General features: G+C 38.0%; 1 pseudogene; it reads right to left on the bottom strand.

Annotated features, from left to right (window-relative positions):
- Positions 1-29,698: 29,698 nt before the first annotated feature.
- Positions 29,699-100,416, bottom strand: LOC139438303 (vomeronasal type-2 receptor 116-like; annotated as a pseudogene).
- Between the last annotated feature and the right edge of the window lie 43,763 nt (positions 100,417-144,179).

The following is a 144,179-nucleotide window of genomic DNA, read 5'->3' on the forward strand; positions in this document are numbered from 1 at the left end:
CACCCCCACCACAGCCACACTACCTCTGTGATCCAAAACCTTCTCAAAAATGAAGTCAATAATACACCCAAATATAATTAAAAATAAAATAAAATAATTATTTTAAAAATAAGGAATAAAATACAAAAATTTTTTGAATAAAAATTTAAAAATTTGGGATAATAAAACATGAAAAAGTATTTTAATTTTTTTCACATTTTGCCTTTCATCAGTGTAAGATCAGTTGTTCTATATGTACAGTGACATTTTCTTCCATTTATTCCTCCAGTGTCTTACTTTTTCCATTCTGTCCTCAAAGAAGTTTCAGGCCACAGAAAAGCTATGCATCAAATACAGGGGACTCCCATATACCCAACATCCTCCCCTTTTATCCCCAATCAATAACATCTTATATGTGAATGGCATGTTTGCCACCACCAATGCACAAATATTGACACATAGTCACCAACCATAGTCAATGGTCCACATTATGGTCTACACTCTGGACCATATAATTATGGATACCATAAAGTATCCATCATAGCAAGACCATGTAGAATACTTCCATCACCCCCAACATGTCCCCATTCCATCTGTTCTACTCCTCCTTCACTCTCCCCCTGGGACCCATGGCAATCACCAAACTTCACTACCTGAAGGACAAAATTCAGTTACTTGCAACAACACTTAGGGCTTGACATATTGTTCTGACCTCCTCTATTAGGCACCATGCATGCTCCCAAGAGACTCCCACCCTTCCATTTGAGAACATAGCAGGCCTTCTAATAAGGGCTTTTGTGTCCCAATTCATTAATAACAAACCTGACCAGATGACATTCTTTTGACAATAAAATGTGAGTAAAACTTAGGAGTGTGGGTTTAAGATCTAATATATGTGTATTTGTTTAGCATATATATTTATTATAGCATGAAAAAAGAACCATCCCATAAACAGGGAGCTTCAACAGCCTGGTTATAGAAGGAATGGAGAAAAGCCATAGTCAAAACAAAAGGGATGTATGTCATAATTTTTAAATTATCTGTGTCACTCTCAACTCCAAAACTTTATTTCTGGTTACTGCATTTTGACCTGTTTTTTGTTTTCAATTGATATAATACCATTTTGTCAAATCAGTTCTACATACTTGTACATACACACACCAGTGATACATAAGCATTTCCCTTGCCATTTTCATGAACATTTGAGGAATCCAGACTTAAATTTTCCAATCTACTGACCCAGACAACTTTCTAGCAAACAGAAGACATGGAAGAGACCATCATTTACTAGTCCTCTTCAACACCTAGAGTTAATTATGTGTACAATTTGGAAAAATTTTCTGCTTTCCCTGAAATGACACAGCATGGCAGCTTTCTGAATGTTCTCATCAAGTACAGCTCTGCTTATTGTGTCACTAGATTAGTGCTGAGTAGCTGAATATTCCTGGTGAATAAATGGATTCCCTGGTGAATTTTTCATCACCATATTAATGTCATTTTAGGTAATGACCTTAAATGGGTAAAATGGAGCACATATAAGAGAGAGAATAAATTGCAAAAGTTTCAGAAAACTAAGAATTAAGTAGGAAAATAAGAAACAAAGTATTTATATTAAAACAGATTATTAACTGTGGCACTTTGAGATAATTTTATGAATACCAAAGAAAGAAAGGTTATGTTCAGAAACTAATCTGTTCACTGGGCATGAGACCCTTTGTTTGAATTAAATTCAAGTTAAGGGGCCTTTGATTAGAATGCCTGTTAAGATTAGAGCTTTTTGGTTCAACCAGGTCAGTAAGGCATGACTCAGGTTGAGGCCCTGGCCTTTTGCTGCGTCTTATATAAAAGGACACTCATTCAAGAAGACACATGGAAGAGAGAATTTTTCAGCCATGTGACAGAAAGGAGAAAGCTGAAACAGCTAAAAAGATGAACGATTTTTCCTGATATTTTCAGCTGGCCTTGGGAAGAGCTGAGTCTTATATAGGAAGCCCTGAGAGCAAGCTCTATGCCAGCCTGCAGCTGAAATCTGGAGGAAGCAGAGTCTCAAAAGAAAGAGGAAGCCCAGAGGGGAAGGCAGAGACCAGCCAGAGATGGACAACCATCACGTTTCAGCACATGGCAGCTGACTTTGGTGAGAAAACAACTTTGGTCAGTTGGGCTTTTTATGGCTTTGTAATGTAAGCCTTTTACCACAAATAAATACCCTTTATAAATATGGAACATTTTCTGGTACTTTGCATCAACAGCCCATTAGCAGACTAATATAGTTTTCAGTTTTGTTGTAAAAATGATTTTCAGCAGGAAAGTACTTCTTTAGATGATGTTTTAACCAATGATGGTGTTTGTTTCTAGAACATGCACTTTAGAAGAACTCACTATCCAGTTGTGACCCTTGATGGCCTTTAGTAAATCACAGCTTCTTGACTGTATTGAGATCTAATGGCTTTTAAGCTAAAAAAAAAACTGTCCTTATTACCAACAATGAAGCACTACAGGAGGCAACGGTGGCACAGTGTTTGAATGTTACAAAAGTGTCACTCAGATACATTTTCAAATGTAATGTTATATGAGATGATCATATGATGTGTACAAACTATAGTGAAATGTACCAGTGGTAGTTATAGTGTAAAGTCTTTAATTCACAACATGTATAACAAAAGAATCAAATACCTAGGAATAAACTTAATTAAAGATGTAAAGGACTTGTACACAGAAAACTACACATTGTTAGAGGAAATCAAAGAAGACACAAATGAATGGAAGAATATTTCTTGTTCATTAATTGGAAGACTAAACAATATTGAATCTGCCCCACCCAAATTGATTTACAGATTGAATGCAATCCCTATAAAAATTACAACATTTCTTTTCAATGAATTGGAAAAGCTAGATATGAAATTTATTTGGAAGGGAAAGGATTCCTGAATATTCAAAAAAGCTATTGTGAAAGAAAAAACAAAATTGGAGGAATCAAGCTACCTGAATTAAAACACACTATGGTCAACTACCATACCAGGGAACTGAGAGCGTCTACAACTGCAAGCAGAAGAATCCCATCCATCAGCCATGTGGGATCTAAGCCCACTCTTGATTTAGAGGTGGAGTGGATATTGCCATTCCAGGGTCCTCAGGATGGAGGAATAAAATATGGATTAGAGTGGACTTACTGGTATTCTACTATAGAATTATTGTGACTCTAGCAGTGGAAGAAACTGTATCATTGATATGAAGACAGTGGCCATGGGAGTTGCTGAGGGCAGGGAGAGGGAAGAAGAAATGTGATGTGCGGATATTTCTGGGACTTGGAGTTGAAATGAAATATGATTCAGTATTCCCACTTCAGGGTATATACCCAGAAGAATTGAAAGCAGGGACATGAACAGATATGAGTTCACCAATTGTTCATAGTGTCATTATTCACTATTGCCAAGAGTTGGAAGCAACCCAAGTGTCCATCATCAGATGACTAGCTAAGCAAATTGTGGTTTATGCATACAATGAAATATTACTTTCATGTAAGAAATAATGACAACATCAATGAATCTTGAAGACCTTAGGTTGAGTGAAATAAGTCAGTCTGCTAAAAGAAACTGAAGAAGTTTTAAAGAAATGAAAGGTTGGACATTCACTGTTCATGGACTGGAAGACTAAATATCATTAAAATGTCAATTCTACCCAAACTGATTTACAGATTCAAAGCAATCCCAACAAAAATCCCATCAGTCTTTTTTTTCCCAGAAATCAAAAAGCCAATGAACAAATTTATTTGGTAGATTAAGGGCCACCAGATAGCCAAAATGAAAAAGAAGAACAAAGTTGGAGGACTCTCACTTCCTGACTTTAAAGCATATTACTTAACTACAGTGGTAAAAAACAAACAAAACAACAACAGCATGATACTACTGTAAGGAAAGACAGAATGACCAATGAAGCTGAAGTGAGAACTCAGAGACTGACCTTCACATCTACAGCCAAGTGATTTTTGACAAGGCTGTTAAGTCCAACCAGCTCAGCCAGAACAGTCTATTCAAAATGGTGCTGGGAGACCTGGACACCCATATCCAAAAAAAAAAAAAAAAAAAAAAAAAAAAAAAAGACCCCTATCTCACACCTTATAAAATAATTAACTAAAATGGATCAAAGACCTAAATATAAAAACACTTTTAAAAACTCTGAGAAAATGGAAGTAAACATCTTCAAGATCTTGTGGTAGGCAGTAGTTTCTTAAACCTTATGAGCAACAAAAGAAAAAAAAATAGATAAATGAGACCTCCTCAAAATTCAACACTTTTGCATCTCAAAGGACTTTGTGCAAAGGATGAAAATGCAGCTGACTCAATGGGAAAAAAGGTTTGCAATCACATATCTGATAAGGGGCCAATATTCATGATATATAAAGAGATCATACAACTCAACAATAAAAAGACAAACTATGTGATTAAAAAATGGGCAAAAGACTTGAAAACTACTGGGAAGCAGACTTGGTCTGGTGGTTAGGGCATCCATCTACCACATGGGAGGTCAAACCCCGGGCCTCCTTGACCTGCATGGAGTTGGCCCATGCACAGTGCTGATGCACGCAAGGAGTGCTGTGCCACGCAGGGGTGTCCCCACATAGGGGAGCCCCATGTGCAAGGAGTGTGCCCCATAAGGAGAGCTGCCCAGCATGAAAGAAAGTGCAGCCTGCCCAGGAATGGCACCACCCACATGGAGAGCTGACACAACAAGATTATGCAACAAAAAGAAACACAGATTCCTGTGCCACTGACAACAACAGACACGGACAAAGAAGACACAGCAAATAGACACATAGAACAGACAACCAGGTTGGGGGGGGGAAGGGAGAGAAATAAATAAATCTTTAAAAAAAAGACTTGAAAACTGTTCAAAGAAGAAATTCAAATGGTGCAGAAACACGTGAAATTTGTATAATTTTCAAAAGATAATTTTCAAAAGTGGAAATGGGCAGGGAAATGGAAGAGGTGTGGTATGGGGGCATTTTTGGAACTTGGAGTTGTCCTGAATGATATTGCAGGGATGGATGTAGGACATTATATATCCTGCCATAACCCACTGAATGGAGTGGGAGAGAGTGTAAACTACAATGTAAGCAATAATCTATGCTGTGTAGCAGTGGTCCAAAATATATTCATCAAATGTAATGAATGTGTCACACTGATAAAAGAGGTTGTTGATGTGGAAGAGTGGGGATGAATGCAGAGTGGGGGTATATGGCAACCTCTTATATTTTTAACATAAAATTTTGTGTGATATATGTATCTTTAAAAAAATAATTAAAAAATGTTATTGTAAAAAAAAGTGCCTGATAAAATGATCAGCATCACTAGCATTAGGGAAATGAAAATCAAGATGATATCACCGAGATAACATCTTAAAACTACAGATGGTCAACTATTAAAAAAGTAAATAAAAGAGAACTTCAACTGTTGGAGAGGATGCAGAGGAGAGGAAAAACTCACACTGCTTGTGGGAATGTAGAATGTGCAGTTATTGTGGAGGACAGTTTGATAGTTCCTCAGGAAGCTAACTATAGAAATGTTATGTGATCCAGCAGTCCTACTGCTGGGTACATATCCAGAAGAATTGAAAGCAAGGATATGAACAGTTACATACACACCAATGTTCATAGGACAGTTATTCACTGTTGCTAAAAGTTGGAATTAACTCAAGTGTCCATCAACAGAAGAATGGATAAGCAAATTGTGGTACATACATAAAATGGAATACTGCTCAGCCATAAGAAGGAATGCAGGATTAACACATGAGACAAATGGATGAATCTTCAAGGCCTTATGTTGAGTGAAATGAGTCACTCACTGAAGGACAAATATTACATGACCTCAATGAGTGATTTAAGCAAATTTAGCAGACTCACAGAGCTAGAGTCTGGAAGATAGTTTATCAGGAGACAGAAAGGTAGAAGTGTGTGGTGAGCTGATGCTCAATAAGGGTGAATGTTACAGTAAAGTGGAATGGAGAGTTTGGGCAGTGGGTTAGGGGTGATATTGGTGCAGTGATGTGAAGGAGGTTGACAGTGCTGAAAAGTGAGGGGGAGGACAGTAGGTGTTTGAGTTGTTCTAGTCAAGAAATTATGGAAGGCTGGAGGAAGGAACAGGTGAATGCTGGGGCTATGTATGTCTGTGGTTAAAACTGAAATGGTGTGAATGTTCTTTTGCTAATTATGGCAGCAGAGGGTCAATACTGCTGGTTGTTGGAGCTGTGGCATATATGGGATAGGGCCCACCTGGCATATGCTTCTGTGGAATATGAAAATGTTCATTTTATTATAGTATGTTATCTCAGTGGGTGGAGAACTACAAAATAAACAAAAAATTATTAAACTGGGAATGCTGCTATGTTCTCAATTAGAGGGGAAAGAACATCTTAAGAATATAGGCAGCACCAAAAAAAAAGAATAGACAAATAATCAAGTCATCGATATTAATGCATGCAGCTATGAACATTATTCTTCAAATACTGAAACTTAGTTTATGAACTAAGTTTTAAATTTTGAAGGTAGGGTGAAAGAAGAATAGAATAGATGGAACATATGCCATTTTTATTGCATTGGAATTGTTCTGCATGATCTGTCATTGATGGATTCAGGTCATTATAACTTTTGTCAAAACCTATAAAAGTGTACAGAAGAAAATGTAATCCATAATGCAAATCATTGGCCATGGTTAGTAGCAAAGCTTCAATATTTGTTCATCAATTTTAATAAATGTATGGTACTCATGTAAGATGTTATCAATAGGGGAAAATGTGAAAAGGGGAGAAGGTTGAGTATAGGGGAATTATCTACGTATTCTGGTTGACTTTTCTGTAACTTAAAGCTTCTTTGAAAATAAAGGCAAAAAATTACAGAGGGAACATACAGAAAAAATTGTCACTATACATGAAATATATCTTCAGGTGATGAAAACACAATGAAAAATTATTTTTATATTATTTTATTTTTGTGTTTTATTGGTTTTATTACTATTATTTATTATTATTTTTATTCATTTAATTTTGACTTTGTAATTGGGTGCTTTTGCAATGCAGAAAGGTCACAACTGTGGCAGTGGATTATCACTGCTGTGGGGAGTCATTGATGGGGGAATGTGTGGGAAAGGTGCACCTGGGGCATGCTGTTATGGGATAAGAATATATTCAAGTGGTCATGGGGTGTTGTCTCAGTGGATGGAGACCCAATAAATAACCAAAAGCAAATTGAATTCCCATCCAAGGAAGTCCTGATACATTCTCTAATAGAGTGGCAAGAATCCCTAGAGTACATGGGCAGTACCGAGCAAAGGAGGAGAGGCCAATATACCAGGTTTTTGGTACTGACACTTACACTTATGAATCTCATTATTTTAAAATTGAATCTGAACCTAGTATTATATAATGCCTGAGTTACCTCCTGAAAGCCTCCTTATTGCTGAAATGTAGCCAAGTATAACACCCTTTCTTAATAAAGACATATGTAAGATAGGAATAGAAAGAAGCTTTCTCAGTGTGGGCAAATGCCTGTATGAAAAATCTACAGCTACCTTTGTACTCAATGGTGAAAGTCAGAAAGCTTTCCTGCCAAGATCAGGAACAAGACAATGATGTCCACTGTCACCACAGTTATTCAATATTGTGCTAGAAATTCTAGTTTGAATAATTAGGCTACATAAAGAAATAAAAAGCACCCAAAGAAGGATGGAAGTGTGTGATCACCGCTCGGGCTGAAGTGTGGTTTGCTGGCCTGGCAGGGGAGCGGCCGCGGTAGGCCTAATTCCGCTGCCCCCATAATAGGGTGGTTGGTCAGGCCCACCGCCACCCCTGAAGGAAGCTCGGCATGGGCGCAGAGTGCCCTCGGGTCTCCCCTTCTCAGCAGCCATGCTTCCGCAGCCGCCCCTCCTCCCAGATGGCGCCACCCGATGCCTTGTGGGGTGGCACCCTTCTTCTTCCTTCTCCCTGCGCAGGCGCAGGGCAGAAAATTCCAGTCTGCCCTTTTCCCCTCCCCCGATAGCAGCAACAGCCAGGCGTGGGCGGAAAAGTCCAGTCTGCCCTTTTCCCTCCCCCCGACAGCAGCAACAGCCAGGCGTGGGCGGGAAACTCAAGTCTGCCCTCTACCCCAGCAACAGCAGCCACCAATCACTAAACCCTGCCACTTCCCCCAGCAACAGCAGCCACTAATCACTAAACCCTGCCACTTTCCCCAGCAACAGCAACAGCCAATCCCTAATCACCACCCCTCCCCCATCCAGTACCGCCCACTGACCTTTCTCCGGCAACCAATCAGAACAGGGCATGGCTTCGACCAATCAGCCTTCCCCAGCCCCTATAAAACTGTTGCCTCTCCCTCAATAAAGTGGACTTGCGTGTTTACCTTGTCTCCATGGTAGTTCTTCTGCTGTGCGCCCTCCAGTCCTGAGAGCCCCCGTCAAGGGCCTGGCCTCCCTTGTCCCCAGTTCGTCGCCTGCTTCTCCGGGTGACCCCTTCATCGCCAGCTTCTCCGGGCGACCCCTTTGTCGCCGTCTTCGTCGGGCGACCCCGTCAGCCGAACCGCGCAACCCCTTGTGAGACCAATCCCTCGTCTGCTGCCGGACCGACCCCTAGTCCCAAGTGGGACCGACCCCTCGTCCCAAGCGGGACCGACCCCTCATCCAGAGCTGGACCGACCCCTCGTCCGCAGCCAGACCCCACCTCTACTGACCGAGCAAGCCGCCACAGTTGGCGCCCAACGTGGGGCAAGGCAACTCCACCACAGCCTACCTCCATAACCTGGCGGCCCCCCCCTCCTCTCTTCTCACCATGGGGCTTCTCTCGTGCAACATTGCTGCTACCTGAGCCTTGGCTACCTCATATGATCCACGGCAGTCTGGGAGAATCGCTGGATGGCTTTCTCCTTCCATGTCGGGGGCTTATACCGACCCGCTATGATTAAGAGGAGCCTTGGATTTCTCGGGAGCGCGCGCTTGCACATCTGAAGTGGAAAACTTGCAGTATTCTCTGATGATTTGACCCTTTAGCTAAAAAATCCAGAAAAATACACAGCAAAGCTACAAGAACAAATATGTGTGTTCAGCAAATGACAGAATACAAGATTTTAAAAATATATACATATTAAAATTTTAAAGAAATTTTAGATTACATAAATGTTGCATTAAAAAATAAAGGGAATCCCCATATGCCCCACTCCCTCCCCCTCCAACACTTTTCCACATCAACAGTATCCTTCATTAGTATGGAACATCTGTGTTACAATTGAAAACATATTGAAGCATTGTCACTTACTACAGGTTGTATGTTACATTATAGTTTATACTCTGTCCTGGGCAATTTTGTAAGTTTTGATAAAATATATAATGCCCTGTATCCACCATTACAATATCAAGTAGGACAATTCTAATGTCATGGAAATTCCCCCATATTACACCTATTTTTTCCTCTCCTTCCCCTCAGAACCTCCAATGGCCACTGCCTCCATATCAATGATAAAAGTTCTTCCATTGCTAGAATAAAAATAGGTCTATAGTAGAATAATAAGGCTATTTTAGTTCTTTGTTCATTCCTCAATTCTGAGGATTTAATTGAGAGGGGACTTAGATCCTAGGGGGCAGATGGATGGAAATATATTGCTTGCAGTTACATACTCTCTCTATTCCTTAGGATGGAAATTGTTTATCATCATTATCTTGTTAATTGTTCTGGGTGAGTCCAATGAACTGAAGAGTAAGTATCATAAATCTGCTAAGACTCAGGGCCCAAGTGGCTCAAGGATGGATCAAAGATTTAAGTCTCTTGGGCAGGCACCTATCAACTATAGTACTAACTATTGTTTAAAATAGAAGGGGTAGAAGAGCCAGATATAGGGAACACACAATGAGTCTAACGCTGCCACACTGGGGACCATAAATTCCAAGGTAAGGCCCACTGGCAGGTTGCCAAACTCCTGAGCTGTCTGCCCTGCCTATAGTGTCTGGATGTCTCTAGAGCCCACAGAAGCCCCAATATTGGAGGCAATATTTACTGTGGCAGTCAATGAGAGCCTGAGACTTGCATAAGCATAAACCGAATAATGTTAATAAGAAAATGAAATATTAATGGTTTTAAAAATAAAAAGTGAAATATAGAAGCAAAAAAATTTGAAAGGATATAATTTTTTAGACAGTTTGTATCTTTCATTACTGTGAGGTCTCTTGTAAGTACAGTGACATATTCTCCCAGTGTCTTATTTTTTCATTTTATCTTCAAAGATGCTTTAGTTTACAGAAAAGTTACATAGAAAATATAGATAATTCCCCTATACCCAATACCCTCCCCCTTTTCCACTCTCCCCTATTAATAACATTTACATGCAGATGGTTCATTTTTTACAACTGATGTACAAACATTGAATCATAGCTTCTAACCATGATCAATGGTTTATATTATAGTTTGTATTTTCAACTTTACAATTTTTATAGGTTTTGATGAAATTTAAAATGACCTATATCCATTATGGCAAGCTCATGCAGAACAATTCCAAAATCCTAAAAATGCTCTATGTTCCATCTATTCTATTCTTCCCTCCACTTGCCCTTGGGACATATGGTAAACACTAAGTTTGACTTTTTGAAGAATAACATTCATAGTTACTTGCGATAATATTGAGGGCTTGACCAGTTTGTTCATTTTCATTTATTAGGCACTGCCTATGTTCTCAAAAGACTCTTGCCCCTCTGTCTGAGGATGTAGCACAACTCCCCAGGATGGGAGTTCAATCTTTTCCATTTCATTTTATGAACCTCAACCCACTGATATAAAACACTATGACAAGATGAACACTTACATATTCTGTAGAAGCTTGCCCCAGGTGCACACTATCAAATCCCCCTCCCTGACATCCAACACACTACAGTAGTGATTCTCCCATTACATTTGCCAAAAGAGTATTGCCAACATTGTAGTTTTAACCTCAGACCTGCAAATCCCAAGTTCACCTGTTTCTTCCCCCAACCCTCCTCACATTTTCATGGATAGTCCACCTCAATCCCCCCAGTCTGCTCATAGACCAGCACTGCTGAACCCAATAGCACCACTAAACTACTGTTACACCCACTCATTGTAGATTTACAAACTTCTACCTTATCATAGATTTTGCCTATATTGGCATTGGTTCACAACCCTCTACTCCCTTGTTGTCTCCAGTTAACCCATTTTCCAGACTGTGTGTCTGTCCAGCTTGCTTAATTCACATCAGTGAGGTCATGTAATATTTTCCCTCCAGTGTCTGGCTTAATTCACTCAACATAAGATTTTCAAGATTCATCCGTTTAGTTCCATGTGTCAATACTGCTTTCCTTCTTACAGATGAGTAATATTCCATTTTATGTATATGCCACAGTTTGTTTATCCATACATCTGTTGATGGACATTTGGATTGCTTTCAACTTTTTGCAGTAGTGAATAAAGCTGCTGTGAACATTGATGTGCATACATCTGTTAGGGTCCCTGCTTTCAATTCTTCTCCATATATACCAGTAGTGGGATTGCTGGATCATATGACATTTCTATAGTTAGCTTCCTGAGGAACTGCCAAACTGTTCTCCACATTTGCTGCACCATTCTACATTCTCACCAGCAATGAATAAGTGTTCTCTTTCCTCCACATCCTCTCCAACACTTGCAGACCTCTCTTTTCTAAATAGCCTCCAGGCTAATGGATGTAAAATGATATCTCATTTTAGTTTTGATTTGCATTACCCTAATAGCTAGTGATGTTGAGCGCCTTTCATGGGCTTTTCAGTCATTTGTGTTTCAACTTTGGAAAAGTGTCTATTCAAATCACTTTCCCACTTTTTAAGTGGGTGTTTTGTCTTTTTTTTTTTTTCCAGCATGTAAGATTTCTTCATATTTGTTGGATATTAGGCCCTAATCAGACAGCTGTTCCTAAGTATTTTCTCCCATTGAGCAGGCCACATTTTCATTTCTTGAAAAAATTCCTTTCAAGTGCAAAAGTTTTTTACTTTTTAGGAGCTTCCATTTATCTATTTTTATTTTGTTGCCCATGCAATTGGTGGTAACGTTTATGAAACCATCTTCTACTACAAGTTCTTGTAGCTGTTTCCCTACATAATCTTCCAGGATCTTTATGGTCTTGGCTCTTATATTTAGATATTTGACCCACCTTGAGTTAATTTTTGTATAAGGCATGAAATGGTGATCATGTCCCATTCTTCTGGATATGGATACCCAGTTCTCCAAGTACCATTTGTTGAAGAGGCCATTTTGTCCCAGTTCAGTGGGCTTGGTGGCCTTTTCAAATATCACTTGACTGTTCATATGAGGATCTGAATCAGAACCCCCATTTCTATTCCATTGGTCATTATATCTATCCTTGTGCCAATATCTTGCAGTTTTGACCATTGTAGCTTTGCAGTATATTTTAAAGTTAGGTAATATGATTATTCTAATTTCATTTTACTTTCTCAATATGTCTTTGGTGATTAAGGTACCTTTTCTCTTCCAAATAAATTTCATAGTTAGCTTTTCCAAACCACTGAAAAATGCTGTGGTAAATTTTTTTTGGGATTGCATTAACACTGTAAGTCAGAATGGGTAAGATAGACTTTTTAATGATGTTTAATCTTCCAACCCATGAACAGGGAATGTTTTTCATTTATTCAGGTCTACTTTGCCTTCCTTTAACCATGTTGTGTCATTTTCTGCAAACCAAGTCCTTAACACCTTTAGATAAGTTTATTCCTAAGTATTTGATACTTTTCATTCTATTGTCATAGAATTTTTTCTTGAATTCCTCCTTAGATGGCTCATTATTGAGATACAGAAATGATACGATTTTTGTGCATTTTCTTATATCCTTCTACTTTATTGAACTCATTTATAAGTTCTAGAAACTTTGCTGTAGATTTCTCAAGGTTTTCTACATAGGGGATCATGTCATCTGCAAATAGTGAAATTTTTACTTCTTCCTTGCCAATGTGAATGCCTTTTATATCTTTTTCTTGCTTAAGTGCTTGAGCAAGTACTTCTAACACAATATTAAATAAGAGCAGTGACAGTGGGTATCCTTATGTTGTTCCAGTTCTTAGAAGGATAACTTTTAGGATTTCAACATTGAATATGATGTTAGTTGTGTGTTTTTCATATATACAGTTTATCATGTTGAGGAACTTTCCTGCTCCTAGCATTTAAAGTGTTTTTATCAGGAAAAGATGTGGTATTTTGTTGAGTGCTTTTTCTGCATCAATAGAGGTGATCATGTGATATTTTTTTCCTTTGATCTGTTAATGTGGTGTGTCATATTGATTGATTTACTTATGTGAGCCATCTTTGCATACCAGGGATGAAACCCACTTGGTCATGGTGTATAATTCACTTGATGTGTTGTGGAATACAATTAGCATGTGTTTTGTTGAAGACTTTTGTAGCTAGGTATGTTAGAGAGATTGGTCTATAATTTTCCTTTTTGTGTTGTCTTGTGTGTTGGAAACTGAGGCATAGTGGTCTCACAAATAGAGATGTGCAGTTTCCATGGCTACACTTTTAACATAGGAATGCAACAATTAAGACTTTCAAGTCAACAGGATAAAGCTGTCTGGGGCAGGGAGAAATACAAGCAAACACTTTGTAGTTTGAAAGAAATACTGAATCTTTGTACTCTGAGATAAGTTCTTTAATTTATGAGTATTGTTAATGTGTAGTTACACTGCTTGTTATCTCTATAGTTTGAGTATATATAATGCCACATGTAGAAAATAAAGTTGTCTGAAGAGTCATTACTTGCAGACCCCCTGATCCCAGCTTGTTTGTTCTTTCTCTTTGTTTCCTCCCCCCTTTTCTTTTCTTTCATTCCTGATACCCTTCAGGCCAAAATCTCCAACATCTGGCACCCAATGTGGCACCCAAAGAAGTCAGTGAGTCTTTCAAATCAGTATTGGGAACCATGGAAAAGACCTCATCGAGGGTCATGTGTGACATCCAAAGCAGTGTGACTCAAGTCTTCTTTTAGGTAAGTAACATTTCTGCCAAGTGTTCAGGGTAATGGGTAATTGAACTGGACATGTAGAAGAACATTCACATGTGTTAAAAAACCTTTTTGAAAGCTAGTGGGGTGCCAGTAAAAAGTTGTGAGTTAAAAGAATTGTTTGCTTTAATACAAAAGCATTGTGATTGGTTTCAGCCTCAGAGGCATAATGTTTTATATTCAAAACAGTGCAAACATGTAAAGAAAGCTTTATGAAGAGCATATTAGAAAGGGGAATCCATTCCTTTATCTGCATGGGCTTTGTGCCAGCAAATTGCTGCCACCTTAGATCTTTACAATCAGAGGAAGATGATGAAGAAGAAATTATTATATTTTCAAAACCCATAGACAAACAGAAAATGGAGGGCCATTTGAAAGAACTAAATTCTGAGCCAAAAGGTGGAGGAGAATCTCCGGCTTTATGTCTAATCCTAGTACTAATCCTTTTGTAGATAAAAAGACACCTGTCTGCTCTAATGAAATATCCAATCTACATATGTCTTATCTAGGCACTTATCCTAGCTTATATTCTGTTCAACCTACTGCACCTAATGAGCTGCTGTTTATGGCTGCCCCAACCTCAGCACCTGGAATTTTTTCAGATATAGCAGACACTTTACCCTGCGTTAAAAAGATACTTGTTTCCAGCCCCATTCCTCAAAAAACCTTAATGCACTGTTTATTGCAAAGATCTCATCAAGGGGATACTGAGGCCATGCAATTTTTATCAGCTTTTCTGGTTATATCATGGCCAACTCCATCAGATGCTAATATTCCCCAAGGAGGTGCTGAGTTCCATCATGAACCAATACCTTTAAACTATTGAAAGATTTAAAACAGGCTTGCATACAATATGGGGTTAATTCTCCATAGACATTTGACTTTTTTTTTTATTGAATTTGTAATAATATTACATTGAAAATATATATATGAGGTCCCATTCAACCCCACTCCCCCACCCCCACTCTCCCCGCCCAACAACACTCGTTCCCATCATCATGACACATCCATTGGATTTGGTAAGTACATCTTTGGGCACCTCTGCACCTCATAGACAATGGTTCACATCATGGCCCATACTCTCCTCCATTCCATCCAGTGGGCCCTGTGAGGATTTACAATGTCCGGTGATTACCTCTGAAGCACCATCCAGGGCAGCTCCATGTCCCAAAGACGCCTCCACCTCTCATCTCTTCCTGCCTTTCCCCATACCCATCGTCCACCATGTCCACTTTTCCCAATCCAATGCCACCTCTTCTATGTGGACATTGGATTGGTTGTGTCCATTGCACCTCTATGTCAAGAGGAGGCTCAGATTCCACATGGATGCTGGATGCAATCCTCCCATTTTCAGTTGTAATCACTCTAGGCTCCACGGTGTGGTGGTTGTCCTTCTTCAACTCCATCTTAGCTGAGTGTGGTAAGTCCAATAGATCAGATTGTAGGTGCTGGAGTCTGTTGAGGCTCAGGACCTGGCTATCACATTGTCAGTCCAGAGATTCAAATCCCCTAAATATATCTTAAACCCCAACATTAATTGCACCTCCAGCATCTTAGCATGAAAGTCTTATGAAGGGAGATCCCATCTGAGTCCAGATTCATCACACATAAACACCATTTCCAAAGAGGGGCCATCTGCCCTGGTAGTTAACCCCATCGGCCATGACCATAACTCCCATGGGTCTCTTTAGCCCTCAAAGGAACCAATATCTGGGGGTTGTATCTGCTTTATCTGTCTCTCTGACTCTGCTCAGTTGTGCATGAAGGCAATCCTTCTGCCAGCCTCCAGACTCTTTTTTAGAAACTCGTAGCCATATAGACTCATTTCTCCTTTCCATTTCCCCCTTACTTTAGGTCAAACAGCATTTTAAAGTCATGGTATTTTATGTAGACATGGATATTCTGCTGATCCGCATTGAACCTTCCGTATAAGGTCATTTTCCCGTTGCATCATCAGTTGGTAGTTGATAGTGGTCCCTCGTTGCCAGGGAGGCTCATCCCCGGGTGTCATGTCCCACGCTGGGGGGAAGGCATTGCATTTACATGCTGAGTTTGGCTTCGAGAGTGGCCACATTTGAGTAACATGAAGGCTGACAGGAGGAAATTCCCAGGCACAATGTTGCTCTAGGCCTTGTTCTTATTTTAGGTTTATCAGCTCACAAGCATACTCATTAGCATCAGGGGCTCACTGTTGAACCCTCACTCCCTCCCGGTCCCTGCCACTGTACCTGGGAGACTGTTGCTGCTCCCCTAGGGACCACGACAGAGCACCACTGGCCAGGAACCCAGTACCCCCCCTACTGTGGTTTTTAATTGTTGCCACTATGAGTATATCCAAACATTACCATGCACCCTGGACATATGTTCTGTACAGCTCCCTGTCAGCCATATATCACCTGTCATTGGCATCCCATACCAGTATCCCTCCATTGCCATTGTTGAAACACTCTGTGATCCAGAACTCCCCGAAATTTGAAGCCCAATATAATGTCATGGTCCCTTACTAGGGAATAGCATATAGCGATGGGTTTAAAGGATAGATAAAGAACTTGGATAAAGTTAGATAAAGAACTTAGATAAAGAATGTTGACTTGAAAAAATTCCACATCCTATCTTTTTCTTTTTTTTTTTCTCCCCCCCCCCCCCCTAATTATTCAGCTTTTCTTCACAGGAGTCCTAGACCACAGCAATGTATATATATAATATACAGCACTCCCACACATCCACCAGAAAACCTTTTCCCTTCCACAGTGATCCTCTTAAGCCCTATTCATATCATATTTACTTAAAGTGATGTACAGAGTCTGAGACATTAGCTTTCTAACAAGGTGACATCTGTGCTTACATTATGGTGCATACTTTAGGATACACAGTTCTTTACATTTTTAGTTATCCTATGTTTTACATTATGGTTTACATTATCAGTCTGTCATCTCCTATATGTTATGGTGTAATATTACATGTTTTATATCCATCCTTGTGTACTCTCAAGAAACTCCTCTCTTACCCCCTATTTACTTTGGTTCCACACATTTAACGTCCATTTTCCCTTCCACCTTGGTGCCCACAGTGACAGCCAACCTCCGTTTCCTGAGGAGCCACTTCCAGAGATAGATGGAATAGTGTTCAGGGCCTAACTTGCTCAACTGCCCCAATGCCCTGGGAGCCACCCTTTCTCTCGAGGGATACAGTTCCCTCTATTTGATGGCATTAGTCCTCCCCAGGATGTGGGTCCACCCCCTCTCTCACTATTTGGGTTTCTACCCCATGGTGTCACCCACTCTGGCAGAATGAGCATTTAGACATTCCCCAGGAGCCCGTCCTGCATCAGACCCTCCCCTCCGAGCATTCTAAACAGGTAACCCTCTTTATTATATTTTGATATGATTTTCTCGGCATTTTACTCTCCACCAACACCTGACCCTCTCCTGTGTTCGTATGCTACCCCTCCCTCCCCCCACTTTTGGGCAACGTTACCCATCCGTCCCTCCCCAGCCACCCTCAAACCCGCAAAGCCCCAACCAAAGGCAACCCCTTGCCCCCCTTTTATCTCTTCTTTGTGTTCATACTTACCACCATCTCGTCTTAAATTCCACCCCTGCAGACATCGGCTCATATCCTTCCTCCACCCTCCAATTTCCTGTAAGCCTATCATTCAGTCTCTTGCTATCTAGGGCAGCTTGTTTATTTCATATCATTGAGGTCATGTAGTATTTGTCCTTCAATGTCTGGGTTGCTTCACTCAACATAAGGTTCTCAAGATACATCTATGTTATCACATGTGTTTGTAGTGTGTTTGTTCTTACAGCCGAGTAGTATTCCATTGTGTGTATATACCACATTATATTGATCCACTCATCTGTTGATGGGCATTTGGGTTGATTCCAACTTTTGGCAATAGTAACAATGCTGCTATGAACATTGGTGTACATATATCGGTTTGTGTCCTTGTTTTCAGTTCTGCTGGGTATATACCCAGCAGTGGTATTGCTGGGTCATATGGCAAATCTATGGCTAGTTTTTTGAGAAACCTCCATACTGTCCTCCAGAATGGTTGGATCCTTCTGCATTCCCACCAGCAGTGGATGAGTGTTCCCCTTCCTTCACATCCTCTCCAGCACTTGTATTTTTCTGTTTTTTTCATAGCTGCCAATCTTATGGGTGTAAGATGGTATCTCATTGTAGTTTTGATTTGCATTTCCCTGATAGCTAGAGATTTGGAACATTTTTTCATGTGCTTTCTTGCCATTTGTATTTCTTCTTCGGAGAAGTGTCTGTTTAAGTCTTTTTCCCATTTTTTAAATGGGTTGTTTATCTTTTTATTTTCAAGATATAGGAGTTCTTTATATATGCAAGTTATAAGTTTCTTATCAGATATATGATTGCCAAATATTTTCTCCCACTGTGTGGGCTCCCTTTTTACTTTCTTGACAAACTCCTTTGAGGTGCAGAAGGCTTTAATTTTGAGGAAGTCCCATTTATCTATTAGTTCTTTTGCTGCTCGTGCTTTTGGTGAGATATTCATAAATCCATTTCCTATTACGAGGTCCTGTAGATGTTTCCCTACACTGCTTTCTAAGGTTTTTATGGTCTTGGCTCTTATATTTAGGTCTTTGATCCATCTTGAGTTGATCTTTGTATAAGGTGTGAGATGGTAATCCTCTTTCATTCTTCTACATATGGCTATCCAGTTCTCCAGACACCATTTGTTGAATAGGCCACTCTCTCCCAGTTGAGAGGGTTTGGTGGCTTTATCAAATATTATGTGGTTGTATATGTGAGGTTCTATATCACAGCTTTCAATTCGATTCCATTGGTCTATGTATCTCTCCTTATGCCAATACCATGCTGTTTTCACGACCATAGCTTTATAGTATGTTTTGAAGTCAGGTAGTGTGATTCCTCCAATTTCGTTTTTCTTTTTCAGTATGTCTTTGGCTATTCGGGGTCTCTTTCCTTTCCAAATAAATTTCATAGTTAGTTTTTCTAGTTCCTTAAAGAAGGCTGCGTTGATTTATATTGGGATTGCATTGAATGTGTAGATCAGTTTTGGTAGGATAGACATCTTAATAATGTTCAGTCTTCCTATCCATGAACAAGGAATAGTCTTCCATTTATTTAGGTCTTCTTTGATTTCCTTGAACAATCTTGTATAGTTCTCAGTGTATAAGTTCTTTACCTCTTTAGTTAAATTTATTCCTAAGTATTTGATTTTTTTATTTACTATTGTGAATGGTATTTGTTTCTTGATTTCCTCCTGATCTTGCTCATTATTGATGTACAGAAATGCTACTGATTTTTGCGCATTGATCTTATAACCTGCGACTTTACTAAACTCATTTATGAGTTCTAGAATCTTCGTTGTAGATCTCTCAGGGTTTTCTATGTATAGGATCATGTCATCTGCAAATAATGAAATTTTGACTTCTTCCTTTCCAATTTGAATGCCTTTTATTTCTGGTTCTTGCCTCAGTGCTCGAGCAAGTACTTCTAAGGCAATGTTAAATAGGAGCGGAGACAGTGGGCATCCTTGTCTTGTTCCTGAGTTTAGAGGGAAGGAGTCTAGGATTTCTCCATTGTAAACAATATTGGCTTTAGGTTTTTCATATATACTCTTTATCATGTTCAAAAAATCCCCTTGTATTCCAATCTTTTGGAGTGTTTTTATCAAGAAAGGGTGCTGTATTTTGTCAAATGCTTTTTCTGCATCAATAGATATAATCATGTGATTTTTTTCCTTCAATCTGTTTATATGGTGTATTACGTTGATTGATTTTCTTATGTTGAACCATCCTTGCATACCTGGGATGAATCCCACTTGGTCGTGGTGTATAATACGTTTAATGTGTTGTTGAATACGATTAGCAAGTATTTTGTTAAGTATTTTTGTGTCTAGGTTCATTAGAGAAATTGGTCTGTAATTTTCCTTTCTTGTGATGTCTTTGTTTGGCTTTGGTACTAGGGTAATGTTGGCATCATAGAAGGAGTTGGGTAATGTTCTTTCTGTTTGGATGTTTTGGAATAGTTTCAGCAGGATTGGTGTCAGTTCTTTCCGGAATGTTTTGTAGAATTCACCTGTGATGCCATCTGGCCCTGGGCTCTTCTTAGTTGGGAGATTTTTAATAACTGATTCTATCTCTCTGCTTGTGATTGGTTTGTTAAGATCATCAATTTCTTCTTTTGTCAATATGGGCTGCTTATGTGTTTCTAGGAATTTGTCCATTTCCTCTAGATTGTCATTTTTGTTGGAATATAGTTTTTCAAAATATCCTCTTATGATAGTCTTTATTTCTGTGGGATCAGTGGTCATATCTCCTTTCTCATTTCTTATTTTGTGTATTTGCATCTTCTCTCTTTTTTTCTTTGTTAGTGTTGCTAAAGGTTTGTCAATTTTGTTAATCTTCTCAAAAAACCAGCTCTTGGTCTTGTTTATCTGTTCAAGTGCTTTCTTATTTTCTATTTCATTTAGTTCTGCTCTTATCTTTGTTATTTCCTTCCTTCTTCTTCCTATTGGGTTACTTTGTTGTTGTTTTTCTAATTCCTTCAAATGTGTAGTTAGTTCTTCAATTTTTGCACTTTCTTCTTTTTTGATATATGAATTTATGGCTATAAACTTCCCTCTCAGTACTGCTTTTGCTGCATCCCATAAATTTTGGTATGTTGTGTTATCATTATCATTTGTTTCAAGGTAGTCATTGATTTCTTTTGAGATTTCCTCTTTGACCCACTGTTTTTCTAAGAGTGTGCTGTTTAATTTCCAAATCGTGGTGTGAAATCTGGGCTTCTGTCCCTTGCAAATCTCCAGCTTGACTCCACTGTGGTCAGAGATAATGTTTTGTATGATTTCAATCTTTCTGAATTCGTTCAGCCTTTCTTTGTGGCCTAGCATATGATCTATCTTGGAGAATGATCCATGTGCGCTTGAGAAAAATGTATATCCTGCTGTGTTTGGGTGTAGCGATCTATATATGTCTATTAGATCCAGCTCCTCTAATATACTATTCAGATGTTTTGTTTCTTTGGTGATTCTCTTTTGAGATGTTCTGTCCAGAGTTGATAGTGGTGTATTAAAATCCCCCACTATAATTGTAGATGTATCTATTCTTTCACTTAGTTTTTCCAGCGTTTGCCTGACGTATTTAGAGGCACCCTTGTTAGGGACATAGATATTTATGATTGTTCGATCTTCTTGACAGATTTTCCCTTTGACTAAAATGTAGTATCCTTCTTTGTCTCTCACAATTGTGTCACATTTAAAGTCTATTTTGTCTGATATTAATATAGCTACTCCTGCCTTTTTTTGGTTATTGTTAGCTTGTATGATTGTTTTCCAGCCATTCACTTTCAATCTCCATGCGTCTCTGGGTTTAAGATGTGTCTCTTGTAGACAGCATATGGATGGGTCATATTTCCTTATCCAATGTCCCAGTCTGAATCTTTTGATAGGTGAGTTTAATCCGTTGACATTCAGTGTTATTACTATCAAGGAATTATTTGTGTTAGCCATATTTTGATTGGATTTGTGTTTGTCATATTTTGTTTGTATATTTTTTTTGTCTTTTTTGTTGTTGTTGTTGGTCTTATACTCTCCTCCAACTTTGCCTTTCCTGTTTTTTCCTTTCTTCCTGCAGAACTCCCTTTAGAATTTCTTGAAGGGGAGGTTTCTTGTTGGTATACTCTTTCAGTTTCTGTTTGTCTGCGAATATTTTGAACTCTCCATCATGTTTGGATGCTAGTTTAGCTGGATAGAGTATTCTTGGTTGGAAATTTTTTTCCTTTAGTACCTTGACTATATCATACCACTGCCTTCTTGCCTCCATGGTTTCAGAAGAGAAATCAGCACTTAATTTAATTGAGCTTCCCTTGTATGTGATGGTTTTCTTTTCTCTTGCTGCTTTTAGGATTTTCTCTTTGTCTTGAGCATTGGATAATTTGACAAGTATATGTCTTGGGGTGGGCCTGTTGGGGTTTATGCCTTGTGGAGTGTGCTGTGCTTCTTGGATATGTATATTTGTCTCTTTCAGTAGATTTGGGAAGTTTTCAGCCATTATTTCCTGCAACACTCCTTCTGACCCCTTTCCCTTCTCTTCACCTTCTGGAATGCCTATAATACGTATGTTTGAGCGTTTTGCATTGTCATTCAGGTCCCTAAATCCTAATTGGATTTTTTCTATCTTCTTATTGACCCCTTCTACTATCTGTTTGATTTCTGATGTACTGTCTTACACATCACTAATTCTCTGCTCTGTCTCTTCTAGTCTGCTGATATTTGCTGTAAGTGTATTTTTTATTTCTTGAACTGTGGTGTTCATTCCCATCATATCTGTTATGTTTTTGCATATGTCTGCAATTTCCCCTTCAAGTGATGTCTTCATGTTGTTAACCTCTTTCATTACTGCATCAAATTTGTCGGTGATAAATATTCTGAGATCTTTCATTGCTTGTGCCAAGTTTTGCTCCCCTTCGTGATTATTGGTTTGTTGATTGGATTCAGCCATGTTTTCCTGATTATTGGTTTGGTTTGTAGATTTTTGTTGCTTTCTGGTCATCTCTTTATTTTGATGAATTTAATCAGTTTCTTAGCTTCTTTGTCTGCTCTTGGAGGTTAATTAGTTGTTATTTTTGCATAGGTGTTATATCTTCTCTTTGTCACTTTTTTCTTCTTATTCTAGTTACTTGTTGTTGGTTAAGTTCACTTTAGAGGAAAGTATTAGTGTTGGGGAAAGGCAATTGTGTAAGCAAGGGAAAAGTGTAAAGTAGTATTGGTGATGTATGTTAACAAAGCAAGAATATGAGATCTGGGAGGATGGAGATTAGATTCATGTAGATTGTATAGAGTTATAGCTGTAGGTAGAGTACCTTTTATGAAGTAGATGACTGAATATGGGAGGAATATGGTATGAACTACAAAGCTATTGTTTTCGTGAGAGAGGGAAAAAGAAAAGAAAGGTAATAGTTTCAAGAGTGGATAACAGACAGAAAACAGAACAAAGGTATTAGAAATTAAGAGTTAGACACTTTGTGGATCAAAGAACGGGAGGTGGGGGGTGGAATATAGGAGAGACAGGAGATGATAGTGGATATCAAGATGCAGGGGAAGGGGGATAGTGTAGGTAGCCTAAATCAGTTCACACAGAAATGAGGCAGTGGAGGATGGGAAAACCCAGCAAATGTGAGGTGTTCCCTGTAGCACCTATTGTATACTTCCCTCCAAATCGATGTCCAGACACCTCCGGACCAGCAAAAATCCTGAAACAATCCGGTCCCAAAGAGTCTCCAACGCCACCCAGCTGATTCCCTGCAGAAGACCCTAACAGGGATGTTCACTCAGCCGCCATCTTGCCCTATCCTCTCTAGACATTTGACTTAGTTCAGGGCATGGCTTAGGTAGATTGATTCCTTGGAACTGGGAAATGTTAGCCCATACTGTTCTTAGTCCTGCTGAATTTCTGCAATTTAAAACTTTGTGGACAAATGAGGCTAATATGACTACCTGGTGAAATGCTAATCAAGACCCTCCAGTGCTTATATCGGCAGAACAGCTATTGGGAATAGGAGCTTGGGCAGGAGTTGGCAGACAAATGCAGTGTGATGATGTAGCAATAGTTCAAGTTAGAATGTCCTGCTTAGCAGCTTGGAGAAAAATTTCAGCCCCTGGGAAACCTGTACAATCCTTTGCTAAAGTTATACAAGGAATAAATGAGACAAATGAGTTTGTAGCTAGGCTATCAGATATTATTCAAAAACCTATAGTAATTCTGGATGCTAGAGACTTGATTTTATTAACTCTTGCATTTGATCAAGCAAACAATGAATGCAAAAAAGCTATTAAAGTTAAGGCAGTGGGAGGGTCAATACAAGACTGTTTTAAAGCTTGCCAGGACATAGGTTCCACCACCCACCAGATGGCCTTATTAGCTGCAGCAATAAGGGGGGGGGCAATCAGAGACCCCTGACTAAAAGAGGAAGTTGTTTTAAATGTTGAAAATCTTGTCATTTTCAAAAGGATTGCAGGGCAAATTTTGCTTAGACACAAAATAATGGGGAAGGAAAAACCCCTTCTAAACTATGCCCTATATGTCAAAAGGGCTTTCATTGGGCTAATGAATGTAAGACTAGATTTCATAAAAATGGCTCTCTCATTTCACTGTCAGGAAACTGCTTTGTGGACCTAGCTCAAGGCCCTCAGACAAACAATATGAGCCTACAGGAAAGATACTGAGTAAGCACTGGCCAGCAGCATGCATCCCAGTTTCTGAATTAAGGTCAGCTACTCCAGGGAGTGCTGCTGTTGATTTACCTTCTACAGAAACTAAATTTATTATTCCTGCTATGGGTATGCAAACTATACTTACAAGCATAAAAGGCCCATTACTGCCTGAAACTGTTGACCTAATTGTAGGTAGGAGTAGTTTAACTATGAAAGGATTGCTAGTACAAATTGGCATTATAGATAGTGATTATAAAAAGAAATTAAGGTTATGGTGCAAGCTGTTAGTCAAGTGCAAGTTACTTTGGGGCAACATATAGCTCAGTTACTACCTGCCCTATCACAAACCTCGCACTCTTCCTTTTGCTAGAAATGGGGAATTTGGGTCTACGGGGAATGAAATTTATTGGCAAACTTTTGTAGGTGATGATTGGCCTGAAGTTACTATTACTATTAATGGAAAAGTGATTTTGGGATTAATAGACACAGGAGCTGATGTGTCCATCATTACTAAATGATATTGGCCTCAATCATGGACATCACAAAAAATCACAACAGTCTTTACTGGCATTGGCACTATGACAGATATTTATCAGAGTACCTCTATTTTTGATATATTAGGACCTGATGGGCAAAAATTTATGCTACAACCTTATGTGGCTGATGTTGGACTTAATTTATGGGACCATGATTTATTTAGTCAGTGGGGAGCTTTTGTTCACATTCCTACATTATCTGAGCAGGCAAAAGCTTTATTTTTGGATATGCAATATAACCCTAACATACATCAAAAAGGGGATTGTAGAGGACTTGGTTCTGTTACACTAAGACAGGATTCAGAGATGCAAAATTTAACATAGGGCCATTGCAATAAAGGGCATTACTATTCCCATAACCTGGCTTACAGAGGCACCAGTGTGGGTTGATCAATAGCCCCTGCCTGTGGAAAAACTCAATGCCCTTCATAGTTTAGTAAAAGAACAATTATCTCAGAAACGTATTGAGACCTCAAATGGTCCTTGGAATTCTCCAGTGTTTGTAATAAAAAAGAAATCTGGAAAATGATGAATGGTAACTGATCTAAGAGGTGTTAATAAGGTTATGAGCCCTATGGGGGCACTGCAACCAGGGATTCCACAGCCCTCTATGATTCCTAAGAATTGGTCTTTGATTATTATAGATTTGAAAGATTGTTTTCTTTACTATTCTTTTGAATCCTTCTGATAAAGAGAAATTCACCTTTTCTGTTCCTGCTAAATAATCAGTCCCCTATTTAGAGATATCAGTGGTGTGTGTTGCCTCAGCGCATGATGAACAGTCCTACCATGTGTCAATTATTCATTCATCAACCTCTACAGGTGCTAAGAAAAAGGTTTCCAAAAGCCATGATTATTCATTATATGGATGATATATTATTTGCATATTCTTCAGACGACAAGTTACAGCAACTGTTTCAGTATGCTGAAAAGGTGTTTCCTGAGTATGGGTTAGAGATTGCCCCATAAAAAGTTCAGTGGAATGCCCCCTATTGTTATCTAGGTATGCAATTGGCGAATGGATGCATATGCCCACAGAAAATACAATTGAGATATGATAAATTTAAAATCTTAAATGACTTTCAAAAACTTCTGGGGGAAGTTAATTGGATTCATCCTACTCTAGGCATTCCTAACTACATGTTGCAGAAACTTTTTCAAACTTTAGAGGGTAATCCTGCCCTCTTGAGTCTGAGGAAATTATCCTCAGAGGTAGAAAAAGAATTAAATCTCATTGAAGAATGAATTTCATAGGGACAATTGACTCAAATAGATCCAGACAAAACCATAGACTTGGTGATTTTTTCTACCCAGCAATCTCCTACAGCCTTGTTCTGGCAAGATGGCTTATTAGAATGGGTATTTATCACCAATAATAAACAAAAAAGATTGCAAAGATATTTACAATAACTTATTTCTACTATTGCTAAAGATCGATTACTGCTCATGCAACTTAAAGGGACTGATCCTGATTGAATAATATGTAGTCTAATGATGGAATTAAACATCTTTATGCTACAAATACACAATGGCAAGTTGCTATTAGTGATTTCCAGGGAATTATTGATAACCATTACCCCGCTTCTAAGCTGTTAACATTCTCACAGAGAACAACTTGGATTTTACCAAAAATAGTTAAGTCATTTCCAAATGAAAATGCACTTACCATTTTCACAGATGGTAGTAGCAATGATAAACCAGCTTATGTCACTTCTTTTACAGAAAAGGTTTGGCAAACACTGCATACTTCTGTACAGCATACAGAATTATCAGCTGTTCTCATGGTTCTACAAACGTTTAAAGAGCCTCTCAATATTATTTCTGATTCTGAATATGTTTGCTTAACTGTTGCTCAAATTGAAACTGCTAATATCTCTGTAACTGATGAGCTTTCTCAATTATTCCTACAATTGCAGGCACTCATTCATCAATGAGTAAATTCTCTATACATTACCCATATTCAATCACATTCTACTTTACCTGGCCCCTTATCTGCACATAATGCACAAGCTGATATTCTGGTAGGGTCTATACAGGATGCTGCCAAATATCATGCTTAACTCATATCAATACTAAGGGAATGCAACATGAATTTCCATCTTTAACAAAATTACAAGCACAAAATATTATAAAACATTGTTCTACCTGTGGCCCTCTCATGTCAACACCATTTGATAAGGCACTAATCCCCGAGGGCTGGCTCCAAATAAAATCTGGCAAATGGATGACACACATGTTCCAACTTTTGGTAAATTGCAATATGTTTTTGTTTGTATTGATACTTATTCTCACTTTCTCTGGGCTACAGCACATAGTGGGGAAAGATTTTGTCATGTTTGTTCACATTTCTGGTCTGCCTTTCCAGTTATGGGATGCCCTGCAGAAATCGAAATTGATAATAGTCCAGTTTATTCTGACAAAGAGTTTGCAACATTTTGCTCTAAATATTCCATTGCTCATGTCACAGGCATTCCTTATAATCCTACAGGTCAAGCCATAGTTGAACAGTCACATCATACTCTTAAGCAAATGTTACTAAAACAAAAAGGGGGAGATGATGGCATTATAGTACCAAAGGACCAATTGGCAAAAACTTTATTCACTTTAAATTTCCTTAATGTATATGATTCAATAATGCCTGCTGAATGGCATTATGCACTAAGAATAAAGAAAAGGTATTGTGTGACTCAGCTGAATATCAGTCAATATATTGGAAAGATGTACTAACTAACACTTGGCAAAAGGGAAAGGTTAAAGTATGGGGGCGAGGATATGCTCTTGTCATTACAGAAGATGGGGAACAAATCTGGCTGCCAGCTTGATGGATTAAACTGCAGATAGAGAAGAAAGATAATTTTGATGATGATTTCTCCTCTCCTGATCATGTTAATGGTAACTCTGGGTCATGCAGGTGAAAATCATACTTATTGGGCATATATTCCTAACCCACCTCTAGTACATGCTCTAACATGGACAGACCCATCATTTCCTGTATTTTTAATAAAACACATGTGTTTCCTGGGCCTATAGATGACAGACTACCCTTAAAATCTCATGAAGAAGGGGAGGAAATATATAATCTTACCATTCCTTTTGATCATAGACCACTATGTATTGGAAAAAGTCCCCCTTGCATTGCAGACAAATAATTGGACTGTGCTTATCATGAAAAGTAATGGTACCAAATTATTAATAATTTTGTTTCCCTCATATAATTCTTTCATAACTAAAAAATGAAATTATAATTGCCCACCCTGAGAACCTGAAGAGAAGGAGGGATGGAAGGAATGCCATTGAGGAAGAGTATCTGTCATTTTTAATGATTCCAATGGAATAGTGTGGGAAAGTGCTTCTATAGAGACCCCAAAGAATATAATGGCAGATTTATATGGTATGGACTTAACAACAGGGTCAATGACATAGTAATATGCAATATCCTTTTTCAAAATCTCTATTCTTGGGTGAATGAGTGGTATATACTAACAATTTTACTATTTGGAAATGTAAAGGAAAATGATTACCAACCCCTTGTATTAATGACACCTATAATCTTAATATACATAAAAACTTGTGGAAAGTATTTCTTGGAATTGCCCCTACTTATGAATTGATTGGTAATTACAACCAAACAGGTGAATATCTACAATTAAATCAAATCTATCAATTGAAAGCATGTGTCAGGGATCCTTTTGTATTTGTTACTGGAAAAATAACTATAAAAGATAATGCCTTGGGAAACGGACTTTGGCCCAGTGGTTAGGGCGTCCGTCTACCATATGGGAGGTCCGCTGTTCAAACCCCGGGCCTCCTCGACCCGTGTGGAGCTGGCCATGTGCAGTGCTGATGCGCGCAAGGAGTGCTGTGCCACACAGGGGTGTCCCCACGTGGGGGAGCCCCACGTGCAAGGAGTGCGCCCGTGAGGAAAGCCACCCAGCGTGAAAAGAAAGTGCAGCCTGCCCAGGAATGGCACCGCCCACACTTCCCATGCCGCTGATGACAACAGAAGCGGACAAAGAAACAAGATGCAGCAAATAGACACCAAGAACAGACAACCAGGGGAGGGGGGGGGGAATTAAATAAATAAATCTTTAAAAAAAAAAAGATAATGCCTTGTTTTATAAAAATGGTGCCTTGTATACATGTCTGTCAGAAAGTGTGTTGCAGGATGAAGACACCATCACAATAGCCAGAAGATGATGCGGTATATGGATTCCTGTCCAAATGAACCAAACATGTCAGTCATAACCTGAAAGTCAGCTATTGTTTCACATGGTACAAGAAATCCTGAAATGGACAAAAATATTTATTGGACTCCTAATAATTAGTATAATGGGACTAATTGGAATCATCACAGCTGCTGCAACCACTGCTGTTGCTTTGCATGGGACTGTTCAGACTCAACAATATGTGCATGATTGGCATAAAAATGCTAGTGATTTGTGGCATAGCCAAAGCACATTGATGAACAGTTAAATAATTGGGTTAATGATTTAGAATTGGCTGTTTTGCATATTTGAGATCAATTGTATAATTTAAGCTTGTTAAGGGGATTGAAATGTGATTGGAATGAAAGCAACTTTACTCCTCTTGCCTATAATTCATCTGATATAGAATGGAGAAAAATTAAAAATCATTTGCTAGGCCATAAAAGTAATATCTCTCTGGAAATTGAATTACAGAGGACAATATTAGAAATGTCTCAAAATCAAATTCATGTAAACAATGATAAGGATATTTTCTCAGATATGATTTCATATATTACAAAATTTAACCCAATTAATTGGTGGAAATCACAGCATTTCCTGTCAGCTTTAGGAATATGGCTAATCATATTTGTTCTGTTGCTCATGATTTTCACCTGTGCCGGATAGTAGTTTGAAGAAAATTGCAAAGCTTAACAGCCATGGGACATGCAAATAATCTGGTGCTAGCAAAAGCACTTCAATAACTTCCCCTAGTTGAAGAGCTTGGCGGGTAGTCATTGATGGGTAAGACTCTCAGAGGAGGGCAACCTAAGACAGGCATGGTCACCTCGACTAAAACAAAAAGGGGGAAATGTTGGAAACTGAGGCATAGTGGTCTCACAAAGAGAGACATGCTGTTTCCATGGCTACACTTTTAACATAGGAATGCAGCAATTAAGACTTTCAAGTCAACAGGATAAAGCTGTCTGGGGCATGGAGAAATACGAGCAAACACACTTTGTAGCTTGAAAAGGATACTGAATCTTTGTACTCTGAGATATTTCTTTAATTTATGAGTATTGTTAATGTGTAGTTACACTGCTTGTTATCTCTATATATATCTCTGTAGAAAATAAAGTTGTCTGAGGAGTCATTACTTGCAGACTCCCTGATCCAAGCTCATTAGTTCTTTCTCTTTGTTTCCTCCCCCCTTTTCTTTTCTTTCATTCCCAATAACCTTTGGGTCCAAATCTCCAACATTTGTGTGGCTTTGTTAAAATATTAGGGTGCTTTTAGCTCCAGAATGAATTAGGCAATGTTCCCTCCACTTCTATTTTTTGAAAGAATTTAAGGAGGATTGGTGGTCATTCTTTCCTGAATGTTTGGTTCAATTCCACTATGAAGCCATCTGTTCCTGGGCTCTTCTTAGTTGAGAGGTTTTTGATGATTAATTCATTCTCCTTGGTTATGATTGGTAGTTGAAGTCACAACTTTCTTCTTTCATCAATGTAGACTAATTTTGTGTTTCTAGGAATTGGTCTGATTCATCTACGTTATCCATCTTTTTGGCATATAATTTTTCAAAACATCCTTTTTATGATACCTTTTATTTCTGTGGGGTCAGTGGTGATATTCCCTTCCTAGTTTCTTGTTTTATGTATTTGCATCTCTCTTTTGTTCTTTTTTAGTCAACCTAAGCATTTTTCAATTTTATTAATTTCTCAAGAACCAGATTTTGGTTTTGTTTTGTTATTTCTTTTTCATTTAGCTCTGCACTAATCTTTATTATTTCCTTCTTTCTACTTGCTTTGGGATTAGTCTGTTGTTCTTTTACTAATTCCTCCAGGTATGCAGTTAGGTCTTTGAGTGTAGTGCATTCTTCTTTTTAAATATAGGTTATATTTAATTTATGGTTATAAATTTCCATCTCAGACCTGCTTTTGTTGCATCACATTGATTTTGATGCATTGTATTGTCATTTTCATTATTATTTTCAAGGTAGTTACTGATTTTTTCCAAATTTCCTCCCTGACCCACTGATAGCATAAGAGTGTGTTGTTTAACTTCCATATCTTGGTGCCTAAACTGGTTCTCTGCCCTTTACTGATTTCCAGCTTCATTCCATTGTGGCCAGAGAAATTAATTTGTAAAATTTTAATCTTTCTAAATCCATTGAGAGTTCTGAGGCCTAGCCTGTGGTTTATCCTGGAGAATGAGCCATGTGCATTCAAGAATGTATATCCTGCTGTGTTTGGGTGTAATGTGCTGTATAGGTCTACCAGGTCTAGATCCTTGAATATATTATTCAAGGTTTGTTTTTTCTTTATTGATCTTCTGTTGAAATGTTCTGTCTAATGGTGACAATGGTGGACTACAATCTTCCACTATAATTGTAGAGCCATCTATTTCTCCACTTAGGTTTTCCAAAGTTTGCCTCATATTTTTGAGGTTCCCTGGGTAGGTGCATAAATGTTTATGATTGTTCTTTCTTCTTAATAACACTTAATATATAGTGTCCTTCTTTGTCTCACAGTAGTTTTACATTTAAAGCCTAGTTTACCCAGTATTATTATAGCTACCCTTGCCCTTTTATGGTTATTGTTTGCATGTAAAATTGCTTTCCAATCATTCATTTTCAACCCTCTTGCATCCCTGGGTCTATGCTGAGCTTCTTGTAGGTTGCATATAGACAGCTCATATTTCCTTATCCATTCTGCCTATTTTGTGTTTCTTGATTGGAGAGTTTAAGCCATTAAAAGATAATGATATTCCTGTCAAGGAGCTACTTATATTAGCCATATTTTCTTTAAGTTTATGTCATAAGCTGTTTTTATTTCTCCTTTTATCTCTTAGTTGTTCTTACTGATAATATTATTTTATACACTTTCCTCTAAGGCTCATGTCCTGTTTCTTTCCTTTCAAACTGCAGAATTTCCTTTAATATTTTTTGAAGTGCAGTTTTCTTGCTGATGAACTTCTGATTTCTATTTATCTGTTACTGTTTTTAATTCCCCCTCATTTTTCAGAAAAAAATATTTATTTATTTATTTATTTATTTATTTATTTATTTATTTATTTATTCCTCCTGTGCTGCTTGCATTCACTGTCTGCTCTCTGTTTCCATTCACTGCATATTCTTCTATATATCTGTGAATATTTTCAACTCTCACACATTTTTGAATGCCTGCTTTGATGGATAGAGAATTCTTGACTGGAATCATTTTTTAAAAAATCTCCTTAACTTGTCATGCCACTGTCTTCTTGCCTCTGTAGTTTCAGATGAGAAATCATCACTTAATCTTATTGATCTTCCCTTGTATATGATTGATCATTTTCTCTTGCTGCTTTCAGTATTCTCTCTTTGACTTGAAGATTAGACAATTTGACATAAATATATCTTGGTGTAGGCTTACTAGGATTTATATTGTTTTGGGTGTGCTTCCCTTCCTGAGCATGTACACCCATGTCCTTCAAAAGAGTCAGGAAAATTTCAGCCATAATTTCCTCCAACACAACTTATATCCCCTTTTCCTTCTCTTCTCCCTCTGTTATACTTAAAATGTATATATTTGTGTGTTTCATGTTGTCATTAAAATCCCTAAGCCTATATTGGATTTTTTTCTTTTTAGCTATCTGTTCTGCTTGATTTCAGATTTACTGTCTTCAGCATGACATCACTAGTTCTTTCTTTTGACTGTTCAAATCTGCTGTTATGTTCTTCCAGTGTATTTTTGAACTTGCATTGTGCCTTTCATCACCATTAGGTCTGTTATCATTTTATGTATGTTTGTAATTTCTTCAGTACATTTCCCCAGTATCTTCTAAAAAACCTTAATCTCTTCCTTCACTTCATTAAGTTGCTTCATGAAATTTGTTTGGATATCCCTGATTATTTTTTTTCACTTATTCTGTTCATTAGACTGGGCCATGTCTTCCTGTTTCTTAGTATGGCTTGTGCATGTTTTTGATGTCTAGGCATCTGTTTATCTTGATGGGCTTATTTGGGTGGTTGCCTTATTTTTCTAACCTAGGGTTTTATTTTGTTCTTTTTTATTGTGTGTGGCATAAAGTTCCTTTTGACTCTTGGTTCCTCTTACTCTATATCCTTGAATTTTTCTGTGCTCCTTAAAAAATATTAGAGCCAGAGAAAAGGAAAGAGATAGGAAGAGAAAAAGAATAATAGTAAAAATATCTTTTAAAAAGATGGAAGAGGAATTGTACAAGAGCTATGAAAATAAATAGTATGAATAAAAAATTGAAATATTGCAAAGCAATAAGAATGAAAAAGAAGGAATAGTAAAACTGAAGCAAGGAACAAAGTAGAGGAAAAAATAGAATGAATAGGACAATGATGAGAAGAGATGAAAAGAGGTAAAAAGAAAAAAGAGAATATTTAAAAAATGAAGGCTAAGAAAAAAGAGGTGGAATGAAAGGAAAACAAAAGATAGAAAACAAGATAGAAAACCAAGGAAAGAAAAGAAATAAAAATGTAGAAAATATGTTTAAAAACAGAAAGGAAACAAAGAAAGGGGAAGACAAACAAGAAACAAGACAACAACAAAAGAAACAAAACAAAACAAAAATTAAAAGCAACCTTCATTCCTAAGCCCCTAAGGAATATCTCAGGCTTCAGGTGCTCATCAATCAATCAGCCTTCAGCCTGCCCCCCACAGGTGATGTAACAAGTTTTAGTGAATAAAATAAAGGGAAAAATGTAGTTACCAATAAAAAATGAAAAATAACAGATCAAAGACAACCTAAAACCAAAAAAAAAAAAAATCTGCCTGTATGTTCCCTGTCATAAGGCACCACCTGGGTGTCTGATAACCAGGGGATCACTCTTTGGATCATTAATCTAAGGAGACCTGGGAATCAAACCAAGGACCTCATATGCACAAAACAGGAATTTTTACACTGAGCTACTCTTTCTTCACAGTTCAAGGAGTCTTCTGTAAGTGTATCTGACTCTTCCTTCCTCTGTTCCCTCAGGCAATTTAGACTTCAGTTTGCCAAGCTGGGCTATTTAAGCACCTGTCTCTGCCCCCTCTCTACCTTAATTCCTCTTTCTCCCAAGGTCTTCTGGGTGTGATAGCCTACCTGATCAGATCTCCCCTCCCCACTACCCAAGATTGCCCCAGTGTCAGTTGGGGTACACTCCAATATTCAAATGGGGTTCAACTGGCCAAACTCACTAAAAAGAAACCACTCTCCACACTTTGCCAGGACACCTTCCCCTTCCAGGCAATGCTCCCTCTCATTCAGTTGGTTGCAGTGAATCAGGGGCTTTACTGAGGCTATTAGCCTTGAGAGTGGTGTATATTTGCCATCTCCAGCCATGGGGGTAACTCATGGTTTTCCTTTGGTTCCATTATCTCCCTCCTGGATGATGCATAGCACTTTCCAATTCTATCTATCTCCAAAACAGCTCTTTCCAATAGGTTTTTCCATTTCTCTGTTCTTTTTTTGTAAAAGAGCTGGACTCTGCCTACCTTCTTATGCCACTTTTCAGTATGTATTCAAGATACACTATTAATATGCAAAAATCCATATTAATAAAAATGGGAAAATTATATTCATAATAGCAACTAAAAGAATCAAATATTTAGGTATAAACTTATCCAAGGACATAAAGGACCTGTATTTAGAAAACTAAAGAACATTGCTAAAAGAAACTGAATAAGACTGAAAGAAATGGAGGGACATTCCATCTTCATGGAATGGAAGATTAAATATTATTAAGATGTTAATTCTGCTCAGATTGATTTACAGATTCAACACAATCCCAATACAAGTCCCAACAGCCTTTTTTGCAGAAATGGTAAAGCCAATTATCCAATTTATTTGGAAGGGCCAGTAGTCCCAAATAGTCAAATATGTTTTAAAAATAGGAAGAAAGAATTTTGAAGACTCTTACTTCCTGACTTTAAATCATATTACGTAGCTACAGTGGTATAAACAACATAGTCCTGGCATAATGACTGACTGACCAATGGAACCAAATTAAGAACTCAGAAATGACTCTCACACCCTATACAAAAATTAATTAAAAATGTATCATGGACCTAAATATAAAAGTGATAACCATAAAACTCTTAGAAGGTGTGGGAAAATATCTTCAGAATCTTGAGGTGGGCAGTAGTTTCTTAGCTCTTACACCCAGGGCTCAAGCAATGAGGTAAGGAATGAAAAAATGGCATCTCCTCTGAGTTGAACACTTTTACACCTCAAAGAACTTTGTAAAGGGGTTAAGGCATAGCTGACCTAATTTGAGAAAATGTTTGACAATCACATGTCTGATGGGGGTTTGGTGTCCATTATATATAAAGAAGTCAATTTTTATTTTTGTAATTTATTATTATTATTTTTTAGTTTTCTTACTCTTTGTTTATTTAATAGTTTTGTTTTTTGGAAGTATTGGATTGCAGAAGGGTCACAACTCTGGCAGAGGATCACTGTTGCAGGGTGTCAGTGATGGAGGGATGTGTGGGGAGTGGTAAACCTGAGTCATGTCTCTATTGAATATAAATATGTTCAGGTTGTCATGGGGCATTTTCTTAGGAGGTGGGGACCTATGCAATAACCAAAAGAATACTGAATTCCCCTTCTTGGGAAATCTGCTAAATTCTCTAATAGACCAGGAAGAATACCCCTGGAACATGGGCAGGGCCTAGCATTGGAGGACAGACATTGGAGGACACCAGAACCTTGATATTGATGATTGTTCTTATGAACCTTTTCTATTGAAATTGAAACTTAGTCTAGTATTATATATTGCCTAAAAGTTACCTCCTGAAGCCCTCTTGTTGCTCAAATGTGGCCTTTTTTCTAAGTCAAATTTGGCATATAAATATGCTACATTCCCCCTAGTGTGGACATGACCCCCAGGTATGAACCACCCTAGCACCAAGGGATTATTACCAAGCACAGACTAGTTGAGAATTTGAAAAACAGACCTTGACCAAAAGGAGTTAATATCAAATATGAATGAGTTATTTGTACTTAATATTAAATACAAATGAAGTTAATTCTGGAGTTTATCCTTATGTTTATACCAGCATGTCAGTAGGATCTCAATGACTGCCACATTAAATGGTACCTCAAACAGTGGGGCTCCTGAGGGCTCTAGAGACATCTAAACAGTATAGGAACAGCAGAAAATCTCAGGAATTTGGCTTTCCTTTGGAATATATGCTCCCCAATGTGACAGTGTAATACTCAATTATACTTTCCCTATACATGGCTCTTCTGCCCTTTATTTGAACCTATTATTAGCTGTATATTTGCTAATTATATGTCCCAAAGACTTAAATCTTTAGTCTATTCATATGCAATTTGAGCCTTGAATCTCAACAAAGTTGTACCATCTATACACCAGTTCTTTGAACTTACCAGGACAACTAATAAAAGGATGATAATGAACAATGACAATCCTAGGAATCTGAAAGTATCTGAAACTGCAAGTAATATAGTTACACCTATCAGACACATGGAATTTAATCCCCCTCCAAATCAGAGGCAAGGTGGGCATCACTATCCCAAAGTCCTCAAGATTGTGAATGAACAAACATAAGTTTGTGAAAGAAAATATGTACTAAAGTAGACTTATTATTGTTCAATTAATGGATGAACTTGCATCATTGATATAAAGGTGGTGGTCATTATCAGTTCTGAGGGGAGGGAGAGGGTAGAATAAGTGCAAAATTGGGCATTTTTGGGATGTTGGAATTGTCTTGATGACACTGCAATGATGGAAATAGGCCATTATACATTTTGTCAAAACTCTTCAGGCAAAAAGATTTTCAGCACAAAGTTAAACTATAATGTAAACTATAGTCCTTGGTTGGCACAATACTTCAATATATATTCATCAACTGTAACAAATGTACCACACTAAAGAAGATGGTGGTAATGTGGGAAAGTGGGGAAGAGGGAAGGGTTAGGGTATATGGGAATCCTCTATTATTTTTGACATAACATTTATGTAATCTAAAACTTCTTCTTACAAAAGGCAGTTTGGAAATAAAAAAGATATCATGCAGCTCAACAATAAAAAGACAAGCTACCCAATTAAAAAGTGGGCAAAATAGTTGTGGAGACAATTGTCCAGAGAAGAGATACAAGTGGTGAAGAGCCACATGAAAAAATGCTGAGCACCACTGTCAATTGGGGAAATACAGGTCAGAACCACAATGGAAAATCATTGCATACCTTTTACAGTGGCCACTATTAAAAAATTGGAAAACCGTAAGTGTTGGAGATGATGTGGAGAGATAGGAACACTTATTCACTATTGATGGGAATGTGGAATGGTGGAGCCACTGTGGAGGCCTCTTTGGCAGTTCCTATGACATTTGTATATAGAATTACTATGTGACCTGGCAATACCATTACAAGGTATATACCCCAAATAACTTAGAGCAGTGACATGATCAGACATTTGCACACCACTGTTCATAGCAGCATTTTTCATAAATGCCAAAGAATGAAGAAACACTGGTATCCATCAAATGAAAAATGGATTAAAAAATTGTGGTATATGCACAAGATGGAATATTATGCAGTGCTAAGAAGAAATGAAGTTATGAAGCATATGACAACAAGGATGAAAATGAAGGACCTTATGTTGAATGGGGAAAGCCAGAGAGAGAAAGACAAATACTTTATGATTGTGCTATTATGAAATAAAAATATTGTGTGAACTTATGGAGCTAAGAATGTAGGTCAGCTGAAAATAGAATGCATGTAAAGAATGGAAAGCTGAGGATTAATCTGTGCAAAATGGGAAAAACTTTGTAAATTTTTAAAAATGAATAACAATGGTAAAAACATACCATAGTGTTTTTAACTAGCAGATCTATTATACGATATGACAGTGGTTGAAAGGGTAAGTCTAAGGTCATGTATATTACTAGAAGGAAAGCTAAAAAATATAACATGGGACTATATAACATAGTGAAATTCTTGTAAAATATGAATATGGGTGTCATTGCATATATGTCTGTTTTCAAAAAATATAAATTCAAATAAACTAGTGTTGTGGGAAACTGACTTACCTATTTGTTGCTTCCTGTTATTGTAGATGATGTTGCAATTGCTTCCTGTTATTGTAAATGTTACCTTATTGTCAATGATGCAGTTGCTTCCTGTTTTGTAGATGTTGCAGTTACTTCCTTGTGACGGTTTGCTCGGTCGGTAGAGGTGGGGTCTGGCTGCGGACGAGGGGTCGGTCCCACTTGGGATGAGGGGTCAGTCCCGCTTGGGACGAGGGGTCGATCCCACTTGGGACGAGGGGTTGGTCCGGCAGCAGATGAGGGGTCGGTCTCACAGGGGTTGCGCGGTTCTGCTCACGGGGTCACCCGGTGAAGCTGGCGGTGAAGGGGTCGCCTGGAGAAGCAGGTGATGAACTGGGGACAAGGGAGGCCAGGCCCTTGTTGGGGGCTCTCAGGACTGGAGGGCGCATGGCAGAAGAACTACCGCGGAGACAATGTAAACACACAAGTCCACTTTATTGAGGGAGAGGCAACAGTTTTATAGGGGCTGGGGAAGGCTGATTGGTCGAAGCCACGCCCTGTTCTGATTGGTTGCCGGAGAAAGGTCAGTGGGCGGTACTGGATGGGGGAGGGGTGGTGATTAGGGATTGGCTGTCACTGTTGCTGGGGGAAGGGGCAGGGTTTAGTGATTGGTGGCTGCTGTTGCTGGGGTAGAGGGCAGACTTGAGTTTCCCGCCCATGCCTGGCTGTTGCTGCTGTCGGGGGGGAGGGAAAGGGGCAGACTGGATTTTTCCGCCCACACCTGGCTGTTGCTGCTGTCGGGGGAGGGGAAAAGGGCAGACTGGAATTTTCTGCCCTGCGCATGCGCAGGGAGAAGAAGAAGAAGGGTGCCGCCCCACGGGCATTGTGTGGTGCCATCCAGGAGGAGGGGCGGCTGTGGAAGCATGGCTGCCAAGAAGGGGAGACCCGAGGGCACTCTGCGCCCATGCCGAGCTTCCTTCAGGGGTGGCGGTGGGCCCGACCAACCACCCTATTATGGGGGCAGTGGAATTAGGCCTACCGTGGCCGCTCCCCTCGCCAGGCCAGCAAACCACACTTCAGCCCGAGGGGTGACCGCACTTCCTGTTGTTGTTGATGATGTAGCAGATCTGATAGCAATCAGCTGATTGTTAGTTTCTAAATAAATAGATGTGGAAAGTATGATTGAGTCTTTCAGTTCCAGAAGCTGTGAGTCCCCTGCTCCCATCTTTACCTCCTCTCTTGTATCTCTCTCTCTGTCTTTTATTTCATAAAGTTATATGTTGCCTTCCCTTTGTGCAGACCTATTGTAAGCAGACAATGCAGCAACTGGTGCCCAACATGGGGCTCAAAGGGAAATTCAGCAACTGGCACCTGAACAGGGACCTGAAGGGAAGAAGGATTGCCTTGAGCAAAACTAAAGTTGGTGTGATGGCATAAAGCCTGAGTGATTTGGAAAGCCTTTGAAGTCCTCAAGGGTTTGCTTGTATTTCCACAGGATATGGAGAACATGCTGTGTGAGTGCCACAGGTGGATGGAGCCAGGCCATGGATCCCAAGAGATGACAAAATTTCCTGAGGAAGCCAGACCTCTGGTCATGCAAATGGAGAGACAGATGCTGGAAACTGCATGACTGGATCTCATTCTGAAGACTAGAATGGCTTCTCATCAAAGTGTCTAAACTACAGAACTTGCTTAAGCATGGAATCATAAAGCAAGTGTGACTTAGGGACAGAAAGAGATAAAGAAAGAAATTGAGAGGAGGAAAACTGGAAAAGAATGTAGGATTATAAAAGAAACCAAGAAGAAAAGTTAACAAAAGGAATGTTAGAGGAAAGAAACAGAAAAGGCAGAAGACAGGGCAGCTTGAGTGCATATAAAATGTCGTTAAAATCAATGAAGAAATTCTAGGTTAGTAGATTTGGAACTGTTTTTGTGTTTGTCTGTGCCATGTCAGTGTGTGTGTTGTAATTGTTTCAGTATATGTTAAAAAGAAAAAGAGAAAGGCAGGTGCCCAGAGAAAGGCAAGTGCCAAGATAAGGGCAAATGTTCAGAGAAGGGTGAGTGTCCAGAGAAGCGCAGGCACCCAGAGAAGGGTGAGTGCCCAGAAAGAGAATGAGAAGGAAGAAAAAGAAAAAGAAAGAGAAAGAAAGAAAAAGGAAAAGAGAGAGAGAGAGAGAGAGAGAGAGAGAGAGAGAGAAAGGAAGGATAAAATGAAAGATGTAAAAGATAAGTGAATATTTAAAAAGGTTAAAAAAAGTTTGTGGGAATGCTAACTAAAATGCTATAAGGTGTATTTTGCCCTAAAATGAAACGATTAGTTTTGTAAAGTCAGGAAATGGAGATATGCGGGACAGAACTAGTATGCAGATAGCAAGTTGTAAAAGTATTGTGGCAGCATTCAATGAGTTAATGTGTTTTGTAAAAAGAAAATGAACATGAATAAATACCAAAAGTACAAAACCTGTGTGAAAAGTCAGCAATGGACTTTTGCAGTTCTTCCTCAAGTCTTTCTGCCCTGGCCTGATGGCAATCAATCAGGCTGCATAGAAGAAAACTGTGGCAGTGACCCTATTAAGAATCATCAGAGACATTGGTATCTTAAGGGCCTGGAATAGGTAAACAATTGGGACAAGCTGTAAGGTCCCTGCTACTCTATCACATTATTAAATGGTGTTTGGTTGGATAAGACAAAACTAAACTCTGTTGTAATTGATAAAGTACAATGTTTTCTTATGATTAATAGAATTTGTAATATTGTTGAAATACTAAAAATCTTTTATCCCTCACTAAGATGTGCTAATTAGGAAAGGCCTTTCATGGGAGCAGGAGGACCTTCAGCAGGCTGCTTTTAAAAATAGTAAGAGTGAGAAGGTGGATATTGACTTAGCCTGTGAATTAGATGTGACCCCAGGTCCAGTGAAGATGCTAAGAGCACTATACAAACTGGGAAAAATGAGGTCATTTTAAAATTGAGTACTGGCCTATATAGCTTTCCTGGTAGGAAATCTTAAGACCATGAGAAGTAAGTCTCTGCTAGTTGGAAGTCTGTATAATCTGCTGTAGTTATGGATATGTGTAAAATGCTGTTCTCTGATATGACACTGTTACTTAAATGATAAGCATGCAACCAGCCCTTCAGGGTATGAGGCAGTAAGAAATCACCTAATCTGCCTTCATTGCTTTATGAAAAAAAAAGGGGTTATATTGTGGGAAAATGGCTTATCTATTTGTTGCTTCCTGTTATTGTAGATAATGTTGCAATTGCTTTCTGTTTTGTAAATGTTACCTTATTGTAGATGTTGCAGTTGCTTCCTGTTATTGTAAATGTTGCAGTTGATTCCTGTTTTGTAGATGTTGTAGTTACTTCCTGTTAATTGTAGATGATGTTGCAGTTCTGACAGCAAACAGCTGATTGTTAGTTTTTAAATAAATACAATGTGGAAACTAGGGTTGAGCTTCTCAGTTCCAGAAGCTGTGAGTCCCCTGATCCCATCTTTACCTCCTCTCTTGTGTCTCTCTCTATCCTTTATTTCTTTATTTAAGGTTTCTTTCACCTTCCCTTCATGCAGACCTATTGTGAGCTGACTAAATGCAGCAAACTAGAGATACAGAAACAGAATAGCAGTAGGGGAAGGAAAGAGAGACAGAGGGGCAATGAATTTTTTACTTGCTTTTATTATTATTATTGCAATAATGAATATGGTCTAAAATGATTGAAATAATGAATACACAATTATGTGATTATATTGAATACTGCATACTGTATATGATGGAGCTATTTTTGCTTCATTAATATCTATAAATATAATTGATTAGTTAAAAAAATTCAGGCATTGAACTCATTAATGGGGCAAAATATTTTCTCCAAGGGGTGGGCTTAAAGAGAAACATAAAGGCAGTTTTTCTTCTTGAAATTTCATGGCAAGCCAGCAGATGGCCCTTGTTGGAAAACCTTTCTATGGATTTGTTTCTGTCATCCTCCACTTTCCTGTATTTCTGGTCTGGGCAGATCCCAGGTTCAAAGTGGGCTCTGCTGGCTGAATTCACTGAACAGAAGCCCTCTGACTCACTCTCCCTCTTCCCTTGTAACAAATGATGAGGAAGATGTCTGCTACCATTTCACTCAGCTCCTGTGAGCCAGGGTTTATAGTCAGGTTTGAGGGTGGGGATGGGTGCCCTTCCCAGTTGCCATGAGGATTTAGTAACTCATGGATTTTTTGGGGGAGGGTTTCATCTCTTTGTCCCTTGCATTCATAGGATTTGGACAGTACTGTCCTGGTTTGCTAACTCCTAAAGCATGTCCCTTGGACAGCATCTGGCCCTTTGTCCATTGTTTTTATGAGAGAGTTGAGTCCTGCCTGCCTACTCTGATGTCATCTTCCCAAAAGTCCTTCTCCCCTTGAGCTTTTGAACATTCTTCAATATTTAAGATTCAGCATGCTGACAACTATAGTTCAACTGGATTAATGATCATGATTGGGAGGGCATGAGGAGGCACACTTACTTGAAGCTTTTGGGAGACAAATTTTACAATATGGTTAAGTGTCATAGTTCTGAAAAGGAAAAATAAGAGTATAAGAGTGTAGGACCTGATTAAAAAGGATAACCATGAATGTTTTAGATGATAATTTTTTACAGTTGTCCAGAGGTCATTGACCAAGGGCTTGTGAAAACCATGAAGCCAGGAGACTTGAGTTTTAATTTTTCTTATGTTTAGTTCTATTTGTCCAGAGGCATTTGCCCATGAACAAAAAAAAAGACATTGCGTATAGTACAGACTCCTTATTCAGCTAGTAGAAAGTCTAGAGCCATCCAGTCATCTAGAATAACCCCTGCTAAGAATTCTAGGGAGAATTGAATTTGCTCTAATATATCTGTAGTAGCTACAGCTACATGTTCTATTTGGGAAGGCAAGTGCCAAAGCAGTTAATAGTATTTCTTTGATTGTGTGATATGACTGATAACATTTGAAAGCCCAATATAAGGGTTCATTGGCTTTTCCTTTAAGGAAACATACAAAGGTTTAGCTGTAACATACTTAAAGGAAACATGCTTAAAGGGAACATACAAAGGTTTAGCTGTAAGTCCAAAATTGTGGCTCCAGATATTGCAGAACACAGCCATTCTCATTAAACACCAGTGCTGTTTCCTGGTTCTTGGCACATCTATGCTAACCAATGACTCTCTTCTATCTTGTAAAACATTTCTTTGCCATTCTGATCATTCAAATCCTACATGTCTTACAAGGGGCTGAAGATTTGGTCCTTTTTCTTGGAAACCTTTGATCATTGTTCTGCTAGAAGTTCAGAGTTGGGATGGTATTTTATCTGAATCTTCCTTTGGTATTACTGGTGGTTAAGATGCTATCTATGTATTGTAGTATAATATTACTCCTCCTTATAGTTGTAATTCCCTCAAATGTTTAGATAGTAATTCTATAAGTAAGAGTGAGGACATTTGCAAATCCTTGTTGAAGGACAGTCCAGTAATGTTGTTTTCCATTGGCTTTAGGATCCTTACACTGAAAAGCAAGCCATTCTTGAGAATCTGGACTCAGAGGTATATAGTAAGAGTTATCTTTCAGGTTAAATGCCATAAACAAATAGAGGTTTCTGGATAAAGTGGTGAGTAATGTGTAGGGATTTCATACCACCAGGTGAATGGCTTCCACTATCTGATTAATGACCCTGAAGTCCTCTACAAAGCAGTACTTGGTGCCAGTTTTCTGAATAGGCAAGATTGGAGCATTTTAGGGAGATTGGCAAGGCTCTATGCCTTTCTGGCTTTTTCCTGGCCTTTATTTTTAAGAGATATTTTTTAGATGGGGGATTTTGACATGAGGGTAAATTTTACCTTAATTGGTTAGCAGTTTTATCTCTTCCCAGCATCCCATAAGTCCATACTTCTTATTTCACTTTCAGGAGAATATCTTCTGGGATTTCTATTTGGATTTCTCCTTCCATTTGTAATAAGGCAGCTTGAAGTGTGCATGCATGAATGGGAAAAATTCAATATTTACTCTTTCTGGACAGAAAGTTACCTGAAAATTTAGTGTGGTTAATAAATCCCATTCAAGAAATGGCACAGGAATTCAGGCATATAAAAGTAGTATTACATGTTTATTTGTGATTGAATGCAAAATCATTCCACATAATATCCTACTAAAAACAAGGACCACTGGGTGATGTCCTTTCTGGGAAAGCTAAGATGCATCCTTATGATCTGGTCATTCTTGGACAAGTTGAGTGGTGTAAAAATTTTGAAAACACATGTTGTGTGATACAGTAGGAAATATTTACCTCCAGTTTAGTTGAGGGAAAAAGTTAAAGCACTAAAGAGTGTCAATTGTTCCATGGTTTACTCATAAACTGCAATATAGGAAAAATAAGGACAATCACAGAAGAGAAACTATCGTAGCCACTTGGTGATGATTTTCCTCCAGGAAAAGTATTTTCTCAAATAACCTAGTTGTCCCTGACTTAGCCCTTTCTAAATATTTCCCTCATGTGTCAATCAAGTCTGATTTTGAAATTATAATTTGCAAAACAATCTCTTGTTAAGGCACGGTACCTGACAAATTGTGTTTTATGTTGGGTTGTCAGCTATATCTATGTCCTAGCACTCCACACTTCATGTTTCCTGATCCTACAGCTCACTGAAGAATTTGTTCAATATAGGTAAATTTCATTTTCTTGTTGGGAGATTGGGGACACAGTTTGCTAAAATAAAGAGCATCATCAGAGAAGATGATTTTTCCCTTTGTACAGGGACTGATCACATACATTTCCTATCACTACAGCCAGCCTTATACATAACCCGTTAGTCTCAGCTTCTATAATTGGGTCTCAACCACTGTCTGAGTTATAAGTGTTGGTAACAATTGGTTGGTATGATAGTAGGCAGCTATAATTACTTGGCTTAATGAGACAGGGAAGAAACCAATATACTCTTCTGGCACATTATTCATAGTGTTGGCATCAGAAAGTTCCTATATGGAGCCAACTTAACTTTGTCATTCAGGGGATCCACAGTAAGAGGTTGGGTGGAAGAAGTACTAGATTTTCCCTGGCTTTACTATAACAACTCCCAGGGTCTCACAGATGCAGATTAATTGTACATTTCCTCAGGTTTATTAAGCTGCTCACTGCTGAGACCAGCTCAGCAATAGGTTTTGCATGAAGGAAAGGCAACACAGAACTGATGAAATAAAAGGACAGAAAGAAAGACACAAGAGAGAAATTAAAGATGGGACCACGGGACTCAACAGATTCTGGAACTGAGAGCCTCAACCCTAGTTTCCCTATTGTATTTATTAGAAATTACAAAGCAGTAATTATCCATGTTTATTTTCAAGCCTGCTTATTATTAAAGCTGTAGCACCAGCAATGCTAGGGAGCAGGCCATAACAAAGTTCAAATGTCTCCACATGCAAACAATTTTTGTGCTGACCAGTGTTCTGTCTAGTTAAACCTGGTGTTCCTAAATCCATTCTTCTTATCTACATTATGGACATGTTTCAACTTCAATCCAGGTTTCCACATTCAAATTCAAGGTATTTTCCCACAGCTCACCATGAATTATGAGTTAACATCTGAGAATAAAGGCCTTTCCTGAACCACGTTGCATCCCAGTCCTCCTTCTGTTCCCTTTCTTTCAGGTGTACTTGCATGAATAATTGCTCTCCCAGCCTGACCCCCTCCTCACTAAAGTGCACAAGATTTATTCAAAACACTGGGATGTACTATATTTCCCTAACAAATTTCCTAAAAGCTATAGTCACTGAATGACAGGAAACAACACATTATAACTTAGTGAACTTCTGTACATCTACATAAGTGGGGCCAGCTGCCCCATCTAAAATATTCTTGCATCTTATAGCATAAAATAATATTTCTAGATCCATAATTTTGAGCATATAATATTCAGTGTATTGATTTTAATAACCAAAATCAGGACTGGGGCAGGAAAGAGGTTTGCAAGTAACAAAAAAATTTTAAGTCAGAAGGAAGAAAATATTTTGCTGACTCAGAGAAACCTGCAAGAGTTTCAGAAAGCAAAACACAGGCCTCCATGTTGAACAGCACTCAGATCAGATGACTGTTCTCTGCCTTTATCTGCTATTGGCTCCTTTCTATCTAGGAAAAATGTTTTCCATTTTTAAGGAGGAATACAGGTAGTGATGGATTTGTCATTAACCTCTGGCCACTGTACCAAGCAAACTAACTTGATTCCATGTTCCACTTTGGAAAGGGTCAGTTAAGTAATCTATCCATCTAGCTTTTGTGAATTGTCCTTCCCTGCATAAAATATCTGGATCCAAAATAGGTGACCACCTAAAATCATATTAGGAAACAGGCTTAAATTTAAGATGAACACAGTCTTCTTACCTGAAACAATTTGGAAAAGGAAAGGATGTGCAGTTAATGGTTATTTTGGAATAATAGATATATAAATTGTACCATGCTGTGTTGAGTGAGGAGTTTACTACCTTAGAATAACATGAGACACCATATTCTTACCTTAATCCCATATTAGAAACAAATACTACTCTCTCATTTCTCTGTTATTTACATTTTTTTACTTTCTTTAATTTTGTCTCATTAAATTAAGTAAACCTCCTTTTGTCATATAGTGACAATAGTGAATTTCTAGTGCCTATTATGAAAATTCAAGTTTACTTTATTAACAAATGGAGCATGCATTTTAATTTTTAAAATGATAACTCTTACTATTACTCCAACTGTAATGTCATTTCTTTCCTTCCCCTCCCCATATAGTCCATGACATTTTCTGCCATCTTCTATTCCCTGGAAGATGAACTATTTGAATTTCATCTTTCAGGGTCCTTTCCCCCTGGTTTCCTTTTTGGTTTGGATTAGCAGGCATAACAGGCACTGGTAGGGTAAATGAGGAAAGAAGAGAGAAATTACAGCATGAATCTGGCTTGTTCCATTCTTGCTTTGGAGGCCTATGGCATTTCTATGTAAACCCTCAATGATCAGATACACAAAATGACCAAACCAGTGAATGTTATTCAATTCCTCTTCACTGAAGCACTAGTCCTTGTTCAATGAGCCCACTGAAATGTAGACAAGGGGCAGTGATAAAAGACATATATGTAATCAACAATAATTTCTCTCTCTATTACCAGTTTAGTACTTAATGAGTCTACAGAAAAGGCCAATGTTGAACCACTGAAATGGATCCATTCTCTGGGTGTACCAGTCATCCTCAAAGACAATGGTTTTTCCTTATGGGCAACTAACTTTTATTATCTTTAGAAAACTAACAAGTAGGCATGACACACATTACTTTTGACAAAGGAACTAATTTTGTGGTAATGAAAGCATGGGAATGGTCTCACACCATTGTGTTCACACTTTCTGTCATTTTTTTCTGACAGCAACCAGGCTAGCAGAATGGTGGAATTAAGGCTTAGCTGTAATTCTAGGTGGTGTAAATCACACTGTAATGCTGGGGTGATATACAGAGCTCAGTAGGTACTTTAAAACAGAGGTTAAGTTATACAACTATTTCCCCAGGGTCAGGTTATATAAATCCAGAAAATAATGGATGGGAGTGAAAGGGCTACTCTCAATATTAAATGTACTTACTCACTTACAAAGACCAGGAGATGGTAATGGCCAGGGGGCTTGATGATGATTATAATGGAAAATTGCATTGATGTTATGCAATAAAGGAAAGGGAGAAGTGTCTAGAACCAGGAGATTTGCTGGACAGCAACCAACCAATTAGTGTTCACACAATATCTATATATTGAAAATGTAAATGTCTGATATGGAAACAAACAAATTAAAACAGAAAAAAAAAAAACAACCACGGATATGGATTCTGTGAGAATGTAAATTTGTTATACCATAATAATGTAGATAATGAGGCTATCCTGCTAGACAAGGGAAGGAATAGGTGGCAGAGGAGGGTTATCTGTTAAGAAATCAAAACATATTTCAGAATTGGGACTCTACTACCCTGTTGTAAGTTGTATTTCCTACTTTTCCTTCAACTCACATAAGAAGCACATTGATATAACAAAGTTACAATTAAGGGTCTGGGACTTATCTTACTAATATGATAAGGTTGAATTTTAAGTTTCCCCTATATTTGGACATAAAAAAGACAAAAGGAAATAATGGATTTGGACCTGCAAAAATGAATCAATGATTTCTCCCCATTTAATTCATGATTAAATGATACTACAGAACAGTCAGAAGTAGGTCAGTTCTTTATGTGAATTACATTTTGAAAAGCACTTTCTCTGTATTTCATAGTTATCAGTTTATTTCTATATTTTCATATTTTTGATGATTTTTATAGAGTTTGGACACTATAAAAACATACAAAATATAGTTTTTAAGCAAGAGCTAACTAGAAATTGGAAATATTTAAAATTATTAGCCATTATCTTTCTATATCAGTAATGACACAGTCTCCCTTTCCTCTTTTTTCTGAGACATTTTACTGTTACCATTTTGCTCATGTACTTTTCTGTTTTTTTCATTGTTTCCTCATCTTGCTTCATTGAATAATTTCTTCTGACTAAATATTGCAATATCTCCTAAGCTGTTAAAACTGTTGAAATTTTTAAAAATCTACTGTATTTTTCTCAAGTAGTAAATTCCATTTACCCTTTTACAACAATTTTCAGTTCTTCATCAAAAATCTCAGATACTTTTGTTTCCTTGAACACTTTATATATGATTGTTCTTAATCTCTGTCTGCCAGTTTCATTATCTGTGTCCTCCATAGTTACTGTTTGTTTTTAATCTTGGATTTTTTCATATTTTATTCTTCCCCTTATTGCTGGTTTTGTGTATATGCATGTTGTATATTGTGCATAAAATATTTAGGAGACACTTTAAAATATAGCAAAATGTTCCCTTTTACTTAGAAGGATACTTGAGGAAGGTAGAATATTACTATGCTGAGTAAACTAATTGGGTTGTGAACATTCAAAAGTGTACCTAAATCTTGGAAGAACAGATATATTTCTGTTTGATGGCTAAGACTAGAGTATGTCCCTTCAAGTCTCAATCTACCCTTATGTATTTTACATTCCACTATTTGGTTCTCAAGCTCTTTGTGTCAGGTGAAATGCTTTAGTGGTTTCTCCTCAACTCCATTTCCTCTTCCACATAGGTTGATACTTATGGGAGCAAAGATTCCAATTCCAGGTTCAAGTTCCTGAGTATCCTTATGATTCCAGATTTGATCACATCTGTTTTCAATAACACTTTTGCTCTGTGAAGGCCTCACAAGCATGTTTTTGGTATTTTGTCCAGACTTTCCCTTTGTTTTTGGTGGGAATTTTTGACTGAATCATCTAAATCCTTGTTACTGGAAAACTATTTCCCCAACATCATTTTTTCATCAGATTTTATTTCTACTACTTAGTCTACTCCCTTTCTGAATCACTTTCATGAGTCCTCTTTTTTCCCCCAAGCTCTGACCTGGAAATATCCTGTATTTCAATGCTTTAACATCCAATTTTATTTATCTAGGTTTTATACCATCTGTTTGTTAATATGTGTGCCCTACTCATATATATTCTTAACTGTAATTCACTCAGTTATTAAAATCCTTCAAATGATTTCCCAACAACTGAGAAATATCATTAAAAAAGCAGATATTGGCAACTATATGTTCAAGATACCTTAATTTCAAGGTATAATTAGTTTGAAAGTTAAAGAATACAAAAATAATACACTGTGTAAATAGTAACCACAGAGAGAGCTACACTAATTTCAGGTAAAATGGACTTTAATTCAAAAGCAATTACAATGGATGAAGATGATCATTATGAGTTTAGGTTCATATGTCAACTTGGCCAGGTAATGCTGCCCATTTGTTTGGCCAAGCAAGCACTGGCTTAATTGTAACTGTGAGGGCATTATAGCTGATTATATCTATAATCAACTGAGAAGATTGCCTTCAGCAATGAGAGACACCTCATCCAATCAGTTGAAGGCTTTAAAAGGAGAAGTGGAGCTTTCAGCTGTCAGAAGAGAGAATTTCTATCTCTACTTCAGTCACCCTGCTTCTTCTGGGGAACTCATTCAGGACCTTCATCTGAGTTCTTGCCTTGCAGCCCATCTAATGTAATTTGGACTTATGCATTCCCACATTCATGTGAAAAAATTTATAATTAAAAACCTCCAAACAGATAGGCCCAGGACCAGATTGCATCACAGGTGAATTCTACCAAACATTCTACAAAGACATCTCCACAAAGACTGTTCAAACTCTTTCAAAAAATTGAAGAAAAGTGAAGACTCCTTGGTTCATTCTTTGAGCCCAACATCAACCTCATACCAAAGTCAGAAAAAGATACCACAAGGAAAGAAAACTGCAGACCAATATTTCTTATGAATATAATACAAAAAATCCTCAACAAGATACTAGCAAACTGAATCCTACAACACATTAAAATTATTATAATCACATGGGATTTATCTCTGGTATGCAATGTTGTTTCAACATAAGAAAATCTATTAATACACCACATTAGTAGAATGAGACAATAAAGAAAAACAAATGATCATCAAAATTGATGCAGAAAAACTTATGACAAAATGCAGCATGCCATCTTCACAAAAACACATAGAACACTAGAAATAGATGGAAATTTCCTCAACATGAAAAGGACATATATGAGAAGCCAATAGCTAACATCCTACTTAATGGTGAAAGATTGAAATCTTTCCCTCTAGTGTCAGGAACAAGACAAGGATGCCCACTGTCACCACTGCTTTGTACTGGAAGTTCTTACCAGAACAATTAAGCAAGAAAGAGAAACAAAAGGCAACCAAATTGGAAACAAAGGGGGAAGACATTCCCTATTTACAGATTACATGACCAAATATACAGAAAATCCTGAAAAATTGGAATGAAAACTCCTAGACCAATAAATGAATTTATCAAAGTGGCAAGGAGTGAGATAAACAGCCAAATCACAAGAGTTTCATAAAACATGCAATAAACAATTAGAAGTAGGAAACAAGAAATAAGTCCATTTACAATAGCTTATAAGAGTATCAAATATATAGAAATTAATCTAACTTGAGAATGCAAAGACTTGAACAAAGAATACTAAAACAAAGCTCATCACATTTGGATTTTCATTTTGTTTGAATAAACTAGTGACACTCAAGTATTTAACATAGTAGTTGTTAAAATAACAGTATTTGATCCATTTTCATATCAACTGTGTTATACCTTGGCATTGTTCATGTTTATCAAAGATATTTTATTGGGAAGAAAATAAATATATGAAATAAATGTGTGACATTAATGTGCAATGTTGGCTCTGAACAAAATTTTGAAAACTTATTTGACAAAATTACTTTCACCTGGAAAAAAGCTTGACTTTTGAAATCTCTGACTGCCTTAGTCCTTAGTATTATTATTCTTTATTGAATTTATTTGTTATTAAAATATTTTTTTAAATATATGTTTCTGACAGTATTATGTAATTTGTTTAGAGTGTGTAGAAGGGATTGCCACTTACATACTACCATGAAGTGGACCTGTACTTTATGAATTCTTATTGTCTTAGTACTTTCATGCTATACATGTACCATTACCAACCTATTGATTATGAGAAACTATAGACTTCTACTATAGACTTTTTATGATTCTAGGAATGGAAGAAATTGTATTATTGATGCGGAGGCAGTGGTCACTGAAGGTTCTGAGGGCAGAAAGGGAAAAACAGGTGTAATATAGGAGCATTTTCAGGACTTGGAAATTGTCCCAAATGACACTGCAATGACAGATGAAGGCCATTATATATCTTGCCATAACCTACAGAATTAGGTGGCACAGAATATAAAGTACAATGTAAACTTTAATCCATGCTTAGTGGCAATGCTCCAAAATGTGTTTCTCAATTGCAATGAATGTATCACACTAATAAGGGATTTTGTTAATGTGGGAAATTGTCAGAAATGTGGGGAGTGGGGATGTGGGAATCCCCTATATTTTTTGTGTAACAATTATGTAATCTAAGAATATTTAAAAAATAAAATTAAAAAGAAAAACTCCAAAAAACCAAACAAAATAACAAAGAAGCTGTGAAAGTAGATGTAGCACAAGTGGTTAAGTGCCTACTACCCATATACAAGACCCCAGTTTGATTCTGAGTACCTCCTAAAGAACAAATGAAAAAAAAATCTCACTGAGATGCAGATGTAGCTCAGTGATTGAGGGCCTGTTTCCCATGTTCTGGATTGAACTCAGAACATCATTCAAACCCCAGTACCTTCTAAAGAAATAGCTGTTGGTTATCAATGCAGTTGCTCAGCCACAAACACTTCAAGAAGGATCATCACTGGCAGCCCTCATCCATTTGGGTCCAGGAAATAAGGATATGAACTATTTACTTAGGGGGTCAGTATACAACAAAGGGAGTGATTAGCACATTCTTTTGTCCTAAAGTGATGTCAGTACATAGTAGTTGATCTCTCAGCCATTGCAAATACAAACTAGTGTCAACACAATTTTCTAAGTTGCTTTTAAAAGTCCAATTCTCATACCTCACTCAGAATGTACAGGGGCTAGGTCATTCATATTTTTAGCAAGCTCCCTTGCTGTTAACAGATATCTGTCCTTCTTTAGATGATCTTCCCACATCTTTAGATTCCCTCTGCTCTTATTTCATGCTTATCATTAGAGCTTATGATTTATATCTGAATGCCAATGCCCTAAAGAAAGAAATCATCTCTTCACAAGGGAAAATGATTTCAGTCTCCAATACAACTGCATTTCTTATAATAAATTGATGATTGCCATTCTGGCTTATCCAGAATATACTGTGAGCTGAATTAACATATCTACTACAATCCATTGGCCAAATAAAGTTTCTGCACTCCTCAATTCTTAAGATCAATACTTCCAGAAGAGGACTATTAAATTGTGAATCCTCTTAGAAATTACATAACCTGTAGTACCTTCATTTCAAAGATCAGAGATAATAATATAGTATTATCAATATAATAATTTCTTGTCCTGTATTTATGTACATACATCATGATATTAGTTAGTGTTAGTATTTGCTGAATACAGGAATAGTATACAGGAATGACCCACTCATTCTGTGACAGGCTTCCTTCAAAAGGTATCATCAGGAAAATTTCAGGAATGTAGGCTCTTAAGTAAATATTACAGGATTTGCTGTTTTCTCTTTGTACCCAAAGTAGTCTTTGTTGTGTCATAGCAGTCAGCTGAGAAGTGAAACTTTATTCCAGAGGGTTAGCTTTTTTGCATCAGGTCTTCGTGATCTGGTCAGAGTCTCCAGAGGTGGTTCTCCCTACTTAAGATAAAAAAAGGAATTCTATGTGTAACATGGGAGCATTTCTGGGACTTTGGAATTGTCTAGAATGACATTGCAATGATGATACAAGCCATTATACATTTTTTCATAACCTGTAACATTTTGTGGTGCAGACTGTAAACTATAATGTAAGCTATAGTTCACAGATAGTAGCAATGCCTCAAAATGTGTTCACTAATTTAATAAATGCACCACACTAAAAAATAAAAAAAATAAAATTCCAACAACCTTCTTTGCAGAAATGGAAAAGCCAATCATCAAATTTATATGAAGGTTAAATGGCCACAAATAGGCAAAACCTCTTGAAAACAGAAGTTGAAGGATTCACACTTCCCAAACTTAAAATTTACAAAGCCATTTTAACCAAAACAGCATGGTACTGGTACCGGTGTATCACAACCATTAGAATCACTGCTATTAAAGAAAACAGTTACAAGTGTTGGAAAGGATGTAGGGAAAATTTTTTTAAAATGTTACATTAAAAAAATATAAGGTCCCCATATGCCCCCACCCCCTTGCCCCACTAATCCCACATCAACAGCCTCTTTCATCATCATGGGACGTTCATTGCATTTGGTGAATACATTTTGGAGCACGGCTGCACCACATGGATAGTGGTTTACATTGTAGTTTACACTCTCCCCCAGTCCAACCAGTGGGCCATGGCAGGATATACAGTGTCCAGCATCTGTCCCTGAAGTACCACTCAGGACAACTCCAAGTCCTGAAAATGCCCCCACATCATATCTCTTCTTCCCTCTCCCTACCCTCAGCAGCTACCGTGGCCACTTTCTCCATATCAATGCTACAATTTCTTCCCTTACTAATCACAAAAGTTCCATACTAGAATATCAATAAGTCCACTCTAATCCATACTCTATTCCTCCAACCTGTGGACCCTGGGATGGTTATTCCACTCCCCCTCTATATCAAGAGGAAGTTTAGATTCCACATGGATGATGGATGCAATTCTCCTGCTTGTAGTTGTAGGCACCCTTGGCTATCCAGTGTGGTGGGTGATCTTCTTCACCTCACTGTTAGCTGGCCAGAATAAGTCCAATAAACCAGAGGGTAGGAGTTGCAACCCTACTGAGGCTCAGGGCCTGGCTGTCACATGGACAGTCCAGATTCAGATTTCCTGAGTATACACCAACCCAAGCATCAACCACAGATCTGGTAAAACTAACAGAAGAAGCATGAGTAGAAAGGTCACATCTGAATCCACCTCCATCACACTCAGGAACACAAACTCCAAAGTAGGGCCAACTGACACAGCACTGAACTCCAGGGTTCACCTGCCATGACCATAGATCTGGTGGGTCTCTCTAGCCCTCAGGAGAACCAGTACCTGTGTTTGTATCTACTTTTGCTCTCTCTGGGACCCTGGTGTGGCATGCATAAGCTTTACCTTTCTCATGACCTCCTGACTCTTTTTTGGAGACTCATAGCCATATAAACTCATTTGTCCTTTCCATTTCCCCTTTTTATCCAATGTCAAAAAGCAGGTTTAAACACCTGATATTACATATAGGCTGAGACATTCTGCTGGGCTGAGTTTACCTTTTTATTCAAGGTCTTTTTCTAGTTACATCATCAGCTGGTTCTTGGTAGTAATCCCTCAGCACTAGAAAGGCTCATCCCTGGGAGTCATGTCCCACACTGGGGGGAAGGTAATGCATTTACATGCTGAATTTGGCTTAGGGAGTGGCAACATGGAGCAACATGGAGGCTCTCAGGAGGTAATTCTTAGGCACCCTGCAGCTCTAGGCCTAGTTCATATTTCAGGCACACAGGTTCATAATCATAGCCATCAGTATCAAGAGCTCATTGTTGGGCCATCCATTTTATTGATCTTTACCATTGCACTTGGGGGACTGTTGCTATTCCATTGGGGAATGTGATAGAGCTCCCTTGGTTAGGAACTCAAAATTCCCTCAGTTGTTATTTTTAACTGAAACCACTATGAAAATATCCAAATATTTTTTATGCACCCTGTACACATGCCCTGGAGAAGTACCTCCCAACCATGTGCCCACTATCAATAACACCCCACACCAGTGTTCTTCCCCTGCCATAGTTGATCCTATCTGTGGCCTGAAACTTCTTTAAAAATGAAGCCTGATATATTGCCAGGTTCCATTAATAGTAAAATGGAATACAGTGATGGGTTTAAAGGTTAGATATAGAATACAAGCTAATTTGGAAAAAATTAAATAAAGTAAAAATAAATAGGGGTATCAAAAAATGAAAAAATTAAAAAGCTTTGTTTTTGATGTTTTGCCTTTCAATACTGCTATATGTATGTATAGTGGCAAGTCAATTTCTTCCATTTCTTCCTCAGTGTCTACATCCTTTCTTTTTTTTAATTACTAATTTTGTCTTCACAAATATTTTTGATCACAATAATTCACATATACATTAAACAGTACTCCCACATATTCAACTTCAAGCACTTTGTCCCTTCCCCAGCAATGATCTTTTTACATGTTCATATTTTATTTGCTGCAGCTGATGTACAGATATTGAAACAATAGCTTTCAAACATGGTTCCATTTGTGTTTACATTACGGTTTATATTTTAGACTACACAATTTTCCAAATTTTTAGTTATCTTATGTTTTACATTATGGTTTACATTTTAGCCTATAGATTTTATACATTTTTGATGTAATTTAACATGCCCTATATCCATCATTGCATGATCTTGTGGAACACTTCCATTGCCCCACAGTTACCCTGATTCCATGTATTCAACACCTCTTTCCCCCTCCCCTCAGGGCCCACAGTGACAATCAATCTTCATTACTTGAAGGACCATATTCAGAGATACTTGCCACAATGTTGAGGGCTTGACATACTTGACTGCCCTAACTCATTGGGAGTCACCAGTTCTCTGGAGAGATACAATATCCTCTGAAAACATCAGTTCTCCCCTGGATGTGGGTATATCTTCACTATTTTATGGGTCTCCATTCAATGATATAACACACTATGACAAAATGAGCACTCACACCCTCCCTGGAAGCCTGCCCTGTATTAGATGCCCCTGCTTAAGCATCTTTAACAGGTAACCTTCCTTATTATATTTTCAAAAGAATTTTCTCAACATTATAGATTCATCCAAATACCTGACAATCTCCTATGTGCAAATGTTACCCCCACCTTTCCCCCAATTTCTTGGGCCAGCTGACCTATTCTCCCATCCCTAGCCCCTCCCCCCAAGCCCACAGAGCCCCACCCAAGGGATCTCTATGCCCCCATTTTTTCCCTTCCCTGTACATTTACCTCCAGCTTACCATAGATTTCACCCATGTAGGTGTCAGCGTGCAACATTCCTCTACCCGCAAACTTCCTTTAAGCCTGCCATCCAGTCTCTAGCTCTCTGAGACAGCTTGGCTTACTTATTTCATAACATTGAGGTCATGTAGTATTTGTCCTTCAACCTGGCTTGCTTTAATCAACATAAGGTTCTCAAGATTCAACCACGTTATCACATGTGTTTCTGCTGTATTGGTTCTTATAGCTCAGTAGGATTCCATCGTATGTATATACCACATTTTATTTGTCTATTCATCTGCTGATGGTTATTTGGGTGGATTCCAATTTTTGGCAGTAGAGTATAGTGCTGCTATGAGCATTGGTGTGCATATATTGGATTGTGTCCTTGTTTTCAGTTCTACTGGGTATATACCCAGCAGTGGAATTGCTGGGTCATATGGCAAATCTATAGCTAGTTTTTTGAGAAACCACCGGACTGTCCTCCAGAATGACTGGATCCTTCTGCATTCCTACCAAGAGAGGATGAGTGTTCCCATTCTTCCACATCCTCTCCAGCACTTGTAGTCTTCTGATTATTTTTATAGCTTCTGGTGTTATGGGAGTAAGATGGTATCTCATTGTTGTTTTGATTTGCATTTCCCTAATAGCTAGTGATTTTGAGCATTTTGTCATGTGCTTTTTAGCCATTTGTATCTCTTCTTTGGAGTAGTGTCTGTTCAAATCATTTTCCCATTGTTTAAATGGGTTGTCTTTTTATTTTCAAGATATAGGGGTTCTTTATATATGAAGGATATAAGTCTTATCAGATACATAGTACCAAATATTTTCTCCCATTGTGTAGGCTCTCTTTTCACTTTCTTCACAAACTCCTCTGAGGTGCAGAAGGTTTTAATTTTGAGGAAGTCCCATTTATCTATTTGTTCTTCTGCTGCTTGTGCTTTTGATGTGAAGTGCATGAAGCCATTTCCTATTACAAGGTCCTGTAGATACTTCCCTACATTGTTTTGCAAAGTCTTTATGGTCTTGGCTCTTATATTTAGGCCTTGGATTCATCTTGAATTGATTTTTGTATAAGGTGTGAGTTGGTAATCCTCTTTCATTCTTTTACATATGGATATCCAGTTCTGCAGGCACCATTTATTGAAGAGGCCATTCTCTCCCAGTAGAGAGGGTTTGGTGGTCTTGTCAAATACCATATAGCTGTATATATGAGGATCCTTATCAGAACTCTCAATTCAGTTCCACTGGTCAGTGTGTCTATCTTTGTTCCAATAACATGTTGTTTTCACTACAGTAGCTTTGTAGTATGTTTTGAAGTAAAGTACTGTGATTCCACCTATTTCATTTTTCTTTTTCAATATATCTTTGGCTATTTCATGGTCTCTTTCTTTTCAAATGAATTTCATACTTAGTTTCTCTAGTTCATTAAAGAACACTATGTTGATTTTTGTTGGGATTGCATTGAATCTGTAGATAAGTTTTGGTAGAATAGACATCTTAATAATATTTAGTTTTCCTTTCCATGAACAAGGAATATTCTTCCATTTATTTAATCTTCTTTGATTTCCTTGATCAGTGTTGTGTAGTCTTCTGCGTATAAGTCTTTTATATCTTTAATTAAATTTAATCCTAGGTATTTGAAAATTTTATTTACTATCATAAATGGTATTTGTTTTCTGATTTCCCCCTCAGATTGCTCATTATTGGTGTAAAGAAATGTTGCTGATTTTTGCACATTGATCCTGTAAACTGTCACTTTATTGAACTCATTTATAGTTCTAGAAGCTTCGTTGTAGAGTTCTAAGGGTTTTCTATGTATAGGATCAAATCATCAACAAATAGTGAAATTTTGACTTCTCTTTTCCAATTTGGATGGGTTTTATGTCTGGCTCTTGCCTCAGGGCTTGAGCAAGCACTTCTGATACAATATTAAATGGAAGGAGTGACAGTGAGCATCCTTGTCTTTTTCCTGGTCTCAGAGGGAAAGATTTTAGGATTTCACCATTTTAAATGATGTTAGCTGTGGGTTTTTCATATATATTCTTTATCATGTTCAGAAAGTTTCACTCTATTCTGATCTTTTGCAGTGTTTTCATCAAGAAATGGTGTTGTACTTTGTCAAATGCTTTTTCTGCATCTATAGATATGATCATGTGATTTATTTCCTTCATTCTGTTTATGTGGTATATTACATTAATTGATTTTCTTATGTTGAACCATCTTTGCATACCAGGAATGAATCCCAATTGGTCATGGTGTATAATTCATCCAATGTGTTGTTGAATACAATTAGCAAGTATTTTATTGAGGATTTTTGCATCTAGGTTCATTAGAGAGATTGGTCTGTAATTTTCCTTTCTTATGGGGTCTATGTTTGGCTTTGGTACTATAGTAACATTGACATCATAGAATGAGTTAGGCAATGTTCCTTCTGTTTCATGTTTTGGAAGAGCTTAAGCAAGATTGGTGTTAGTTCTTTCTGGAATGTTTGGTAGAATTCACCTGTGAAGCCATCTGGCCCAGAGCACTTCTTAGTTGGGAGTTTTTTAATGACTGATTCTATCTCTTTACTTGTGATTGCTTTGTTGAGATCATCAATTTCTTGTTTCACCAATGTAGGCTGCTTATGTATTTCTAGGAATTTGTCCATTTCCTCTAAATTGCCTTTCTTGTTGGCATATAGTTTAACAAAGTATCCTCTTATGATGATCCTTATTTCTGTGGTGTCAGTGGTGATATCTCCTTTCTCATTTCTTATTTTGTGTATTTGCATCTTCTCTCTTTTTTCTTTGTTAATTTTAGCGAAAGTTTTGTTGATTTTATTGATCTTCTCAAAGAACCAGGTCTTGGTTTTATTTTTTCAAATGCTTTCTTATTTTCTCTTTCATTTAGTTCTTCTTCCTTGGTTATTTTTTGTTTTGTTTTGTTTTGTTTTTACAAATTCATCCAACTGTGCAGTTAGTTCTTCAATTTTAACTTTTTCTCTTTTTTGGATGTATGAATTTATGGCTATAAATTTCCCTCTCTGTACTGCTTTTGCTGCATCCCATAAGTTTTGATATATTGTGTTATCATTTTCATTAGTTTCAAGGTAGTTGTTAATTTCTTTTGAGATTTTTCTCCTTGTCCCACTGTTTTCCTAAGAGTGAGTTGTTTAGCTCCTATACCTTGTTGCCAAATCTTGGTCTCTAACCCTTGCAAATTTTCAGCTTCATTCCACTAAGTCAGAGAAATTATTTTGTATGATTTCTATCTGTCTGAATTCATTGACACTTTTTCTGTGACCTAGTGCATGGTCTACTTTGGAGAATGATCCATGTGCACTTGAGAAGAATGTATATCCTGCTGTATTTGGGTGTAATGTTCTGTATATGTGTTATATCCAGCTCCTCTAATATATTGCTCAAAGTCTTTGTTTCTTTATCAATTCTCTTTTGAGATGTTCTGTCTGAAGTTGATAGTGGTGTATTAAAGACCCCCACTATAACTGTAGAGGCATCTATTCCTTCACTTAGTTTTTCCAGTGTTTGCCTCATGTATTTGGAGGTGCCCTTGTTAGGGCATGTACATTTATGATTCTTCTTTCTTCTTGAAAGATTATCCCCTCCACTAATATGTAGCATCCGTCTTTGTCTCTCACAATTGTTTTGCATTTAAAGGCTATTTTGGGGAGGTGGGGCAAGATGGCACCTGAGTGAGTGCACCTCATAATCTTTCCTGCAAAGAAGTGGCTGAGTAGGGTTGGAGACCTACTGGAGCAGGCTGTTTTGGGTGCTTGCAGGGCAGGAGGTGTCTGGACATAGATTTGGTGAGACAGTGACAGAAGAGATTCTTGCAAGAGGTAGAATTTTGGGTCTCTTACATTGAGGTCAGAAGTTGTGGGTGGGACCCTTCCCCCTAGGGCTGGTGGCCCGGCTGCAGTGATTCCTAAAATCTTTGTTTTGCTGCAGTATTCTCAAACCCTGAGTGGGCTGTTTTGTGGACTTTCAGGGAAAAAGATGTCTGGATGTCAAATTGGTGAGACAGTGAAATAAGATATTCTTGTGAGAGGTGGAATTTTGGGTTTCTGACATGGATGTCAGAAGTTGTGAGTGGGACCGCTCCTTCTAGGACTGGCAGCCTGGCTGTGGCAATCCCTAAAGACTTTGTTGTGCTGTGGTGTTCCCAAACTGCAGGTTAACTGGATGTGTGGTTCTGAGAACTGTATCCCCTAAACCCTGGTAGACCATGCTCCAGAGACTTACACACCTTGAGTCTACAATATCATGGACTTCCCATTCCCAAATTCATCATGCCCAGAAGTCCATCAGAGGTACTTGATTACTGCTCTGCATTTTTTGTTGCTGTTTTTTTTCTCCATGAGCTTGGAAGAGTGTACCAGCTGACTTGGGGAGAGTCTGGAAAGAAAGGAGAGGTGAATCTGGTGAGGAAGCCCAATTTACCTAAACGTCCTGGGATAGGAAAATTGATCTGGGAGAAGGTGGAGTCAGAAAATCAATTAGACCTCCCCTAGCACACCTAAGGGGGAGGGACTGTAGGAGGTATTATTCAAGCTTCCAATAGCATATTTGGGGTATCTGGTGAGGTGTAGGTGCTCTCACACTGGAAATAAAGACTCATAGTCTTCTGTGTTGAGTAGGTTCAACAAGGAACCACTTGGATCTCCTACTGGACCTCTCAGGCAGCTTTCCTGCTGCCCTGGAGAGAAAGAAGTGAGAAAGGGAGAAAGGGGGAAGGCCAGATCCCCAAGCATTTTATTTAACTGCAAAGAGGATTCCTAGCTTGAAACGCTGGGTTTCTTTCTTTCTTTCTTTCTTTCTTTCTTTCTTTCTTTCTTTCTTTCTTTCTTTCTTTCTTTCTTTCTTTCTTTCTTTCTTTCTTTCTTTCTTTCTTTTTATTTTTTTTTTGGTTGCTAATATTGCATTGTCTCCTGGTCTTTTCTCCCATTTTATTCCCCAGGGTCCTTTTTCATTTATTTAGTTTTTCCTCTTTTTCTTGCTCCCCCCCCCTTTTCTTTGTCCCCTCTTTTCTCTTCTCTTTTTTTCCTTTTCTCTCTTTTACTTCTTTTTTCTTTTCTTTTCTTTATATAATAGATGCTGCAGGGAGTGCCTCACATTTGCTATGTTTCCTTATCCTCCATTTCCTCTTTTATGTGTGTCTTGATTTTGGCCACCTACACGATCCCCTTTCCCCTACATCTTTCTATCCTCCATCATCTACTGTTTCTATTACATTCTACCTCCCTTTCTTTGGTCCCCAAATTGTCTTACTTTTTATTTCTAATACCTTAGTTCTGTTTTCTGTCTTTTAACCACTCTTAATATTATTTTCTTTCTTTTCCTTTCCCTCTCTCATGAAGACATTGGCCTATTAATTCATACTATATTCCTCCCCATTTACAGTTGAATGTATCATTATAGGTTCTCTACTTATTGCTATAACTCTACACAAATTACGAGTCTAATATCTATTCTCCTAGATCTCACATTGTTGCTCTGTTAACATTTATTACCAATACTACTTTACACATACTCTTTTCTTACTCATTTTGCTTTCCCTAGCCCTAATATTTTCCTTCAAAGTGAACTTAGCCAACAACAAGAAAATAAAGTAAGAAGAACAAAGTGACAAAGAGAAGACATAACACTTACACATGAACAACAACTAATTAATCCCCCATGACTAGACAAAGAAGCTAAGGAACTGATTAAAACCATCAAGATAAAATGATGACCAGACAGCAACAAAAAACTACAAACCAAACCTATAATCAGGAAAACATGCCTGAATCCAATGAACAAACTAAAAACCTGGAAGAGGAGCAGAACATTGGACAAATAATTAAAGATCTCAAAACATATATTAGAGACCAACTTAATGAAGTAAAGTAAGAGATTAACAATATAAAGAAAACACTTGGAGAGAATACAGAGGAAATTGCAGACATATGCAAAAAGATAATGGATATGATGGTGATAAACACCACAGTTCAAGAAATCAAAAATACACTCTCAGCAAATAGCAGCAGCTTAGAAGAGGCAGAGGAAAGAATTAGCAATGTGGAAGACAGTACATTGGAAATCAAGCAGGGAAACAGACTTTGGCCCAGTGGTTAGGGAGTCCATCTACCACATAGGAAGCCCACAGTTCAAGCACTGGGCCTCCTTGACCCACGTGGAGCTGGCCCATGCACAGTGCTGATGCGCACAAGGAGTGCCATGCCACACAGGGGTGTCCCCCGCATAGGGGAGCCCCACGTGCAAGGAATGCACCCCTAAGGAGAGCCGCTCAGTGTGAAGGAGGCAGCAGCCTGCCAAGGAACAGCACCGCCCACACTTCCCGTGCTGCTGACAACAACAGAAGCAGACAAAGAAACAAGACGCAGCAAAAAGACACAGAAAACAGACAACCAGTGGAGGGGAGGGGAATTAAATAAATAAAAATAAATCTTTAAAAAAAAAAAAGGAAATCAAGCAGATAGTAGAATTGATCAATAAAAAGAAAAATCCAGCTGGGACTTAGGGACATGAATGACAATGCAAAACACACAAACATACATATTATATGCATCCTAGAAGGAGAAAAGAAGGGAAAGGGGACAGAAGGGGTGTTGCAGGAAATAATGGTTGAAATCTTCTGAAATCTACTGAGAGAGATGGATGTACATGTCCAGGAAGCACAATGCACCCAAACACCATAAATCCCAACAGGCCTACAACATTACATATGCTTGTCAAATTATACAATGCTCAAGACAAAGAGAAAATTCTAAAAGCAGCAAGAGAAAACAGAACCATCACATATAAGGGAGGCTCCATAAGATTAAGTGCTGATTTCTCATCTGAAACCATGGAGGCAAGAAGGCAGTGGTATGATATAGTCAAGGTACTAAAAGAAAAAAAATTCCAACCAAGAATACTCTACCCAGCTAAGTTAGCATTCAGAAATGATTGAGAGTTCAAAATATTCACAGATAAACAGAAATTAAAAGAGAATAACAACAAGAACCCTGCCCTTCCAGAAATACTAAAGGGAGTTCTGCAGGAAGAAAGAAAAAAACAGGAGAGGCAGAGTTGGAGGAAAGTGTAAGAGCAACAAAACAAGACAAAAAAGAGAAGGAAAAATACAAACAAAATATGATGAACACAAGTCCAAACAAAATATGGCTAACATAAATAATTCCTTGAAAGTAATAACACTGAATGTCAATGCATTAAACTCACCTGTAAAAAGATTCAGATTGGAAGACAGGATAAGGAAATATGACCCATCAATATGCTGTCTACAAAAACACATCTTAGACCCAGGGATTCAAGGAGGTTGAAAGTGAATGGCTGGAAAAAATCTTACAAGCAAACAGTAACCAAAAAAAGGCCGGAGTAGCTATATTAATATCAGACAAAATAGACTTTAAATGTGAAACAATTCTGAGAGACAAAGATGGATACTATATATTGGTGAAAGGAATAACCTTTCAAGAGGAACAAACAATCATAAATATTTATGCTTCTAAGAAGGGTGCCTCCAAATACATGAGGCAAACACCGGAAAAACTAAATGAAAGACTAGATGCCTCTACAATTATAGTGGGGGACTTTAATACACCACTAGAGACATTGGACAGAACATCTCAAAAGAGAATCAATAAAGAAACAAAAACTTTGAACAGTATATTAGAGGAACTTGACCTAATAGACATATACAGATCATTACCCCCAAATACAGCAGAATATGCATTTTTCTCAAGTGCACATGGATCATTCTTCAAGATGGACCATATGCTAAGCCACAAAGAAAGGCTCAATGAATTCAGAAAGATTGAAATCATACAAAATAATGTCTCTTACCACAGTGGAGTGAAGCTGGAAATCTGCAAGGGCCAGAGGCCCAGATTTCACACCAAGATATGGAAATTAAACAGCACAGTCTTAGAAAAACAGTGGGTCAAAGAGGAAATCTCAAAAGAAATTAATAACTACCTTGAAACTAATGAAAATGATAACACAACATACCAAAACTTATGGGAAGCAGCAAAAGCAGTCCAGAAAGGGAAATTTATAGCCATAAATTCATACATCAAAAAAGAAGGAAGAGCAAAAATTGAAGAACTGCACAGTTGGAGGAATTAGTAAAAAAAAAAAAAAACCATCAAGGTAACTCCCCAGGGAAGCAGACTTGACCCAGTGGTTAGGGCATCTGTCTACCACATGGGAGGTCCCTAGTTCAAACCCTGGGCCTCCTTGACCCATGTGGAGCTGGCCCATGCACAGTGCTGATGCACACAGGGAGTGCCGTGCCACAAAAGGGTGTCCCTCACATAGGGGAGCCCCATGTGCAAGGTGTGTGCCCTGTAAGGAGAGCCACCTAGTGTGAAAGAAAGTGCAGCCTGTTTAAGAATGGTGCCATCCACATGGAGAGCTGACACAACAAGATGATGCAACAGAAAGAAACACAGATTCCCATGCCACTGACAAAAACAGAAGTGGACAAAGAAGACATAGCAAATAGACACAGAGAACAGACAACTGAGGTGGGGGGGAGGGAGAGAAATAAAAAATAAATAAATAAATCTTTAAAAAAATGTAACTCCTCAGGAAGAAGAAAGAACATAGATAACAGCAGAACTAAAAGAAATAGAAAATAAGAAAGCACTTGAAAAGATGAACAAAATCAAGAGCTGGTTCTTTGAGAGGATCAATAAAATTGACAATCCCTTAGGTAGAATAACAAAGAAAATAGAGAGAAGATGCAAATACACAAAATAAGAAATGAGAAAGGAGATATCACCACTGACCCACAGAAATAAAGGCTATCATAAGAGGATGCTTTGAAAAGATATATTAAAAAAAAAAAAGACAATTCAGAGGAAACGGACAAATTCCTAGAAACACATAAGCAGCCTACATTGATGAAAGAAGAAATTGATGATCTCAACAAACCAATCACAAGTAAAGGGATAGAATCAGTCATTAAAAAACTCCCAACTAAGAAGACCCCTGGGCCAGAAAAGTTTCACAGGTGAATTCTACAAAACTTTCCAGAAAGAACTAATGCCAATCTTGCTGAAACTCTTCCAAAAAATCAAAACAGAAGGAACATTACCTATCTCATTCTATGATGCCAACATTACCCAAGTACAAAACTCAAAGACACCACAAGAAAGGAAAATTACAGGCCAATTTCTCTAATGAACCTACATGCAAAAATCCTCAACAAAATACTTGCTAACTGTATTCAACAACACATTAAATGAATTATACATCATGACCGATTGAGAGTCATTCTGGGTATGCAAGGACGGTTCAACATAAGAAACTCAACCAATGCAATACACCATATAAGCAGATTGAAGGAAAAAAATCTCATGATTATATCTATAGATTCAGTAAAAGCATTGACAAAATACAGCACACTTTCTTGTTAAAAACACTGCAAAAGATTAGAGTACAAGGAAATTTTTTTGAACATGATAGAGTATATATGAAAAACCCTCAGCCAACATCATTTACAATGGTGAAATCCTAAAATCTTTCCCTCTAAGATCAGGAAGAAGACAAGGATGCCCACTATCATCTCTTCTATTTAACATTGTCTTAGAAGTACTTGCTCAAGCACTGAGGCAAGAACCAGATATAAAAGGCATTCAAAAGGAAAAGGAAAAGGAAGAAGTCAAAATTTCATTATTTGCAGATGACATGATCCTATATCTAGAAAACCCTGAGAGGTCTACAACAAAGCTTCTAGAACTCATAAATGAGTTTGCAAAATCTCAGGTTATAAGATCAATGTGCAAAAATCAGTAGCATTTCTGTACACCAATACTGAACAAGTTCAGGAGGAAATCAAGAAACAAATACCATTTTCAATAGTAAATTAAAAAAATCAAATACCTAGGAATAAATTTACCTAAAAATGTAAAAAAAACTTACACACAGAGAACTACACAACACTGTTCAAGGAAATCAAAGAAGACCTAAATAAATGGAAGAATATTCCCATTCATGGATAGGAAGACTAAATATTATTAAGATGTCTATCCTACCAAAACTGGTCTACACATTCAATGCAATCCCAAAAAAATTCAACACAGCATTCTTTAATGAACTAGAAAAATTAGCTATAAAATTTATTTGGAAAGGAAAGAGGCCTCAAATAGCCAAAGACATATTGAAAAAGAAATACTAAATTGGAGGAATTACACAACCTGATTTCAAAACATACTTCAAAGCTACAGTAGTGAAAACAGCATGGTATTGGCACAAGGAGAGACACACAGACCAAAGGATCAGAATTGAGAGTTCTGATATAGATCCTCATATATATAGCCATATAATATTTGATAAAGCCACCAAATCCTCTCAACTGGGAGAGAATGGCCTATTCAACAAATGGTACTGGGAGAACTGGATATCCATGTGTAAAAGAATGAAAGAGGATTACTAACTCACACCTTATACAAAAACCAACTCAAGATGGATCAAAGGTCCAAATATAAGAGCCAAGACCATAAAGACTTTGGAAAGCAGCATAGGGAAGCATCTAGAGGACCTTGTAATAGGAAAGGGCTTCATGAACTTCACACCAAAAGCATGAGCAGCTAAAGAACAAATAGATAAATGGGACTTCCTCAAAATTAAAGCCTTCTGCTCCTCAAAGGAGTTTGTCAAGAAAGTGAAAAGAGAGCCTACACAATCGGAGAAAATATTTGGCAATCATATATCTAATAGGAGACTTATAACATGCATATATAAAGAACTCCTATATCTCGAAAATAAAAAAGACAACCAACCCATTTTAAAAATGGGGAAAAGATTTAAAATGCCTAAAAAGCACATGAAAAAATGCTCTGAATCTCTAGCTATTAGGGAAATGCAAATCAAAACTAAAATGAGGGGTGGCAGACATGGTCCAGTGGTTAGAACATTCGTCGACCACATGGGAGGACTGTGGTTCAAACCCTGGGACTCCTTGACCCGTTTGGAACTGGCCCATGCTCAATGCTGATGCGTGCAAGGAGTGCCATGCCATGCAGGGGTGTCCCCAAGTATGGGAGCCACACACACAAGGAGTGTGCCCCATAAGGGGAGCTGCCCAGCATGAAAGAAAGTGCAGCCTGCCCAGGAATGGCATCACACATGGAGAGCTGACACAGCAAGATGATGCAACAAAAAGAATCACAGATTCCCATGCCACTGACAACAACTGAAGCAGACAAAGAAGATGCAGCAAATGGACACAGAGAGCAGACAACCGGGGTGGCGAGGGGGAAGGGGAGAGAAATAAATAAATCTTTTAAAAAAAACCATAACGAGATACCATCTTATTCCCATAAGATTGGCAGCTATGAAAAAAACAGAAGACTACAAATGCTGGAGAGGATGCGGAGGAATGAGAACACTCATCCACTGCTAATGGGAATGCAGAAGGATCCAGGCATTCTGGAGAACAGTTTGGTGGTTTCCCAAAAAACTTGCTATAGATTTGCCATATGACCCAGCAATTCCACTGCTGGGTATATACCCAGTAGAACTGAAAACAAGGACACAAACCAATATATGCACACCAACGTTCATAACAACATTGTTCACTATTGCCAAAAGTTGGAATCAACCCAAATGCCCATCAACTGATGAATGGATAAATAAAATGTGGTATATACATACAATGGAATCCTACTCGGCTTTAAGAATGAATACACTTCAAACACATGTGGTAACATGGATGAATCTTGAGAACCTTATGTTGAGTGAAGCAACCCAGGCATTGAAGGACAAATACTACATGAACTCAATGATATGAAATAAGTAAACCAAGCTGCCTCAGAGAGCTAGAGACTGAATGATAGGCTTAAAGGAATTCGGGGGGTAGAGGAAGGATGTAAGCTGACACCTACATGGGTGTAATCTATGATAAACTGGAGGCAAGTATTTGTACAAGGAAGGGCTAAATTGGGAGCATAGGGTGATCTTTGGTGGGGCTTTGTGGGCTTGAGAGGGGCTAGGGATGAGAGGATGGGTACTATTGCCCAAGAAATTGGGGGGAGGGTGGGGCAACATATGAATATAGGAGATTGTCAGGTATTTGGTTGAGAGTATAATGCTTAGAAAACTTTTTCAAAAATATAATAAGGAAGGTTACCTATTTAAGATGCTTAAAAGGGATAATCTGATGCAGGACAGGCTCCAAGGGAGGGTGTGGGCGCTCATTTTGCCAGAGTGGGTTATATCATTTGATAGAGAACTATATAGTGAGTGTGAAGATATAACCACATCCTGGAGAGGACTGATGTTCTCAAATAGAGGAAATTGTATCTCTTGAGAGAAATGGTGGCTTCCAATGCATTAGGGCAGTTGAGCATGTTAATCCCTCAACACTGTTGCAGGTATCTCTGAATATGGCCCTTCAAGCTTTGAAGATTGACTGTTACTGTGGGCCCTTAAGGGGAGTGGGAAGGAAGTATTGAATAGATGGAATCAATGTAACTGTGTGGGCAATAGAAGTGTTCCACAAGATTATGCAAGGATGAATATAAAACATGTAAAATTACACCAAAAATATGTACATTTAGCTGATAGGCTAAAATGTAAATCATAATGTAAAACATAACTAAAAATTTAGAAAATTGTATAGTCTAAAATATAAACCACAATGTAAACCCAAATATTACCTTGTTTGAAAGCTATTGTCTCAATATCTGTACATCAGTTTCAGTAAATATTGTATGAATATGTAAAAAGATTATTGCTGTGGATGGGAAAAGGGTTTTATGTTGGATATGTGGGAGTACTGTATATTGTATATACGAATTACTGTGAGCTAAAACTTTTGTGAAGAAAAGCTTAATATTAAGAGAAAAAAAAGGATGTAGACACTGAGGAAAAGATAGAAGAAGTTGCCTTGCCAATTTGCATACAGGGCAACACTTATTGCAGTGATGAAAGGCAAAACATAAAAAAACTTTTGTATTTTTAAATTTTTTGATACCCCTATTTATTTTTACCTTAATTTTTCTAAATTAATATGTATTCTATATTTAACCTTTAAACCCATCACTATATTCCCTTTTACTATTAATGAACCTGGCACTATATTGGGCTTCATTTTTAAGAAGTTTTGAATCACAGAGAGGTTCAACAATGGCAGGGGAGGAATACTGGTGTGGGATGTTATTGAGAGGGGACACATGGTTGGTAGGGAGTACTCCAGGGCATATATCCAGGGTACATAAAAATGTTAGGATATTTTCATACTGGTTACAATTAAAAACAACAACTGAGGGAGTGCTGAGTTCCTAGCCAAGGGAGCTCTATCACACTCCCTAAAGGAATAGCAACAATCCTCCAAGTGCAATGGCAAAGACCAAAAAATAATGAAGGTCCAACAATGAGCCCTTGATACTAATGACTATGCTTGTGAGCCTGTGCACCTGAAATAAGAACAAGGTCTAGAGGAGGTCAGAATTACCTCCTGAGAGCCTCCGTGTTGCTCAAATGTGGCCAGTCTCAAAGCAAAACTCAGCATGTAAATGTGTTGCCTTCCCCCCAGGGTGGGACATGACTCCCAGGGATGAGCCTCCTTGGCACTGAAGGATTACTACCAAATACCAGCTGATGACGTAACTAGAAAATGACCTTCAATAAAAGGGTCAACTTGGACCAGCAGAATATCTCAGTCTACATATAATACCAGGAGTTAAAAATGCTTTTTTTACCTGAAGAAAAGGGGGAAATGGAAAGGACAAATGAGTTTATATGGCTATGAGTCTCCAAAAATAGCTGGGATGTTATCAGAGAGGTTGCCCTTATGCACACCTCAGCAGGGCCCCAGAGACAGTAAAGTAGATACAACCCCAGGTATTGGTTCTTCTGAGGACTACAGAGACCCACAGGTTCTATGGTCATGGCAGATGGAGTTCAGTGCCCTGTCAGTTGGCCCTACTTTGGAGTTTGTGTTTCTGTGTGATGGAGCTGGATTCAGGTGTGATCTTTGTCCACAAGCCTCTCCTATTACTTTTACCAGATCTGTAGTTGGTGCTGGGGTTTAGTGTATACCCAGGGGACCTGAATCTCTAGACTGACCATGTGATAGCCAGGCCCTGAGCCTCAACAAACTTGCAACTCCTACACTCTGGTTTATTGGACTTACCCCACTCAGCTAACATGGAGTTGAAGAAGGTCAACCACCACACCAGGGATCCAAGAGTGCCTACAACTGAAAGCAGGAGAATTGCATCCAGCATCCATGTGGAATCTAAGCCCCCTCTTGATACAGATGTGGAGTGGACACAACCATTCTAAGGTCCACAGGATGGAGGAATAGAGTATGGATTAGAGTGGACTTACTGATATTCTATTCATGAACTATTGTGATTAGTAACTGAAGAAAATGTGGCATTGGTGTGGAGAAAGTGGCCATGGTGGCTGCTGCAGGTAGGGAGTGGGAGGAAGAGATGTGATGTGGAGGCATTTTCTAGACTTGGAGTTGTCCTGGGTGGTGCTGTGGGGACATTTACTAGACATTGTATTCCTCCCATGACCCACTGGGTGGACTGCAGGAGAGTGTGGGCTATGGTGTGGACCACTGACCATGAGGTGCAGTGGTGCTCCGAGATGTATTCACCAAGTGCAATGAATGTCTCATGATGATGGAGGAAGTTGCTGTTGGGGGGGGGAGAAGTTGGATGAAGGTGTGGGGAGTATATGGGGACCTCCTATTTTTTAAATGTAATATTAAAAAATAAAGACAAAAAAAGAAATGGAAAAAAATCAAATGGTAGAAAAATGGTAAACAGGTATAAAAATGTAAATGAGTGAAAAAATAAACTGGAAAATATAATTAGACAAAGTAAAAGGCCAGATAAGTTACGAGAAGAAAAATGAAAATCCAGAAAGGAAGGAAAAATAAGAGAATAATTAAAAAATAAAAGGTGGAAGGAAAGAGCAAAATTGAGAAATGTATGTAAAATAATAAATAAAACATAAGGGAGGGAAAAAGAAAACCAAAAAATTAAATCAGATGAAAATGGGAAAAGAAGAAAGAAAAGAAGAAAATCAGGAGAAGAAAGAATGAAAATAAGGAAGTAGAGAAGAAGCATTCAAAACAAATAGGAAAGGAAACAAAAATCTGGCACTGCCTCTTAGACCATGAAAATAGGTTAGGATAATCTTCTTAGGTTGCCTGTTTTGGCCAATCAATCATCTCTCTGACAATAAAATAATAAATTTTAAAAAATTTAAAAGGCTTCAATACAAATGTTTCAAAAGATAGGATTTGACAGAAAGTTACCCAATTTGATAAAGGACATACATGAGAAACCTACTGCTAACCTCACACTTGATGGTGAAAGGCTAATATTTTCCTTTTAAGAGTTGGAACAAGTCAAGGAAGCCCACTATCATCACTCTCATTTAATATTGTATTAGTAGGACTTGCTCAAACACTTAAGTTAGAAAAATATATAAAAGCAGTCCACAAAGGAAAGAAAGAAGTAAAACTCACTATTTGCAGATGATGTGAAAGTACCAAAAAAACTTCAACAAAACTTCCAGAGCTGAAGAATGAGTCCAGTAGAGTGTTGGGATATAAGTTCAACATTTAAAAATCATAAACATGTCTGTATACTAATAACGAGCTATCCAAAGAGAAAATAAGGGGGAAAAGTTCCATTTATGAGAGCAATAATTCATTCCCCAAAAGGTTCCCATTTGCAGGGAAATTATTTGCTTACCAATTTATAGTTCACCGACTATGAATTAACCTCTGAATTAATTCAATGATTAAAAAAATTAAATTGTCACTAATATTATTTAGCTTTGGTGTTTCTGAGAAGAAAGATAGTACACAGAACACATTTAAAAGATACTTGCACGTAGAAATAAGTACTCTGATGAACAATATTATGGAGACAGAGCAGGAAAGAGACAGAGATATAGATGGAAGGGTTATTGGTTGGAAGAGAATGAGAAATTAACTATAATGAAAACTTTGACTATCACTGATGATGTGATATTTTAAAAAATATGCTAAAATCATATATGTTAAATCAAAATATCCTAAAATCATAATGGGAAAAAATATATTTCCCACAGAATTGGATTATTTGAAGACTGCATGGCTCAGTACTGCTTTCCATTCATAGAAATTGTGATGATAAAATAATCTGACCTAGATAACTGATAATGACATACAAAATGTACAAATACCCTTACTATTACTTGACAAATATTAATCTCTAGTATGCAACTTTCTATGTGATATTCATTCATATAAAGAACAACTATACATTAACAATAAAGTTTAAAATAGGAAATAAATGTGTTGACACAATTGGTGTCGTATATTTTTTTTATAATTTGGTAGAACCATGTTGGAAAAATGTTGGGCAGAATCTCCAAAGATGTATATATCCAGTTTCTGTTACTCTGCACAAAAATATCACCAACAGAATTGTGTACAAGTGTTCACAAAGAAACATTTTAATTTGTTGACAGCACCCAGAGTCTTAAGACCTTCCATGCTGGAAATTAACAAAATGCTCAAGAGGAGATTGTTAACACATAGCTATAAGTATTCTCCAATAACAGCTCACAACAAAAAGAAGGAATCAGAAAACACTGAGGTTGAGCTAAATGCAAGGCTGCCCATACTATGTGATTCCAACCTGGTGCAGTGGGGGATTGTGTTTAGGGATCCACATTTGGGCGTGCACCTTCTACTTATCTCCCATGGTAATCCTTCAATTCCTGCATATATGTACTCGAATTCATGTAAGTAGAATGTGCTGGTGTGAGACACAGAAACTGTTGTTTCTGAGTGTAACAGGCTCAATCTGACTTTGGTTCCCTTTTCTCAGTTCTGCACCCTGACAGCAGTTTAGTAGCATTTCCCATTTCTTTTCTTTGAATATCTGATAGTATTTATGGAGAAAAGTTGGAAGAGTGTGCACTTTCCCCCATAATTGAATTCCTCATTGTCTCACTGTGTCTCTCCAGTACCACTTATTCTCCACCAATTTGCTAATCACCCAAGCTGAAATCTTCTTTGGGAGATATTTTTGTCTTTTCATTCCATAGGTTTTGGACCAGTTGTTTGTCCTCAGAACTCAAGACCCCAATAGGTTCCAGAATATGTGTATGGGATATTTATCACACTATTTTCTCTTATCAGTTTAAGAACAATGTTCTTTCAAGATATCCTGAGGGGATCCTGAGTTATCTAGTTTTCATGCCTATACCTAAAGGGAAGAGTTGCCAGATTTTATCTAGGTTCTTGGCTTTGCTTCAGAAATGAATTTCAGGAGAAGTTGGGTGAATTAGGCCAGTAATTTATTCAGGCAGGGAGGGATTAGAAATGATAAAAAACAGGGGTTGAAAAGTGCTGAAGTGGGCAGATTTACAGACTACAGTTCTCCATTGTATGTTATAAATCTTCAGGTTTACTACATGTCCACATGGCACAGGAAAAATTATGAGAACAGTGTGCAGATGACAGGATGGGTCCACAGGCAAGACAGTGCATGAAAGAGAGCTTTGGCCCTGTGCCTGCCATTTTGAACTGTTGATTATCCCACCCTTTTGCTCATGACAGGGAAGGAGTTCCAGCTGTTTACCATTTTGATTGCTTATTCTCCTATCAAACTCCCAGGAGGGGCCAATGATAAATTCCTTGGGGAATATCCAGGGTTTCTTCTGGCTTCTGGAGGAATTCTTCATCTGATTGGCAGAAATTTCAGAATGGTTTTACAGCGGCCATCTTGGGGTTATTGATGTCTATGTAGACTCTCTGCCAGGTTCCAGATCCATGTATCGATTCCCTATTTTACTAGCCTGCTTCATTCCCTGCTCAATAAATTTTACACCTTTAATCTAAAAGAGGTGCTTAAGGGAGATGATCATTCTTCTATAGCTACTTCCTGTAGGTTAGGACAAAATGTAAAACTCTGGCTTTTGTATCTCAGTTGGAGGAAGATGGATCTGGCATCCTGAAACAGGATGAAGTTCCCATATGGCTAACATGATGTTGATTCAGGAAGAAATAGACTTGATTAGAATTCTGAAAATGTGTGTTCCCACTAAGAGGATACTGGACCACAGAAGTAGAAAAGGCTAGGTGCCTGCAAAGTCTGCATTTTCCCAAAGTTGGTGGGAAACACAATTTTTCCTTCAGTTATTTTATGCTATTGGTTAACTCTAGAGAGAAATTGCAATAGACAACTGGGTTAGGTATAAATTGCCAATCCCAGTTTTATGGTAGGAGAGAGAAATGAGAAGAGGCATTGCCTTTTTAGTTAAGTTAAAGGAGATGAAGCCAGACAATATTTTTAAAAGGGATGTCTTCTTTGCACTCCCCCTAGCTATAGGCATTTGAGCTAGAGTTCAAGGGAACAGCTGACTTTGACATAGACACTACTTAGCTTTTTTCCTTAAAGAGGTATTTCAGGCTGTCCAAGACTGGCATTTGTACATCCTGTCAGGTGTTTCTGGTGAGCTGGCACTTTCTTAGGCAGCTGGCTTCACTCAGGGTTAGTGTACCAAGCTGGAAATTCCTTTAACTTTAAGAGCTGTGGGAGTGATAAGAACTCAAAGTAAAGTTTCTTACATTTTGGCTCTAATTGAGAACAAGGATTGTTTTCTAGACAAGTTTTGATCAGAACCTGGTTTGCAGGTCTTGGGTAAGGAAAGATTGTCCATGGACCATTTCAAAGGGGCTAAGCTGAAGTGGGTCTTAGCCACCCCATTTGCTGTTTCCCTTCTGGAGGGAAAATCTTAGACCTGATACAATGGCATGTGGGTCTTCCAGTCCGCCCCAGGGTATAAGTATGACAGGTTCTGGACTAAGGGCTTGGAAAGAGACCTGGCCTAAGCATGTTCATTAACTACTTAGAAAATTAAGTTTACCAGGAATTTTAAATGAAGGTAAGTTCAGTTTTAAATTTTGTACTTGTAATAGTGGGTTTAGGTTATAGCTAGCCAGATAAAATTTCAGTTATTATCTTTCTGTTTCATTACATAAAGGCATCTATAAATGATCTTAACTTTTAGCTAGTTCCTAGGAAGTTTTTCCCTCTAGGTGAACTGGGTACCTTTATTAACTAAGCCACAAGAATTTTATTAGTAACAACTGTGAAGTTTCTCTGCTTTTCCAGCAATTAAACAAAGTCCACTTGTGATTTATGCATTAAATCTGCTAATAAGACAATATTGACATTTAAAGACTCATTTTTAGGTTACCTTTCACTGTTATCCAGTTCATTACAGGTGAATGCCAAATCTGATCTCCTAGGCACAAGCAAACTGACAAAATTTAACACAAATTTCAAAGTTTAACACAAAGTTATGCACAAGTTAAAACAGGAGAGAATTTTATACCTTTAGCATTTCTAATAACTCTTTAATCTTAATTGATGGCACATCAGGCTTTTTTTTTTTTCCTTGATCACTATTCACACTTTTTATAGGCACAACTGAGTTTAAAGTGAGAAGTTTGAAGTTTATTTCCTCAGCTTTAAGCAGAAATGAAAGGAGGTTTCTGGACCTCAGATTTATCTGTTCTCTTTTCTTACACTGGTTTAACTGTATAAGGTGGATCCTACACAGAGGCTGCTCTCAGGTACACTGTGACCATGTGGACCAGCAGTAGGCAGAATTTCTGATTCCTGAGAAGAGACTCCTATAGGGAGTGTGCTGGCATGCTAGAGGCTGCAACCATTATTCTAGGAAGAATGAAGAAGAACCTATTTGGTCGGGCAATCCCAAGTCCTACTCTGACTAAAATGTTCACCACTCCACATAATTTGGAGATGATAATCTGTTCCAGCATCCTGAGATTTTCAATTTTCAGAGCCTGCCTGGCCAACAGGCATCCTGGGGGATATCTGATGCTTCTTCCTGTGATCAGATCAATGCACCCAAGCCGAATTGGTGGGAAATTGAGCCATTGCCCCAAATCAAAGCACCTGAGATGTCAGTTTTGGTGGATATTTGGCTGCTCTCTGAATGGATGCGCTCAAGGAATGGGGACCATTCAGTTTACTGCTCTGGTTCTTGGCACCCCCAATCATTACAAGTCTGAGACCAACTACATGGTTACACAAACAGAAGTTTCTGAATTAAATTTGAGGAAAAGTTTGGCTGCTCTGTGATTCCCACCATCCCAGGGAATAATATAGCCCTTGCTGCCAGGCAATCCTGGGGCTGTTCTGGACTTGGAAGACAGACTGAATAGATTTCAACCTGATGTTGTCAAGCTGAATAGTGCTTCTTCCTCGAATACTGCTCCATCTTTTGAGAAGGGACAAAAAGCTTCTTCCTATTCTTACTGAGGTTCTTAAAGCCATCCTAGTTTTATGACTTTACTGTCTGAAAGTTTCCCAGTTAAACCAGCCATCAAAAGGCCACTAAATGATTGCTCTAGCTAACAGGCTTTGGGGCCCTGAGGCAATAGGTTCCTTGATAAAATAGGTATTTCCATTTTCACAGTTTTTAAGACATTCCAAAGCATTCTAAGACAAACCTGTAAAGAAAAATTCAATATCAAGAACTAGGAAAACAAAACATGGGTAAATGTTAACTATGATCAGGGGTAACCTGGTCTATGACACCCTTGGAGAAGGGAACTCCCATGGCATCCATTTTAGTACTGCTTGCTGCCTTCCAAGCTCATCCCCCAAGTAGCTGGGTATGATTGTATAGGAAAGCTGTTTGCATTGCATGGACCCACTGGGGTCCATGGGCAAGCACCAGGGTTTTCTGTCATTGCCATGTTGCCTCTGAGGGTAGAGGGCTGGAAAAGGCAACAGTGAGCAGACCCAGGAACAAAGATTCTGGCTTCTAAAAGGGTTGGAAAAAGAAGCTTTGCAGAGCCTGGCACTCTGATGGGGAACCTCTGTCTTGGCAGGGCTATGATTTAAGCCATTACCCTATCACCCAGCCATCCTGGCTAAGGTCAGATCTTACAAGCCTGGGTGTATGGTTTGGATTCAGAGAATTCACAAGCCCTGCCCCTTCCCTTATAGGATTACCTGTGGGGGCTTGTAGATTAACCCATTTGAAATGGAGAACAAAAGCAAGTCATTAAACAAGCTGTAGGCCATAGTTTTACTCACAAATGAACTCCTGCACTGGGTTACCAAATATGTTACCAGATTTTATCTAGGTTCTTGAATTTGCTACAGAAATGAATTTCAAGAGCAAGTGAGATGAGTTAGGCCAGTAATTTATTCAGGCAGGGAGGGATGAGAAATGGGAGAAAATAACAGATCTTGGGTCTCAGGTAGAGAGGAAGGGGTTGAAAGTGATAAAGTGGGCTGATTTACAGACTACAATTCTCCACTATAGGTTATAAATTCCCAGGTTTACTTGTGTGACCACATGGCAGAGGAAAAATGGTGAGAGTGGTGTACAGAAGGCAGGATGTGTCCACAGGCAAGACAGCACATGAAAGAGAGAGCTTAGACCCTGTGCCTTCCTTTCTGAACTGTTGATTATCCCCCCTTTTGCTAATGGCAAGGGAGGAGTTCCAGCTTTTTACCTTTTTGATTGCTTATTTCCCCTATCAATCTCTCAGGAGGGCCCAATGATAAAGTCCTTGGATGATATCCAGGGTTTCTCCTGGCTTATGGAGGAAATCTTCTGAGTGGCAGAATCTTGGGGAGGGTCTTCAAGCAGCCATCTTGGGGTTATCAATGTCCATGTTGACCCTCTGCTAGGTTCCAGATCCAGTTACTGTTTTCCTATTTTACTAGCCTCCTTCAGAAGGATTCACAATTTATTTAGGTGTATCAGATATGATTATGCATTTTAACAAATATTTTTACAATCTGGTTTAAGGAGCATAATTAAAATTTATGGGCAACTTAGGGAAATATTATATAACATTCTAATCTTCCAAGAAAAAAATGGAAGAAAATTACAGCATATAGTTTGCTAATTGAAATTTTTTTCTGAAAAATATTTTATAGTTTAATTTTTGAGGACTAAATATGTAAAAATATATAAAACATTAGGAAAAATTCTGGCATGTAGTAGATAGTACATAATTGTTTGCTCCTATTATTTAATTTTCCTATATATTTATTATTTTGGTACATTTAAGTCAGCTTCACATCTATGATTTTTTATATGACCTTTTATAATTGTTCACATATATTAAATTGATCTGTGAAACTCTTACAGCTGTAAAGAAAAGTTCTTATACTTGAATTGTTTCAGAGTATTATCTTTTTTTTATGCTTGTTGATTTTATTATTATCATCAAATTTTGGTGGGTAATGCATGGGTGATTAGATCTAGGCTATATACTTGGTTTCATCCAAATGTAGTGTATAAAAACTAGTTTAGAACTGACATAAAGATAAATATATAGAAAGACCATTTTAATAGAACTGAATGTCCAGAAAGAACTCATTTATCTATTGACCTCTTGACATATGGGAAGGCTGCTAAGAGAACAGAATGGGGAAAATATTACTCCTAAACAAATATTGCTGGAAAATAACATTTCCCTTACTTAAAAATTAAGTTAGCCCCTTCATCACACCATATACTAATATTTAATCAAAGGATCAAGGTACTAAATATAACTACAACCATGAATTGCCTAGAAGAAAACTTTTCAATAAACATCATGAAGTTGGACCAGTTGATGAATTCTTTGATATGACAACAAAAACATGGGCAACAAAAGAAAAACAGAAAAATTCAAATTCATCTCACTTGAAACATTAGTACACTAAAGGGTCTCATGAAGAAAAAGAAAAGATAATTTAAATAATGGAAGAAAATAAATTCAAATATATATTTGGTAAAGGCTTAATATGAAGAATATTAAAGAAATCCTTCCACTCAATAACACAAAGATAAACAACTCTGTTTATTAAAAAATTGGGCAAAAGGATACAAAAAATGGTTCTTACAAGTTATATCTACAAATGATAAACACACACACACAAAAGTTTACCATTATAAGCCATTAGATAAATGTATGCCAAAACCACCTGAGACACCACTTCATACCAAAAGGATGACACTTATTAAAATTGTGGAAACAATAAGTGGTAGAGAGAGGTAAAAATTTCCCACCCTTGTACATGTTTGGACTGTGGTTCTAAAAAAAGTTGAAGATAGAAAACCCATAAGGCACAGCTCTCTTACTGTTCTGCTAAGGAAGAGGCAGACACCCTAAATGCTATGCAGAGGCATTTTTATTAAATGTTTTCCTAAGGAAAGGCAAAACTCTAAAAGCTATGCAAATGTACTTTTATTCTATCAGGTGACTTGGTGATTATATCAAATGATTATAACAATTGAGCAATCACAAGATAAAAGAATCAATTAAAGACATAGGAAGAATGAACATATAATACAATCACTCACCAAATCAGGGGAAAACTCAACAACTGAAGTCTCATGTGGCTAGGGAGCCACTTTGCAGTTGATTAGGAGCACAATTGGAAAAACTGTTCCAGCCAATTTCCTTTCCAAGGTTCCAAATGGCAGCTTAGAGATCATCCTTTTTAAGGGGTTCTAAACCTCAGAACTCCAAAGAGTCTTGCAAAACATGAGGAATGACCACATTGAAAGTAACCAAATCCATCCAGAGTGGGGCTTGCCAGCCCTCAACAGATGAGATGCGGTGTCTCAAGGGATCTTTCTTCTATTCTAGGTAAGGTACTCTATGTTCATAGAGGTCTTAAAATTTTAGTTTTACAGGAGATTCAAACAGGATGTGTACATATCATGCTTGAGGACTTTCCTTCTTTTAAACATTTGTTTTTGGGTAATGGATGATGGGGTTGCCTGCATAACTGCATTATAACATTCCAAAGGACAAAGAACAAGTCAACCATTCACAATTATAGGCTATAGGAGCAGAGACTACAGATTTAAAAACTTAAGAATTCACAATTCTTAATAATAATTTTATTATAGAACATCAGCCACTCATTGGTATATACCCCAAACAATGAAAATCAGGGACTCAAATGGGAACTTGTATTCCTCTGTTCATAGCAGCATTATACACATAAGCCAAAAGTGGTAACAACTCATGTGTCTACAACAAATGAATGGATAAACAAATTGAGGAAGGTGGGGCAAGATGGCGTCCAAATGAGTGCACCCTTGTAATCTCTCCTGCAGAGGACCAGTTGGATGGGGTCAGAACATTGCTGGAGCAGGCTGTTTCAGGAACCTACAAAGCAGGAGGTGTCTGCACATCAATCTGGAGAGACTGTGACTAACGTAGTGCTTCCACAAGGTAAAACGGTGGGTTTCTAACACTGACATCAGAAATTGTGGGAAGGCAAATCTGTTCCCCCTAATGCTGAAGGCTGCAGCATTCACTGAAGACTGCCAGTTGTGCAGTGTCATTCCCAAGCCCTGTGTTCCCCAAACACTTGATTCCCAAGCCTGAGTTCCCTGAACTCCTGTAACCCACTTTTCACATACTAGCATACCTTGAGTCTGCAATATCCCGGGCTTCTGTTTCCCAAATCCAGTGCCCCTGAAAATTTGGGATTCCCCTACCCTAGCCCTCCAGTCTCATACTAACTCCAGGAGTGGGAGGGTTTGATGAGAGGTGCAGAGGGACTGGGGAGCATGGGTTCAATTCTCTGGTCCCCCCCTTTTTGTTTTTTGAGGTTTATTTTTTGAGCTTGGAAGAGCATGCCAGCTGGCTTGAGGGGAACTTAGGAAGAAGGGAGGGGCAAATCTGCTGAGAAAGTCCAGTTTACCTGGATGCCCTGGGATGGGAAACTTGGTCTGGGAGAAGATGGAGTCAAAAAATTAACTAGCCCTCCCATGGCACATTTAAGGGAGAGGGACAGTGGGACATGCTTTTCAGGTTTCCAACAGCATATTTATGGTTCCTGGCAAGGTGTGTGTGCACTCTCTCAAAAAATTAAGAGTCATTATTTTCTGTGGTGAGTTGGTTCACCAGGATCCCATTTGAATCTCCTACAGAACCCCTCACATGGTCTTCCTGCTGTCCTGGGAGAGAGGGAAGTGAGGAAGTGAGGAAGTGAGAAAGGGCGGGGTTCAGGTTCCTAAGCAGTTTATTAAACTACAGAGAAGATTCCTTGCTTGAAGCCTTGTCTGGTGTTTTTTGTTGGTTTGTTCTCTTGGTTTTCCTTCCTCTTTATCTCCCCATGACCCTTTTTTTTCCCTCCTTTTTTTCTCTTCTTTTTTCTTTTCTTTTTTTATGTTAGGTGCTTCAGGCAGCATTTCTTATTTGCTGTGTTTCCTCATCCTCAATTTCCTCTTTTCTGTGTGTAATGATTTTGGCTACTAAATGCTATTCCCTGTCCTTTACATCTTTTTATGCTCCATCATTTATTGTTTCTCTTACATTCCACTCTCTTTGTTTAGCCCCCAATTTTTCTGCCTTTTTATTTCTAATATCGCTGTTCTGTTTTCTATCTTTTATGCACTTTTTATTTTATTGTCCTTTCCTTTCTCTTTCCCTCTCTCCTGACCACATTGGCCTTTTTATTCATACTATATTCCTCCCATATTCAGTTTACAATCTCATTATAGCTACTCAACTTTTCTTACTGTTATAACTCTACACAGCTCACATGAGTTTAATATCATTTCTCCTATATTTCACATGGTTCCACTAACATTTACTATCAATACTACTATTACACTTTTTCTTTTCTTAACCCTTGTGCTTTTTCTGGCTCTAATATTTTCCTTCAAGGGAACACAGCTAACAACAAGGAAATAGAATAAGAACAAAGTGACAAAGAGAAGACTTAACACATATGCAAAAAATACTACTTAAACCCTGATACGAGATGAAGAAGTTAATTAACTGAATAAACCCATCAAGATAAAATGATGACAAGATAGCAAGAAAATACTACAAACCAAACCAATAATCAGGAAAACATGGCCTAATCCAATGAACAAACTAAAAACATGGAAGAAGAGCAGAACAATGACAATTAATCAAAGGTCTCAAAACATATATCAGGGACCATTTTAATGAAGTAAAGGAAGAGATTAAGGATATAAAGAAAATACTTTGAATGCATAAAGAAGAACTTGTAATCATACACAAAAAGATAATGAATGTGATGGTGATAAACAGCAAAATTCAAGAAATCAAAAATACATTCTCAGCAAATAATAGCAGATTTGAAGAGGCAGAGGAAAGAATTAGTGATGTGGAAGACAGAGCAGCTGAAATAAAACAGATAGTAGAATTGATTAATAAAAAGATTTTTTTAAAAACCCAGAAGGGACTTAGGGACCTGAGTGATGATGCAAAGTGCACAAATATGTGCATCGTAGGCATCCCAGATGGAAAAGAGAGGGGAAAGGGGACAGAAGGGGTGATGGAGGAAATAATAGCTGAAAACTTCCCGAACCTATTGAGGGAGATGGATGTATATGTCCAGGAAGCACAATGCACTCCAAACAGCATATATCCCAACAGGCTTACCCTAAGACATAAACCTTTCAAATTATCCAATGCTCAAGACAAAGAGAAAATACTAAAAGCAGCAAGGGAAAAGAGAACCATCACATACAAAAGAGGCTCCATAAGATTAATTGCTGATTTATCATCTGAAATCATAGAGGCAAGAAGGCAGTGGTATGATATAGTCAAGACACTAAAAGAAAAATATTTCCAAACAACAACACTCTATCAAGCAAAGCTAGCATTCCAAAATGATGGAGAGTTCAAAATATTCACAGATAAACAGAAATGAAGAGAGTATGCCAACAAGAAATGTGCCCTTCAAGAAATACTGAAAGAAGTTCTGCAGGAGAAAATGAAAAAACAGGAGAGACAGAGTTGGAGGAGAGTGTAAGAACAACTAAGAAGACAAAAAGAGAAAAAAATCAAACAAAATATGACAACACAAATCCAGAGAAAATATGGCTAGTATAATTAATTCCTTGAAAGTAATAACGTTGAATTACTTTCAACGTTAATCCATTAATGGATTAAACTCACCTGTTAAGAGACACAGATTGGAAGCTTGGATTAGGAAATATGACCCATCTATATGCTGTCTACAAGAAACACATCTTAGACCCAGGGATTCAAGGAGGGTGAAAGTGTATGGCTGGAAAACACTCTTAGAAGCAAACAATAACCAAAAAAAGGGCTGGAGTAGCTATATTAATATCAGGCAAAATAGACTTTAAATGCAAAACAATTGAGAGACAAAGATAGACACTACATATTAGTGAAAGGGATAATCTTTCAAGAAAGAACAATCACAAACAGTTATGCTTCTAACAAATACATGAGGCAAACACTGGAAAAACTAAGTGAAGGAATAGATGCCTCTACAATTATAGTGGGGGACTTTAACACACCGCTATTACCATTGGACAGAACATCTCAAAAGAGAATCAATAAAGAAACAAAGACTTTGAGCAATATATTACAGGACCTGAACCTAATAGACACATACAGAATAATACACCCAAATACAGCAGAATATATATTCTCCTCAAGTGTACATGGAACATTCTCTGAGATAGACCACATGCTAGGTCACAAAGAAAGTCTCAATGAATTCAGAAAGATTGAAATCATACAAAATAATTTCTCTGATCATAGTGGAATGAAGCTGGAAATCTACAAGGTCCAGAGACCCAGACTTGGCACCAAGATATGGAAGTTGAAGAACACAGTCTTAGAAAAACAGTGGTATTTTGATGTGTGAAAGGAGTGCCGTGCCATGCAGGGGTGTCTTCCATGTAGGGGAGCCCCATACACAATGAGTGCACCCCATAAGGAGAGCCACCCAGCATGAAAAAAGTGCAGCCTGCTCAGGTGTGGTGCCACACACATGGAGAGCTGATGCAGCAAGATGACACAACAAAAGGAGACACAGATTCCCAGTGCCACTGACAAGAATACAAGTGGACACAAGAACACACAGTGAGTAGACACAGAGAGGAGAGAACTGGGGGGGAGGCAGGGAAGGGGAGAGAAATTTTTAAAAAAAGAAAGAAGAAAAACAGTGAGTCAAGGAGGAAATCTCAACAGAAACCAATAACTACCTTGAAAATAATGAAAATGATACAACATATCAAAGCATATGGGATGCAGCAAAAGCTTTACTGAGAGGGAAATTTATAGCCATAAATCCATATATCAAAAAAGAAGAAAGAACTAAAATTGAAGAACTAAATGAACACTTGGAGGAATTAGCAAGAAATAAAATAAACCCAAAAGAAGAAGGAAGAAAAAATAACAAAGAAAGATCAGAGCAGAACTAAAAGAAATAGAAAATAAGAAAGCACTCAAAAAATACCATAAAATCAAGAGTTGGTTCTTGAGAAGATCAATAAAATTGACAAACCCTTAGCCAGACTAACAAAGAAAAAGAGAGAAGATGCAAATACACAAATAAGAAAAGAAAAAGGGGATACCACCACTGCTGCCAAAGAAATAAAGACTATCATAAGAGGATACTTTGAAAAATGATATTTCAACAAAAATGACAATTTAGAGAAAATGGACAAATTCCTAGAAACACATAAACAGCCTACACTGAAGAAAGAAGAAACTGATGATCTCAACACACCAGTCATAAGTAAAGAGACAGAGTCAGTCATTAAAAACCTCCCAACGAAGAAGAGTCCTGGGCCAGATGGCTTCACAGGTGAATTCTACCAAACATTCTGGAAAGAACTAACACCAATCTTGCTTAAACTCTTCCAAAAAAATCAAAACAAAAGGAACATTGATAATTCATTCTATGATGCCAACATTACCCTAATACCAAAACCAAACAAAGACACCACAAGAAAGTAAAATTACAGACCAATCTCTCTAATGAATGTAGATGCAAAAATCCTCAACAAACGACTTGCTATTCAATTTAAATAACACAATAAATTAATTATACACCATTACCAAGTGGGATTCATTCCTGGTCGGCAAGGATGGTTCAAAAGAAGAAAATCAATTATGTAATACACGACATAAACAGAATGAAGGAAAAAAATCCCATGATCATATCTATAGATGCAGAAAAATCATTTGACAAAATACAGCACCTTCTCTTGATAAAAACACTGCAAAAGATAGGAATACAAGGAAACTTTCTGAATATGATAAAGGGTATATATGAAAAACCCACAACTAACTTCATTTACAATGGTGAAATCCTAAAATCTTTCCCTCTGAGATCAGGAACAAGACAAGCATGCCCAGTATCACTCCTTCTATTTAATATAATCTCAGAAGTACTTGCTCGTGCACTGAGGCAAAAACCAGACATAAAACGCATCCAATTTGGAAAAGAAGTCAAAATTTCACTATCTGCAGATGACATGATCCTATGCATAGAAAACTCTGAGAAGTCTACAAGAAAGCTTCTGGAAATTATAAATGAGTTCAGTAAAGTTACAGGTTATAACATTAAAGGGTAAAACTCAGTCATATTTCTGTACACCAATAATGCACAATCTGAGGAGGAAATCAAGAAACAAATATCATCTTTACAATAGTAAATAAAAATATAAAATACCTAGGAATAAATTTAATTAAAGATGTAAAAGATTTATACACAGAGAACTACACAACACTGTTCAAGGAAATGAAAGAAGACCTAAATAAATGGAAGAATAGTCCTTGTACATGGATAGGAAGACTAAATATTATTAAGATGTCTATCCTACCAAAACTGGTCTACAGATTTAATGCAATCTGAATAAAAATCAACACAGCATTTTTTAATGAACTAGAAAACTAACTACCAAATTTATTTAAAAATGAAAGAGGCCCTAAATAGCCAAAGCCTCATTGAAAAAGAAAAATGAAATTGGAGGAATCACACTACCTTACTTTAAATCATACTGCAAAGCTACAGTAGTGAAAATGGCATGATATTGGCACAAGGATAGAAACACTGACAAATGGAACTGAATTGAGAGTTCTGATTTAGATCCACATATGGTATTTGCCAAGGCCAAACTAACTCACTCAACTGGGATAGAACAGTCTCTTCAAAAAATGGTGCCTGGAGACCCGGATATCCATATGTAAAAGAATGAAAGAGGATTACCACCTCACACCTTACACAAAAATCAACTCAAGATAACTCATAGACCTAAATATAAGAGCCAAGACTATAAAGACCTTGGAAAAAAATGTAGGAAAGCATCTACAGGACCTTTTAATAGGAAATGGTTCATGAACTTCACACACAAAGCATGAGAAGCAAAATAACAAATATTTAATGGGACTTCCTCAAAATTAAAACTTTTTGCACCTCAAGGAGTTTGTCAAGAAAGTGAAAAGACAGCCCACCCAATGGGAGAAAATATTTGGTAACCATATATCTGATAAGAGACTACTATCCTGCATATATAAAGAATTCCTCCATCTCAAAAATAAAAAGACAAACAACCCATTTAAAAAAATGGGCAAGAGATTTGAACAGATGCTTCTCCAAAGAAGAAGTACAAATGGCTAAAAGCACATGAAAAAATGCTCAAAATCCCTAGCTATTGGGGAAATGCAAATCAAAACTACAATGAGATAACATCTTACTCCCATGAAACTGTCAGCTATCAAAAAAACAGAAGACTACAAGTGCTGGAGAGGATGTGGAGTAATGGGAACTCTCATCCACTGCTGGTGGGAATGCACAAGGAACCAGCCTTTATGGAGGACAAGGGGCAGTTGCTCAAATATCTAGATAGAGATTTGCAATATGAACCAGCAATTCCACTCCTGGGAGAACTGAACACAGAAGAACTGAAAACAAGGACACAAACTGATATATGCACACCAACGTTCATAGCAGCATTATTCACTACCGCCAAAAGTTGAAATCAACCCAAATGTCCATCAAGAGATGAATGCATAAATAAAAAATATAGTGTATACACACAATAGAATACTACTCAGCTATAAGAAGGAATATAGGACAAACACATGGGATAACATGGATGAATCTTGAGAACCTTATGTTGAGTGACGCAAGGTAGGTGTTGAAGGATAAATACTACATAACCTCTCTGATACGAAATAAGTAAAGCAAACTGTCTCAGAGAGCTAGAGACTGAATATTAGGCTTAAAGGAGATTTGGGGAAAAGGAAGGTTGCAAGCTGACACCTACTGGGAGAAATCTATGATAAGCTGGAGGTAAGTATTTGTACAGAGATGGGATGAGATGTGGGCATAGAGATACCTTTGGGTGGGGTTTTGTGGGCTTGAAGGGGGCTAAGGTTGGGAGGATGGGTCAGATAGCCCAAGGAATTGAGGGGAGGGCTGGAGGGAGCATTTGAAAATGAGAGATTGTCATGTATGCAGTTTAAACTATAATGTCGAGAGAACTCTTTAGAAAATACAATAAGGAAGGATTATCTGTTTAAGGTGTTTAAGGTGGGGGGGGCATCTGGCCCTCGGGCAGGCTTTTAGGGAGTGTGTGAGTGCTCATTTTGTCATAGTGTGTTATATCATTGGCTAGAGACCCAGATAATGAATGGGAAGCTGTAACCACATCCTGGGGAGGCCCGATGTTCTCGAACAGAGAAAATTGTGTCTCTCAAGAGAATCAGTGGCTCCAAATGGGTTAGGGCAGTCTAGTATGTCAAGTGCTCAGCATTGTTGCAAGAATCTGTGAATCTGGTCCTTCAAGTAATGAAGATTGTCACTGTGGGCCCTGAGGGGCGGCAGAGAGAGGTATAGAATAGATGGAATCAGGGTAACTTGGGGGCAATGGAAATGCTCCACAAGATCATGCAATGATGACTATAGGACATGTTAAATTACCCCAAAAATGTGTAAAAGTCTATGGGCTAAAATGTACACCATAATGTAAAACATAAAATAACAAAAAATTAGAAAATTGTACAGTCTAAAATATAAACCATAATGTAAACCAAAATGGAACCATGTTTGAAAGCTATGTTTCAATATCTGTACATCAGCTGCATCAAATATAACATGAATATGTAAAAATATCATTGCTTGGGAAGGGGGAAGAGGATTTGATGTTCAATATATGGGAGTCCCCTATATTGCATATGTGAATTACTGTGATCTAAAACTTTTGTGAAGACCAAATTAAAAATTAGAAGAAAAAAAAAAGAAAGAATGTAGACACTGAGGAAGAAATGAAAGAAATTACATTGCCACTGTACATACAGGTCAAAAACTACTGCAATGATGAAAGGTAAAACATCAAAAACAAAAATTTATGATATTTTTTATCTTTTAATACCCCAATTTGTTTTTACTTTATTTTAGTTTTTCTAAATTAGTATGTATTCTCCTTCTAATCTTTAAACCCATCACTATATTTCATTTTCCTTGATTGAATTTGGCAATATATTAGGCTTCATTTTTAAAGAAGATTTGGACCACAGGGAGGTCCAACTATGGCAGGAGAGGAACACTGGTGTGGGGTGTTATTGATGGGGGATACATGGTTGGGAGGGAGTTCTCCAGGACATATATATAGGGTACATAAAAATGTTTGGATATATGTTGGGTATTTTCATAGTAGTTACAGTTACAAACAACGGAGGGAGTGCTGAGTTCCTACCCAGGGGAGATCTATCACATTCCCCAATGCAACAGCAACAGTTCCCCATGGGCAATGTTGACCCAACAGTTGATCCAATGGTCAACCTGTGGTTGGTGCTAGGGTTGGTGTATACTCAGGAGACTTGAATCTCTGGACTGGCCATGTACCAGCTGGGCCCTAATCCTCAGCAGAGTTGCAACTCCTACCCTCTGGTTTGTTGAACTTACCCAGGTCAGCTAACAGGAGGTGAACCACCACACCAGGGAACCGAAAGTGCCTATAAATGCAAGCAGGAGAATTGCATACATCATCCATGTCAAATCTAAGCCTCCTCTCAATATAGAGATGGAGTGGACATCACCATTCCAAGGTCAAATGATGGAGGAATAAATTATGGATTAGAGTCAACTTGCTGATATTCTACTGTTGAAATGTTGCAGCTAGTAATGGAAGAAATTGTGACATTGATGTGGAGAGAGAGGCCATGGGAGTTTCTGAGGTAGGGAGAGGAAGGAAGAGATGTGATGTGGGTGCATTTTCAGGACTTGGAGTTGTCCTAAATGATATTGCAGGTACAGAAGCTGGACATTATATATCCAGCCATAACCCACTGAATGTATTGGGGGAGAGTGTAAACTACAATGTAAACTATTATCCATGTGGTGCAGCAGTGTTCCGAAATGTATTCATCAAATGCAATGAATGTGCTACAATGATGAAAGAGGTTGTTGATGTGGGAGTAGTGGGGGAAGGGGAGTGGGGGTTTATGGGAACCTATTATATTTTTTGAATGTTACATTAAAAAGAAAAGATAAAAAAAACAAAAAAACAAGTTGCGTTACATACAATGGTATATTATTCAGTCATAAAATGAATAAATTTCTGATGCATGCTAAATAGAGATGGACTTGAAAATATTGTAATGAATGTCACAGAATGACAAATACGCAATGATTATTCTCATATGAAATATCCTGGGATACAAAAATCACAGAAATAGACATTACTAGAAGCAGTGAATAGAGGATAAATTTTAGAAACTTAGGAATAATTGCATAAATCAATTATATATGTCTGGAATTAGGGCAAATAAAATGAGAATAAAAACAAAAAAACAATACCCAGAGATTGAACATCAGTAGAGAATTTATATTGATGAATTAAGACCTAATGACAAGAAAAATTTCAAATATATTATAAATATTAAATTAAAACTTTAAAAACTTGATCTAAAGTATTAAGAAAATAGGAAAAATGCAAGTATAACTTAGATTTATGAAAAATATGATTTTATATTCTATCAGTCACTTTAAAAATATAGAAAAAAATTGTGACAAATATTTCGTGATAGCCATTTATCTGAGGTATATTTCTATTTGTGAGTCTTTGTCTAAGGGTAGTTGTATACATGGACTCTTAAAAAAAAAGAAGTCAGCATCATCAGTACCCAGACATAAATAGTGTACAAAAAATAGTAAAATCTAATCCTATTGACCTTCAATTATGGGGAACTGTATCACCAACCAAGGAAGTAATGAAATATAATTGTGTCTGAGATGAAACAGAGCCCAAATAAACTTATTCCCTTTGATATCTTGTCCCAAGATTTTCTTTCCTAAAATATAACAACTCTTTGAGTATTGTAAAATAATAGCAATAATAATAATAATAATGACCAGGATACTTGTGTCAAATAAAGATGGAAAGCAGTTTCCACTATTTTGTAATATCAAGATGCAAAATTCAGGGAAGTTTGTTGCTCCAAAGCCTGAAAATATGATGTCAGGGAACTTGGCTTTATTGAAGGTGTCAGGGAGGTTCTGGCCAAAAAAGCTAAAATGAAGCTTCCCAGGGCCAATGAGCCCAGGTAGTCCAGGACACAGTAGAAGGCAGGCACAGAGCCCTTGTTGCACTCAATGATGATGCTTCTGGGCTCAGAGTGTGTGTCTATGTCAATGAAAGGAGGAGAAGTTCCCAGCCAGATTCCACAGATCATCACTTGGATCAAGGTGCAGACGGGAATGACAGTTAGAAACCCTGATGTCAGCAGCCATCTCATTGTTCTTCTGGGTTTTATGTCTTTGAATGCCAGAATCACAGTGATGGTTTTGGCCAATACAGTGGAAACAGCCACAGTGAACACAACTGCAAAGGTGACTTGACGAAGAATGCTGTGTTGGGATGGCCAATGAAGAGTAAGGAGCAGAGGAAACACAGGAGAAGGGAGAAGAGCAGGATGTAGCTGAGAGCTCGGTTATTCATCTTCCCAATGGGAAGATACTTCATATAGACCCACAGAACTGCAGCTGTGACAAGAGAGAGGCAAAGAGCTGTGCAGGCTAGAGGCACACCCAATGTATCCTGAAATGACAGGAAGGAGTTAAAGAGTTCCTTTTTCACAATCACACTGAGTGAGGAAAAGTAGATTTAATTATTTCTCTGGGATATCTTAACCTTTATCACTACCTTAATTTCCACTGATTACTGTTTTTTACATGTATATATCTTAACATATGTTAGAGAAAGTCACTTAGCATTCAGTTTTCATTTATTTTACTACTTTTGCAAAGTATTTTTTCGAGGTTATTTGGATGCTGTTTGGAAGATTATTACTCTTATAAGTTTATTTCTGGGGGCTTTTAAATTTTTATCATTTTATTGAAGAATGAGGTACAATTTTAAATTATGATTCATTGAATTCTAAATGCAAGGTTTGGTAAATATTTTTTACAGTTTTGAGATTGTAATTTTAGGTAATCATTTAGCATATATTTGATCTCCATGCAGGCAATAGTTTCTCTATTTCAACTATGTAATTCTGTTTTTTGTAGCACAGATAGTATGGATATTGTAGCAATAATCATTTCAGAAATAATTTATCATGTCATTGTGTCAATAAGCCATATTTTGTGACTTCTGATTTAAAGTTCTTCATTCATTTTTTAGAGGAGATATTCATGAAATAGTAGAAAAGTGTAAAACAATCAGTTAATTCTCTCTCAACTATGTTTCTCAGATACCCATTCATTCCTTTTTGATTCAGTGACTGTCTTTGGATTCTGCCTTTATTCTTTAAGAGACTTGCTCTGCACACATAAGCATGTGCATGTCGGTTGGGTGTCCAGTATTGTTGCTTTTCTTCTATTTCTCCTTCTTGAGTTACATCCTTATTTGTTATTGCAAATCCTTTATGAGAAAAGTAAGTAATTGTTTTAGTTTGTTCATTTCCAAAGATATCTATTCATTCTCTCCCAAGTGATTGAAACTAAAAGGTTCTTAATGCTAATATGGTCGTGATTATATGGTTGGAATTGTATACCATTTATGGATAAATTCAAATCATTACAGTACTTGACTTTGTATTTTGAAAAATTTAGTCTAATTAACCATTCCATATTTTACACATATTTCACAATGCATGTTTTACTTTTATATCTCCTATATGAGATCTATGTATATTTGTCTATTTGAGATCTATGTACATGTTGCAGCCCCAATTGAGTGTGCCAAATTATAACTTTTATTAGGATCTTGTGACCTCACTTCAAATACATATATATATGTATGTGTATAAAAATATATATATATATATTTGCATATATTATACACTTCCTGAGGGCTGTTGATGCTTTAATTAATTGAACATTTATTTATAAATTGATACACTCATTTATTACAAGTACATTTCATTCTTTTCAAGAGAGGATAAATAAAGTAATAAAATTCTCCCAAAAATGTATATGAACCAGCTCTGTCCTTATCACATGAAAAATTGCATAACTAAAATCTTCAAGGTACTCACAAGTGCCCTGATGATCCTTACCTTCTAGATGTTAGTATGATCCACCATGGATCATTGACTAAGGCTGTATCACAAAGCACTGGACTGAAAGAAAAAATGCTTATTCAAATCTGTGCCACAGTTAAGCCTAATTGAATGAGCAGAGCCATAAGAGACCTTAACCAACATGAGTAACCCTGGTGATTATAACATGGATATGTGAAAATTATCAGTGACTGCATAAACTGAGAACAATGGTGTCTTAGGACCCTATGGAATATTCTTTTGTTTCCTTTATATTGACTATGTCTCAGGTATTTTTATAGATTGGTTACATATTTTCATACCTGTCTGATTGGAAATGCCTCCCTCTGGGCTAAAACACAAGTAAAGCAGCACACAGGCCTTCCTTCTTGTGGAAGTTTCTTGAACCCTGAATGGCATCTCTGGCTACATACAGATTGAGGAGTCTGTAGAAGAAAGAGACAATTATTGGTCATATTATTGAACATATTACCAATAAAGAGGAAACATCTATATTCATCTCCTAATAAGAGAAAACAATTTCTCATCTATTTTGTAAACAAGTTTCATTCCAATCTCTAACATGTTGATATTACATGGACATTAACTTTATACAAAAATCAAACAATGTACTAATGTATCAGAATACTTATATTTCACCTATCATGGGTAACATCACCTTGGTTTTACTCTCCTATAATTTAAGCGCATGATGAAAAAGACTTTCAAGCAAGGCTTTTTATAATGGTGGTACTAGGGCGTTGTAAGCCTAATAAAATTGCCTTGTCATAAGTGTCTGAATAGAAAATGTTAATTTCTAGAGAGGAAAACACAATTACAAAAGTGATCTCATTAATAAAATGAATTGTATAAAATATATAGATCAGGTAGAGAAAAACAATATGAATGTGATTAATCCCGTTCTGGGTTTTTATTTCCCAGTATGCCACCAATTTGCAGAAACTCAACTGGACTTTAAAGACAAAAGCTCTTTTGTTTAACAAATCACCTCCAAAATTCCCTTTGCTTTTTCAACTTTGGAAAGACTAGATGAAAGTCATGGCCTGTTAGGACAAATGAACTTTGGTACTGAGTGGTATTGAAATGACCACAGGAAAATGTGAATTGTGGATATGAGTTGACATTTTAATTGTGTATTCTATTAATGTTTATAATGCCTCTAATAAGGATCATCCATACATGATTTAGTCTTCTCAAGACCCCAGAGGAAATTACTAGGTTAATTAATGTAGCCTGGCAGTGTATGCACTCAAATGCTGCATTGTACTTTAATTCCAAATGAAAGATTATAAATTATATACTTGATACTTTAAAGGCAAGTTCTCAAAATATCTGTGTGATTGCATAATATGAAGTCAAGAAATTGATTTTAATTTACAAATTTAGTCCCGAGATCAAGGGGTGAAAATTTAATCTAATATGAAGAGAGTGTTGAGATAACTGTATAATAAATAAACCCTACATTGATATGGTGTCATACCTCTTTAAATCCAACAGGCCACTCGATCATCTCTTCATGGAAGCTCAAACCTTGATGATGTGAAATATTGGAGACAAATTCTCCCACTTTAATGAGGAGGGCAAGACCAGCAGGGAAATTTATGGTGTTCACGATATCATACTTCACCATAAAATTTCTTTCCTCATCTAAGGACACATGATCACCAGCACTGTTTATAAATCGGATTTTCCTCAGAAGTGGGTGAAGCTGGAAGGAAGTCATAATTTTGAAATGTCAAGTGGATTCAAATTACAGACTGAAGGTCATACCCATGAAGCAAACCTTCTTTTCTTGATCCCTACTTTTAAGTAGTCATTTTGGTAGAGACTACATTTTTTTTAGGTGTTCACTATTTCATGGATTTAGGTAAGACATTCTTCCTCTCCATGTGAGAGCAATGGAAGAGTACTTGAATAAATGCATGATGCACCTCAGGATATGGTTATAATGTGCTCAGGGGCAACCCTGAATAAACAGTTCCTTTGCATTCCAATAATTTTATTTTTCCCCTGTAATTTACTGAAGCAAATTTCCAAGTTATACATTTTCAGACCTTTATTACTTTTTGTAGTTGAATAATGTTCCATTTTGTGTTTGTGTGTTTGTATCATGTGTCTTTAATCTATTAAAATACTGCTTCCTCCTTGACTTGATGTCAATTTTCTCACAGTTTTTATTTGGCTTCTTTGTCTCTCAAGCCGTCTCCCTCTTGGATGATGCACAGCATTTCCTGGTCTGCAGATCCCTAGAGTAGATCTGCATTTTGCCCTTCTTTCTCTGTGTGAGAACACTGAGCATTGTCTACCTACTCTGATGCCATCTTTCCAGATCTCTTTCCCTAAATTTTGAAAGAAAAATCTCACCAGATGTAAAAGCCATGGCTGACGCTTTTAGTACTTTGCTCACTAACATTTTGCCTCCATTATTTTTGATGAGAAATCAGCACTCAGTCTAATTGAAAGTACCTTATACATAGGACTAGCTTTACATCTTGCAACTATCACAACTGTCTCATTTTCCTTTGCATTTGAAAGTGTGGTAACTATATGATGGAGTATATTGGTCTTCAAGTGTATCTTCTCTGGAGTTCCTTGAGCTTCTGGATGTGCATATTCATGTCTTTTCTAAGTCTGGAATGTTCTTTCATTATTCCTTAAATATTCCATTTTTTCCCTTTTTCTCTTTCATCTCCTACTTGGACTCTCTTAATGTATATATTGACATTTTTGGAGTTTCCCAATATGTATATTAGACTATTTTTTTTGCCTTTAATTATTCCTTTATATTTCTACTCCTCAGTTTGAAACATTTCAAATGTTTTGTCATCAAGTTCATTGATCCTTTTCTCTATCACTTCCAATCTACTCTTGAACACCTCTTGGAATTCTTTCAAGTATTGTGGACCTCAACTCCAGTAGTTGTCTTTGTTTCCTTTTTAAAATTTCCATCTTTATATTATGACTCTCATATTGATCACTCACTTTTTTCCTGACCCTTTAGATATTGTTTTTAGTTTTCTAATCTCCTTGATCATTTGTAAGATAATTATTAAAGCTTTTACTCAGTTTCTCCACATTCTTATTGTCTTCATGGTGTTTTCTATAATTTTTCATCTTCCTTTGGACCCACCATCTGTTCCTTTTTCTTTGTTTTTCTTTATTTTTCTGTTGAACACTGTACATTTTAATATAAATTTCCATTTAATGATTACACCAAAGTATCTAAGCCCCCTCTCAATCAGAAACAAAGTGGGCATTCCCATCCCAAATTCTTCAATATTGAGGAATGAACAAACATAAGGGGGGTATGCAATTATGGACAAAAGTAGACTTATTATTCTTCTAGCAATAAAGAACTTGTGTCATTCAGATAAAGGAAGTGGCCACTGGAAGTTCTGAGGGGAGGGAGAGGGAAGAAATGCTGTAACATGGAACTTTGGAATTGTCCTGCATAACATTGCAATATCTATACAGGCCATCAAACATTTTGTTAACAACTATAAAATTGTGTGGTGCAAAGTGTGAAATTGTGAACTGCTGATCTGGTTAGTACCAATGTTGCAATTGTGCTCTTCAGTGGTAACGAAAGTGTGATAATAATGAAACACGTTGTTAATAGGGGAAATTCAGGGAAGAGTAGGGGGTATATGGGATTCCCATATATTTTTTATGGAAAATTTATGTAATCAAATGTTCCTTTAAAAATAAAGAAAATAAGCCTATTTTTGGAGTCATTGTTCTGTTTGATGGAAAAATGTATATATTCCACAGAATAATTTAAAATTCTGCACTTTTTGGCCTCCTTATATTTTGTGATAAGTTAATAGTGGATAATTTACAGGGTTTCATCTAATATTGAGAATAAATTTTCTAATACAATTTCTAATTAAATGATCTGAAATTAACAGTACTATCTAGAGAATTCTCAAAATATATGTGAAAATTACAGGTAAAGGTAGAATCTGGGGGAAAAAAAATGAATATTTCATTTCCTTTTCCTGGTTTCCTAATAGAAAAATATCATCATTTTCCATATCAACAAAATATTTTAACCTCTCCTCATAGGTTGATATCTTTCAACAGGGTGAAAGATATTTACCTCCCATGGATGTAGCATAGGTTGGTCTGTGCTTTCTGTAGATACCATTTCTAATTTCACCAAAAGTGTTTCATGAATGGAATGAGCCACAGCATATGCAGCATTATAAATGAAATAGCTATAATCAGATATAGTAATCATATCAATATTTCCTGTCATGACCTGTAAGGAAGCATTTGGTGTACACTTTCCAATTGTTCCACATAGTGACCCTTCAAGTGAGCAACCAAAACTGTTAAGCCAGAATTTGCAGAAATAAAAGTCTTCTGGATATTTTGATGGATTGTCTTGAGAAAGTGTTTGAAACCAGGAATATCCCTCTTCTGGTGGGAAAATGAGAGACTTCCATGGAAAGAGTGCAGCATATGGTTCATCATATCTGAAGTATTATCTCAATTTGATATCATAATCCACACCTTACTAGATGTTAATTAATATTTTCCTAAATATCCCAGTACTATGAGAATCTGCATCTCACCCCACATAATATGTACATTTGCAGATGAATTGCCAATCTTGGAAATGGACATTAAATAATTATTAAAATGCTTACTTTTAGTGGTAGGGATCTTTTTTGTAAAGGCTATACAGATATCATTCTTTACCATTTCTGCTTTCAAGTTCCAAGAGTACTGCTCCCCTTTCATATCATCTGAAACAAAGAGTGCCACCCAAGTCCAACTGAAATACAACAATAACCAGATCACTCCATGAACCAGAGAGCTGTCCTTCATGGCCATTTGATACAGTGATGCAAAATTCCCTTTGTCACATAGGAATGGGTCAAAAGTGCCATATGTGACCTGAATAAGAAAATAAAGTATCATAATTTTACATTTAGTGAAATTCATCTCGTTATCCTTAAACAGAACTTCAAAGAATTCACTATGTTAGAGGTAGAATTAATGGAATATTTGGTGAAAGAGAGACTACAAAGGTCATCATATATTTCTCTTAACATTCTGGGAACACAAAAGATCATATTTTCCCAAACTTTCAACCTTTCAGTAGGGATATATCATTAATTCCACCCAGTGGTGTCATATGCAAGCAAATCCTAATTTGGAATGATTGGAAAGAATAAATTCTTCATATGTTCACCTCTCGTGGCAGCACACAAAGCATGAGATTCAGACGGAAGACAAACATGTTTGTGTCTACCTCAGCTTTCTATGAGGGACTTTTGAAACAGGAGATCCTCCCAGACCCTGCCAACATTGTTGGTTGTGAACTTTGAGAAAGAAATCAATCTTTATTTTGTTAAACAACATTTGAACTTACTAATACATCATAAAATAAATTGTACTGGAAAATATAATCATCTACCTTCACATATTTTCAAAAAATTTTCATAGACAATTCTCTATAGCTAATAAATCTGGCAGTATGATTTCCTAATTCCTGATCATGTTAGATCAGGCCCCTGGAAAAATGACTTTGAGACAGGGAGTTGACTATGGGAATTACACTGGAAGATCAAAATATGCACCTGTGGTGAATTTATGGAGGTTAACATGAAACAGACAGTATTTCCAATAAACAGTATGAATTGATTCTTCTTCTTTCCTGTGGTAAGTTGATGTCATTTTCAAGTCATAGTAAATTTATTTCATACATTAAATTGATTCATTTAAGGTACTGAACTGATTCTTAAAGAATCCTTGAAAAGTACAGGAACAAGGTTGAAACTTGAGCATCTTGCATGCTAGACAAGGTACAAAGTCCCTAAATCTGCATACTAGCCGTCATTGGTCTTAGGCAATCCCTCAACCAGATAAGGGTCATAACCTCCGGTGATAGTCCTCTATACTGCAGAGATTTGCTAAGTAGTAGGGGTCAGTAAGTTGTCAGCAGTCAGTATTCCCTTCTGCTGTATGAAGGATGCATTGATGCTAAGCATGACTGTGGGGAGAATCTTAACATATTCACTTAACTTTCCTTCGTCCCCTTCACCCAAGTTATTACTCGTGCAATCACAGGAAATTCATACTATTTGCTTATAACTCTCATGACATATGTATGCCCAGCTTCAAACGTCCCCCTTGACCAAATGTGAGGGAATGGCATAGGGACAGATGAGATTCTCTCCCTCTAGAACTCACGACCATCATACCTGTCGGGTTTTGTAGCGCTCCAGCAGTGTTCCGATCTCTGCTGAAAATGATGATTCGGTGCCTGCAAAAACGGCCATAGATTTACTTTTTTGGGGGCAATTGTAGTTAGGGAGAGTCGGACTCCCGCCATAAAGCAATGACAGGGTGCTCTCCAAGGTCCTGTGGTTACTGGGAAAAGCATTGTAGAGCTCAAAACCCAGGGACATGTTGGGGAAGAGAAAGAAATCTTTGTTGATCTCCTCGATGGCAAAGAGAAAAGCGAGAACATATTGGTAGTTCTTCCAGTACCATCTAGGCAGAGGGGACCGCATTAAGGAAAATTGTAAAGTTATGTATTTCAGGAGTAACTCAAAAGCTTCCCTTTAAATGAGAAAATTCTGTACAGACAATAGAGAATTGTGCAGGGCATTATGAGAGGGTTAAGAAATACTTTAGTATTATGATATCACAGTCAGCTGGAGAGATTTATCGTCTTGATCCTATAAACGGGAAATACATCTATGACAATATGGAAAGATGTTCTTAGTTCATCCTGGCTAAGGAGTGCACAAAACCATCTTAGAAACTCATCTGAAGGACTTGAGAGAATCTCAGATTTGATAATTGTTTCATCTAGAGCTGGAAACTAGATGGAATCTTCCCTTTTTGCCCATGTATGCTGGAATATTTAAAATAGCAACTGGCCTATCACTTCTTAAAACAGTTGAATAAATTGCTCTCTGACACCATATTGCCCTGAGGCATTTATAAGAACCTTTCTTTGTTATTTTCTGCACTATTCAATATATCAGGTCTTATTTTCCCTCACCACCCCCTCACCCACCCTGCTGTTTTTGTTATCTGTGCCCATTTGCTGTGTGATCTTCTGTATCTTTTTATCTTTTTTTGGACTTCTCATTTTTTTTCTCTAGGATTCACTGGGATTTGATCCTGGGGACCTCTGATAGGAGAATGGGTCCCTGTCACTTGCACCACCTCAATTCCTGGTTTCTCTTGTGCCACGCCTTGACTTTCCCTTCATCTCTCCCTTGTTGCATCATCATCTCTGTGCATGACTCACTTGCTAGCCTCGTCGTTCCCCGGCTCACCATCCAGGCTCTCTTGTGTGTACTCAGATTACCACACGGGCACTCCGTAGACTGCTAGAGCCCTTGTGCGTGCATATGGCTCACCGCACAGGCACTTGGTTTGCCCTTTGGGCACACTTTTATTCTTTTACCGGAAGGCCCCAGGGGTTGACCCTGGATCATCCCATATGTTAAGTGGAAGAGCAATCACTTGAGCCATGTCCACACCCTTGTATCAGTTCTTATAACGACAGTTTTCTTAAATTGTATTAACCTTGACTAGTGACCTGGTAAGTTATATTTTATACCTTATGATCATATACTGCAGCAAATTCTTATTCATAATTCCTTGTTGTCCTTCCTTGACAATTCTCTTTTATTTCTCATTTTATATTGGATCTAACTTATTTTATACAAAGTACAATAAAGTTAGTTTCTTGTGTATTTTAAGGAACTCTAAAAGTTTTATATTTCCATCTGAAGTAATATTTCCTTTTCTCTTTACCAATCACCCTCTCTACATTTGTTGGAATTTTTTTTCCCTTAAGTTTGTAAATTTCCAGGTTAATTTAAACATTTTGAAATTGAATACATATATATATTTTTTAAATTAATAAAGATTTTCACAAACAGTAATTTGACTGTTTTCCAGGGACTCTTCACTATTTTTAATTTCCTATATCAAGAGAAATTTTTCTTATTACTAAGTCTGTAAACATATATTTAAGAGGTAGATTTAAACAGTTATAAACAGTTAGAGATTAATATTAAACACTCTTATTCAATTGTTCTCATATAATATTTTCTACATTTTTTCTTCTCTTAAAATTTTTCTGTTATTGTCTAAATGAATGGCCCAATTTTTATCTCTTTAAACCTAAAAAGAAAGCTTTCGGAGATTTTATACACAAGACACTGTGATTAACATAAAGAGTTCCATAGCAAAAATTATCGTTTTAGAAGTCCTTGTCCTTAATCATACCTAGTTAAGCTGTCGTAAATTTAGAGAGGAAATTTAAAATTGTTATTATGTTTAATTTTTATGGCATTATATCAACATTTAAGTTAACTTTTTTTATTATGATTTTCCAAATATTTAAAATTTTCAGATGTTAAGTTTATCATAATAAATACATTTGGTAGAAAATCTGGCAAGATAGTACACATCAGTGACATTAGATTTATAATTTTATTTACAACAAACCACTTAAAGCCTCAGGTAAATATTGGTTTACAAGGGTTCTTCAATAAACTTTAGAATGCACACAGATTTTAACTTATAAAACCTGTACCAGGAAATAAAATGGGGGACTCTCCAATCAACTTGAGGCTGGAATAACTGAAATTTATTTCAATAATGAGACAATGATTTTTGCCCCATTCCTCTAATAAAAATAGAAGTGATCATTCTACAAAACATGTTTGCTAACAAAGGTTACCAAGTTATTATGAGTTTACATTATAAAATGAATTAAGATGTACTCAAGGATCCAAAGTCTGGAAGTATAATAATCTAAAATTACTTCAGGGGTGAGTTCTGCCAAATAATTATTGGATATCATATTGGTTTCACACACACACACACACACACACACACACAACCTTCTAGAAAGTGAAAGATTTTCATTATTGCCAACTCTTTCTTTGCAGCTAGAATTCATCTGATAGCAGTGCTAGTTAAATATCTTGCATGGCAAGAAGTATTTCAGATCAATGTATATCAGGAACTAAGATGCAAAAATTCTTAGCAACATTTTAGCAAATCAATCCAGAATTATATAAAAGAGATAATACATTCTAATCCAATAGATTTTATTTCAAGTGTTCAGGTTTTACTAAGCTTCAAAAATTTAAATAAATTAATATATTGGCAAAATACAAATGAAACATATAATAACTTTAATAAATACAAGTGAGATAAATCAACATCTTAAACAATCAATTCTCAAAGGAAACAAAAAATAAAAAGAACTTTCTCAAATTTGTGAAAAGTAACTACAAAACATACTATTGTCACAGGGAATGTTTGAATGCTTTCCAACAAACATCAAGAACAACAAAAGATGCTCATTTTTAACTCCTTATGTTTCACATTTCTTCTGTTTTCAAGCATGTGTAGTATGCAGGAAAAATATTGAGAAGGAAGAGAAATATGTAAAGTTCTCTAAAGACTCAAATGACATAGATCTCTGACTACAAAATCCACTGAGTCTATAAAATAATGCAATGTTAAGTGAATTTAGCAAGCTTTTGGCATAAAAGTGCAACATGTGAAAATAAAAATTCAATGGTATTTCTATATACAGACAATGGACCATTATTAAAAATATTTAAAACCCTGCTATTTATAATAATTAAACAATCGTGGTTCTAAGGTTTGAGTTTATCAAAGATGTGTAAGAATTTTTCACCAAAAGCTATGAAGTATTACTAAGATAATTATAAGGAGATCTTAATAAGCTATATTCATTTATTGGAAGATACAGTATAGATAAGATGCAAATTTTCCCCAAATTTATAATGAATTCAATAAAATTTTTACTAGAGACCTAACCATTTTTTCGAAGGGGGCATTGGTAATTTCGTTCTAGAATTCATATAAAAACACAAAGGACCAAGAACAGACTAAACATTGAAAAAGAATACTTTTGGATTCTTACTATGTAGCTACAATAGTCAATATAGTGTTTTTTTTTAACATAGGGAAATAAATCAATGGAAGAGAATAACAAATCCAGACACACACAACTGATTGCTGAGAAATGTGAACAGCAAATCAAAGACAGAATAGTCTTTCACAGCAATGGTGCTGAAACAATTGTCTGTATGCAAAAGAAAATGAACTTCGACCCATTCCTCACATCATATCCAAATAATAATGCAAAGTTTATAATAAAACTAAAGGAAAAATGAAAATAAAATATTTAGAGGAAAACCTATCAAAAATAACTATAACTCTAGATTATGAGAAAATTTCTTTAATATGACATGAAAAACACAATTGATAATTTTTTAAAAATAAAATGAACATCAGATTTCATGTTTTGAAAGACATTTTCAGGAGAATGAAAGAACAAGCTACAGATTGGATGAAATTATGTGTAAAGCACATAACTGATAAATTCCTTGTATACAGAATATATAAATAACTCTCAAAACTGAATAAGAAAGCAAACAATTTTAAAAATGGGCCAAAATCTTTGACCTAAAGACTCACCATTATGAGATAAAAAAGATTTCAAATAGTATTAAAAAACATGTTCAATGTCTTGGCATACATATCTGTAATGCAAATTTAAAATACATAGGTGTACAAAAATGTATGTATTAGAATGGGAAGATCAAAAGATGGTCAATTTCAAATGCTATCATAACTGTGGGAAAACTATGGTGAAAATGACTGATCAACTAACTTTTTTGCTATCACCCAATGCTTGCAAAATGACCAAATTATTGTTGGTATGTCCCCATGAAATGAAACTTTGTAGTCACTAAAACAATAACATCAATGTACATTTGTTTAAAAGAAATTATGTCCCTGAAATATATTAAGTATGGGCAGTTTTTTTTGCAAAATATAACTGACAGTGTGTGCCCTTTTGTAATCCACACAGTCTTGAAAGGAGGTTGACTGAGATTTCTCTGGCTGGAGAACAAAAGCAGAGTACAAAGTTAGACCTCCAGGCAGTGATCTGAACAAAATGCCATGATCAGCAAGAAAAATTCTCACTTTCTCCACAGTATACTTGAAATCAGAAATTCATTAAACCCTGTCTTTCAATTCCTGATAACCGAATAGTAGTAGAGGGAGGACAATCAATAGCTGCCATCAACCGAGCAATGGATATGCAGAAAATAATTGTCATATTCCATTCCGTATGTTGCCTTCTAATAAGAAAAAGTCCAAGAGGAAAGAAAATTTGAAATGGAACAGCTAGAAAGGACCAGGATTAGTCAGGTTGAGGTCATCAAGAAGATGAGATAAAACAAGGATGCAATTCCAGTGAAAATATGAGCAAACTACCTATCACCTCCCTCCAATGCAAAGTGAGCTGCTGAAATGACAAGCATTAACTCTAAAGGGAATTGAAAAGGACCAGAGACATTCCATGGAAACAGAATGGATATTACCTACTATTCTATTGTGGATGTGGGCATGTTTATAAATTGAATTTTTGAGCTTAACATAAACTGTTTTTCTACCTACAAATCACTAATAAAACAAACTATATTTTAGTTAAGTTGTAAAACTACATTTAAGCTCAATATTATTACCAACCATTAGACAGATAAGTCACACAATCAGCTATAGTTCAGATTTCATGCTCTTAGAATTTCCTGGAGAAGTTAGTAACAAGATCAAAGAGAAGGTTATTAACAACTTTTGAAAAATTACCTACTTTTCTTTTTTGTCTTAGAGGAAATCAGTCTGGAATGCATCATTCCTAATAGGATTAAATTATTATATCATGGTACATGTGCTGTGTAGGGTGGTGGTACTCAAAGGCCCCTGGCTTCTTGAGAAGTCACATTTCAACAATGCCCTTGCCACCACTTGATACTCAGTCTGAGCTGCTTAGCTGCTTATCCTAACACTGACCAGAGGACAAGGAGTTGAGTGACCTTTTGGATCAAGTAGGAGAAGGAAATGGGATCCCTCTGGTCTCATTCATTCTAAGTCTTCCAGGCAATGAACATGGGGATCAGGTCAAGGGTGTGTACCACAAAACATGTTGATTACTTTCCTCTGTCTTGAGGCAAATGTAGAGAAAAAGATAATATGAATGTAATAATATGAAAAAAAAAGACCATTAAAATACTTCAGTGTTCATTTCTCCCACATAATTGTCCTGGGTAGTACACACACACTCACATACACATGGGCAGGTACATGCAAGGACTTACATATTATCTTTCAATCCTTCGCTTGGCTTGACCAGAAAAGATAACTTGGAAATATCTGGCTCAACCATCAAGCTGTAGAATGGGAAAAATCCTGTCAGAATCAGATCCCCATCTCTGCAGACACTTGGCTTCAGGTACCATAAATAATCTTCATAAGTCATACTGCACATATTGGGTGAAGGCTGAAAAGTAGGAAGAAACAGCATCCCTGGAACATAGAGCCAATGACCTGCATCTCTGCTGAGCCACAGAAAAGCTGGAGTTGAAGCTAGAATGCAAGTCCAGACTCAGCTGGGAAAATGTCCAAAAATTTTCTGCCTCTTGACCATGGACAAAGAAAATGTCCAAAAATTTTCTGCCTCTTGACCATGTGCTAAGGAAGAAAGATAGACAAAGGCAGAGCTAGATAAATAAAGGAGGTATTTATAAAGGAGTCAGAGTGTTGAGACAACACCCTGAGTTTCCCTATCATCAGAGCCACTCTGGCTTCCACTGCTTTTCACAGCTTCACTCGAGTCCCACGAGGTAGCACTCAGCATTCCTGTGCCCTGGGGCTCTGCACCTGTCAGCCACCAAGCTGGTGAAAAACAATCAGGGGAAACATGTTTTCCCTACCTCTATGATTTCATCATGTTCTTTGACCTTTAATCTTCAGGGACCACTTCATTCTGATATAAAGCATTCTTTAATCTTAAATCCATGATCAATGCAATGGGAGGCGATTCAGTGGTTGATTCAGAGTACTGCTCTGAGTGAATTATCACTTAGAAGGGCCTTTTGCTGAATCAACAAAAGGTTTTCTAGCACAATTTTATCTGAAGCTTTAACCAGAAGGAAAAGTTCATCAATCATTTATTTATGCCTGTGCAACCCAGACGTCTTTTCATTATCAAGCATTAGCATCACTCCCAGATTTGAAATAACCTCCAGAAAGAAAGTATGCCATGATTTACAAAGCACTAGGCTACATCCAGGGAAGATTTAAAGTTAAATTCCTTCCCAACAATTGGTCTGGTAGCCCCATTGCTGTTGTTCTCTACTCAGTCAATTGATAATTCTGGTACCAAATCCTCCTCATTACATGGTTCAATACCTTACAAATAAAAAGAACTCTGCTCTTAACATTGGATTTTTCTCCTGATGTTATAGAATGTTTTAACATTTTTCAGTGCAAAACTTCTAAAAAAGAATTTTCTAAACACTTCATTCTTTTCTCCCACTCTCTTGAACATGCTTGCTTATGTTTTTGTCCCTGACCCCACCACTCTATTTTAAAAAGTATATTTTCACAATGCTCAAATATCTCTTCTTTTATGTATGTTTGCTGTCCATCAAGCCAACCCCAAACTTACTTGTTAAACAAGACTTGTTTATTACATCATGAAACTGGTGGCCGATAGTATGATCTGATTCAGTTGTGTCATTCATATGAAGGGTTTGTCTTACTCATAGAGTTGCAGACAACTGGTAGTACCTGGATCTTTATGGTCTAGATGGACCATCTAAGTAGTAGTATTGATAGGCTAACAGCCTGAGTTGCTCCAGCACAATAGCTCTGAGTTGTTCATGTGGGGACAGCTTTCCAAGAGTATAAAACAGATGCTGCAGGATCCTTTAAGATCTGGGTTCAGATGATCTACAATGTGCCATATAATAATGGTGAACCAAGTCACAAAGTCACACTGGATTCAAATGATTGGAAATAAGATTCCACCTCATTGTGGAAGTTGGTCCTTGTAATAAACAAATATGCTATATGTATATATACCCTTTTCTCACTTGACCATTGAGCTTATCATGACTCAGTAAGCCACTTCTACTTCTTCCTTAAAACAGCTTTATTAATGAACCATTGACATACAATAAATTTCATATAACATGTACCCTTTACAGGCATTCACCTTTAAAATATCATCAGAATAAATATTTCTATATTCATCATGCTGAAAAGTTTCCTATTGAGCCCCTTGGCCTTCCATGTTCCTCCTCATCACTAGGAAACCCTTGATCTAGTTAATGACATTCTAGATTGCTTTGCATTTTCTAGGAATTCATAAAAACTGGATGGTATAATTTGGACATGTTTGTCTCTTTGATCTCAGCATAATTATTTGGTATTTATCTATGTACTCATGTCTATCAATATATGGTTGTTGAGTTTTATAAGCACCATTGCCACAATTCATTAATCCTGATACTCACTGATGGATATTTATGTTCATTTGTGGGTATTACAAATGATGATGGAATGAAATTTCATTTACAATTTCCTGTATATATCTTTTATAATAGCTTTATTGAGCTATGATGCATACATCACATAATACACCATTTTAAATGAATGATATTTCTTTTAAAAAGTTATATTTTCTTAATTTACTCACATATTCAAGTATCAACACAGCTAATTTTATTTTATTTGTTTTTTAAAGATTTATTTATTTATTTATTTCTCTCCCCTTCTCCTCCACCCCCCCACCCCCACCCCACCCCCACCCCACCCCGGTTGTCTGTTCTCTGTCTATTTGCTGCATGTTCTTCTTTGTCCGCTTCTGATGTTGTCAGTGGCATGGGAATCTGTGTTTCTTTTTGTTGTGTCATCTTGCGGTGTCAGCTATCTGTGTGTGTGGCTCCATTCCTGGGCACGCTGCACTTTCTTTCATGCCGGGTGGCTCTCCCTACGGGGCACACTCCTTGCACATGGGCTCCCCTACGCGGGGGACACCGCTGCATGGCAGGGCACTCCTTGCGCGCATCAGCACTATGCGTGGGCCAGCTCCCATGGGTCAAGGAGTCACGGGTTTGAACCGCGACCTCCCATGTGGTAGACAGACGCCCTAACCACTGGGCCAAGTCCACCACCAACACAGTTAATTTTAGAAACTTCACATCAAAATCAAATTATTTTCTTGTTTCCATTCATACACATATTCACTCTCACAACAAAAAGCAAAGCAAACAGTAAACTAGTTTCCAATTCTCTAGGTTTATTTGTACTATATATTTCAATAAAGTGGATTCAAAGAACATAATGTCATTGAGGCTTCTTTCTCTTACTATATTTCTGAGTATAACATTTTTAACATATCAATATTATTAATACATATTAATAAAGAGAAAATCCATCCACAGTGTACAATCAAAGGTATCTGATACAGTCACACAGGTGTGCATTCACCACTACAATCATATTAGGGCATTATTATTATTAATAATAATAACAAACAAAACCCAACCAAACAGACAAATCTTATCACCTGTCAATCTGTATTTTACCTGCCCTACACAGTTGCTATTCTCGTTCCTTCTTTCTAGTATATTGGTATTTATATTTTGTAAAATTTGCTTTATATAGGTAATATCACTAACATTCATATTTTACATGAGGGTTAGCTATGTTATACAGTTGCATGCTAAATTTTTAGCTTTCATTCTAGTAATACACATGGTTTAGACTTTCCCTTTCAACCACTCTTATACCTATATAAGAGCTTTTCAAATCACAAAAACCATAATAAGCTCTCACCATTTACATTCATTTACAAAGATTTACAAATAAACTTTTTACCAATTAGGCACAGTTTTCCATTCTCTATCCACACCTATTTTCTGGTGACCTATATTCTATCTATTAACCCCATGACACTACATGATATATTAATTCATAATAGTGCAATCATACATTATTTGTTCTTTAGTGTCTGGATTGATTCATTCAACATAATTTTCTGAAGCTTTATCCATGACTTTGTTTTTTCATTTCTTTTTACTACTACATAAAATTCCATTATGTGTATATCCTACAAATTGTTTATCCATTTATTGTTTGAGGGACACCTGGGTATTTTACAACTTTTGGCAATCATGAATAATGCCACTAAGTACATCTGTGTGCAGGTAACTATCTCAATTCACTCAGCACTTCTGGGTATATAACTAGTATTGATATTCCTTGTTTACATGGAAAGTCTATATTTATCTTCCTTAGGAACTACAAAAGTCCTCCACCATGGTTGTTCCATTCTATAGTCCCACCAACATTGAATAAGCATTCCTATCTCTCTATATCCTTTCCAAAATTTACATTTTTTTCTGATATTTTAATAGTGCCTGACTAAAAGTTGTGAAATGATACCTTTTCATAGTTTTGAAAAGTATTTTCCTAATTGCAAGTAATGTTGAACATTTTATCATGTGTTTCCTCACTATTTGTATTTCTTCTTGGACAATTGTCATTTCAAATCTTTTACCCAATTTTAGTCATGTAGTTTTTATTTTTATTGTTGAGTATAGTATTTCTTTATATGTCATGGATATTAAACCCTTATCAGATATGTGATTGCCAAATATTTTGTCCCATGGTATTGGCTGCATTTTCACGATATTTGCTGAATTCTTCTGCCATTTCATCTTAAAAGCCACTGATTATCTAAGAATGCATTCTTTAATTTCCATATATTTGCGAATTTTCCCTTGTTCTCCCCACTATTAATTTACAACTTTTTTATCATATGATCTAAGAATGTGTTTTGTATAATTTCAATCTTCTAAAATTCAGTGAGTCTAGTACTGTGATGTAACATATGTTCTAACTTGGAGAATTATCCATGAGTACTTAAAAAGAATTATATCCTGTTATTTTGTGATATAGTACTCTGTAGATGTCAGTTAAGTCTACTTCATTTATTATATAACTCAACCTCTCTACTTCTTTATTTACCAACTAACCAGATGTTCTCTCCATTATTGAGCATGTTGTATTGAAATCTCCAACAATTATGGTAGAAACATCAATTTCTCCCTTCATTTTTGCCAGTGTTTGCCTCAAGAATTTTGGGGTTCTCAGATTAGCTTCATAAATATTTGTTATAGTTATTTCTTCTTGATAAATTTTCCATTTTATTAATGTACAAAAACCTTCTTCATCCCTTATGACATATTTTCACTTGAAATCTATTTTATCCAATTTCAGGGCCACTACTACATCCATTTTTTGATTACTATTCACATGGAATACCTTTTTTCTAACTTTTCACATTTGTCATAGTTATTTCCTTCCAATGGTGTGACACTTTATTAGACAAGATATAGAAGACTCATATATTTTGTAACAATTTTTGTTTGTCTCTGAAGATTCTGAGCTCACTGTAATTTTTGAAGTTGAGCTTTGTTGGATACAGAATTCTCAGCTGGCAGGTTTTCTCTTTTGGTACCCTTAATACATCATACCACTTTCTTCTTTCCTGCCAGGTTTTTGATGAGACATTGGCACTTAATCTAATTGAGGTTTCCTTATATGTAATGCTTTGTTTTTCTCTTGCTTCTTTCAGAATCCTCTTTTATTTCTGTAATTGTCATTCAGAATGTCAATATCTCAGTGTAGGTCTAATAGGATTTATTCTGTTTGGGATGTGTTGTCCTTCTTAAATATTGATATTTATATGTTTCATAAGGGTTTGAAGTGTTTTGTCCTTATTTCCTCAAATATTCTTTCTGCCCCTTTTCAATTCTCTTCTCCTTCTGGGATGCCAGTAATGTATGTATTTTGTGTTATCATTCAATTCCCTGAGAAATTGTTCCATTTTTTTCAATTCTCTTCTCTTTCTCTTTTCCTATCTTATCCATTTCAAATAATCTCTCTAAAATAACTAATTCTGACTTCAAGCAATTCAAATCTGCTATTATGTTTCTTTAATATAGTTTAAACTCATCCATTGAATTAGCCAGCCAAAGGAGTGCTGATGCAAAATACCAGAAGACTGTTGGCTCCTATAAAGGACTTTTATTTGGGGTATGATCTTACAGATATCAGGCCTTAAAGTATAAGTTACTTCTCTTATCAAATTCTATTTTCACTTGTTGGAGAATGATGGCTGCTGATGTCTTCAATGGTTCAGGTATTGTGGGTTCCTCTCTTCCTGGTTCTTGCTTCTCTCTAGGCTCAGGGTTGCTCTCTTCCCTTGTGTGCTTATGTACTGGGGTTCCAGCTTAAGAATTCAGCATCAAACTCCAAATCAAAACTCAAACATTAAAAACCTCCAGCATTAAAAAGTTCCAATTCTAGCCTTTGCCATGGCTTTTATCTGTGAGTCCTCACCCCCAAGGGGTAGGGACTCAACACAGTACTGACATGGCCCAATGAAAGCCCTAATCATAAATTAATCATGCCCAGAAACAGAATGGTTTACAAACATAATCCAATATCATGTCTTTTGTTCCCATAATGTCAGTTAATTTTCTTTGTGGGCTTTCAAATTGTTCTTTATGTTCACCTTGTGTCTTCTCTATATACTTGACCACTTCAGTAATAAGTTCTGTCAATTATTTTAATTGATTCTGGAGAGCTGTGTGATACTCATTGATTATTGTCTCAAATCCAGCATCTCTTCAGAATAGTTGTTCATCATTCTATTGGCTTAGCCATTGGTTCCTGTTTCCAAATATGACTTGAAATTTTTTGCTGATGTCTAGGCATCTGATTATCATGGTGGTTATACTCTGATGGGCAATTTCTCTCTGTTGCTTAATAGTTTGTTTGCTTTTTTCCTCTGCTCTTCTTTGATATTTGGTTCAACTTATTTTAAGTCTTTAAATTTGCCCAGCTTAAGCTATCAAAATTGGGTGAGAAATCACTAAGAAGACACAGGTTTTCCATGAGGGATTAGGGAATCAAAAGACCCAAAATCATTTTTTGCTTAAAGATTCCAGACATTGCAGCAGATGGCATTCTTCAGTGCACCTTATGACAGAATCCTTTGTGTCCATTTTGCTATTGTTTGTTCTGGTTAGAACCAAGGCTCAAAGAGGGATCTGCTGGCTGAATTCACTGAAGAGATGACCCCTGACTCCAACTCCCTTTTCCCAAGTAACAGTTGTCAGGGAGGAAGATGTTTTCTCCCCTGTCAGTTAGCTGCTGTAACCAAGGACTTTTATCCAACTTATTATCTTTGGGGTAGATGAAAGGAGCCCTTCCCAGCTGCCACAGTTTTGGTAACTCCTATTTGATGGTTTGGGTTCTTCATCTCTCTGAACCTCTCCCTTTTGTAAGTTGTGTAGCACTGCCCTGTATTGCTGACCTCCAAAGCATTTTCTGAGATAGCTTTTCAGCTTTCTCCATTGTTTCTGTGAGGAAGTTGAGCCCTGCCTTGATGCTCCAAAGCCATCTTCCTGGAACTCCTCTTTTAACAAAATATTCCCTTGTTTCCTTTTACAGTTCACTTTGTTTTGTTTTACTTATTAGAGATTTTTGTAGGCTTTTAGAACCAACATATATACAGTCTAAATATAAATGATAATGTAAACCATAATGGAACCATGGTTGGTAGCTATGTTTCAATATCTAGACATCAGTCACAGCAAATGTAACATCCACATGTAAAAAGATCTTTGCTGGTGAAGGGGGAAAAGGGTTTGATGTTGGGTACATTGGAATTCCCTATAATCTATGTGTGACTTTATTGTGACCTAAAACTTTTTTGAAGGCACATATTTTAAAAAAAGGATATAGACCCTGGAAGAAATGAAAGAGATTTGCCTTGTTACTGTATTTACATTACAACACCTGTTACAGTGATGAAAGGTAAAACATCAAAAATAATTTTTTATATTTTTATTTTTGATATCCCAATTTATTTAATACTTTATTTTAGTTTTTCTAAATTATTATGTATTCTATTTCTAATCCTAAAACCTATCATTGTTATTTCATTTTCTGGTTAATTGAATTTTGCAATATATTAGACTTCATTTTTGAAGAAGTTTTGGATCACAGAGAGCTTCAACTATGGTGGGGAGGTGTCCTGATGTTTGGTGTCATTGTTGGGGGATGCATGAGTGTGAAGGAGTTCTCCAGGACAAGCATATTGAGTGTATAGATATGTTTGTATGTTCATTGGGTGTTGGCATGGGGGTAAAGTTTCACACCTCAACTGAGGGACTGTTGAGTTCCCATTAAGGGAAACCCTGTTGCATTCCCCAATGAAGCAATCCACCAAGTAAAAGGGAAAAGACTAGTGAAGAAAGATGGTCCAATGATGTGCCATTGATATTGATGCCTATGCTTATAAGCCTGTGCACTTGAAATTTCAACTAGGCCTAGAGCTGCAGGGTGCCTAAGAGTTACCTCCTGAGAACCTCCATGTTCAAGTGTGGCCATTCTCTAAGTCAAACACAGCATATATATTCCTCCCAGCATGATACATTCCTCCCAGGGTTGAGCCTCCCTGGCCCGGATGGATTACTACCAAGCACAAGCTGGTGATGAATGAGAAAAAGGCCTTGAATAAAAGGGGGATATGGTAAAGACAAATGAGTGTTTATGGCTGAGATTTCAAAATGTATCAGGAGGTTATTGGAGAATTCACACTTATGCACACGTCACCAGGATCTCAGAGACAGTCAAAGTAGATAAAACTGCAGGTAGGGGTGATCCTGAGGGCTATGGAGACACGCAGGTGTGGCAGTTGTGACCAATGGCTCTGAAGTTTAATGCCTTGTCAGTGGGCCCTACTTTGGAATTTGTGCTCCTGAGTGTGAAAGAGTTGGACTCAGCTATGTGCTCTCTTTGCATCTCCTTTTGTCACCTTTACTAAACCTGTGGTTTGGTGCTGGGGTTCATGTATGCTCATGAGGCTTGAATTTCTGGATTGTCTATGTGCCAGCTGGGCCCTGAGCCTCAGCAGAGTAGCAACACCTCTCTCCAGTTCATTAGACTTACCCAGGTCAGCTATAAGTGAGGTGACGATGGTCAAACAACACACTAGGGAACTGAGAGAGTCTACAGGTGCCAACAGTAGAATTCCATCCAACAGCCATGTGGACCTAAGCCCATGGAGTAGACATAACAATCCAAGGGTCTTAGAATGGAGGCATAAAATATGGATTAGAGGAGTCTTATTTATATTCTACTATGGAATTATTGTGACTCTAGCAATGGAAGAAATTATATCATTGATCTTGAGACAGTGGCCATGGGAGTTGCTGAAGGAAGGGAAAGGGAAAAAGAGTTGTGATATTGGGGTATTTGGAAACTTGGATTTGTCCTGAATGATATTGAAGATGCAGGATCTTATATATCCTGCCATAACTCACTGAATGAACTGGGAGAGAATGTAAACTACAGCATAAATTATAACCCATGCTGTGTAGCAATGATTCAAAATATATTCATCAAGTGCAATGAATTTACCACACACACACACACAGAAAACATGACAGCACATTTTTACAATTTTTCAATTAAATTCAGACCATGGTTTAATTCTATAGTTGCCTGTGTATTGTAGCTCCATAAATTTATTTTAAAATTTTTAAAAATTCTGTTACCACATAAAAATCTAACAATTTTTCTTTCATTCATATTCAAATGAATATTTGAGTGTTGCTTATTATTTTAAAATAGTATTCTAAAACCATCATTCATTAAAAAACATTTTCATTATTCCAAATGAGATCCCTGTACATTGGAAGCCATCAAGTACCATTCCCTCTACCCATTTCTTCCCTTGGTAATCTATATTCCAGTATTTGATTTTAAGTGTTTGCTTATTCTATTTATTTCAAACCATGAGATACTACATTTTTTGTTCTTTTGTGCCTGGCTTATTTCACGCAAAAGTATGTCTTCAAGAATCATCCATTGTATCAGTCAGCCAAAGGGGTGCTGATGCAAAATACCAGAAATCTGCTGGGCTTATAAAGGGTGTTTATTTGGGTTAGGCACTTACAGATACCAGGCCTTAACCATAAGTTACTTCCCTCACCAAAGTCTATTTGGAGCAAGATGGCTTCAAAGTCTGCAAGGGTTCAGGCTTCCAGGGTTCCTATGTTCCTGGGGCTTGCTTTTCTCTGCATTCAAGGTTCCTTCCTTCCTGCGGCTGGCTTTTCTTTCCTCTGCAAGCTTACTTCCCAGAGCTCCAGCTTAATTTTAGAGCATGAAACTCCAACATCAAAACTTCAACATCAGAAACCCTCAACTTTATTCTTTGCCATGCCTTTTATCTGTGAGTCCCCACCCACCAAGGGGTGGGGACTGGGTGGGGACTCAATGCCCTAATCATAACTCAACCATGCCCAAGTGTACAGATCAGATTATAAGCATAATCCAATATTTCGTTTTGGAATTCATCGGTTATATCAAACTGCTACATCATGTTGTCTCATGTATCAGAATTTCATTCTTTTTATTGCTGGATAATATTTCTTTACATATAGATGCAAAATTTTATTTATTCATTCATCAGTTGATGGACATTAGTGTTGCTTCCACCTACTGGCAGTTGTAAGCAACGCTGCTATGAACATTGGTGTGTAAATATCTATTTTGTTTCCTGCATTCAGTTCTTTTAGGTATTTATCTACAATGGGATATCTGGATCACATGATTTCTATGTTCAGCTTGATGGGGAACCACCAAAGTGTCTTCCAACATAGCTGCAACAGTTAACACTGCAAGCAGAAATGAATTAGTGTTGCTATTTATCACAAACTTTCTTTTTTTGCTCTTCACATTTTATTTTTTAATTATCTTTTTTAAATTAATAAATCACACAAAATGTTACATTAAAAAACATAAGAAGTTCCCATATACCCCACTCCCCACCTCCACCTGATCATTTTTTATTTGTATTTTTTAAAATATACACAGATGACAAAAAAAAAAATGGTACATTAAAAATACAAGAGGTTCCCATATACCACACAAACCCCGACAACCCATTCCTCCCACATCAACCACCTCTTTCATCATTGTGGCACACTCATTGCATTTGGTGAATACATTTTGGAACACTGCTGCTCCACAAGGATAATAGTTTCCCTTGTAGTTTACACTCTCCCCAAGTCTATTTAGTGGGTTATGGCAGGATATATAATATCCAGTATCTCTCCCTGCAATATCATTTAGGACAACTCCAAGTCCCAAAAATGCCCCCATATCACATCACTTTTTCCCTCTCCCTCCCCTCAGAAATACCATGGCCACTTTCTCCACATCAATGCTACAATTTCTTCCATTACTAGTCACAATAGTGCTGTAGTACATTATCAGTAAATCCACTCTAATTCATATTTTATTCCTCCATCCTGTGGACCTAGATGGTGATGTCCACTCCATCTCTGTATTGAGAGGGGGCTTAGATCCCACATAGATGGTGGATGTAATTCTCCTGCTTGCAGTTGTAGGCAATCTCAGCTAACTGGTGTGGTGGTTGACCATCTTCACCTCCTTGTTAACTGAACTGTGTAAGTCCAACGAACCAGAAAGTAGGAGCTGCAACTCTGCTGAGGCTCAGGGCCCAGCTGGCACATGGATGGCCCAGAGATTCAAGTCTACTGAGTATATACCAACTCTAATGCCAAGACTAGGGAAGAAGGATGGTCCAATGATGAGCCCTTGATACTGATGACTATGCTTATGAGTCTGTGTGCCTGAAATATGAACTAGGTCTAGAGCTGTAGAGTGCCTAAGATTTACCTCCTGAGAGCCCCTATGTTGCTCAAATGTGGCCACTCTCTAAGCCAAACTCAGCATGTAAATGCATTACCTCCCCTCTCTCCCCAGCATGGACATGACTCCTGGGGATGAACCTCCATGTTGCCAAGGGATTAGTACCAATCACTAACTGCTGATGTAACTAGAAAGAGATCTTGAATAAAAAGGTCAACTTAGACTGGCAGAATATCTCAGACTACATGTTGGATTATCTGTTAAAAACTGCTTTTTGACTTTGAATAAAAGGGGGAAATGGCAAAGACAAATGAGTTTATATGTCTAAGAGTCTTCAAAAAAGAGTTGGGAGGTCATCAGAAGGGTCGTGCCTACACACACCTCAGCAGGACCCCACAGACAGCCAAAGTAGATACACACCCAGGTACTGGTTCTCCTGAGGCTACAGAGATCCACAACCTTTCAATCACATATATTTTCCCATTTATTTTAGTAACAGACATTCCAATTGGTGTGAAATTATAGCACCTTCTGGATTTGATTTGTATTTCCTCAATGGCTAGTGATGATGGACATCTTTTCATGTGCTTTCTGTCCATTTGTTATCTCTTCATTGGAGAGATACAATATGGTCTGAAGATTTGCCTAAAGAGCAAACCTTCTGCTGCTCTTTTAAGTAATACTATATCTATCATGTGAACAAGTCCAGACAATCCTGCTTCAGCATGGGCAGACATGGAACAAATGTCATGTATCGCCACCAAACCACTTCAGCTGAGATGTTGCCAACCTAGCTTCTTATATTGAAATATCCCAGTCAAGACCAACAGAAACTTACTAACTGTTATCCTAATGATGACATATTCTTGAGATCTAGCAAAGAGCAAAACAAAGCACAACATAGACTCTTATGCAGTAATGAAACCATTTATATTTGGACAGCTTATTATTCAGCTATAGATAACTTATATTGTACTCAATTTGGAAATAATTGAGGAAGTTCAGAGTAATCAGCTGGTTTTTCCCTCCAGTCTTTAAAATATGTGAAAATATCATTCAAGACACTCTGTTATTCAAGTCTACTTCAGGTAACTGTATTTTTGAAGCAATTTTATTGAGATATAGTCACAATAAAAATCTATCCATAATTTCTCCAAAATGTACATTCAATGGGCATTAACATAATCACAGTATTTTACATTCATTACCATAAAAATTACAGCAATTTCATTGCTTGAAAGATAAAAACTCCATTCTCATTACCAGTCACCTCTCAATCCCTCTATCCTTCCCAAACTGTCCATAACAACTAATTTAATTCTATCCTTATAAATTAATTTATCTTTAAATTTTATATAAATGGAATCATACAATATGCATGTGTTGTGGGGCTTTTTTCCTGAGAAAACAGCTCAACAAGTTCTCATTGACTGCTATAGTAAAATGTGCCTCAAACTACAGGACTCCTGAGGGCTCAAGAGACACCTACATACTATAAGCTGGGCAGACAAACTCATGAATAAAAAAACACACATGACACCCGGAGGTAAGACTCTCTGTCACTGAGGAATTATTACCAACCACCAACTAGTGATGTATTTGGAAAAAGACCTGAACAAAAGAGAGAAATATTAAATACAAATGACTCTTTTTTTTTTACAAATGACTCTTTATGGCAAAGATATTTCAAAGTAAGTCTGGAGGTCATTCTGCACAATATTTTGTCAACACCTATAAAATTGTGCAGTGTAGAGTTTAAACTACAATGTAATCTATTATCTCTATTCTCATTTAAAGTTTCCCTACAGGTGGTTCTTCTGCCCCTTTTAGTTGAATGTATAACTAGCACTATTTATGTTAAATGCATTTTCAAGAAACATAAATCTTTAGTGTGTTCATTTGCTATTTGAGCCCTGACTTGCAGCAAAGCTGCAACACTTACTTTCCTGTTCATGGGACTTGTCCAGGAAAAGTACCAAGGACATGATGCTGAACAATGCCCATCCCAATGAACAGAGATTGTCTGCAACTCTAATCAAGATAGTTCTATCCATCTGCCCCATGGGAAATAAACCCCCTCTCCATTAGAAAAAGTGTGGGCATCACCATTCGAGAATAGGCAATGAACAATGAAAAAAGTCTTATTATTGTTCTAGATGTTTTATTATTCTAGCAATTGAATAACTTTTATCATTGATGTGAAGGCACATCAAGATAGATAGGGAGAGTGAATAATAGTTGTTCCATAGGGGCATTTTCACAACAGTGCAGTTGTCCTGTATGTCATTGAAATGATGGATACTGGACATTATGTATTTATTAGCACGTAACATTTGTTGCAGTTAATGAACACATACTGAGGCATTGCTTCTAAGCATGGTCTTAGTTTAGATTATAGTTTACCCATGCACCACACAATTTTAAAGCTTTTGACAAAATGTGTCATCGACTATCTGTCATTGTATTAACATGTAGAACAACCTCAATTTCCTCAAAATGCCCCATAATACACCTATTATTCTCTCTCCATTCCCTCATTACCTCTTCACTCTCTTATATCAATGTTACTAGTTTTTTCATTGCTAGAATAATAATAAGTCTACTTTAGACCTAGATGCATTACTTCCTTGTGTTTGTTCATTCCTCAGTCTTGAGGATTTGAGGATAATGAGGCCCACTCTGTTTCCACTTAACAGGTGGCTTAGATCTCATGCATCAGATAATGGAATTGTCTGCTGTGCACATGTAGTAATAGATTCTCTCAGTCCTTGTAATGGTTGTTCCCCATCATCATCCATTTCTTAATTTTCTTAGGCGAGTCTGATGAATGGGAGAATAGGTGTTAATTGCAACTATGCTGAGTTTCAAATCTTAACTGGAAAATAAAAATTCAGAAGATTTAATCTTTGGGACATATACTTAATAGATATAGTGCTAATTATAGGTTCAAATAAATGGGACAGAAGAACAATGTGTAGGAAAATTGTAAATGATTCTCAATCTGATACATTGGGGAGCTAGGATATCATATACTGCATGGTAAGGCCCACTGAAAGGATGCCAATTTCTTAGGGTTGTCTGCCCACCGAAAGTACCTGGAAGCCTCTACACTGTTACACTGTTTACTGTAGTAGTCAGTGAGGTCGTCCTGAGACATGCATAAAGGTAACATATTGGGTGAAGTCCTTACTCATTTTGGAGTCTCTTGACTTTGAAATTCATTTTTATTTAATATTTCCCCATTTGGCCAAGGTCTTTTTCCAAATGCATCATTAATGGTGCTTAGTAATATTCCCTCAATGGCAGGGAGTCACATTCCTGGGAGTCATAGACACATGTCCAGTAAATTTATTTGCTGTGTTTGACAGAGAGATGCCAAATTTGAGCAACAAAGAGCCTTCAGGAGGTAACTCTTAGGCAATATATATTCCTAGGTTTAGTTTCAACTGCCAAGAAAAACTTCATAAATATAATCATCAAAATCAAGGGCTTGGGGTGTTGGTCTTTCATCCTTCACTTGATAATGCCCATGTACGCAAGAGATTCTTTCCACTCTATGAGAGAATGTATTAGAACTCCCAAGGATGGAAATTTAAATTTCCATCAGTTATTCTGCATGTATCTACCTACCCACTGAGACAACACACATGCCTTCATGAACACATTCACATTCATAGGGTACACACCTTGTGCACTTCTTCCCATACACCCCACAATGCTGATGTCCTGCACCAATGATCCACCCTGTCAGAGTTGCAACCCTTCTGTAATGCATAATCTCCCCCAAAACAAAGCAAACCCAAAACATAAATTAATACATACATACATAATTTTTTTGTTTCTGCCTCTCATTGCTCCTGATCTGTTATCTTTTCATATATTGACAATTTATTCTGTATGTTCTCTTAGGGTCTTATTTATTTCACTTATTTTCCAAAACTTTTTGGTTACAGAAAAGTCACATAGAAAATATAGGGGATTCCTATATACAACCCTGCTACCCCACAACCTCCCATACCAATAATATCTTGCATGAATAAATTTCAATTATTACATTTGATGAACAGTTATTGAAATATTGCTACTAACCATGGTAATTGACTTACATTGTGGTTTAATTTTCCTTTTTAGATTCTGACAATATGTATAATGGCCTGTATCTGTCTTGGCAAGATCATATAGATCAATTCCATTGCCACCAAAATGCCCTATATTCCACCCATTCTTCTACCTAATCTCCTCAGAACCTATATAAACCATTATTTTTTCAATTTTTGAAGAATTAGATTCATAGTTGCATGAATTAATATTGAGGGCTTGACTTGCAGGTCTGTTTTCTATTATTAGATGCTACCTAAGTTCTCAAGAGATTCTTGCTCCTCTATATGAATCTGTAACAGTACTACCTAGGATGGGAGTTTAATATATTCTAGTTTATGGCATGGATCTTCACCCATAGAGATAACATAATACACATTGAACACATTCATAAATCATAGAATCTTGCCCTACTGCACTTTTATTCACACACACCCTCCACTGATGTCCTGCAATAGTGGCCATCCTATGCCATATTTTTTCAAAATATAAAATATTCCTACCATTGTAGTTTCACCCACGGATCTATAGATCAACAGAGTTCATGTGTTCCTTCCTCCAATCCTCCCATCATTTTCATGGTTAATTCATTCCAATACCCCCATACCTGCTCATCTTCACATTCCTGCAATATCAACCCCACTCACATTCCTGCACCACAATCACTCACTTCCACTTCCCCCTTACATCTTACCATGGTTTTTCCCATATTGAGAATCATCTGAACACACTCCACCAACTTTCTTTCTCCTGACAACCTATCTTTCAGACTCTACCTCTGTAAGTCTGTTCAGTAGGCTTAGGTCATATCAGTGAAATCATGCAATATATGTCCTTCAGTGACTGGCTTACTTCACTCAACATAGACCTTCAAGATTCATCCACGTTGTTGCATGTGTCCATATTTCATTCTGTCTTGCAACTGAGTAATATTCCACTGAATGTATATACCATATTTTGCTTATCCATTCATTGGTTGTTGGACATTTCTGCTGCTTCCAAATTTTGGCAATAGTGAATATTGTTGCAATGAACATTAGCATGTGCATATCTTTTCATGTTTCTGCTCTCAATAATTCCATGTATATACCCAGGAGCAGGATTGCTGTGTCATATGGCTGTTCTATAGTTAGCTTCTAGGAGGAACTGCCAATTCTCATCCACAATTGTGGCACCATTCTACATTCACACTAACAGTATGTGTGTATTCTCATTCCTCCTCAACCTCTCCAAACTGTAGTTCTCAGTTTTTAATAGCTACCAGTCTAATAGATGTAAAATGAAACCACATTGTAGTTTGGATTTGCATTTCCTGAATATCTAGTAATGTTAAGCTTTTTTTCCTGAGGATGCTTTTAATATATTTTATTTTTTAAAAGACAGAGATTACAAAAATGTTACCTATAAAATATAGGGGATTTCCATATGCCCTGCTCCCTAGCCCTCCACATTTTCTTATATCAACATATTTCATTAGTATGGTACATTTGCCACAATTGTAGAACAGCTCTTTCAGCATTGCCACTAAGTGAGGACTATAGATTATACTGTAGTTTACACTCTTTCCTGCACATTTTTGTAAGTAGTAACAAGGTACACAATGACCTGTATCTGGTATTGCAATGTCATTCTGGACAATTCCTCAGTCCTAAAAATGTTCCAAAATTACACTTCTTTTTCCTTCACCCTCCCCTTAGAACCTCCAATGACCACTGCCACCATATCAGTGATAAGAGTTCTTCCACTGCTAGGATCACAATAAGTTCATAAAAGAATTACAGTAAGCCTATTTTAGTCCATTGCTCATCCCACAATCCTGATGATTCTGGTATGATGATGCCCACTCCAACTCTAACTGAGAGGGGGCTTAGATCCCAGTGGCAGACGGATGGGACTGTCTTGCTTGCAGTTGCAGACTCTCTGTTTCTTGAGATGGTCATTTGAATCATCATCTCTTTGTTAGTTATCCTGAGTGATTCCAATATACTGGAGAGTAGATCTTGCAAACCTGTTGAGATTCTGAATCCAACTGGTATGTGGACAACACAAAGATTTAAGTCCCTTCATCAAAATTCTATCAACTCTAGTATTATCAGTTCAAACAGAAGGAGCAAAAGAGGTATAGTTAGGGAAGCCACCACTGAGTCCAACTTAGCCATGTGTATTTCCTCTTTGGAAATGTGTCTGTTCAAATCTTTTGTCCATTCTTTAAATGGTTTGTTTGTCTTTCTGTTTTTTAGATGTAGGGTTTTTTAAATATGTACTTGATAATGGGACCTTAATGGCTAAGTGGATCCCAAATATTTTCTCCAATTGGGAAGGCTACTTTTTCCCTTCCTTGACAAACTCCTTAGAAGCACAAAAGTGTTAATTTTTTGGAAGTTCCATTTATTTATTTTTTCTTTTGTTACTTGTTTGGGTGTAAAGTTTGTGAAAGTTTATGAAATCATTTCCTACTACTAGATCTCATAGATGTTTCCCTACATTATCTTCTAGTAGTCTTGTGATCTTGTTTTACATTTAGGTCTTTGATCCATCTTGAGTTAGCTTTTGTTTACTGCATAAGACAATGTGTCAATTTTTTTTTGTTTTGGATATGCCTATCCAGTTCTCCCCACACCATTTGTTGATAAGGTCATTCTGTCCCAGTTCAGTGAGCTTGGTAGCCTGGTCAAGTATCAGTTCATTTTCTAAGTGAGGATATATATCAGAACTTCCAATTTGGTTTCATTTGTCAGAGATCTATCTTTGCAGATTTAATCACTGTAGCTTTGTGGTATGGTTTAAATTCAGGGAGTGTGATTCCTCCAATTTTGTTTTGCTTTTTTTTTTTTTCAATATATTTTTGGCCCTTCAGGTTCCCTTGCCCATCCAAATAAATTAGCTTTAAGAATTCCATGAAAAGTTTTGTTGCAATTTTCATGGGATTGCATTATGTCTTTAAAAAAAAATGTGTGATAGATATCTTAATGGTGTTTCATCTTCTAATGCATGAATATGAAACATTCTTCCATTTATTTAGATCTTTGATTTCCTTTAAAAATTTTGTGAAGTTGTCTTTGTACAACTCCTTTATGTTATTAGTAAAATTAATCCCTGACAATTTGATTCTTCTATTACTATTGTAAATTGAATTTTTTTCTTGATTTATTCCTCAGATTGCTAATTGTGAGTGCACAGAAAAGCTGCACATTTTTGCCTGTTGATCTTATATCCTGCCAATTGTCTGAACTCATTTATCATCTCTAGAAGCTTTATTGTTGATTTTTCAGGCCTTTCTATGCAGAGGACCATGTTATCTGCAAATGGTGAAAATTTTACTTCTTCCTTACCAATTTGGATGGCTTTTATTTCTTTTTCTTGTTTAAGTGCTCAAACTAGTAATTCTAATACAATGTAACATAAGAGAAATGACAATGGGCTTCTGTGTCTTATTTCATATCTTAGAGGGAAATTCTTTAGCCTTTCACTATTGAGTATTATGTTAGCTGTGGGCTTTTCATTTATAAACTTTAATATGTTGAGGATGCTTTATTTTTTGATTGGGGAATTTAATCCATTCACATTGAATGACATTACAGTAAACCCATTACTTACTTCCATGATTTTATTCTTTGATTTTATTATGTCATATCTTCTCTGAGTCCAAGTTTCTTCTCTTGTAGTTATCCTTTCCAGCCTTTTACACTCTTCTGCAATACTCTTTCCCTCACTTCAATAATCCCTGCAAAGGCAGATTCTTTTTTATGAACTCTCCTAGTTTCAGTTTATATGTTAATATTTTAAAATCTCCTTCATATTTAAAATGCAATTTTGCCCAAAAATGAATTCCTGGTTGTCAATGTTTCTCTTTGAGTATCCTAATAATATTCTACTGCCTTCTTGTCTCCATGATTCCTGATGAGAAATATGCACTAAGCATTTATCGGACATCAATTATGTATGATGTTTTGCTTCTCTCCTGTTATTCTTAGAATTTTATCTTTGAAGTTTGAGTAGTACATGTCTTGGAGTAGGTCTATTCTGTTGGGATGCACTGTGCTTCTTAGACATTTATTTAATGAGAGTTGGGAAATTTTCAGCCATTATTTCCTCAAATACTCCAACTGCTCTTGTCCTTTTCCTTCTCCTTCTGGAACCCCCTTGAAAATTATTTGTTGTGCTTATGTTATAATTTTACTCCCTGAGCCCTTGCTCATTTTTTCCCATTCTGTTCTCTATTTGCCTTCAATTTCAGCTGATCTGTATTCTTTTTTCCATCATTTTGAGTCAACAGTTGTATGCTTTTAACATGTTTTTTACCTCACCTGTAATGTCTTTCATCCCAAGAGGTCTGTTAATTTTCCATTAAGTTTTTCTTCTTTAAACTCACTCAGTGCCCTCCTAATATCCTTTATCTCTCTACTCATATTGTCTTTCAACTCATAAAATTGATTTTGTAAACTTGTATGAATCACATTCATTAGTTGTCTCAAATCCTTTGTCTCTCATGGGATTTTAGTATATTCATTTGTGTGGGCCATTTCTTCCATTTCGTTTTTATGGCTTTTAATTTTTTGCCTATGTCTAGACATCTGATTGTGGTGGTAAGTTTACTGTAATGCTCAATTTTTCTCTTTTCTTGGTATTTAATGGTGGGACGCTCTGTGTTACTGCCTTTCTTTCATTCCTGTTTCAATTCCTGTTGTAGGTCTCTATTATCTCTGTTAGCTCCTCATTTCTGGGCCATGGGCCCACTGATTGGTTGCAGATCCATTTCTAATGGCCTTGTGGTAGGATGTTTTAAAGGCTGGAAAAAGCCTCTCTCAATTATTTACTTTGAATTTGCTAACATGTGCTTCCATGTTACACCAGCAGATTTTGCTTTTCTATAACCTTCTCAGTTCAAAGGCTGTTTGCTCCTTATATCACAGACTGCAACAATGTTACAGAGGAACCTACCTGGAGACTCTTCGGAGCCTTGAAAATCATACTTTGTTCTCAGAGTCTACCTTTGCTGATAGTTCCTTCTATTTCCTAGGGTAGTAATAATTATACTATCCTCTGCATGCTAAACAACCAGCCCCAGTCAGTAAGGAGGGTGATTGAGAGTGTTGGATCTCTTTAGTCCTGTGCAAGAATCCAGGACAAACAAAGATGTGGCCCTCACACCCTGGAGGTGTTCATTGGACACAAGAAACCAAACCTGTTAGCCAAAAACTGATTTAGCCTTAGGCTGCATCCCTCTCTTTCCTATTTCCTGGAGGGGTAAATTGCTGTATCCTCTTGTGTTTGTTGCCACTGGCCTGAGGCTGGATAATTAAAAATTGTCTGCTCTTAGGGTAGAGAAAGAGCACCAGAAACTGCAGCTGCTGCTTCTACTCATTGTCTTTCATTTGAGAATTTTCCTGTGCCCCTCTTTTCTGAGTGTTGTCCAGCCTTTCCTTCATGACCTAAACACTGGAACTCTTTTTATAGACCATTTCTAATAGTCTTCTAGTCATTTTTCTGGGAGAGAACTGTCTTGTGTCTTCTATTCCATCATTTTCCAGGAAGTTTAGGTGATATTTTTAGCTGTCTGAAGGAAGGGATTCATCCCTTCTGCTGTACTTTTTTTAAAACATTATATTTAGAAAAACCTTTATTTATAATTGCTTTTTATGCATTTGCATTTTAGCAGTTGTAGGAAGCAAGAAGTGGAGATACACACCAAACAATACAATACAATACAATACAATACAATACAATACAATACAATACATTTACAGTTACCAAATGGTTACTTTTACTGCAGATCATTGTTTTTTAGTCTGCTTTGAAGCACTTTCAGTGTACTTTCATTTCATTCTGAAAACCTCCCATTAGCATTACTTGTGAGGCAGGTCTAATGATGAATTCCTTCAGCTTTTGTTTAATTGAGAATGTGTTCATTTCTCCCTCAATTTTGAAAGACTCACTATATATATTTTTTTGGCTGATATTTGTTTTCCTTTGGCACTTTAAGTATTTCAACCTTCTGCCCTCTAGCCTCCATTAAGTTCTGATGAGAAATCAATCAGCACTCAATTTAATTGGGACTCACTTGTATGTAAAACGTTGCTTCTTTCTTGAAGCATTCATAATTCTCTCATTATCCTTTGCATTTAGTAATGTAATCAATAAGTGGAGGGGTATATTTTTTCATGGTTATGCCATTTGTTGATCTCTGAGCTTCTTGGATTTGCATATTCACGCTTTCTTATAAGTCTGTTTTTTCTTTGAATATCCCTTCTGGCCCTTTATATCTTTCTTTTCCATCTGACAGACTTATAATGTGTATATTGGTATGTAATTGATGTTTTAGGCTATTTTCACTTTAAATGTTTATTTTCCTTTTCTGCTTCTCAACGTATTTCAAATGTTTTTATTCAAGATCACTGTCAGCTCCAGTCTGCTCTCGAATCCCTCCTTTTTCATACCAGTTATTGTGGCCTTTAACTCCAGGCCTATTGGTTAGATGCTTTTAAAATTTTCTCTTTACTTTGACTCTCATACTGTTTATTTATTATTCTTGTGATATCATTTTGTCCTTTACCTGTATTTTCTTTTTCTTCCTTCTATATTTCTTTAAAATGTTACATTTAAAAAATTTGAGGTCCCCATATAGCCCCACCCCCTCATCCCACTCCTCCCACATTAACAACCTCTTTCATCATCGTGGCACATTCACTGCATTTGCTGAATACATTTTGGAGCAGCTGCTGAGGGGACGGGGAAGAAGTGATATGATGTGGGGGCATTTGCAGGACTTGAGAGTTGTCCTGAATGGTACTGCAGGTACAGATGCTGGACATTGTACGTCCTACCATGTCCCACTGGGTGGACTGGGGGAGAGTGTAGAATACAATGTAAACGACTATCCATGTGTTTCAGCAGTGCTCCAAAATGTATTCACCAAATGCAGTGAATGTGCCGTGATGATGAAAGAGGTTGTTAATGTACTTATTTTTAGTTATTTTACTTCCCTTCTCTTTCTGTAATTGCTACTACATGCATTCTGTTTGTTGATATGGATTAAAAGTATAATAATATAAATAAAAATCCATATAAAAACATATATGCCATATATATCTTATATATTGTATATCCTATATCATATATCATGTTTTATAAATATATTGGATATAAATATAGACTACATAGTCCATATATTATACATTTATAATTTAAATATATAGTGACTATAAGATAAAATTATACTGTGCATTTTTATATAATGTTTGTAATATAGAATTTAATATATAATGCAAAATTAGCATTGAAATATATTACAAAATATTTCTATATTTTTAATATGTACATATGTATATGTGCATATATATATATATATATTTGTTCATCATTCTATATTTGTTCTTATGTTTCCATGGATGGGAGATTTGTGGTGGGTAGTGAATGAAGGAAATCTCTCCTCAGGTATTTTTGTGACAGTAGAGACTATGCTGCAGTCAAGCTCAGCATCCCCACGTTGCACAGGGATATAAAGTTTAGGGTCATCAGCCCAACTCCTGCAGAAGACACCAAACCTGTGCTTGTCTGCTCTCTGTTCTCCAGGAAAAAGAACCTCCGGGATCTGACAGTTTTATAGAAGAGTTGACATTGAAGAACAGAGAAGTATCTAATTGGCTAAGATCAAATGAAATAAACTTTAAGGAGTATATGAAAACATCAAGTACTAAAAATTTATATTCACACATATGTATATATTTGTATATATGTATTCTACATTCACTTTCTTGCTTTTATATACTATTCTATAATCAGTTTTCTTTCATAATATTATACCATGAACACATTTATATCACCAGTATTATTTATTATCAACAAATATCAGTTTCATACTTGCATCTGGTATATGCACATACTCATATATATATATATAAATGTTATACATGATGACTATCCTAATGATGGATATTTAAGTGGGTTCTGATTTTTGATACTCCAAACATGATAACATTTAACCTCCTTACACATCATTTATACACATATGATAAATTAAGTTAACCTAGTTTTGTGAAATATTGCCAGAATGAATCCCAGATATTTTGACATGGTACCTTATTGCATTTTTCACTGTAATTCTTTCATCATTGCTAAATTGGTTTTCATGTGAATTTTCATGAGACATGAAAGGATATTTTACCATTTATTTTTTTAAAAAAAAATATTACTAGGTATCTTTATTATTTTTTTAAGTTCTGTTTGTGTGAGTTACATGCTCACACCTTTTGTTATTTTCTGCATGATGTTATATTTTACTTATTTATTCAAAAGTGTTCTTTAAATAAAGTAAATCTCTAAAATGTGAAATATAATACAAATATATTTTATTCTACAACTTATACTTTATATTTACTTATCTGATTTCACAGAGGATAACTCCCCAACTTTTTTGTTATTAAATAAAACACCATTTTTGATATTTGTTTAAATGCTTAATCTGCTCTGTGAATACACATACACCAATATTAATATCTGTTAGTTATATTGTTTATTTTCACCTATGCTATAAAGTCTTCTGAAACTTGTATTGTTGTAATTGTGAGATAGAAATTTAATTTTTAACTTGCCTACTATGAAAGAACATATATAGATACTGCCTTTTTCTAGAATGATATGATATTTTGCTACAATTTTGATATCAAACACACATTAAATTCAATGAGTTTTAAAAGGACAATGTACACTGGTCATTGCTGGAAGAAGTAGAGGTATACACACATACATATATATATATATGTAGCATCAGAGTGGCATTTTATGATTATAATTGCTTCTGTCTTCCCCCTTTCCATCACTTGCTTCATTCTAGCCCTATATAATTTCTATAGTATGAGCAGTACAATGTTGAATAGAAGTGAGGATATGGGGCATCATTATTTGCTTGAAGTTCAATGGATAGTTATCAAAATTTTCTGTTATTCTTAATGGTCTTTTTTTTGTTTTTGTTTTTCTTTGATTACATAATAAATAGCCATTTAATTCTTGAATTATTTTTGTATCTATTGAGATAATCATGATTTTATACTTTTATTCCATTAGGGTTAGGGTTAGGGTTAGGGTTAGGGTTAGGGTTAGGGTTAGGGTTAGGGATTCCCATATACCCCACCCCAACCCCCTTCAGTCTTCCCATATCAACAACCTCATTCATCATTGTGGCACATTCATTGCATTTGGTGAATACATTTTCAAGCACTACTACATCATGTGGATTATAGCTTACATTGTAGTTTACACTCTCCCCCAGTCAATTCAGTGGGTTATGGCAGAATATATGATGTCCTGCATCTGGCCCTGCAATATCATTCAGGACAACTCCAAATCCTGAAAATGCCCCCACATCACACTTCCTTTTCCCTCTTACCCTCAGCAATTCCTGTGGCCACTGTCTCCACATCAATGTTAAAATTTCTTCCCTTGCTAGAGTCACAATAGTTCTATAGTAGAATACCAGTTAGTCTGCTCTAATCCATATTTTATTCCTCCATCCTGGGGACCCTGGGATGGCAATGTCCTCTCCACCACTAAATCAAGAGGGGATTTAGATCCCTCATGACTGAGGATATAATTCTCCTGCTTGCAGGACTCTCTTGATTCCCTCAATTGGAAGTTGACCATGTTTTTTCATCTTCCTGTTAGCTGACCTGGGTAAGTCCAATGAACCAAAGAGAAAGTTTTGCAACTCTGCTAAGACTCAGGGCCCAGGTGGTATATGGCCAGTCTAGAGATTGAAGTCTCCTGAGTATACATCAACTACAGCACCAACCACAGTTTCTGTAAAAGTGAAAGAAGACGCATGTGTAGTAAGGTCACTACTGAGTCCAACTCCATCCCATTCATGGGCACAAATTCCAAAGTAGTATCCACTGGAAAGACACTGTACTCCAGAGCTATCTGCCATGACCATAAACCCTGTGTGTCTCCATAGATCTCAGGAGCACCAGTAGCTGAGGTTGTGTGTACTTTGACTGTCTCTGGGATACTACTGAGTTGTGCCTAAGTGCAACCCCTCTGCTGACCTCTCAACTAATTTGTCTTTACAATTCCCCCCTTTAATTCATGGATTTTTTCTAGTTGCATCACCAGCTGGTGTTTGATAGTAATTCCATGGCACTAGGGAGGCTCAACCTTGGGAGTCAAATGTTCCTTTTTTCAATTTAACATACTTTACCAATGAAAACCTGGTTCAAAAACTGCAGGAAAGGCTACAGGGTAATTGACTGATGAACCCCATAGTCTGAGAAAGTCCTTAGTGTCCTAATAGTGGAGGCTGTTTTTTCGTGGATTTTGTTTACTTGTTTACTTGTTCTTTTTTCCCATTTTTATTCCCTTTCTTCCCCCTTTTGTTGTTAATTAGTTGCTGTTCATTTGTTGTTCTTGCTGTACCTTTGTTTCCCTGTTTTTGTTTACAAATTTTGTTTACCTACACTATTTCTTTTCCTTCTTTCATCTATCTTCTACTTTCTATCATTGTTCTTTCATTACATTTTTTATCAGTCTTCATTTTTTTCTTGTTTTTATTTCCTTCCCCTTTTTCCTCTTTTTTTTTTTTAACATTTTTAACTTTTTATCTCCTTTCTTTTCTCTTTCCCCCTTTCCTCATCATTCTGGCCTTTAATTAATTCTATATATTTTTTTCTATTTGATTTTTCATTTCATTTTTCACTCTACCTTTTTGCTCTTATTCCTCTGCACTTCTTACTTGAGTTAAATACTCATTTTCCTAGGTCTTATAGGGTTCCTCTTCTACCTTTTACTATTATTATTACTATTATACTTTTTCTTGTCATACTTCTTTCTTTTCTTCAGGCCCTAATTTTTATAAGGGAAGATAGAAAACAAGATAAACTAGAATAAGAGAAATGAAGTGTCAAAATGAAAACTGATGAAAAACAAGAACACAAAAGATAAAAAAGAAGAATAAAAAGTAAAAGATAAAAAAGAAGATAAAAAATTTAACAAACACATCAAGATAAACCAATGCCTAGACAGCACCAAAAATTACAACCCTTACTAAGAAACAGGAAGATATGGCTGAGTCCAACAAAACAATTAAAAAACAGGAGGAGATGTAGAACATGGAAAAACTAATCAGAGATGTCAAAAAACATATCATGAATCAATCTAATGAAGTGCAGGAGATTAAGGATATAAGAAGACACTGGGGAACACAATGAAGAAATGTAAGCACACATAAAAAGATAAAGGATATGATGGTGATGAATGGCACAATATAAGAATCAAAAATGCAATGGAAACACATAAAAGATTTGAACATGGAAAGAATTAGTGATGTGGAAGACTATACAGCTGAAATCAAAGAGATAGCAAGATAGATTGATAAAAAGATACAAAAAATCCAGGAGGGACTCAGAGATTTCAATGACAAAAGGAAACACACACATATTGATAATGGCATCCCTGAGGAATGAAAGAAGGGAAAGGAGATAGAAGGTATGTTGGAAGAAATAATAGCTGGAAACTTCCCAACCCTATTGAAGGACATGGGCATCAGAAAGTGCAGCATACCACAAACAGTATAAATCCTAACAGATCTACACCAAGACATATACTGGTCAAATTGTCCAATATTCAAGACAAAGAAAGAATACTGAAAGCAGCAAAAGAAAATAGAACTCTCACATACAAGGGAAGCTGGGAGTGTGTGCATGTGTTCATCTGGCCATAGTGTCTTATATAATTGGGTGGAGAGCCACATGAGTGGCAAGGTGGTGAATTCCTATCCTAGGGAGGACTACTATTTTCTCAAATAGAAGGATTAGAGTCTCCAAGAGCATGGGCAGTGCCTAATATGGGAGAACAGGCCAATGTGTCAAACCATCAGGGCTGTTGCAATTAACTATGAATCTTGCCCTTCATGGAGTGAAGCCTGGTGATTGCCATGGATCCCAAGTGGAGAGGGTGGTAGGAATAGAATAGATGGAAAAGGGGGCAATTTGTAGCCAATGGATGTGTTCTACATGATTTTGCTATAATGAATACAGGTCATGTTAAATTGCATCAAAATTTATACGCATATGGTCCAAAATGTAAACCATAATGTAAACCACTGATCATGGTTTTAAGGTATACATCAATATTTGTACATCAGTTGTAACAAACTTACCATCCACATATAAAATGTTACTTGTAGGGTGGTGCCGTGTGGGAGCGCGGTGACAGCAAGGGTCGGCTCGTCTCCAGGCGCCGGTGCGAGTCGGACCTGGGTGGTGGGAATGGGCGTTAAGGCCCTCCACTTGGGGTCCGGGCGTACTGCCCGCCCCTCTGCCCAGCTGCACCCACTTCCCCCTCGGTGGCCTAACCCTGCCTCTCCCCTGAGGGCCACCACCGTGCCGTGACAGCCCCGCCTCACTGCCGCCAAGAACCCTGGCTACCCCATCTTCTGCCTGCAACCAGTGATGCACCCCTGCATGATCCTATCAGCCGTCTGCCACCCCCCGGCCACACCCCCTGCCCCTCCCCCATCTTCGCCCTATATTAACCACTGTACTTCCTGAATAAATCAGACTTGCGCACAGATCCTGGTCTCCTCGGTAGTCTTCTTCCTACCGCGCGTCCTCAGCACCTTGCCGGCCCTGGAGCGCCTTCTCGGGAGGCCCCTCCATGTGTTGCAGCCCTCCACCCGAGCCCACACCGCCCCTGCAGCGGCCCTCCGGGTGAGCCCACACTGCGCCATTTGGCGTCCAATGTGGGGGCAACAACTTCCCGGCCAGACCCCCACCCGCCTTGCCCACAAGGTAAGGACCCCCGTCTTCGCTAGGCCCCACTGTTGGCGCCATGGGCAGCCATCTTTCCTCCTGCCAGGTGCCTCAGGTTAGGGCCCTTGCCAGCCTTTTAGACACCAATCATATGGATGTCTCAGTAAAGCAGCTCCAAACATACTGGGACCTTTTGCTGCCTTTCAACCCCTGGCTCTCCACTTGCCAGCTGTGGGACCCGGACATGTACACTAACCTCATTGACCACGTCACGGCGGCTGTGGAGTATGAGAACAAGCGTTTTCCCTCCAGCCTTCTCCCCACGCTCATCGCCATTCGCTCGTGCCTCCAGGGCACCCCTGTCAATCAGGATGCTTTCCACTGCACCTGTGGTAAGAGCAAGGGAGAGGGGTCTCAGTCAGACAGTGATTCCGACACCAAGTCCTTGTCCAGCTGCCTCAACAATGCCCTGGACTCTTGCCCACCCAAACCGGACGCGCCTACCTTGCCCCAAGATGGCGAACTCCTGCCTTCTTCTTGGGAGGATAAAGGGAAGTCCCTCCCCCTATACCCACCCCCTCCGGCCACGGCGCCATCTTGGTCCCCGCCAGAAGAGGAGTGGCCGCCATCTTACAAGCCGCCTACCCCCTGGGGCAGTCCGCCATCTTGTGAGGTGCCACCATCTTGGGATGAGCCACGTTCTTGCCCCACCCCCTGGGTACCCCCTGCCGTGGATCCCTCATCTGCCAGAGGGCCCATGGGTACTTGGCCCCCATGGGCAGAGGCCCCCGTGCATCAGACACCGCTCTTATACCCACTGAATGCCGCCCCCTCGCGGCACCATCCGCAGGATTGGTACCCCTTTACAGCCGATGAAATAAAAAACCTCCGCAAGGCTGTTAAAGAGGATGGCCTCGGTAGCCCGTACGCCCAACATTTGCTTGAGGAGCTTAGCACTCAGCTCGCGGTTCCATATGACTGGGTTTCCCTCGCTCGGGCCATTCTAACCCCCAGCCAATTCATCGACTGGCGTGCTCACTTTACATCAGAGGCAGAAAAGCAAGTGGCACACAACGCCCATGTCGGGGCCCCGGACGCTTACACAGGCACGGGGCAATTCGCCAATCCAGCCCAATATCACAACACCCCCCCCCCGAGTTCTGGCTCCAACTTCGCGAGCTGGCTTTCCGCGCTTTCCGCAGCTGCTCCGCCACCAGACCTGAGCCACTTGCCAAGCTAGTCCAACGAAAAGACGAAGACTTCGCCGACTTCGTATCCCGGGTTCAGGAGGCCTGCAAGCACAAGGTCCCTGGCAAGCATGCACAACAAGCCCTTGCCTGGGAACTCATTCTGGAAGGGGCCACCAATGCCTGCCGACAAGCCATCTTACCAATGAAGGAAAGGGGAGTACACGACTGGATCCTGGCCTGCTCCCACATAGGCCCACAGGCCACCGCACTGGCTCAGGCCATAGCCACGGCCATGTCCCTCTCCTCTGACTGCTTCAAATGTGGAGAAACCGGACATTTTGCCTGCAAATGCCCTCATGCCGCCTGACCACGACCATCCACGAACACGCCTCGAGACACCGGAGGAGCCAGACCACGCGCGCCTCCCACCCCATGTCCCTGCTGCGGCAAAGGATACCATTGGGCCCATGACTGCCGCACCGCCAACAGCCAACGGCAGCCTTTAAACACGAGAGGGGGCAGGCCTCAGCCCCGCCAGCAAGAGGCCACTCATCCACGCCACCACCCCCTGCCATAATGTGGACCGTTCCACTGGGACCCAAGAAACCAATAATGGAGTTAGAGGTTGAAGGCCAATGGTTCAGGGAATCCTTGACACCGGGGCAGAAATATCCTGCTTCCCAGAAACAGCCACACACAACTGGGGTGTGCTCCCGGCCCCTGTGTCATTGGAGACACCGGAACAGCTCCCTCATTCCAAACCAGCCGAGATCTTATTTGGAAGGACAAGGAAGGCCGCCAAGGCACCTTCCGCCCCCTTGTCCTGCCCGGCATCGACAATATCCTCTGGGGCCGGGATGTCCTCTCGAACTGCGGAGCCATTCTATCCACGGCTCCCCCCCAATGATATACGCCACTGCTCGCATTACACCTCCAGCACCCACTCCTCTTGAATGGGATACTGAGGAAGCCCATTTGGGTGGAGCAGTGGCCCATCTCATCCCAGAAACTGTTAGTTCTCTGAGCTCTTGTCTATGACCAGCTCGACGCAGGACACATTGAGCCATCCACCAGTCCGTACAACTCACCTGTCTTCATCATTTAGAAGAAGTCAGGCAAGTACCAGCTCCTCCATGACCTGCGTGAGATCAACAAGCACATCCACCCAATGGGCTTCCCCCAAACGGGGTGCCCCCACCCCACGGCTATACCTAGACACTGGTGCGCTGCCACCATCGACATCAAGGACTGTTTCTTCTCCATTCCACTGCACCCAAAAGACCGTCCAAAATTCGCCTTCACGCTCCCGTGCACCAATCACCAAGAAGGAGCTGAGTGTTACCAATGGCGAGTCCTCCCACAAGGAATGCAAAACAGCCCGGCCATCTGCCAGCTTTATGTCAATAAGGCAATTCAGCCATTAAAGAACTTTGCATACATTGTTCATTACATGGACGACCTTCTCGTGGCGCATGAAACCCCCGGAGGCCTCCAAGCCATCGTCACGGCATTACTGCGCCATCTCAACAACCTTGGCCTACAAGTCCAACAAGATAAAGTACGCATGGAGCTCCCCTTCACCTTTCTAGGCTTCAACATCCACAACACCATCACGCCTGCAGCCCCCCAACTGGCCATTCTGCAGAAGCTATCTCTGACAGAGCTACAGCAAATCTGTGGGCACATCAATTGGCTCCATTCGGCTCTCCTGATCACCACCGCTCAACTACAACCCCTCTTCACCCTCCTGCAAACCGACCAGGACCCTCCGCAGGCCGTAGCAAAGAAAATCGCTATTACCTCGGCTGCGCAGGAGGCCATCCGAGCTGTCAATGATGCCCTGCGAGAATGCCAACTGCAGAGTCACGACCCCAACCGAGCCATCTTGGCGCTGATCCTGCCTACCACTGGTACGCCCACCGGGCTCCTCTGGTAGAAGGGCCCCTTCTCTGGCTCCATACCGCCAAAAACAAGCTCAGAAAAATCGGCCTGCAAGTCACCCTCTGGATCTCCTTGGCCATTGACCTCGTCTGGCAATGCACCCACACATATGGTACTCCCCCTGACACCATTGTGTGGCCGCTTGATGCCAAGAAAACCACCGCGCTGCTTCTGTCCAGTCCAGACATGCAAGTCCTTGCAGAACTCTTCCATGGTGAATTTGACAACCACTACCCCAGCCATCGGCTGCTTCAGGGCATCTCCCAGTTATCCTTCATCCCTCCACCGCACCACCCCTTCCTGTCTCGCCGCCCCTACCCACATGCCACCACCGCCTTCACTGACACCTCCAAGCACAAGTTCGCAGCTGTCATCTACTCGCCTGGTACGTCAGAGCCTCAACTACTCATCCACATCAACGTGAACTCTGTCCAGGTAGGAGAGCTCCAGGCCATCGTCCTAGCTCTCCGCACCTGTCCCGACAGACCCCTCAACATCTTCACCAACAGCCTGTACACCTTGCAAGTCTGCCAAGTCTTGGCTTTTGCCACGTTTTTTCCTGCCAAAAGACCTATCGACCAAGCACTCCTAACTCTCCAGAGTCTCTTGGAAAACCGCACGGCGCCCTGGTACATCGCTCATGTGAGGAGCCATTCTGGCCTTCCTGGACCTATCGCCGCTGGCAATAACCTCGCTGATCAAGCCATCCAAGCCCTCCCAGCCTCAGTAGAGTGCTCAGGAGGCCAACTGCCCGCCCCTCCACCTGGCGACCTCCTCAACCAAGCCAAGCTACTCCACTCTCAATTTCACTTCTCTGCCAGGAGCCTTCACAAGTTGTTCCCAGAACTTTCCATCCAGGCCTGCAAGCACATGGTCAGATGCTGCCAAACCTGTGCACCCCTTCTGCCCCTTGGGCCGCTACAGCCACAAGGAGTTAATCCGCACAGGCTACGCCCCAATGCCCGATGGCAAATGGACGTCACCCACGTGCCCCAGTTCGGCAGGCTCAAGTATCTCCATGTGGCCATCGACACCCTCTCCCACCTGTGCTATGCCGTTCCCCTCCCAGGAGAAACAGCCAAGCACTGCATTCAGGCCCTCAGACAAGCCATCCTCTTCATGGGAGTCCCATGGGACCTGAAAACCGACAATGGACCAGCATATCGCAGCTCTTCCTTCACCGTGTTCCTGAGGCTATACAACATCACTCATCACTTTGGAATTCCGTTCAATCCCCAAGGTCAAGGCATGGTTGAACGCACTCATCTCTTCCTCAAGCATCTTATTCAAAAGGAAAGGAGCAACCATCCCCGCCACACACCTGGAGAAATTGTCACCTCTGCCTTAATCCACCACAACCTCCTCTGCTTTGATGAGGATGGCCTTTCCCCAGTACATGCTCATTGGGGCCCATCCTACCAGCCCACACAGGCCCCCCTTGTTCAGTGGAAAGACCCCAAGACTAACATCTGGTCAGGGCCTGCCCCCCTCCTTGCCCAGGGAAGGGGTTTTGCTTGTGTCTTTCCAGACGATGCCGCCCAGCCCATCTGGATCCCAGGATGCCTCATCCGGCCTGCCACCGCCGAACCGCCTGACCCAGAGAGAGAAACATCGCCAGTGACTCCTCGCCCCTTGGATGGCCATGATGACCCTGAATGCTGAGCCAGGCCCTCTCTGCCAACAAGTTCTGCGGCTACTCCACCTAGCCCAAGCTGAAAGGGCCCAGCGGCCACTGCCACCCACCTTCACCCCCCCCCCGCAAGACAGGCTTCTCGAACGCGCTGCCTGGCGAGGCTCCCCCCAACAAAATGAGCACTGGCCCTTCCTCTTCCACCTTCTTCAGTGCTTAATAAAAGAAAAGGGGGAAATGTAGGGTGGCACCGTGTGGGAGCGCAGCAACAGCAAGGGTCGGCTCGTCTCCAGGCACTGGTGTGAGTCCGACCCGGGTGGTGGGAATGGGCATTAAGGCCCTCTGCTTGGGGTCCAGGCATACTGCCCACCCCTCTGCCCAGCTGCACCCGCTTCCCCCTCGGTGGCCTAACCCTGCCTCTCCCCCGAGGGCCACCGCTGCGCCATGACAGCCCCGTCTCACTGCCGCCGAGAACCCTGGCTACCCCGTTTTCTGCCTGCAACCAGTGATGCACCCCTGCACGAACCTATCAGCCATCTGCCGCACCCCAGCCACACCCCCTGCACCTCCCCCATCTTCGCCCTATATTAACTGCTGTACTTCCTGAATAAATCAGATGCGCACAGATCCTGGTCTCGGTAGTCTTCTTCCTACTGCGCGTCCTCCGCACCTTGCTGGCCCTGGAGCACCTTCTTGGGAGGCCCCTCCATGTGTTGCAGCCCTCCACCTGAGCCCACACCGCCCCTGCAGCGGCCCTCCAGGTGAGCCCACACTGCGACAGTTACTAATATGGGAAAGGGGCAAAGGGGGAGGATGTTGGGCATATGGCAGTCCCTAGTTTTCAGTATATGACTTTTCTGCAACCTAAAACTTCTTTGAAGACAAAATGAGAAAAGTAGGATACTGAGGGAATAAACAGAAAAAAGTCACTGTACATATAGGACAGCAGATCTTAAAGTAATGTAAGGCAAAATGTCAAAAAGGTCTTTTTTCATAATTTTTCTTTAGTTACTATTACCCAATTTCTTAATTTTTAAAAGTTTTAAAATTTTATTTCTTTTTAAAAATACCATTATTATTTCATTTTCTTACTAATTATATTTGGATATTTCATTGGCTTCTATTTTGAACATGTTTTGGAACACAGAAGTGTTACAACTGTGGCAAGGGAGGATCATTAGTGCAGGGTGTCAGTTTTGGGGGATAAATGGGAGGAAGCTATACCTATAAGCCATATAAATGTGTTCAAGTGTTCATAGGGGATTATCATGGTGGGTGGACATTCACACAATAACCAAAAGAATATCAAATTCCCATCCTAGAGATCTCTGTCACATTCCTAATTGAACACCAAGAATCTTCCAAGTACAGGAGCAATGATTAGTGAACGAGGATATTACATTGATGACCCTTGATATTGATGACTGTTCTTATGAACCATTTCTCTTGAAATGAAAAGTTAGCCTATTATTATAGTGTGCCTAAAAGTTGCCTCCTGGCAACCTTCTTGCTGCTCAAATATGGGCTCTCTCTAAGCCAAACTCAGTATATACATACACTACCAACCCACAGTGTGGGATATGACTTCCAGGGATGAGCCTTCTTGGCATTAATTAGCAATGAAACTGGAAAAAGACCTTGACCAAATGGGGGAAAAGTAAAGATAAATATACTTATATTGCTAAGAAACTTCAAAGTGAGTTGGGAGTTCATTCCAGAAGTTATGCTTATACAGGTCTCAGTAGGATCTCATTGACTGCAAAAGTAGATACTATCCCAAATAGTGGGGGGGGGGGGTGGGTGGGGGGGCTCCTGAAGGCTCTGGCACATCCAGACAATAGACAGGCAGATAGCTCAGGACCTTGGTGGCTTGAAAATGGACCCGACTCTGGAATTTATGCTCACCAGGGTCACAAAGATGGACTCAGTTGGGTTTTTCCTGCAATTGGCTCTTCTGTTTTTCTATTTGAACCTATTGTTATTAATAGTGCTGGTAGGTGTACATCTAAGAGTCTACAACTGCTAGCAAGAGAATCTCATACATCAGCAATATGGGATCAAGGCCCCCTCTCATTTTGAGGTGGAGTGGACAACATCATCCCAGAATCCTCAGGATTGGGTAATGAACTGCGGATTAAAATGGACTTGCTGGTATTCAACTATAGACTTATTGTGATTCTAACAATGGAAGAAATTATATCATTGATGTGGACACAGTTGCCACTGGAGGTTCTGAGGGCAGGGAGAGGGGAAAATAGGTGTAATATGGAGGCATTTTTTTGAACTTGGGAATTGTTCAGGAAGTTGTTGCAGTGATGGATATAAGCCAATAGATATCTGGCCATAATTTACATAATTGGTGAGAAAGATTTTAAACTCTACTGTAAACTATAATCCACACTTAATGTCAATGCTCCAAAATGCATTTATCAATTGCAGTGAATGAACCACACTAATGAAGGATGTTGTTAATAATGAAAAATATGAGAGGGGTGCAGATTGGAGCTTTGGGAATCCTCTATTTTTTATGTAACAATTCTGTATTCTAAATATATTTAGAAATTAAAATAAATAAAATAAAATAAAAAATATAAAAAGAAGAAAAAGGAAACATAAAAAAATAAATTCACAAAACCAAATTAAACATGATTGTTATAGTTTTAAGCCCATGGCAACCATAAAGTACATAAGTGAAAAGTAAAAACAAAAGTAAATGATATGGATACAAAATGGGTCACTAAAAACAACTCAGTAAGTATGCAATTAAGCAGTAAAGGAAGAACTGAGTAACAAAAATGTTTTAAGATTCACAAATACCAATTAACAAGATGGCAGAATAAAGTATGGGAATTTCAATCATTTCCTTAATGTTATATAGATTAAATCTTCCAACCAAAAGACAGATACTGGAAGTATGAGCTAAAAAAAGGTGTCATGCAACTATGTTTTGTTTACAAAATTCTCATCTTAAAATAAAAGACACAATTGGGTCAAAAATGAAGTATGGACAAAATTTTCCATGTAAATAATAGCCAAAATAGTGTTGGCACAGAAATACTAACAGAAAATAAAATAGGTTTTAAGTCAAAATGGTTTCATAGAACAAAAAAGTGATGATGTATAAAGCACTCACCACAAAAAATAAAATATTTAAATATATATTCACCTAAAGCCAGATTCAGAAAGTTTTTGAGGCAAATTTTGATGGATTTAAAGGAGAAATAGAAGTTTGCACATTAATAAGAGAAAACATAAATGTAGCACTTTCAATAATTAATAGTACATCTACAGCAAAGATTGAGAAGGAAATCAAAGACTGGAAAGCTATAGTAAACCAATGAGACTTAGTTATATTATATATTAAATCTGAAATAAAAATTATATATTATACATTGTATTTTATATATTAATTATATATTGTATATATTATATTATATTATATTATATTATATATTACACATGTATATATGAACATTTACCCAACAGCAGCAGAATACCCACTTTCTTTAATTCTTTTTAGTGTACTTGAATTAGTCTCCATGTTATACCATATTTTACATCACAAAAAACAAGTTTCTTTCCATTTTAAAATACTGAAAGCATGCAATTTATCTTCTCTGAACACAATGGAATTAAGGTAGAAATCAATTATGGGTGGATAACTAGAAAGCAAACAACTATGTGTAAATTTAAAAACACACTCTTAAATGAACAAATCTCCTAAGAAAAACTCATAAGGAAAATTAGAAAATATCTGGAAGCAAATGAAAATACAGCATACCAAAAGTTAAGGGATGTAACAAATGCAGTTGAGAGAGGGTAATGTTTAGCTCTAAATGCTTACACTAAAAAAGAAGATATCAAATAAGAGGTCAAACTCCACAGCTGGAGGAAGTAGAAAATAAGAATAAACAAATCCCAAATGAGCTGATAAAGTAACAAATTTTAAATTAAATGGAAAATCAAGAAACCATCAATATTAATGAAACCAAAGTTGCTTATTTGAAAAGGCAAGTAAATCAACAAAACTTTTCCTAAACTGACAAAAAAATTAAGAGGATACATTAAATAAAATGAATGAAAGGAGGGAAATACTACTGAGTCCACAGAAATAAAATAGATATTGCAAGATACTATGAGCAATTGTGTTCTGGTGCATTAGATAAATGAGATGAAAATGATAAACTTCTTGAAATGGAAGGGAAAAATCTACACTGACTCTAGAAAAATTAGATGTTCTTTAGAAACCAATGACAAATAAAAAGATTGAATCACCAAGCAAAATCCTCCCAACAAAGAAAATCCAAGAACCACATCAATTCAAGGTGAATTTTATGAAATGTACACAAAAGAATTGACAACAATACTGCTCAAATACTTGCAAAATTTTGAAGAAGGGAGAACAAATCCTAACTCATTCTATGAGGCTAGCATCACCCTAATCCTAAAACAAGATAAAGATAAGAAAAAAACAAACAAACCAATATCATTCATGAATATAGATTCACAAGCACTCAACAAAACACTGGCACATTAAAAAAGGTACACATCATAATCAAGTGAAATATATCATTGGAATACAAGTGTGTTTCAACAAAAGATAACCAATTATTGTAATAAGGCACACTAATAGAAAAAGGGTTAAAAAAAAACCATGATTACTTCATTTGATACAGAAAAGATATTTGACAGAGTATTAGTTAGTCAAAGGGATGCTGATGCAAAATACCAGAAATGTGTCAGTTTTTATAAAGGGTATTTATTTGGGGTAGGAGCTTACAGATGCCAGGCCATAAAGCATGAGTTACTTCCCTCACCAAAGTCTTCCATGTGTTGGAGCTAGATGACTGCCTATGCTGTTAGTGTTCAGACTTCCTGGGTTCCTCCCTTCCAGGTTCTTCCTTCTTTCTGGATTCACGGTTACTCTCTTCCTGAGAATTGTTTCTCTTTCCTCTGTGTGCTTACTTCCCAGGGCTCCAGCTTAAGACTTCAGCATCAAACTCTGCGGCGGCTTGCTCGGTCGGTAGAGGTGGGGTCTGGCTGCGGACAAGGGGTCGGTCCAGCTCTGGACAATGGGTTGGTCCCGCTTGGGATGAGGGGTCAGTCCCACTTGGGATGAGGGGTCGGTCCGGCAGCAGACGAGGGATCGGTCTCACAAGGGGTTGTGCGGTTCGGTTGACGGGGTCGCCCGGCGAAGCCGGCGATGAAGGGGTCGCCTGGAGAAGCAGGCGACAAAGGGGTCGCCCGGAGAAGCAGGCGACGAAGGGGTCACCCGGAGAAGCAGGCAACGAACTGGGGACAAGGGAGGCCAGGCCCTTGTTGGGGGCTCTCAGGACTGGAGGGCGCACGGCAGAAGAACTACTGTGGAGACAAGGTAAACAGGCAAGTCCACTTTACTGAGGGAGAGGCAACAGTTTTATAGGGGCTGGGGAAGGCTGATTGGTCGAAGCCATGCCCTGTTCTGATTGGTTGCCGGCAAAAGGTCAGTGGGTGGTACTGGATGGGGGAGGGGTGGTGGTTAGGGATTGGCTGTCGCTGTTGCTGGGGGAAGGGGCAGGGTTTAGGGATTGGTGGCTGCTGTTGCTGGGGTGGAGGGCAGACTGGATTTTTCCACCCACGCCTGGCTGTTGCTGCTGTCAGGGGAAGGGAAAAGGGCAGACTGGATTTTTCCACCCACGCCTGGCTGTTGCTGCTGTCAGGGGAGGGGAAAAGGGCAGACTGGATTTCTCTGCCCACGCCTGGCTGTTGCTGCTGTCGGGGGAGGGGAAAAGGGCAGACTGGAATTTTCCGCCCTGCGCCTGCGCAGGGAGAAAGAAGAAGAAGGGTGCCACCCCACAAGGCATCGGTTGGCGCCATCCGGGAGGAAGGGTGGCCGCGGAAGCATGGCTGCCAAGAAGGGGAGACCCGAGGGCACTCTGCGCCCATGCCGAGCTTCCTTCAGGGGTGGTGGTGAGTTCGACCAGCCACCCTAGTATGGGGGCAGCAGCTTGGCCTACCGCGGCCGCTTCCCCGCCGGGCCAGCAAACCACTCTT

Source organism: Dasypus novemcinctus, chromosome Y, assembly GCF_030445035.2.
Source record: "Dasypus novemcinctus isolate mDasNov1 chromosome Y, mDasNov1.1.hap2, whole genome shotgun sequence".
NCBI classification, from domain to species: domain Eukaryota; kingdom Metazoa; phylum Chordata; class Mammalia; order Cingulata; family Dasypodidae; genus Dasypus; species Dasypus novemcinctus.